The sequence below is a fragment of the Schistosoma haematobium genome, chromosome 1 (assembly GCF_000699445.3).
Source record: "Schistosoma haematobium chromosome 1, whole genome shotgun sequence".
In the NCBI taxonomy this organism is placed as follows: Eukaryota; Metazoa; Platyhelminthes; class Trematoda; order Strigeidida; family Schistosomatidae; genus Schistosoma; species Schistosoma haematobium.
The window spans coordinates 23,248,934-23,393,112 of NC_067196.1; the positions used below are offsets into that span (position 1 = coordinate 23,248,934).

At 35.1% G+C, this 144,179-nt stretch overlaps 5 protein-coding genes across 7 annotated transcripts in view; 4 read left to right on the plus strand and 1 right to left on the minus strand.

Moving 5' to 3' along the window:
- Positions 1-654: 654 nt before the first annotated feature.
- PYC1_1 (pyruvate carboxylase) lies at positions 655-54,834 on the plus strand (the record flags this gene model as incomplete). 3 transcript variants are annotated; one of them, XM_012938466.3, is made up of 21 exons in its annotated part: positions 745-901; positions 4,450-4,634; positions 7,166-7,339; positions 9,614-9,751; positions 14,525-14,642; positions 15,846-16,002; positions 24,216-24,332; positions 27,186-27,348; positions 29,898-30,080; positions 31,070-31,214; positions 32,431-32,520; positions 34,737-34,961; positions 38,088-38,244; positions 41,743-41,993; positions 43,221-43,452; positions 45,006-45,258; positions 47,614-47,793; positions 49,332-49,478; positions 51,071-51,172; positions 52,694-52,834; positions 54,108-54,834. In XM_012938466.3, 21 exons carry the CDS (start codon positions 745-747, stop codon positions 54,354-54,356), a joined length of 3,564 nt encoding a protein of 1,187 aa, XP_012793920.1. In that variant the 3' UTR covers positions 54,357-54,834. The 3 variants fall into 3 exon arrangements, with proteins under 3 accessions (XP_051073449.1, XP_012793920.1, XP_051073450.1); XM_051213411.1 differs by lacking the exons at positions 745-901; positions 4,450-4,634; positions 7,166-7,339; ... (7 more) ...; positions 32,431-32,520; positions 34,737-34,961 and having other exon boundaries at positions 35,711-38,244; positions 49,332-51,172; XM_051213410.1 differs by lacking the exons at positions 24,216-24,332; positions 27,186-27,348; positions 29,898-30,080; ... (10 more) ...; positions 52,694-52,834; positions 54,108-54,834 and having other exon boundaries at positions 655-901; positions 11,395-14,642; positions 15,846-16,532.
- Positions 54,835-60,322: 5,488 nt separating this feature from the next.
- On the plus strand, positions 60,323-73,730 carry TMBIM4_2 (Transmembrane BAX inhibitor motif-containing protein 4). The gene is made up of 7 exons (XM_012938470.3): positions 60,323-60,716; positions 66,294-66,425; positions 66,958-67,069; positions 67,128-67,233; positions 67,292-67,325; positions 69,269-69,432; positions 71,541-73,730. The coding sequence occupies exons 2-7, from the start codon at positions 66,326-66,328 to the stop codon at positions 71,751-71,753; spliced, it is 729 nt and encodes a 242-aa protein (XP_012793924.1). The 5' UTR covers positions 60,323-60,716; positions 66,294-66,325; the 3' UTR covers positions 71,754-73,730.
- Positions 73,731-92,865: 19,135 nt separating this feature from the next.
- TMBIM4_1 (Transmembrane BAX inhibitor motif-containing protein 4) lies at positions 92,866-100,269 on the plus strand. Its single transcript, XM_012938465.2, has 3 exons — positions 92,866-93,284; positions 97,530-97,787; positions 100,040-100,269. The coding sequence occupies exons 1-3, from the start codon at positions 93,171-93,173 to the stop codon at positions 100,187-100,189; spliced, it is 522 nt and encodes a 173-aa protein (XP_012793919.2). The 5' UTR covers positions 92,866-93,170; the 3' UTR covers positions 100,190-100,269.
- A 3,458-nt stretch (positions 100,270-103,727) lies between these two features.
- Positions 103,728-131,022, minus strand: VRK1 (Serine/threonine-protein kinase vrk1). Its single transcript, XM_051213434.1, has 12 exons — positions 130,943-131,022; positions 130,533-130,906; positions 130,452-130,495; positions 130,348-130,417; positions 127,157-127,347; positions 126,187-126,276; positions 124,355-124,481; positions 123,226-123,354; positions 115,692-115,811; positions 113,836-114,050; positions 111,903-112,117; positions 103,728-105,441 (listed from the first exon to the last, which is right to left on the minus strand). Exons 2-12 carry the CDS (start codon positions 130,681-130,683, stop codon positions 104,922-104,924), a joined length of 1,872 nt encoding a protein of 623 aa, XP_051073451.1. The 5' UTR covers positions 130,684-130,906; positions 130,943-131,022; the 3' UTR covers positions 103,728-104,921.
- An 11,088-nt stretch (positions 131,023-142,110) lies between these two features.
- MS3_00005386 (uncharacterized protein) overlaps positions 142,111-144,179 on the plus strand; it is a 16,546-nt gene continuing 14,477 nt past the window's right edge. Inside the window, exons 1-2 of the mRNA XM_035730571.2 lie at positions 142,111-142,185; positions 142,326-142,644. Of these exons, the coding sequence (XP_035588075.2) occupies positions 142,423-142,644 (222 nt within the window). The 5' untranslated portion in view covers positions 142,111-142,185; positions 142,326-142,422. The remainder of the gene's footprint in view (positions 142,186-142,325; positions 142,645-144,179) is intronic.

The window sequence follows — 144,179 nt, forward strand, 5'->3', positions numbered from 1 at the left end:
TGGTTGCATAGTAGCACTTTGATCTTCAATCTTAACTTTCCATTTGTCTGGTCGCAACGTACTTTATCTAGTGATCCATTCTACAGCCAAATCAAAAACAAATAGCGTAAGAAAATTTTAATGTTACCGCTGAAGAATCATTCCGTTAAATACATAAGTTGCATAAGATTACATGGACGAAACATAGCTTTATAACTTTATAATATGCTTCTAAGATGTAAGAACGTATCTTTAAGCCATTCTGTACACATTTTATAGCCTGAAAAATCGAAAGTTACCCACGGTATCTTCAATCACGTGTGGCGTCGGAGTTATGGAAGCGCGATAATTAATATGACCAATATAAACTTTGAGGGGAAGAATTTACACCTCATTTAGAAAAGTTCTTTAGCATTATACTTCTGTCAATTAAGTGGACAGAATGATGGAGGCGATAACTATGTTTACACAATAGCTTTCTTCTTGGATATGATATAGATTCTCCACCATCTCATATAACTTCAACCTGTATTAACCAGCAACAATTGTGAACATATCGAAATCGTACACATTTGTGTGTGCAGTAATCATAATTATTATGTGTAAAAACTGAAATGATCTTTTGTCTAAACGGAGAGTTGTTTAAATGCGTCAACGCTGATCATTGCGGCTTCGCGAGTTCATTGATGGCCTTCGAGGAAATTTGAAACGTCTACATAATCTGTTTGTCTACTGATATTGCTCAAAAATCTACTGTCCGTTAAAATGTCGTCAACTATGCTTCTGGCTTCTAGGCGTTTAACGCCGCTTTTGAGGACATCGCAAAACTTCCCTTTATTACGGTACTATTTAAAAACGGATACCGGTGCAACTCAAAATACTTCCGGGAGAAAAATCAAGAAACTCATGGTTGCTAATCGAGGTAGATTTTATTATTTAACTCTTTAAACACTTAGGTTTTGTAACTTTTGTTATTGATTGCTTGATCTTGTCAATGTGTTTTTACCAGTGTCCATAAATTCGTGTGTTTCGATAATTAACTGCGAAAGGTCATCATTAATTCTTAGACTTTTTGAATCCCCATATATAGCAATTTTAGTTTCCGAGCTTGCCTACTGGTTCACTGAAGGCATGTTTCTACTGAGTTTCACAAAATATATGAGGTGCTTTTGAACTCGATTAAAGTGCTCTTTGCTTAGCGATTTTGAACAAGTAGTAATTACCAGTTAGAGCTATATAATCTCATTATAGAGGTTCACTGTCTGTTTCGCTTGGAAAACTGGAATGAGATGTTACTACAAGGAGTGTTTTTACACCCTATCCACTTCTGTCGTCCGACGACATTCGTATAACAGGCTCACTGTTTAAATTAACTGAGACTCAATTGTTAATAATTTACCCTTATTTCTTCTATTCTCTTTATTTTCCTATGTCTTTACCTTCCCGTTAACTGCTAGCACGACTAACATAACAATTTAGGAATCACTACGATCAGTGGTCGGTGACTGAGTTAGTAGCTCAGAATTGTTTGCCAATCCATATCCACCCCCATGCTCTATGTTGAAGACTACTGACTGATTGACCAGGTTATCATATAGATGTATGTCAAACCGTATTATTGTTTATAACTTTGTGATGTTTCAGGTTCCTATATTCCATTCAAATATATTCAAAATGTGCGACAGATTTGCCGAACATTATCGTGAAGTGATTGGAAACAAAATTTGCTTATTCCATCTGATTTCTAGTTTTTCTAAGTTTATTGGTTTCTGAACTAGTAAACTGTTATGAGCACTAGTGACGAGTAAATTATAACAAGCATATTAGAACCTAATAAAACAATGATTTGACTATGGTTACTACACATCAGCAACGTGTCGAAAGCGGACTAACATGAAAAAAGTTAGTCACTCATGAGTAACTTTTATGAAGCACGATAAACATCCTCAGTTGACCTGACACAAGTTCACCGAAAGTTGATGAGGTTGAAAAAGGTAGAGTTTATCTACAACTAAGAGGAGCAGCAGGCCCTTATGTCCTAACTTCAGAGATCTTTGGGAATGATATTCCTGTTCTAGCAGTTAAGTTGATTAAGAATTGGACATAATCCCATCTGACTGATCCTGATCGTTGGTTATTGTGGTTCATAAGGAAAGGCAAATATTTCCTGATAAATACAGAGAAATCGGTTTGACTAATACAGTATCTAAAATATTAGCCTGAATAATCATCCAACGCTTAATTCTAGCTCGTAAAGAGCGAACCTGGGGAAACAGGCTAGTGTAAGACCTGGAAGTGTCTATGTTGACCAAATATTCACTTTTTATCAGGTCTCACAGCACGCGCACACTTGTTGAAGTCCAATGATAATGGTATATTTAGACTTCGAAGTAGCATTCAAATCTGTTAACTGGGAGGTTTTGTGGCAATGTTGATTTTCGAGGAGCGTACCAAAGAAGTACATAAAATTTGTAGAGTTTCTCTACTCAGGTTACTTACGCTCTACTCAGGTACCGTTGGTCAATCCAGAGATTACGGCAGACTCACCAGAACTATCAACCTTAAGTTGTATGCGTTAGGGTTTCCCACTAATTGCTTTTTTAGTTGATTTTGGAACATATATCTTCCTAAAAATAGAACTCCTTATCTAACTTTTCACTTTATCTCGTTTAAGGATGTTCACTTAGCGACTTATAATTTATAAATTACAGTTTCATTTGATGGAAACGACTAGATGCAGAGTCTTCTGACGGCCTTAAACAACAATGGTAGCATGTTCAGACTGCGTTTCTCTCCTTTTAAATGAAAATTTTACTTAGTGACCGACTTTGTCAACGCCTGGACTAATGATAGAAAGTGTAATGATTAAGCGCGTCGACTACTTCACTTATCTTGAAAGTTTAGTCAGGCCTGATGGGTCAGTGTCTGACGAAATCCCAGCATGAATTCGGGAAGCCCAGTTGTTTTTCGCCAACTTACGTTACTTGCCTCATAGGCGAGATGTCTGTTTGCCAACCAAAAGGCGTATATACTACATAATAGTCCTTTATGTTCTACTTTATGATAGTGAAGCATTGTCTATGACAGTAGAAGACATGCTTAGGTTGTAGACTTTTGATCATATGTGTCTTTAATGTATTTCTTGAATTCTGTGGAACGACCAAGTGAGCAACGCTAAGGTTAGGTACAAGGTACTCAAGAAAAGTAGCCAATCGGTTGATGAAAATATGAATTTTCAATAACTGAAGTGATTGGAAAATGTGTTATTATGCAAAGCTACCACCTACCCTAATGGTAAATGTTTCCTGATGTAAAAGTAGGTTGGAGATAAGCTGGGGTCATGGTTTTGAGCGATAAGGTTTTGAACTGTCCACAATAGAGTAGATTATCTCGTTCTTCGTCTTACTCTCGACTTCGAATTCCAGTATTCCTTCACATATATCTTTTCACTCAGTCTTCAAACCATACTCCCAATGTTTAATCTTTCTTATTAGCGTTACTACTAGATGATTTCGATCTCTTTTGTTACTCGTCTTTTTAATTTCATCTTATCTTGCTAATATGGCATGGTAACTTTTACCAATACACATCTGTGCCGGTTTCTATGTTGATAATATCAGTATGTCTGATGACGTGGACTTATTTTTTATTGTGTATTTTAAATGTTCCAAATATGCACTATTTTTTTTAAAATTTAATGCGTTTTCCACACAAAGTTGCATTTTTGCTACATCTTATCTTTAAGAAAATCAGTATATATCTGGAAAATCTAGAGCACATGATATGAACTGAATTCAAATCATTCCTCAGTATTTGTTGCTTTTTTATTAAAACGGGACCAGAATGTAGTAATAAGGATTTAGGGAAATCGATAGCTCAGTATTTGGAATACTTGCATTTTGTCCATTCAACTTCAGATTCTAACTTCACTTCATCCACTGAGAACTTTAACATCCATATGGTATAATTACTGCCTTACAATAAGGGCATAGTTCAGTTCTGAGTATAAACCCTGCAACTTGGTAAATGAGCCACATAAATTATTCATCACAATTGCAAAAGGGAACGAGGTGAGGAGTTAGTGGAAAATATTCACTTATTCATTAGTCATATAGATAAAATATCAGGAAACATGAACAACCATTGGGGATAGTTATTTCCAGTCTCATTGCTTTTTTATTCGATTGCTATTTTTTAACATTTCTAAATAATTGACTGTTCATTTTAGAACTTATGACCAGTTATCAGGGACTATAAATTAGATCATCTGATATCTAATATTTCTCCTTTGTTTTAGTTGATAGCATAAGATGGTAAGAAATTGTAGGTACACATTTTATCTGTAACAATAACAATTCTAGTTTTGTCATTGTTATTGTGAAATAACATGCACATTTTTTCATTTCCTTCCCCCACTTTATTCTATTCAACAAGTCTCATTTTCACCCTAACCTCTTTTTTATTGTAAAGGTGAAATCGCGATCCGTATTTTCCGTGCATGCACTGAAATGAATATTCGAACTGTGGCTATTTATAGTGAGCAAGATAAAATGCAGATGCATCGTCAAAAAGCTGATGAATCATACTTGATTGGGAAAAGTTTACCACCGGTAGCTGCTTATCTTAATATTCCAGAAATCATACAGCTAGCTCTAGTACGTTCAACAACTATTCAATACACATGTATTCACTTTTGTTTTATCCAATTAGGATTTTATTATTCGAAGAGGGGAGTTTTGAGTATCAAAATGTAAGAAAAGAATGCTGATCGATGAATGAACACTGCTATAACATGATGTGGTCGTGTTATGGGTGTTCACGAGATTAAATCATCGACGCAAGCGCCTGAATGATTTTAAACTAAAAACAAGACCGTTGGACAGAATAGCGTTTTTTCTACATTAAAAAGATATGGTTGTATACTAATATCAACACAAAAATAGCGTAATAAAATGTCGTAAGCTATTGAAGTAAATCAGTTTGTAGTTTGGTCATTCTTTGTTCAATAAAGACCTAACTCTTAGGCCTAATTCTTGTCGTTTTATCGAATTTGCATTTGTTTTATTCCGAGAATTACCATGATTATTAAACAATTATATTTCAGACGACCATTGGTATATGAATCAGCGTATGTTAACTGACTGTCCTTAATGTCCTGTCTTTCACTAAAGTTTACCATCTTGATGATTCTGACCACAAGATCACATATTCGCACCATACTTTTACTTTGTTTTGAGTAGATGAACATTATCGCCATCCTTCGTATAACTTTTTTGAAATTATAGTCAAGTACATGGACTTCTTGTTGCTTACCTAGTTATATTACTTGATTTCCTAACTAATTTTTCTAAATTCCATAATCATTCTTATAAATCTTCAAAAAAGACTACTAGGATGCATAAATAAGTCGTATATTATTTTGAGTTTGATAAGAGATATTTTATCACTTAACAGTTTTGTAAAATGAATCATAGACACATCTAATGTAAAACAGTAGTCAAATAAAACTATTCAAGGAATGAAACTTATCCTACTAAATATCTCTGAAGGTTATGTAGTATTGATAGACCTTAGATTATTGTTTTATTTACATATCGATTAAATTTTTATTTCTATACTTGAGTTCATACAGTTTACTCTCATATGCATCAACTAACCGCATTTTGGAAATGTTCAATCCATCCATCGATAATTAGTTCTTAGGCATTTTATATTATAACTGAAGATTATCGTTGAATTGACTTTTTATATTAAATTGCTAATGGTTTGTAATTTCCCGTTGTTGAAATTTAACACTTCAATCGATCAGTCTTCATTTTCATATCTTCAGCTAATACCCTCGATATAATATTTTGTCACAAGTTTTAGCATGTCTGAATTGTAGTTAGAAGTAGCATCTAGGATTTGTGTTTCGTCTTGTTTAGTAATCGCCAGTTGATTGTATCCAACATTCTAGTGTTGATGGTCGCCCTGAGAATCGAACCCAGTACCTATCGTTTCAGTTCCTGATGCACTACCCAGTATATAACACGAGTTCAAATGTGAATATTAACACCGAGATTAAGATAAGTTCAACTGATGAGTCGTAAATGAGACTAAACGCACTTTATACGTTCCACTTCTAAACGGAATACAAGTATAACACAAACGTTGTGAGTTAATTAAGGTGTCAATGAATGAAAGTTCATGGTCATGAAGTGATTTTAGCTGGTATGAATAAAAATCTGCCGATATCGATAATGCATTTATTTCTTTAGATCTTCAATATATTTTTGTTCTGAAGTTTTCCACTTTCACTTTCACTCGTACCATTCTAAACACTGAACATGAACTTAGTTTCCCACTACTATAATAATAATATTTTTCTCACTGTGTAATCATGATCTGTCATCCACTGGACTTGTGTTCATTTGTTTCAAGTCTTATGTTACTTTCGTCAGTCCAAAGTATCTTTAGTTTGAATATATTTTCATAATTTAGGATTTCATATACTCAAAAAACTATATCTTGATTTTAGCCGTAGAAATTTTATGGATATATACTAGTGCGTTTTAACTTAATTGTACTACTTCAACTACAAATGTACACAGTCCCATTTGTCAGTAGAATTATACTGTGATTTAGTAGTGTAAGGTATTCAACTTCAAACCACTTGTTACCATCCAAAGATCATTTCATCTAAAGAAATTTATGCATAGCAATATAGTATCATCAACTATCACATGGTCAGTATAGTTGATAATCTAGTATACAACTATGTACGTGTGTTTTCTGAATTACATCCTATTGTCAGGTTATTATTAAAGCACGATATATATATATATATATATATATATATATATATATATATATATATAAAGTTAGGTCACTAGTATTGTGTATACTTACAAAGATAATTTGTGTTTATTTTGTGAGAAAAGTGATTATTCCAACCTTCATCAATGCATTTGTCATCTACCTCTCATATGTTTATGAATAGAATTCGCCACAGCATACATGTTTGTTCTTTTGTTCATTTCATCAATGAATCATTACAAGTAACATTATATGTGTGTATATAGATGTTACGCTCTTTCTCTATTCCTACAATTTGACTACCGCAATACCTATCTTTCATCTTTTCTCTTTAAAAAACAATCATTTTCTGTTTCTATTGTTCTTTTTTGTCTTATTATGACAACCATAGAGACATAATGTAGAAGCTATTCATCCTGGTTATGGATTTCTTAGTGAACGATCGGAATTCGCACAAGCTTGCACTGATGCTGGCATTATATTTATTGGACCACCGGCTAAAGTTGTAAAACGTATGGGTGATAAAGTCGAAGCTCGACAAGCTGCTATTAATGCAAATGTTTCAGTAAGAATATGTAGATTTTATTTTGCAAAATAATATGTATTATGTTACAATAATTTATCGCTTGCTGCGAACCATGTTTAGTCTATAGAGAAAAGTTTACTTGGACAAATATTGTGTATTTTCTTAGAATCTATTTCTTCGACCTGGGTAATTCAGTTGTGAAGCTTCCATTTTCTTTTCCTGGACAACTCCATCTACAATTCTATCCAAAGTTTGCATCAATAATGTTACCTAGAAAGACGGTGAAAGCTTCGCAAATAAGTCATCTCCAGCTATGAGAACAATTAATGCTCCACGAAAATCCTCCTCATAAGCTACAGGTATTCTCCACTATACATCATAACACTGCACTTATTTGACAGTTTAGTTGATACGAAGTTAAAGAAAAGGAGAGGTGTTAAACTGATCGAAAATTGAATTGGAATTTCATTTTTAGCCTAACTTTAACATATGGATAAAATAGTCAAATTAACAAATTCATTACTTGTAAATAAAGAGAACAAGTAATGTCAAGAAAGACAACGCAACAGTTGAAACATTCGTGTCGAGAAGTTACATAATCAATGATTGCTACTGTTACTCAATAAGCTCCGATAAACACAACATAATTAGGTGATCATATTGAAAATCACTGATTAAAAATAGTAATTAAATATTTTTTCCGAATTTAAACCAAGATTTGTGTAGAAAACTTTCTATTTACTATGAAAAGAAGATTGTTTGCTGTTCAAAATATTTGGACGTTTAATTTTGAAGTTATTATAATGATCAATTTCATATAATTTCTTACATAAATACCCCTAATCTATTAAGAATAGCGAGTAAGATTAAAGCATTTACGAATGAGTATTAAGAATATTCAGATAGAACTGTATTTGGCCGGACAGGAAGTAAGTATTTCCATAGTCATAGAATAAGTTTCCAATAAATAGTCTTCACTAACTGAAATCACTTGGGGGGGGGTCAAATAAGAACAACTATTTTGTTCTGATTGAGGACCTGCCAATAGTGCTCAATCACGAAGCTTATATGGAATTAAGTCTATGACCCTTAGGTCTCACTGTGAGCATAATTCCATTAAGGCGATTGACCGAAATCCAATCAATCTATACTTTCAGTTTTATTTTCTAAGTTTAAATCACAAGCTCATCTTAGCTCAATCGTTAGTAAAAGCCAGGAAGCCCTGGGAGGCTGTTTCGTCTTGGTATGGGTCCCCCTATCATGGTGGATCCACGAGCCTACACTCAGGATCGAAACCTAGGACCTTTGATCTTGCGCTCGAACACTAAACCTCTAGACCGCTTAGCCAGCACTCAACGGTGTTAATGTCTGGATTCAACCAATCCACGATACTGCACAACCCTCATCCATGGTCATGAATGGACATTTCTGGGGTAGTCCCATACCAAAACGAAACGGTCGTTCAGTACGTCCGGGTTTTCAATAGTGATCTATCTAAAATCAGCTCGTGATTGAAACTGATAACACTACAATCTCCACAAATTCCTAATACTTTCAACTTCAGTCAGTTTATGACCTAGCACAATTACCAACTGGTAGGATCGATCATTAGGAGCTTCCCAGACCTCATAGATTACATCCTCTTCCCAGAACTTCAACGAATTTATCTTAAAACTAATCATTGGTTATTACATAGTTTCAACTCAGTGTATCTAAAGGTATCGTGCTCACCGTAAGGATTTAAGGATCTCGGGATTAATCTCGTGTGCAGTCGTTAATGTGCACTGTTAATGATAAGTTTGAAACTAATATTTAACATTATTGGTAAGCATTCGAGGTATCTCTTTTATAATATTCAGGACTGAATTTTGATCATTTTGTGTTAACATATGAATATCGTGTGCGGTTCGCCTCGATATACAGCTATTCTGACATAAGTTATCAATATTAACACTGAAATACGGATACATCCAACTAGCGATTCCTAAATAGGACAAAACACCCAGCCAAGCTTCCACTGCTAGCCACAATCCACCTATTCTAAATATGATTTGACAATCAGTTGTCCAGCATTTCATTTTCATCTATCTATCCATATATATATATATATATATATATATATATATATATAATCTAAGTCACAACAGACTTAACATACAATGTAAACTTTTTCTAAATACTGGAAGCAGAAAAGAAACCAACAATGATGACTAGATTTACACCATTTAATTCTATCATTATTTACTTTATTCTCCATTTCAACAAAAATGTTCAATTTCTCACTATCAACTTCTTATAATAATTTTTATTCAGGTTGTTCCTGGAAGTCCTGGACCGATTACTTCTTCTGAAGAAGCTATGGAATTCTGTAAACAGTATGGATTACCAGTTATACTCAAAGCAGCTTATGGTGGCGGTGGTCGTGGTATGCGTGTAGTTCGAAGACTTGAAGTACGTTTTTGTGTAGATGTAAATATATATGTTAGTTGTTGTTAAGTTCTTTATTTCCATGGAAATGCTTATCTGGCTTGGTACTGGGAAACCATGAATTGAATGATAAAAATAAGGAACACGAAAAGAAAAGGGTTTGTTTGACGCCGAAGATAAACCAAAATGATCTATGAATATACTACTTTTTGTGATATACTTACAGTCAGATTTATATAAATTTAATTCATTAGTATCTAACATTAATTAGTCAATAACTTACTGTGTGAACTCATAATATACAATTAAGCATGTATAACCAACAGATATATAATTGACCAAGCTATCTAATTGCTCCTTCACAAAATGGAACTACATGTCACAGACGATCAATTTTACATATTAATCACACTTCAGTTAATTAAGTCACCAATTGCCGTGTCATTTTTATTTCTATCTTCTGGTATTTATTGAGAGGTATACTTTATCAAATTCTTCCCAAATCATCGTAAGATTTGAGAGGGAACAATATTTACTGCAATAAATCCGAATTACAGAGATAGGGAAATAAAACAATTAGAGTTTCTAAAAAATTACATAAGAATCTTCTCACATCTCTATTCGTCCACCAGTGCCCATTAATTGGAAATAGGATAAATCAATTGGTTTCAAGTTGAACCTAACTAGACTATTCAACAGTCAGGACTCTATCCTGTTAAAAATTGTAATTATCGATACAGTGTCATTTATCAACAACTCGATGGTCAAATTCATATGCGATACGCTTATTTTTGTAGGAATCGACAATTGTCACCTGTTAACCAAAAGAGAGAGAAAGAAAGAAGAGCATGTGTGGTAATGTTGTATGACTATTAATCTATAACTGAAAATTGAGTGCTATTTGTACAGATGTAGGTCAATTACACGTGTGAGGTCATCTTTTCGTTTTTCTATGTTCAGTAACTGTGCTATATCTAGAAGTTTTTGGACGTTTCTGTTTTCATTTAGTAGGTGAGTCCTGCGTATAGAATGTCATTTTTGCTGGTGATTTAATTTCAAGCATTTAACGTCATCAACGACCATATACTATAAACTCGTCGGTGCAATACATCCTAACATGGTTTATAAAAACAAGAATACAGTGAAAGTTGGATCTTGAGTTGAAATGTTCAGTGAAAATTGCACTCTTATATGCAACACTCACTTACTAAATGAAGGACAAAATCCCCGGAACTATTGGATACTGTACACTTATTGAACATTGAAAAGTGGATGGATAACTCCAGACCAATCACACTTAAAAAATAAAGAAATAAATTGACTCATTCACCTTGTATTTAGGTATGAGCCATACTCTAAGTGTAAGGGCTAATAATACTACCCGGTTGTCCAAACCGAAGTGGATGGGGCAGGGTTCGAACCCAGTACTAAGTGTTTGGTAGTTGAACTCCCTAATCACCAACCCACCTCTCTATAATCATCCCATCTCACATTATACTCTTAGGAGAAATTCAAGGATTTCCATGTTTAAAAAGCGTTTTTTTTAGTAAATGCAGCTTAAAACGTACAAACATTCCAAGGTTTCAAAAGCTTAAAATGTTTTACTTCAAGTTTGAACTTGATGTAGTAGTAATACAGTTAACAGTGACCAATACTTATCCTTTTAGGAATCAAATTGCATAGAATGTAAAGTGAAAATATAATTCGTGATTCAAACAACTGAGAGTGAATTATACAATACGTGTGTTATGAAGTAGGATTTTGATGATTTTATAAACAGATTTCCATTTGTTAAAATAAAAAAAGGAATGCCGATCGATAAATGACATGCAATAATATGAAGTGGCCAGAGGTGATGGATGCGTACGAGACTGAATTATAGAAGTAAACCAACAATCAAACTAATCTCAAAAGACAATACAGTTGCCCTGCAGAATAGACTTTTTTCTTAATAAAATATTTACAGAAATATACGCATGATTATATATCATTGGCAATTGGAGGAAATCTATACCTTGACCATTATATCAGTGTATAGCAGTCTGCTTCAAGGTTGACAATTTAATTTACTATAACTAAAACTGTTTATTTTAAATACTTGTAATCTTTTCTGTTTGTATACATGAAGATACAATCACTCTGCAAATAATGTCTTTATTTGCAATTAATTGATCATCGACTAGTGAGTAATGCCATTATTGTTTAGTCAAGTAAGTACTGATCGAATTCTCTCGATCAAGTTGCAGTGTGGTCACTAGTGTAAATAAACTACATATCTCTTACACTACCTGACATTTTGATATCACAATGCATGTGATGTCGAATCACTTAGACTAGTGACCATATTTCAAATGTGTCGGTAGACTTTGGTCGTAAGTATCTCAGTCCTATTGAATATCAATCAGGACCTGAATAATTCAATGTTACCAACTCAGTTTGTAAAACTGGGTGAGGTGGATTTGAACCCGACAGAAACCATCGGTTCCCTTGAAATCGCAGATGCATCCTGCTGACAAGTCCAGATTATTATGAAACCTGAGTAGAGTAGGGTTTCTTTCCAAGCTACCTTCAACTACCTAAGAAAACAACTTTATTCATACCGTATACAAATGTATGTATTTATAATACTATCTAAACATTCAAAGTGAGGTAATAATTCGTCTAAATTACTAAACCTCATTTTCATTTGAACGTTTAACGCTAGATGCTAAAGGATGTTAAGGTGACTTTGTTACTAGATAATCATCATTAGTCGATCAACTGTTGAAACAACTTTCAAGGTAATTTGAGAGACATTTTGTCTATTAATTTGAAGAAAAATAAGAGTTTGATGTTTGTTTACCAGTTAAATGAAATAAAAGTGACTTCCACTTCACATTAGTGGAGGTGTAACTTTTTTCGGACGCCAAGTCATGTAATACCATATACTGTTGAAATTTATTTATAAGATGGTTTTGTTAAAATAACCGCAGAAAATATGACAATTTGATAAAAGATAATTAATACTATCATTGATATCTCATTGAACAATGATTTTAGACACACTCCTTATTATAATTCGCATTCCCAGCTCAATCTAATCCTAATAACGAAGAAATTTGATCAGACAAAGCAAATACTGCGTATATATTTAGTTATAATGTTATTATAACTTTTACAATGTATCAAAACTATGACACTGGTTTAAGAGGAATAAAGGTTATTACTCTCTCTCCCCGTCTCTCCCATTTACTACCTTACATGGGATTCATTTTGTTCAAACAAAGTTTATCTCAGTTAATCAAGTTATCTTCTTTAAAAGCAATCCAGCTTTCCGCAAAAAAGGGTATAAAGGAAATAACTTTGTGCTACTTTCTTCAATGTGTTATCTGTTCAAACATTGTGTCTATATTTTTTAGCTGTGTTCTGCTTTCTGAGCTAGATAGTTTCGTTGTAAAGTATTTAACGTATGTTCTGATAATGTTTAAAAGAACTATGAAAGCTTCATAATTAAACTATCCGAGCTTAGTGAACATAATACCTCAAACATCTTCATCACGAGCCGCGAATACTTATCAGCCATCAGAAAAGCCTTACAAATTAGTGAAATGCTAAATATCGGAAATTTCATATTGAAAGATTAAACTTGCTGACATATTCTTCTTCCTATCTACCCTTTAAGGAAAATAAGGAGATTAATATACTAGGATTCATGCATCTCTTCTTTATTATGGATGAAAAAAGTAGATATGCCAAATGAACTGGTAGAAAAGCTTATCTCTAAAGACTTGTGACATATTGTAACTGTTAAAAATCTTTTTTGAATACAAAATTTTGTAAGTGCTAATTCTGTGAGGGCAATAGATCAATCAATATACATGATGATGTAATAGATAGGTGATAATACTAGATTATAGAATGTAGATAATAATAATAAAATATGTGCGTGCAAATAGAAAGTCTTGTAAGATTAATAAGTCAGCAACAGATTATGATGTGAATGAAGGTCATTAAAATGTTTTTGTCAGAATGGAGGTTTGTGGAGGTTGTAGTAATTTAAAAGTTGAATTCATGAGTCGATTAAAGCTAGACCATCATTGAAAACCTGGAAGCACTGGACGGTCGTTTCGTCCTAGTATGGGACCCCTCATTAGTGTGCTCAGTGGTTTAGAAGTTAAGCGTTCGCACGCGAGACAGAAGGTCCTGGGTTTCAGTCCCACCTGTGGAGAAGTCCCATGTTAGTACGAGACGGCCGTCGAGTGCTTCCAGGTTTTCAATGGTGGTGTAGCTTAGATCGACTCGTGAATTCAACTGATAAAACCTTAAAACTAACCTATGTATCGATAGAATGATTAGAGGCGATTAGATGTTCAGGAATGGAACTTCTAACTGCTTTCCTCTTACCCTTATACAACCTTACTGGGGCATGTTCTCGTATCCAAGTTGAAAGCAAGCACTGGCTAAGGCTTATGTACTTTGCTCTACAAGAGCAGGTGAACTAGTAGATGCACATGGAAGACACCAGACGGGGAAGCTTATCTTTTGCGGGTACATAAAACAAGTTTATATGTTGTTTATACAGTTCTTCCGAATCTACCTGATTTCTTCGTATCCAACTTCTTAAAACAGCAGAAGCTTTTGCCACCAATGAGCTCAAGCCAGGATTGTGTGTACCAAAGAAGCACGTCTTATCGTTATAGTTACCTCGACCTTTATTATTATTACTATTATTATTAAAAACATTTCGGTAGTATATTTTCTATATCTCAATTTTGATGTGTTTATCTCTTTTTCATGCTTAACCTTGTTTTATGGTAGGATATAAAACAAAATTTCGAATTAGCCTCATCAGAAGCGTTAGCAGCTTTTGGAAATGGTGCAATGTTCATTGAGAAATTTATTGAACGACCTAGACATATCGAAGTCCAGATTTTAGGTTAGTTTATTTACATATTGAATCTTTTCGCCATACCAGCGTTGTTGTTGTCATTGGATTTCATTTTAACAATGATTTTGCTGTGCATACTGAAAGCTTTTAACCCATCTGATATGCTTTTTACAACTTTCTGAAACGAAATTACCCATGTGTACACATTTAAATTATCTTAAGGTGAATTGAATAATTACTTCCTAACCGTAGCTGTTACCCTAGCTTAGTGGACGGGCTTGCATATTTTGATGACCTAGTCAATCTACATTGACTAGGATGCTCATCGCTTTAGGTCCTACTGCTCTAGGCAGGTCGTTTGGAGAACGTCAGGACTAAAAAGGGAAACTTAAGGCCTGAGAAGGGCAAATTTGTACTGCTGACCGTATGGGGGATTTGACAGCAGTGAGGTACTTCCCTAACACAACCAGGATCTGCAGTGGTTCCAATTTCTCACAGCAAAAGAAAAAAGCTAAAAGAGGTTGGGCCCAAAAATAACGTAGCTTACTTTCCCTCATGAACTACCGTCATCGATGGTAAGGTCTTTAAAAAAAAGTCTAACACTTCAAGAACAACCCACGAAAATTCCATGTGAAGCTGGCCCAGATAGTTATCCCTTGTGCTTTAAGATCATACTACTATGTGGCTAAGGCCACTACTAGTCCGGGTTCTTTCTCGGTCCCTCAAGAATGAGTATCCTTCGACAATTTGAGCAACCAGAGAATGAAAACCACTCGCACACTACGTAAACCACTCGTATATTTGCTTATCGAATGAAATAGCTTGTTTAAATAAATATTTCTCATCATAAACTGCCCATTAGGTTACAACTAAATGACTAAATGCTTTTGCGCCTATAGAGTAACTGGGAAGTTTCAAGTTTGATTTAGTGCGTGGTCCAGTGGCACTTACTGCTGAAGAGTTATAAACTAGGTTTTAACTGATTTTGATCCACAATGAGAACTACCATCTATTTTAAATTCGGAAAAAGTAACTTTAACAAACCGTTGAACTTTAGTACTAATTGTTTATTCTTAAAAGTCACAGTAAGTAATAGTAACCTATGAAACTGAACAAGTCAGGAGTAAGTTAGTGAGATGCATCTATCCAATACATAAAAATTTAATAACTTTCATCCTGTTTATCATCAAGAATCTTCATTTTTCTGGAAGTATGTTTTTCCGCTACTTTTGGAAATTTTGCTTTTTTTAGGTGACAAATATGGGAATGTTGTACATTTGTATGAAAGAGATTGTTCTGTTCAACGTAGACATCAAAAATTAGTCGAAATTGCACCGGCGCCTAGTCTAGATCCAACTGTTCGTAAATCATTATTAAACGATGCGGTACGATTAGCTTCTTCTGTTGAGTATGTTCAAAATTGCAACTATATTTTTCGTGTGTAACATATAAAAACGTTTTATACTATATTTATTAAACTGCAATTTGATTATAAGTCACTTGACTTTCAACAAAGCTGGCTGCTTGTTCAACTCCTGCCCACCTACTACTATTTTTACAGCCGGCTTACATGTCATTAACATTTAATTAAAAAAGACGTGTATGGCTCACAGGTAATTACATCATGAACCACTTGTACATAATAAATGAGTTTGTTTATTTGCAAATAAATTTTTTACTGTGTCACTTAACGTTTCTGTATTCAAAACAAAAGAAAAATGTAACTGACCTCAATTATGATAACTTGGTTACCTAGTTTATATCTATGTTTGTGTGCTTCTGATCATATGATATTTTTTGTTATTAGACTTATACTACTGTCATTAGTAATTATTTTTACTGTAGGGAGAGTTATGGAGATTGTTAGATCTTGTGGTTTTACATAACAGATTAACCATAGTTAGACATCTATTAAAACCTGGAAACAGTGGATACCCGTTTCGTCTCTAGTATAGGATTGTTCAGGGGTGGGATACTACACCCCCTTTTATCGGGCACCTTCAGGTCTCAGAATAAGCTCATAACTTCCGGTTAATAATGAAACAACAAAGACTCAATTCTTTTTCCCTGCCGGTAAGTTTTATGAGAACGATTATAGATAATCGGAAAATAGAGTTTGATATAATTGTTATCAAAACTGGTGCTCATTATGTCCGGATGCACACTTCCCATTCATTGAAATAATTATCTGATCAATTGTAAATGGTTTTTATGTACATTATGATTGGTCAAATAAAATGGAGCCAATTCTTTCTTGATTGAATGTTAAATGTTTAAACAAAGTGTGCAAACCTTTTTGTTCTTGCTGTGTCTAAATCTATCAAAGGATCTGGTTGTATAAATGCTTATGATTTTTACCTTTTAAAATCATATGATCAAAAAAATCATCAGTTCTACTGTTTAAAATAGTATTTTAATTGATCTTAGACCAGTCATTAACCAACAGGTAGAACTCTATAACGGCCAGTTTTAGTACTCGAGTGAAAAAAAACTGGGAGTAGGATAAGAAGTTTATTGGCAAAATCGAGTCACATGTACATGTATTCATTCATACATATCCCTTAGATTATTGAGCTATCAGTGTCTTATACCTTAGAAATAAAAACCATTTCCTGGTCAATTACGTACATTTATCATTTAGGCGACTTCTGATTAGATCAGTGTATCAAGATATAAATATTATCTCATACTTAAATGTGAAGATTTAACACAGGACTCTATACCAGTGAATAAAAGTTGCAATGATATGTTTTTGATGTCTGTAAATAATTAGTGGGTAAATGAATGAATTACTATATGTCCTTGTTTCATCGAAGATCTAACCCTGGATCTTTGGTCTCACGCCCAAGCACTTGACCTATAGACCCCTGAGACGTGGTCAGTGGAGTTCAAACGTATTAAGTATGACACAATTCCCCACCGAACACAATGTTAGATCGTTACACAACCATACGAACCGACTGAATCTAAACGTGTACACCACGAGATATCAATTCAGCGCTTTAGATATTAAGTATTTGTATGCGAGACCGTAGGTCCTGCATTCAGTCCCAGATAGAGTCGTGGATGTGTACTGCTGAGCTTTTAATGTTGGGACGAAACAGCTGTCCAGTGCTTCCCGTTTTTACTGAATGTTTGACTTAAGTTGGTTCAGTGATATCAGTAACTGGAATTAATAGAAAGTATAAATGATTATGATAAGTCTTGTCGATTGAACGCTATATTCGTTTTCCTAAGCTATTCTGGTAACCCGCACGCTAGAACTACACAGCGAATTGAACACCAGAGAGAAGACGTAAGTATGAGAGAAAATACTTTACTCCAAGGTTCATTCTTGTACAGAAAAGCATGGGTATTTATAGATGTTAACGTTTGTTAAATCAAAATCATATTTCAGCCAATCCGTTAACGACATATTATGCTACTGACCAGTAGTAGCACGCCACGTTGGAATTCTAGAGTGCTCCATCGTGCTGTGATTGGTTAGGACTCTTCGGCTCCTTTTGGGCCTCTGGAGGCTCCGTTGAAGTTCTCCGAAAGCCGACTCAACAGATTACAATAAACACTGGTTAACGATTCTCTATATCTTGAGATTGTTATTCAACCAGTCAGTAATTGTAACAAGAAACATGATGTATTAAACTATAGGATATTTGTAATTTATACTACTATTTATGTTTATTTATAAAATTATCTTTCAATATTATCGTATTTTTAATAAAATCATAATATTGCCCTCTAAAAGGTTTCCTACTTCTAAATGAAAATCATGTCAAACCGATAGTTATAAATTCTGTTTCCTGTACTATATTCTTATATGCAATCTTTCTTTTACATATTACTTACTTACTTACTTCCGCCTGTTACTCCCAATGGAGCATAGGCCGCTGACCAGCATTCTCCAACCCACTCTGTCCTGGGCCTTCTTTTCTAATTCCATCCAATTCTTGTTCATTTTTCTCATGTCTATCTCTATTTCTCGGCGTAATGTGTTCTTTGGTCTTCCTCTTTTCCTTTGGCCTTGAGGATTCCATGTGAGGGCTTGTCTTGTGACGCAGTTGGGTGCTTTCCTCAATGTATGTCCTATCCACTTTCAGCGCTTCTTCCTGATTTCTTCCTCCGCTGGGATCTGGTTTGTTCTCTCCCACAGTACGTTGTTGCTAATAGTGTCCGGCCAATGGATCTGAAGTATTTTGCGTAGACAATTGTTAATAAACACCTGTATTTTCTGGATGATGGCTTTCGTAGTTCTCCAGGTTTCTGCCCCATACAGTAGAACTGTCTTGGCTATTGTATTGAAAATCCTGACCTTGGTGTTGGTTGACAGTTGCTTTGAGTTCCAGATGTTCTTCAGTTGTAAATATGCTGCTCTTGCTTTGCCGATCCGCGCCTTCACATCTGCATCAGATCCACCCTGTTCATCAATGATGCTGCCCAAATACGTAAAGGTTTTTACATCTCCCAAATCTTCTCCGTCAATTGTGATTGGATTGGTGCATTCTGTGTTGTATCGGAGAATCCTGCTTTTCCCTTTGTGTATATTGAGACCTACTACTGCTGAGGCTGCTGCTACACTGTTCGTCTTCTCCTGCATCTGTTGTTGCGTTTGGGATAGAAGGGCCAGATCATCTGCGAAGTCTAGATCATCCGACTGCATCTTAGACGTCCATTGTATCCCGCGCTTCCCTTCAGATGTTGACGTCTTCATGATCCAGTCGATCACCAGGAGAAAGAGAAAGGGTGAGAGTAAGCAACCTTGCCTAACACCGGTCTTCACTTTGAACGACTTTGTCAACTGTCCTCCATGCACAATTTTGCAGTGTAATCCATCATATGAGTTCTGTATGATATTGACTATCTTCTGGGGCACGCCGTAGTGTCGAAGAAGTTTCCATAGTGTTGTTCTGTCCACACTATCAAATGCCTTTTAGTAGTCAATGAAGTTGATGTAGAGTGATGAATTCCATTCAATTGATTGTTCCACAATGATACGTAGAGTTGCGATTTGGTGTGTACAGGATCTATCCTTACGGAATCCTGCCTGTTGGTCACGAAGTTGGGCGTCTACGCAGTCCTTCATCCTGTTTAACAATACCCTGTTGAAGACTTTTCCCGGTATTGAGAGAAGAGTGATGCCCCTGTAGTTATCACACTTGCTGAGATCGCCTTTCTTCGGTATTTTGATCAGAAGTCCTTCTTTCCAGTCTGTTGGTACTTGTTCCTCATCCCAAATCTTATTGAAGAAAATGTGTAGTATCCTTGAAGTTGCCGCTACGTCTGCTTTTAGTGCCTCTGCTGGGATGTTGTCCGGTCCTGCTGCTTTGCCACTCTTGATTTGTCTGATGGTCATGCTGATTTCTTCAATTGTTGGTGGGCCAACATTGATTGAGAGGTCCGTGGGTGCTGCTTCGATGTTGGGTGGGTTCAGTGGAGCTGGTCGATTCAAGAGTTCTTCGAAGTGTTCTACCCACCTGTTTTGTTGCTCTTCAATGTTGGTGATTACCTCGCCTTCCTTGCTTTTCACTGGTCGTTCTGATTTGCGGCGATTTCCAGAGAGTTTCTTCGTCATGTCATACAATTGTCTCATGTTTCCTTCTCTTGCAGCCTTTTCCGCCGTCGTTGCTAAATCTTCCACATATTTACGTTTGTCGGTTCTGATGCTCCTCTCCACTTGTTTGTTTGTTTCTGTGTATTCAGCTTGTGCCTTTGCTTTTTCTGCTCTTGTTCGACTGGTATTGATTGCTGCCTTCCTGTTCCTTCTTTCTTGAATCTTATCCAGTGTATCAACAGTGATCCATTCCTTGTGATGGTGCTTCTTGTGACCCAGGACCTCATGACATGTTGAAGTGATTGCCTCTTTGATCCCCTTCCAGTTGCTCTCCGCAGTAGTTCCTTCTCCATTGAGTAGATCATGAAAGGCCTGGAACTTGTTGCTGAGGTCTATCTTGAATTTGTTGAGTTTGTTAATATCCTGAAGAAAGGCCGTATTGAACTTTTGTGATATTGTCCGCCCCGTTGTCCAGTGTTTCTTCAGTTTCAACTTCATCTTGGCGACCAGCAAGTGATGATCTGATGCTATATCAGCTCCTCTCTTGGTTCTCACGTCCTCTATAGTCCTGCTGAACGTCTTGTTGATGCAAATATGGTCGATTTGGTTTTGTGTAGAGTGATCCGGTGAAGTCCATGTGGTTTTGTGTATGCGTTTATGTGGGAATATGGTGCCGCCTATGACCAGTTTATTGAAGGCACATAGGTTTGGAAATCTCTCACCATTTTCGTTTCTTTCTCCCAGTCCGTGTCGTCCCATGATGTCTTCATATCCAGTGTTGTCCGTTCCAACATTGGCATTGAAATCTCCCATCAGAATAGTCAGGTCCTATGTTGGGCACTTCTCGATGATTGACTGCAGTCTATTGTAGAATTGATCTTTAGCGTCTTCATTGTAGTCGTTGGTAGGCGCATAGCATTGGATGATGTTCATTGAAATACCCTCTTTCTTTGTTTTGAACGAGGCTTTGATGATCCTTGGTCCATGAGATTCCCATCCTATAAGCGCATTTTGCGCTTGTTTGGACAGCATCAATGCAACTCCTTGTGTATGTGGTGCATTTTCTTCTTCATGGCCGGAGTATAACAGGAACTCTCCTGTAGTTAGTCGTTGTTGTCCAACTTGTGTCCAATGTGTTTCACTGATCCCAAGTACCTCTAGGTTGTATCTTCTCATTTCTGCAGCAATTTGGAAGGCTCTCCCAGTGTCCCACATTGTACGAACATTCCATGTACCTAAATAAATGGTCGTTCTGGTTGTCAGAAGGGGCATCGGCCTCGTAACTTCCGAAGGAATTCGGCTTTCATCATGAGGCGTCATAATTTTTCTAAATGAAGACCTTCTGACTCCCAGGGCAGAGTTTAAAAGGTTTGAATAATTTTTTCTGGTTAGCGTTTTTTTAGCGAGTTAGTTTTCTACGGGATGGGGACGCTAACCCATGCCCAACCCTCCTCCTTTATCCGGGCTTGGGACCGGCAGTAGCCCCCGGAGGGACTCCAGGCGGAGTTTTTTATATATATTACCACCATTAAATTTACTTCTATGAATTCGGTATTTATCTTGTTGTGCTGATGAAGTATGGCAACTTGGACCGATGCATATATGTGCCTGGTCCTACGTTGTAACTGACTGGCTGACTGACTATATATGCTGTGCTAAGTCTGTTCCGTCAAATTGTGTATAACTACTAGTAGCTCTAAGGGTTTTATGTGTGTAAAATAAGTGATGGGTTGCACAAATCATGTTAAATTGATAATGAAATCTATAAGTGAAATGCTATGTTTTAAAAATGAAATACCTTACCTTATAGAAATTTCGATTTAACTAGACTTGTTCATTTAATTGTTTATTCGATTAATCCGTGAAATAGTATATTTTGCTTTATAACGTATGGACTCTTCGTTAAGTATATTTCATCATCAAATAATCAATATTAAATACGATTAGGGAATCAAAGCAAAGCAGCACACAGTAAGCGTATTCTTTTCATGGATAAAGATACAAAAAATAAACGTAATATGAAATAAAAGGGGAATTTACTTGTTCAGTTTTCAATATGAGGTAAATCTGAATACAATTTGATAATGTATAGAATCAAAAGATAGATTGCTCTTAAGAGAACTGATTTCGTGCTCTATTTGTTTGGTGTTTGTAGAGTCCTCACAGTCGATATTCAGCCTTCAAGTGAACTTAAGCAAATTATTCTTTTCATCCTGCTGATATTCATACAACTTCTAAGTCTTTACATAGTTCTCTTCGTTTCATCGATTTAGACGAATGTATGTTTTTTTTTACCTGGAAGAGTTGACTGATAGAACACATTTTTACTACATATTAAAGATGTCCTTTGGGTACAGCCGCATGTATATTAAAATGTACCAAAAACATGAAGTGACTTAACACTCTCCAATTACTTTCCCAGCAAACAAACTTCAAGTATAATTTTTGATTCTAAATGATAGAGGACTCCATTCACGAATTGTGAAATGACAATTATATTGCTTATTTCAAATTCTCTAAATAAGTACTTTAACGCTTATAGTGAGGGAAATGCCACTAGGAACAAAATATTCAAGAATCGATTCTTCGTGATTGTGACCACATTCATACTAGAATATAGACTAGTGTCAGATTGATTGTTATAGCTCGTTTTTATGATGAAAGCAGTTCTTCCAGAGTTTTGACATTTTATATCCACCCTAAGGTAACAGTAACCAAAGATATCAATCTTCAAATCATCAGTATTATGTAGAGAAAGTACGTAAATGTTTACATTGAAGATGAGGTGGTGTACATATTAGAAATAAATTTCCATAATACTATACTTATTCTTAAACTTCAGAACAAACGATTTAACTATCTAAATTTTTAATTTAGATCAATGTAATGCTAAATTTTGTTTGTGAAAGATTAAATTAATAATTAGACTGATTCATATTATCAACTTTGGTGTTAACAATTTGTTTTTCATATTCATCGTACAAAAATAATGAATCTGAATTTCAGAAATAATTTAGTTCCATAAGTATTTATATTGCGCACTAATTGACTACCGCCATATTGTAAGGCTAGTGTATCTCCGTGTTCATCATATAAATCCCATTAAGTGATCTACAGAGTCAAAGGAACTGGATTGAAGGGGTGTCAAATCAATATTTTATGCACTGCTGATGCACTGGCAATCCACGAACTCAAGCCTGAACTTTGCGTGCAGAAACGATTCGTTCAACCTCTCATCCTTCCTTGGCCCTAATTCCCTTAATGGGATTTATATGATGAGTATGGAGATACACTAGCCTTACAATATGGTGGTAGTCAATTGGTGCACAATTTAGTTCCAATTAGAATTCTAACTGAACAATGATTCTATCATTCACTGATTCTTAAATGTTATCATCCAGATTATAAAACATGATTCTTTTGCAACCAAAGCTTTATCAAAAGTTAGGATCGATTATGTTATATAGCAGTTACTTAAATCACAGTAATATTTTCGATTAAAATTCTAACTACTATTCAAATCTAAACTAACTTGGTTTTAAGAAGTAAATTAAAAAATTACTGGTAAATTGAACCAACCACACATAAGCCATAAGATAAACACATGTCATTAACCGAGATTCGGTCTTAATTTCTAAAGTGAGAGGCACACCATATTGATTGAAAATATAACTTCATTTTTCAAGAGAGAAAGATATACATCTGTAAATGAGTATACATATATATTCTTTATTCGATTTTGGTCAATAAGGCTTACTTTTCGGTTTCAGTCTCGGTTTTCCCATTTAACTAGTTGACTCCAACTAGGGTATATAAAGTTTGCGTATCTGTATCGAATTTGAACAACTCACATCATAGCAGATACTTGTTCCATATGCCAATGTCACGATAGTATGTATATGGAAATCATTAATATTGCGATGCCTTACTCGAAACTCTAATTGATAAGTTTATCAATAAGCTATGGCTAGTTTGTTGTATGATAACCTATTAAATGTAATACTCATGAACATTTTTTAAACTGTTTTAGATCTATTTTTCTGATTATTACTATATATTTTTTAATCTTTTAGTTATGAAAATGCTGGTACAGTTGAATTTCTATATGATCAAACAACTGGACATTATTATTTCATTGAAGTCAATGCTCGTCTTCAAGTTGAACATACTGTTACTGAAGAAATTACAGGGTTAGTTTGAAGTGAATGTAATGTTTTCATTTTCAATCGTTTTAATCACCTTTTATTATTGTGTTAAAATAATTTTATGATAGCGGTATGTGTGCATCCTGTGTGGATGGCTTCGAGATCGCCTTAAGCAAAGATGGATGGTGGCGATTTTTAGTTTTAATTGGAAAATAATTTATACGAATATTCGTAAATATTAGAACGAATAGGTTGATAAAAATTAGGCACCGAGTATAGAGAAGTCATTATATGTGAAAATTATATTTGAAATAATCTCAGCGATTGAAATTTAAAATAATTCCAACGTTTTGTCCAGCTAACTTGTTTGGACTTCTTCAGGGTAACAATCGAGATCAAAATCATCAAAGCAGTATATGGCGTTTAACAATCAAATCAGATCAAATCTATACTGTATTAATCCAATCATATTTGAATGTTGACTTTAGTAAATAGGATAACATGAGTCGGTTAAATGTGAATCATGTGAGAAGTTCACGATGTGAAAATAAATGACTGAACGAATTGTGTGTGTATGTATGTGATGATTGAGTTACTAATAATAAGTCTGCGATAACGTTACATTCGTTGGAAACAAGATTAATTTTAGAGGGACTAAAATACTTCAGAAAGGTCTTAACACTCATAAAGAAAGATTGGCAGCAGAAGCGCTGTATATATGGGCGAACAAGAACATCTTGAACCGAAAGGATGGTATTCACCTAGCAACTACTTGGCAAATTTTCGTTAACAAGTAATTGGACCCTTTCTTTATTCAACCCGTTTTTTTTCATATGCATCGTTGTATTGACGAAAATTAATGTGATTTATTTTAAGCAATACAATTATGTATTTGATGGTTCTCTTTTTACATGCCTATCAATGGTTCAGAAGCAATTTTCAACCTTCAACCTGCACTTTTATTTTATTTATTTATTCCTTCATATAAAACATATTAACACCGAATATCAATAACTAATAATTCAATCTTAAAAATACACACACACAATTCGTTCAATCATTGCTTTTGTTAGATCTAGAGCTTAGATTATTAATATGCCGCTTATAACTTGAGCATTCGATCACTAGAACCCTCCCAAGTTGCAAATGAGAGGACAGAAGACAAGTGAGAAGAATGTTATTCCAAACGGTGTCAATTATGGTGCAAAACTCTCAGGTATTTATAGTTTTTAGTAAAAACGAAATCACCATTATAGTTATCCGATCCGCACACAAGAGGTTATTAGCATTGTCCAATAGGGGAGCTACATGTAGGGATTCTGGAATATTCTTCCAAAAGATGGCTAGATGAAATATCTTGGGCTCTTTCTGAGCTTATTAGAGCTTCCTCCAGTTCACGGGTGGACCGTCCTCACAGATTTTCACATCGTGAACTCATGTTATCCTATTTACTAAAGTCAACATTCAAATATGATTGGATTAATACAGTATAGATTTGATCTGATTTGATTGTTAAACGCCATATACTGCTTTGATGATTTTGATCTCGATTGTTACCCTGAAGAAGTCCAAACAAGTTAGCTGGACAAAACGTTGGAATTATTTTAAATTTCAATCGCTGAGATTATTTCAAATATAATTTTCATATATAATGATTATTAGTTTCCCTTTTTAAATTTTTTTTTAATACCTTTGTTTATTCTGCCTCACTGTCACCATGTCTAACAGAAGTTTATTATCATTATTATTGTAACTATTATCATCCTGAAGAAAAATTATATATATTTGCGATTGTACAACTTTGAAAATGGATTCTCTGAAAAGGGAACTCTTTGCTGAACCAATTTTATCTAAAAAAACAACTGTCTTATCCTCCCTGGTTTCTTTCAGTGGTACCCCATTCGAAATCGATCTACGATAAATACAACCTACGAAACGATATTTATCTTAACAATATAATTTTTCATTGTTTAAATAATTATGTTTTTAAATTAATTTACTTAAATAATAATTCATTTATTCACATAATCTCACTTCCGAACATTATAATCTGGAATTAATCAATAACAATATGGATAGCGGTAATGAAAGTAACCACAAAAATAGTCCATTTGAAAAAAATCCACCGAAACAACCACTAAATCAGCGTCAAGTAATAATAATAACATGTACACTACAAAACAATTATTTAGTGCACTGGTTATGAGCCGTCAATACTATTGACTGATTGATAAATAATGGGATGATTATTGACATTAGAGGAATGAACGATTCTAAAAATTTATTCACTGTACGGTTAGCAAGAACATTTGATTTCATTCTTTCGACCACAGGTGTATCTAAGATTATAAGCTGTTAGTGAGTAATGATTCCTGTATTTTTTGTTGATAACTTGATCTGTAGAACTCCATAAGCGCTAAAAGACCAGGTAAATAGGACATTAGTTACTGCTCAGTGATCAATCAGTTGCAAATACATCTCACTCGTACAGGAGGTTAATTGTGGCTCGAGTAGCTCAGTAGTGTCGCAGGTGAGGTGGGTTCAAATCCCATAGAGATCATCAGTTCTCAAGATCGGAGACGTATCTGATTGCAGAGTTAAACTTACCATAAAATCTAGGTTTAAGGTCCTCTGTCGACTGCTTCTAACCATCAGACTTAGAAACAGTAAATACGATGTTAAGTCACGTAGACTAGTGATCATATACGTAGAAGTCAATCGGCACCATAAAGAACCAAGCAAACATAATGTTGGTCACTAATCAAAGGCCAATCAATTGTATCCAAAGTATTGACTGGGCAAGATGAAAGCTGATCACATGTATAGAAAAATGCTTTGTACCACAATAATGGAGATTTGTATTCTGTTCATCACCTTAATTTTTATTTTCAATTGTAGTGTAGATCTTGTTCGATCACAAATTCGTCTAGCTGAAGGTCGTTCATTAAGTGATCTTAATTTATGTCAAGATAAAATTGAACCACATGGTTTTGCTATACAATGTCGTATTACTACTGAAGATCCAGCAAAACAATTTCAACCTGATTCTGGACGTATTGAAGTAAGTTGTGACGAACAAAATATGGAAAAAGCTTGGAATTACTGAAACACGTTTATTTCGTAAAGATTATGTAGTAATGATTTCAACAATGTTGCTTCGCTAAAATTCTTATATCTTATGTAGGTCTCTCTTAGAAAGAATGGAACTTGTTTTATAACTTGTATCACAGATTATCCTTAGTTAAACAATCATGAGAAAGCGGTAAGTAGTGGACAGCTGTTTTGTCCTAAAATGGAAATTCATCAATAGTGACCATCTACGACTTCACATGTGAATCGAACACACAATCTTCGATCTCGTGCTCGAACGGCCTAATCTCTAAACTATTGATCCGGAATCCACTGATGTATATATCTAACTTCAGTCAATTCATAATATTGCTCGATCATTTTCCATTATCTTTGATGGGTAACTACCGCACACTCAACGCGGTTGAACTCCTATTTTATATCAAAATAATTTTTCTGAACATACGATATTAATTTATTGATTAAAACTCAATCGTCACTTTGAGGCATACAATTTTTTCTTACCGTTCATGTATAACTTTTTCTCAACATTACCATTGGGATTCTTTTGATTTATTAGTAATTTCTAGTATATAATACTTAATCCATGTGAAATTCAACATTATCAATTTATAACTAAAGAGTCTGATGGTGAACAAGATGTCGAACACAATTGTTTGTGTTCTAACGTTCTTTGTTCTTGAGCGCTTTTTTTTGTTCGAATTAATTGTCAAGATAGAAACGCAGGTGTGTAAACTAGAATCAATACAAAGCACACATAAATCTAAGACTAATTTTAAATCACCTTAGTTATTGTAAACAATTTTGTGTGTATGTGTGTTCATCTTTCACTAAATTGATTGGGTAATTTATTATTCGAACTAAACAACACATGATCGAACCTATTAGTGGACATTTCAGTCGGCTATTGTAAATTTCGTGAATAAATGGTAATAATGAGAATATATAATTCAAGATTTGATGATATCATTCGATTGCCAAAACTAGAATAATCTGATTTATCTAAAAGTAACGACAGAATATGTAGCTATCAATACCGAGGTTGGACTTGATAGTTTTAAATAAATTGAGCATTGAGTAGAAAGTTAATATCATATATATACCTTAAGTCGTGAAACACCAGAAATACAATTTTTCTACTCATTGGGATGTAACATAAATACTTATGTAATTAATGACAGAACAAAATAGATAGGTTATGGATAGATGTGGAATATAAAACACTCGTTTCGTCCTATTTAGGGCTCGTCAGCTGCGTGTACTTATGTCTCAATGTTGTTATTCACAGTAGAACCAGAATCTTTCATTTCATATTCCAGCGCATTTGTCACTAAGTGAATAACGCGTTGCGATCGTTCAAATAGTTATTAATAATGATATAATGCCACCATACTTTTAATGGTATATATACAGGGACTATAGATATTTGCAATTTTAGTTAATTTTATCTTGAAATATTTATTTCTTCGATAAGTGTTAAAATTTTCAAAGAAGTATTGTGAACTTATCCATTATATAACTTTATGTAACATTATCTAATACAATTATTGGGTGAATACTTGGTGAGAATCAATTCGATGATAAGGTTGTTAATAGACTGAAATCACTAGCAATGATTGGAGACAGATGGTGATTATTGATAGCAGTATGCTCTAGAATTTGTTGGTGTACAGAACTACAAACATCTTGAATATGATTAAGATAATGTCATGATCATTTAAAACAAGGTATGCATTTAGTTTTCGAAATTACATTATCCGATTATTACAATTGCGTGATTGACACATTATGCAAGGTTTTCTGAACATTGATGAAAAACGTCAGAATATCAAGCATGTGTTTCATACATGTCGAATGTAATCCAATACTGATGAACTGATTTTTAGTGATATTTAAGTGTAAGAATAAAAAGGGGGCATCATCAGGTGCACCTTTCTGACTAGTGCCACATAGTACGAAATCCAGGTCCAAGTTTTCCTACCAAAAACCTCCAACCGCTGCCTTAAAAAGAGTGGAACCATTAAACGTGGACATAAATTTACCTATTTAAAAAGTTGCGTTACATTTAGTTAATTAGTTCTCAACTGCTTCGGTCTGGGTACCCGGACAGTATCACAGCCCACACACAAATGAAGTGACTTGTGTGGCGCATATGTATACGGTACTCCTTTATACCAATATTTTTGTGTTCAAATAAATAAATAAAATTTGTTCTCAGCACATTTACGATCTTTGATCACACCTGTGTATATCGCTTATCACTGAAGCATCATGATAACCGACGACATAATCAGTCAAGTATCGATATGCTTATCTGATTAAAAAGTGGAATAAATCTTAAAAATTGGAGAACTGATCTTGAGAATAAGCACTATAAGGGTACTAACTTTTCATAAACTCTAAACTGATCTATTCAAATTGTAAAATAAACTCTTAGTACGAATTGGTTCTGTGTATTTGGAAAAAAAGCATTTTCCCTATTTTTTCGTTCTTCTAAAAAATTTAAACTTTCCCGTTTAGGTATTTCAAAGTGGTGAAGGAATGGGTATTCGTGTAGATTCAGCTTCAGCTTTTGCCGGTGCAATTATTTCTCCGTATTATGATTCATTATTGGTTAAAATAATTGCACGGGCAAGTAATTTTCGTTTAGCTGCCAAGAAAATGTTACGTTCATTGGCGGAATTTCGTATACATGGTGTTAAAGTAAGTGAATAATAGTTATTCAGAGTATATGTTTTTAAATATAAGGTTTTAATGATTTGTTTAACATGGTTATGCTTGTTTATTAGTTATCAGATTAATAGTAAGGATTTTTTGTAGATTTGTATCACAGACTAACTTTAACTACATAACTACTGAAAAGTAAGTAGAACTAGACAATTATTTTTACCTTGGTATAGGACTCCTCAGCAGTGTGAGTACGTGCACTCACTAGCGATTGAACTTAGGACTTTCGGGTTTTAAGGTGAACTCTCTACCCTCACTGTTTGTGGAGGTTATATTCGTCACGGATTGATCCCAGTTCGAGTACCATTGAGGAGAACCACGGAGTACTGAATGACTTTTTCATCGTAGTATGGGACACCTTAGCAATGTACATGTGTATTTGCCAGAAGTAGCAACTAAGACCTTCAGGCCTCGTGATTAGCTGCTTAACCATTAGAACTACTCAGTCAGTTTCCACAAAAACCCTTTCAGCTGCAATCAACTTACGATATAGCTCAATGATCATTTGATGGGATCGGTTACAACTGTTTCCCTCTAGACATGTCACGATTTCTCACAAGAAATTCTAGATCCTCAGTATTTTTGTGTTCGTTTATTTCGGGTTCATTATTTGGGTATCATTTTAAACTGGAAATTTTTCTGATTCGACTTAGTAAACATTTGTTGATTGTTAACGTAAACACTAAAAACTGCAGTCATTTAGAGAAACACTTAAAACTGAATCGGTACTGGGTAATTATTTGATCCTAGCTTGAGATTCATCGTCAGCAACATACAATGCAACATTATGTATAACAGAAGCCCTTCAGGTTTCGCAATGATCAAAATGTTTCTAGATTTCTTGAGTTCTAACTTCTCCCAAGCTGATGTCATAACTTTTATGGAAATTAACTTTAGTTTAGATCAGTATCCACAAGATCCCTCCTCAAACTATTTCTTTTCCCTTGTTTATTTCCCCCTACTAGACAAACATTCCATTTCTTATGAATGTAATTAAACATGAACAATTTTTATCTGGCATTGTCGATACTAATTTTATTGATGAACATCCTGATCTGTTTGATTTACCTCCAGCTAAACAACGTGCCCAAAAATTATTACGTTATATCGGTAAGTAACTTCAATGAAGCATTATTGTTAATCACTATTTTACTGTTATATCAATTCCAACGAATTCCCTTCACTCTAATCAAACCAATGATCTTCGCGTCAACCAATAACATAAATGATCTGTAACAACAACCAGACGTCTTAACGCTTACTGGTCCATTCAGCTTTTTCTATCCCTAATGGCTATTCGGAATACGAACATAGCCAGTCGACCTACTTTATATTATTACGACTCATGATTTTATGTATCATTTACACGACCATAACTTACTACAAATAAGAGGTCACAATTTGTACATAACTAAGATGTAAGTGATACAAAACTGGGTAATAGGTGCTTAATTAACGGTAATTTATGGACCGTAAGACATATATTACCAACCAATGGGCTTTCTGAAAGCTTACAGTCAAAGCAATATGAAAATATCACAAACCAAATATTTAATAAATATACAGTTAAAGTCTATACAATAACTTGTCTTAGAAATAAACAGTTTTATAAGTTATAGCGAATGATCAGAAGCATTGGGGAGAAAACACCCTCAGCCTATTCTTAAACTTTAAATTAATAAGAAGCTTAATTCCAGTTTTACATTAAATATGAGCACCAAAATGTACAAATCAAGCTTAAAAATGTTATTCCTAGTTTCCTGAAATTGCACTCTAAACTACGTGTCAGAGCTTTCAATAGTAGAACATTATATCAAATCATACAGCAGGCTTTATTATCTAAAAAAACTCGTGTCACTGATTGACTGTCGCATCCTATTGTGTTTGTAGACGCACTATCAATGAGAAGTAATTCTGTTGCGAATAAATAAGTATTTAAATTTTAGTCTAGTTTTCAGTGTATACAACTTTAGGTATTTCTCAATTTAGTAAAATTAAGTGATCGTTTAAAAGATTTTGTACTCAGTTTTAAATTATATCAGTCTGCCTAAACTAAAGTTGATCAGAAGAAAAGTGTTTAAAACTATGTACGACAGGATGACTGAAAATGAGGTGCCTTAAACCATCTAGCTGAAGAGTCACACATAGGGCGAAACACACTTCCTGAGTTCAGCTGCTAGTCACTATCCAATTTTTATAAGAATTTATATAATTAGCCTACAGTGAAAGAGTCAATCACTATTTTAAATGAACAGATGATTTGTTCACAGAACTATAGTGTTGTGTTAATCAACATACTTTGTATTTACTTCTTTTTTCTTAATAGGTAACACAATGGTTAATGGGCCATCTACTCTTTTGGCTACAAAACTTCCACCATCTGACATTGAACCAAAGGTACCAAAAATTTCTTATGGTAAGTGATGAATGATTTTTAAAAAAAAGCTTTCTCTTGTTAAATTATTACATGTGATAGAATCAGCTTTTTCGTCCTAATTTCTTAATTAGAAAGGACCGAAAAATATCTAAAAACTTTAACATATATAACATACAGATAATTCTTTGAAAACTTGATAAACTAGGCTAATCAAAAAACAGCTAAATGATAAGCATGAGACGACGATAGATGCACTCTACTGGCTATTGATAGAAAATATGACTTGATTTTCTGTATAGAAAAAGATATATATTTATGAATTGTGTGTAAATATATTTTCTATTTAGAGTAGACGGTTAAAGCTCCCTGTTCACTCTTGGTTTTCTCACTACTGTAGCTTGTTTGGAGATGCAGATAGTAAGTTTGTACTGCCAGTATCAGACTCGGACAACCACATAAAATAACATTATGCTGCTAGTAATATACCAAATTAATCCGTCCCTATGTAGGTTTTGGTGATAATTCTTTAAATAATGTTGATCCATAAAGAGAACTGAACTGGATCTCTAGTGATTTTCGAGCGATATTTATGTTTACAATAATAATAGTGTTATTTTTGAAGAGATTACGAGTTCACCTGATCTGCGAATAAAACGAAGACCCAGTGACCCAATGACCAAATAAGCTAACTATTCCAATGCGTCCCAACCCCTCTAACTAGAGAGAGAAGTCCCAGGTTCAGAAGAGGGGAGTGTATTCCACAAGCAGCCAGAAGCACGAACAACAACCACAAATACAATTCAAGCGTATATATACAGCACGAAAATGTCCTTGGGAAAAGTTACAAAATAGCATATTAAAAGAGACAATGAACCAATGACATCTAAGGTCCCCCTCCTCAAGTAGGAAATGGGCACGTTTGGCGCGGAAATAAGAAATTCAAATCTCCAGAATAAAATTGCAAAAATAAGATATTTACCAAGTGAGTTCTGGGGATCTAACATCCCCAACAACTAGAAATAATAATAAACTCACTCCTACATGGAACTATATGAAATATTTATTTGAACATTATTTTTATTGTATTTGGTTTGTTATGGAACATTTGTGTATCATTCGTTTTTTTTAAGTTGACCTTATCTAAAAGCATTAAATTATTGATTTGTTATCAGCTGGTTAGTTGTGGTAACCTTGACCTCAACTGTGAATCATATCGTTTCTTAACCAATTGTCATTTTAATAATTATGTGAAACGGTTTGTATATTCCCGTCGTTGATGTTAATGTCGAGACGTGTATCATGAACTCCACTGTTAAACACCATTCAACTCTACTTAACATTTCTTTTTCTGTAGTTCAAGAGTAGTTAAAATGATCCTTTTCATTCGTTAATTGGAATTATTTAATGTTTGGATCATGCGATTGGAAGACCAAGATTTTCAGAAGTAATTTAATGTATGTTAACGCAATGAGTCACATATTTACTCGGGATCATGGATGTGCACTGCTGAGGAGTCCCATACTAGAACGAAACGGACGTCCAGTGCTTCCAGGTTTTCCATGGTGGTCTAGCTTCAATTGACTCATGATTTCAACCAGTGAAATTTCTAAAATCTCCACAAAACCCCTTCTGAAAATATTTATGTATTATGATTGAAAAAGAAACTAGACACATTGGTAAATAAGATAAAGATAATAGGGGAAAAACACAATTGAATCACACTACGCTTGATAATTAGTAAATATAACCAGAATAGATTTAGTTTAAGTACAAACTATAATTGATTGATCGCTGGGTAATAACCAAAATTATGTTTGCCTAGTCTTTTTTAGTGTTGATCGAATTCTATCAATCAAGTCGCAATACATCTACTAGTCTAAGTAACTCGACATCTCGTGCACTATTTTGAGATGTAAGATAGTGGTTGGAGGTAGTTGACGGGGAATACTTTAAGCCATGACTCCACCACAGCTCACTGTAATATATTAATCTGGTTATGTTGACTGAACTAAATTTATATTGTATAGTGGGCTGTGCTCGAGCTATGGTTTAGCGAGTTTCCTATTGACTTGTTTCAAATACATGAGGTAAGTAAAAATTGTTGGTAAATACGCTCATAGATTTTCGTTTACCCAAAAGGAGATATTGTTACCTTTCATATAGCAGTAGGTAAACGTTTTATGCATATTCACTGACGATATAACAAACTTGTACAGTATGCTCTTTTGTATGGTATTGTCTTTCTTTTGTTGTAGCCAATAGTATTCCACGTGGTTGGCGTAATATACTACTAGAAAAAGGACCGGTTGAATTTTCCAAAGCTATCAGATCACATCCACATCTTCTAATTACTGATACCACTATGCGTGATGCACATCAATCACTTTTAGCAACACGAGTACGTACTTTTGATCTTCTACGTATTGGACCATATTTGGCTTATCAGATGCCACAGTTATTCAGTATAGAAAATTGGGGAGGTATGGTATTTTGCTATATTAGCATTTTTTTTCTTATATATGAACTGCTCAATAGAAGTGCGAACTGAACTACTAAGGTTGTTAGTTATGAAAAACCATAGACCTCCTATACTATGTTCATGTACCAACAATCTTTTGTGCTTTCTGATCGCCAAATACATTACCACGATGATTGTTAATAACTTGTACTTAGAAAATTTGTCTATGTATCCATTCTTAGCTAAACATTTGAAGTTGGAAAAGTTATATATAGAGATTGTCCTAAAGCTGTTAACACCTGGGTAAAAGCTGAGAGAAACAAAAAATACTGGTTTAACTGCAAAAGTCACCGCTTAATCCTCCAATTTCTTTGGAATTCTCAACATTAACGATAAATGATAATCCTGTAAGTACACTATCGAGGGTGATTTCCATGAACTTCTATGGTTGTCTTGAACAACCGAAACAGAGATTGCACAAGTGTATTACCATACATAAGAAGTATTTTGAAAAGGAGAATGATTGATATATTCCAAACTTTTTAAAATGAATTTGGGCTTATTTCAGCTAGAGAGTACTTTTCTTTGAACGGAATAAATACAACATTCTGTTATTTAGTAATAAATATATTTTTGTATATTTTATAAATTCTCTCAGCTTCAGTTTACTAGTATTTTCCTTCATAAACTTTATTCTAGAAAGTGGGAAATGTTATTGTAAAAATTTCCTGTGTTAGTAGTGAATTAAAATTGTCATAAATTTTATTCAATATTATAAGTATTGAGGAATAAAAATTTGATATAATGTTGAGTTATGTAGAGATGTACAAATGGAATTAAAATTTACTTGCATGATATGCTTCTCAATGAACTTTGCTAAGAAGATTATCAGCGATTTTGAGTGGAAGCCTAATGGTTAAGGCATTAAACTCTCAGTCTTTAAGTCCCTGGTTTGAACCCTACTCAGCCTACTTCGGTATGGGGAAACTGGTAGTAGTAGTACTACTACTACTGCTGCTACTACTACTAGGCCTCACATTTAGTTCGGCTCATATCCAAGCGACTAATAACCAAATTTATTATTTACTTTATTTTTAAGAAAAATTTATGTATACTTTATATGAACTCATTCATTACTCTTTTGAAGGATATTTGATGAGTAAATTAATTAACAGTTGTCTAGAACAGGTGTATGATGGTTTTGTTCAAAATTTCTAAACTATGATATGTAAACTGTTGACTAACCAATATTAACTTTTTGTATAATCCGTATTCCATTTCGCTCCGGATGATTGATGAAAATGTTAAGGGATCTGTAGAGTTCAATAAATTTGTATTATGTTATTCAGCTTATTATTTTTATGACTTATTTCATAGATTTTAGCAATAATATAATTGGAAGGGAATCATTTCACTTATTATTCTGTTTATCTATATCATAACTCAGGTTTGTAGCATAGATGTCATTCATTAACCATAACTGGAATAGGTTATTTATGGATTAATATACTTAAACACCCTATCGGTTTTGATAATAAAATGTACATTCTGTTGTTTCTTGAGCTAGATTAATAAGTGAAGAAGTCTCACAGCTATGTTGAACTGTGGGTCAATGGTTAAGCAAGTCGATTTCCAGCCATCAAGTCGCGAGTCCGAACCCCGCACGTACCTATTTTGGCTTGCAAAAACGTATGGTATCACTCGCTATCATGCTTAAAATAAGTGCGCAAATCCTCAAACAGTAGATGAGTTAGTTTCATACAGTTGTTATTAACGTGGGATTGAACACGAATGTATAACTATCGTATTTATTACACCTCAAGTCATTCCAGTGAGAGGAATTTTTCACCTTCCAAAATAACTCAGACAAACAGTTAATGTCTTCATGTACATTTAAACTAGAAATCGATAGAAGCTGAAGTCGTCAATACTTTATAAATTTTTTTCAACCGGAATACTCAGATTAGTTAGGACAAGAACATTTCGTATAAATACTTTACTCACTGTCTCGTAATTCGAGTTCTTTTTAAAATTCTATTTAAAGCTAGATGAGCATTATTATCAGGCCAATAGATTATGCTATCAATCTGTAATGTAAACACACATACATTAAAACAGGGTAAATCCAGTCAGTTTGTTATAGATTGACATGTAACTCATTTACTACTGAGTAGATGTAGTTATAGACGAGTATAGATTGCTGATATGATTCTATCTTTTGCCACTTCCTTTCATTGAACTGTTCGTAGGCTTCTTCGACATATCGTAGTCAATACTAATAAGGTAAATTTTCGTAGTTTACAGCAAGAACTCACAAGAATCGAAAGCCACAGAACATTGGAGGCCTGTTTTGTCCAATTATAGGATACCTCAACAGTGCTCGTTAACGATAACTGTCAGGTGTTTCCTAGTTTTCGATGGTTATGTAACCAAGAACAATCATTGATGTAAGTTACAAAATACAATCGTCTATACTAGTGGCCAAGTTCAAGCGATAATTTCCGAGGTTTTAGTGAGAAACTGTGGTTAGTGTAGTTCAACCTCAACGGATGTAAGAGTCGTCATCCATCAATAGCATTAGAAGTGAGTCGCACAGTATCGCAATTTGAATGGCGTTAGAAATGTAAACCATTGGATGCTAACTCAGTGGTATGAAGGTTAAGTGTTTGTGGCAAGACCTGAAGGTCCTGGTTCCGATCCCCGGTGGTGTCGTGAGTGGGTCCTTCGAGGAGTTATAAAGCAGGACGAAATGGCTGTCTAGCTGTTCTTGCTTTCAGCGATTGCCTAATCAAGTTCAACTCATGTTATAAACTACAGAACTCGCAGAAGAAACTGGAGTATTGATAGCCGTTTTACAACAGATTTATGACCATGTTTTCGGTTAATTTTAATCAGTTATAGTTCAAGCCTTCCTATGATAACCAAGCTGAAGTATATCGTTCTACGATAATTTGTATTTTTAAGAATATATCGTGTTAGTAACTATCAATAACCAGACTACCTAGTTCCAGAAATTTTTAATGACACAGTATTAAAATATCTAATTATAAAACGTTTGTGTACACTTTGACAAAATGGTAAGTTTTTCTCGTGAACACAATTAGTATCTTAAATCTTTATTCATCAATTTAAAAACGATCCAATCTAGGTGCTACATTCGATGTCAGCATGCGTTTCCTTCATGAATGTCCTTGGGGACGTTTAGAACAACTTCGCAACGTTATTCCAAATATCCCATTTCAAATGCTTCTACGTGGTGCAAATGCAGTTGGTTATAAAAACTATCCTGATAATATAATATACAAGTGAGCAAAGTCTTTAGAAAATTGGTTTACCCTATGCTTATCATTGATTTTCATTGATTATTTAGTGAATTTACATTTACTATTACTATATATTCAACCTGTTCTCGATCAGTTTTGCAAATCGAAAACTTTATATGCAAGCTATTTGTTTTCAGTGTAATGTCGTGTGCTTTACACTGACCGATTATTATAATCAATTCCAATCCGAAAGTCAATTCCTCATTGCTGGAAAAAACCAATTCCAAGTTATTTTACACATAAAATTAGTTTAATAGAGTTCAGATCTCTATGAAAGTATTAGTTCCCTCACGCTTTAAGAAATGCATTATTGTTACGTATAAGTATTCAAAAAGCATGACAGTCTCATCTACACATCTTTTTACCTATATAATGTTATTATAATTATACATAAAATCAAGATTCAGTTCCATTAGATAATCAGCAATTAATTAGTCCACCTATAGCTCTTCTATTGTTACTGCCAGTTCCAAGCCCGAATGGAAGGGGAGGGCTGGGCATAGGGTCAGCAAACCTATCCCGTAGAAAAGAACTTGGTGAAAATAACGCCAATTGGGATTAAAAGTGATTAACATCATATTTATCTAATTATTTAGTACTGATTAAGTTCTATCAATGAAGTTACAATGTAGCCGTTAGTCTAAATGACTCGATATCGTGTTCAAGATACTTTGAAATTTATCACAACAAACATTGAAACCGCGAAAATTTTTTCAGCTTTAATCAATTAATTGAATCATTGAAACAGAGATTATCGTTTCGCTTCACTTTCTTTCTTTCTCTCTCTTTCACTCTGTGAACATTCATTAAAAATGAAGTCTATAAGATTGTGAGTTTATTACTACTTTTTTTTCATTAAGTTCCATTTTAAAAATACCTGGATTTCTTAAAATCTACTTATATCATATTATCTCTCATGATTATCCTTATTTTTACATTGTACTTTAATATTTTATTGTATAATTGATATTGATTAAGGCATTCACTTTTCAATGATTTCTAATGTTGTTTATATGAATGTTTTAGTGTTTTGTTCCATAATGAAGACAACAATAATATATCAGCACATGATAACAGTTAAAATGATTTATTTATATATTAAAATAGGGTCAGAGTTAGTAAAAAGTACATATTACTTTTTTTAGTAAAGATAGATTACAGTAGCCAACAGTGAAATCCATGATAGGTGTTTCACTTTATTTGGGATTTGTCATATAGACATACTTGGATATCAGTGTTGATATTCACATCAAAAATGGAACCAAATATCTGTTGTTTTGATTGTAGGTATATCCAACTGATAAGTCTAAAATCTGATGGCTCTCTTATCTTGAATTCCACTATTAATCACAATCCATCTTTATTGAAACTTGTAACCAAAAATATTCTATTTTTCAAATCAAATCGAGTACCCAATGCTTTGAATGTGTAATCAACAAAAATCATAACATTATTTTGCATAGTGAATGACAGTATGTGATTCAGAGATCACAATCTCATCCTGTTTCTCATGGAAATTGTTGGGTTTTTTTATTTTCACAATTTTGTTTGGATCTATTCCAATAGATAGCTGGATATTGATCTCTTCATATATCAAGGAGTTATTCAATTTTTGTCAATAAATAATAATGGTCAGTGTGTATGTGTGCGTGCGTGCGTAAAGATTATAAATTATTGAGACGAAAGAGAAGAAAACTGTGTAGTCCTCAAGCAAATGCATTTGTAGTAGTGTTGAGCGTGATCCCTCATCCTAGTTCCGGTCGAGTTGTAAGATTTTCAATGTTATTCTAGAAAGTATCTCTAACATCTATAACAAAGAAACAGTTGTAACTTTTTATGTATTTATATCATTCTGGTGGATTTGGAAAACAATTCGTAAGTTGAAACGCCAGTTTACCTTATTTTTTAAGGTTTATCTCTCAGCATTATACAGAATAGATAGAATATAGCTAGCAGTAGAATTTCTGACATGCTGTCTTATTCGGGACTCGTCAGCTGGATGTACCTGCATCCCAGAGTTGATGTTTACTCTTGGACTCGGACTCACTACCGTTTACCTCAAATGCCATCGTGTTATCCACTTAGCTACTGAGTTCAGGTAGTCACTCACTTGTGCAACGGGTATAAGATTTAATTCAACTTGAAATGACTTGGATTATCCCATTTTTGGTATTTTTTGACTGAAATATGATCAGCTTTGATTGGTATATGGACATGATGTCACTAGTTGATATAGGACAGATAGAATATGGCAAGCAGTAGAATCCAGACAAAAATATCAACAACGAGATAATATAAACCATTTCAAATTGAATTGTATCAGAATATTATTCATTCATAAATCATGCGAATTGATCTGTGTAAGATTTTTATTGATCACTAAAAAAGATCCTTCACTTTGTCCCTTATTTTAACAGTTTCATTCCTGTTTTTAATGAAGTAGCTATTGACTCTAAATTTTTACTTATAGAGTTTTCCAATTTTTTACCCAAGTATCAAACTACTATCCATATAAATCCCAAATACAATCCAACACTAATTTTCGCTTTATTTATTCACTTATTGATTAAGGATTGAGATCAGTTTGAAAAAATGATAGTCCAGATAGATCATCTTAATATTACACGGAAGTCAGAAATCTAAGCGTAGGAAGTCTGTCATGTAGGCAAACGAATCATCTGCCTAACTAATGTTACCGCTTACATAACATTACTTAAATCGTATACGCATGATTTATGTACATATTCTCTAGTCCTATAACATGAAACTTCCTACATATTCTTAACCTACTCACTTTGAATAGGGATTTTGATTTCTGTCGATATCTCGATATGCATCTGGATAGCCCACTTGACTTTTATTAAAATACATCACCCATGGAGTGGGCAAGATGTCAGAATAACAACCAAAGGGTAGGTATGCTGGTTCGTTCTGTTCCACTTAACGGATATGAAATCTGACTTTTAAAAATAAAGGATATGCGTAGATTACAAGTTTTACTGGACTTTCGAATAAGCAGGTATTTGCAATGTATTTAGTGAAGCTGGCTAGTTGGTTAGTAAGTAATAAATATTCATCAAGTGATTGCATAGCTGATTCCGTCAAACGCTAGAAAACCCATATGTCATGACTGGACCGTATCTACAGTTCGTAACGAGGACGACTAAAATTCAGAAAGTAATAGACTTACGTTTCATTTTGGTTTATGATTTCTTAGTTAAGAGGAGACACCAAAAGCCTCATTCAATATCAAATTCAAGTCATTCAGTAATCCGATACTTTAGTCAATTACTGAACAGGTAAACTACTAACGATCTTCATTTTATTTCAACATCTGATAGTACTTCAGTCAATCTCTTTTGATGTTTGAAATAATTTACTTTATAACAGCAGTCATGTTGTTGTTCTTACCAATTTTGGTTTTCGCTTCCTCACCTTTATTTTCCTTGATCTTAACATTATCATCAATTTATTTGGTAGATTTTGTGAAGTTGCTGTAAAAAATGGCATCGACATATTCCGTATATTTGATAGTTTAAATTACTTGCCAAATTTACTCATGGGGATGGATGCTGTCGGTACAGCTGGTGGAGTTGTTGAAGGTTCCATATGTTATTCCGGTGATCTTTCAAATCCTAAACTTGATAAATATAATTTAAAATATTATATGGATTTAACTGATCAGTTAGTCAAAGCTGGGACTCATATATTAGGAATTAAAGATATGGCAGGTGAGTAGAACAATTCAAACTTTATATATATTAACTCATTAATTCAAGCATAGATTTTTACAAATGAGTTTGTATTTATAGGTGAGTGAGAGACTAGTTATATACTTACTTAGTTACTCAAACCGAATTAATTGGAAAAGGGTTCAAACTTCCTGAGATCTAACAGTTGAAGTAGATCGATTGTGGTTGGGAGTGAAATCCAGAACACGCATTTCGTCCTGTATGGGACTTGTCGGCTGGATGTACCTGGATCTTAGTGCTAATATTCACACTGAGACCTCAATTTTAGTATCTTTCGCTTCAAACGCTAACGCGTTATCCACTTAGCTTCTAAGTTCATATAATTATCTACTTGTTTAATGGCGACGACGTTTTGGTCGTTATTAATTAAGGGTTTACTTTGTATTGATATTCAGGACTGAATTTCTATGTTCTTGTTGACACGTGTTTGTCCTTTACGGATTCGTTCGATATATCAAGCATACTCATCTGATGAGTCTTAAGTGGAAAGAAACGCGTGTCCTGGATCCCATTCCATATTACAACCCATCTGTTCTATAAAACTTGTAACAAAATAACTTTATCGAAGGGATCCTTTGAGAATACATACATGTAGACAATGATTGACCAAAATTCAATACTGAATATTAACAATAGGATAATTCACATATTTCTTAATAGTCGAGAGTTGAATGGTTTGAGAAATACATTGCAATTGCTTTATCAATCGAATGTATCATAGTTTTATATTATATCTTGATCCGTTCCCAGTGAGGTCTCTTTTACTGTACTTATGAATTAGTGTAGATGATAATAAAATCTATGAAATACTGTCAGTTATAGTCACTATTTTGATTAACACGAATAATTGTTTGTTGAAATTGCCTCACAACGTCTCAAACCATTGGTTATGAGCCCATCTACGTAGTTTGCACCTACATACATATTTCAGTCCAGCGGTAAGCGACTATAGAATGATGTTATTTTTTAGGTTGGCCGCTCCCATCTTACTTCTAGCTTTCTCCTACTGCGGTAAAGAAATGAAATTAGTATACTTTGAATGATTTTCAACTGATTTCAGTTATACTTACCCTTTATATATTTATCTCTGATAGTAAAGGTGAGACTACGAAACACACATCAACACATTGTCAACTTCCATTTAAGGTTCATACTCAAGTTTAACTAATTCTTTCTCTACAATATTTTAAATAAAATTTATTTTAGGTTTATTAAAGCCAAATGCTGCTCGTATACTTCTGTCAGCCATACGAGATCGTTATCCTGATATACCAATTCATTTGCATACACATGATACAGCTGGTGCTGGTGTAGCATGTTTATTGGCAGCTGCCGAATCTGGTGTTGATATTGTCGATGTTGCTGTGGATAGTATGTCTGGTTTAACTAGCCAACCAAGTATGGGCGCTCTTGTCGCTTGTTTAAAACATACTGACATGTTAGTCTCAATGTTTTGTTATGTATTTTTTTGAAATCAATTTTTAATATTTGCCTTTGTACTCAGATTTGATTAAGTTAAAATTAAGTTGTTTTCGGAGTACTCGATTTTTTGATAAATCTATATTTGTGAACGTTTTTATTTAATCCATTATGAAGATGTTCGTTTTATTTGTTCAAATATCTATTTTTCATTACAAGAGTAAATAATATATAACGCCATATATTATGAAGTAAATCTAGGTAATCGACATTTACAAACCCTGAGAGCTTGTGGATAGTTTTCTCATTCTAGTATATGAGACTTTAAAGCAGTACATATTCATAACCCCGCTAGGTATTGAACTTAGGATTGTTAGGCCTAGTAGCAAGTTCATATCCTTTAAAAAATTGAGTTATCTTTTTGTTAGAATTATGTTCTCTGGGCTGGCTGGTTTAATCATGAAACTTCTATTTTATATCCAGATAACAGCATAAATTTGAAATAGAAGTGAGCCATGAAAATTTACCCCATTAATGATTAGCAGCTTTTTCTGATTGATTTTACGGTTGATTTGTTGTTGTTATCACTTGTCCTATCACAATGTCTGCGCGTTTATTTTGATTATCTTCGCCATTCCTTGATGTTATAATTATTTGTAATTTTTTAAAATTTGATTTCAATATATTTATTAATTGTTAACTGATTTGAGTGTCAAGTGCGTAAAAATCCTTCATTCTTCTTTACATTATGAGCTAACGTCTCCTAAAGACAGCACTGAATGGTACTAACTTGTTATATTTTCGAACTTAAAATTTTTAGTTCTTGTTACGAACTTGAGGCTACATAATAAGAGCCTTTGATTTAGTCATCCGGTTTATTTTCACTGAACACCATTAATAGAAAATAGTGATTGTTTTAAAGATTGTAAAAATGAGAAGCTTTAATGGTTCTAGCTAACCAGAAATGATGCACTTCTCAGATATATTTTGAAATGATTTCTTCAAATAAGTGAAGTTGAATACGTATATATATATACAGTAAATAGATCACTGAAGAGTGGTCGTATAATCCTTTAGTGCTAACAGAATTCTGTCGAACATTAGTTCCCATAAGATTGCTGACATACGTTGCTAGCACGATGCTTAGTTTCAGGGGTTGATGAAGAACACTTCCAACCATCTAATATCTAAACAGTGCACTGTGATATCAAGTCACTTGTACTAGTAACTCACATTACAACTTATTCAATAGATTCCGTCCAGCACTAACGAATTGAACAAACAAGACATTGGTTACCACTCAGCGGTCAATTGATTATGAACATTACAGTTCGACGACAATTTACTCACGGGGCGAATATTTCAGTGTCAACGTCTCAGACAGTAAAGTCGGGTAACATAAGTCCGAACTCCACTGGGGTTATCAATCCCCTTGAGATTAGTGATATGTTGTGATAACAGTTGGCAACTAACATGAAGCCCAAATCGAATAGGATTCCCTCTAGACTATATCTTTAACCACTTAGCGCTTATATGTATATAAAGTTTTGTTGCTTCGTTATTAATTTTCAGTGACACTGGTTTATCTAGCGAAGATGTATCAACTTATTCAGCTTATTGGGAACAAACGAGAAGTTTATATGCACCATTTGAATGTACCACAACTATGCGTTCAGGTAATGCCGATGTATATGAAAATCAAATACCTGGTGGTCAATATACCAATTTACAGTTTCAATCTTATTCACTTGGTTTGGGTGATCAATTTGAAAATGTGAAACGTAAATATACTGAAGCTAATCAACTTTTAGGTGATATAATTAAGGTGAACATACATATTTTTATACAATTTTTCTTTGGTCCCTTTTTTTTTTGTAAATAACATTTTTAAAAAGAAGAATTCATAGTTATCAAGGATAAGATAAATCAGTATATCTTGAAAGTCACTTATAATTTCATATGAGAGTATGGATATGAGTTATATAAGTTGTGTGAGAGTTAATTATACTGCTTGACTTCTTATACATCACTTATAAGTAAAGTGTGGTGAACATGTCTATAAAATTTATTCTGAAAAGAGATATGAAATAAATACTTCGTTTGAGTAATAGTAGAAATCTGTTATCCATGGAGAACCTTCTTGCTTTTGAGTGTGAATAATATATCATCTCACTATAAGATGATCACAAATTAGCTTCAGGAAACATCATTTCATGATTTGGGGTTTGTAATTATGGCGTGCACATAACTTTTCGAAGTGTAAATGGCTTTCACAAAACTACCAAAAGTTTATTTTTGCACTCCTGTCAGTCAGCTATGGTATGAAGTTGATAATCCTATGCCTATGAGCACGACTCTCTAGATCGGTGTAACTCAATATCGTGTAGTATCATCGATAGCTTTTATTCTATTATAGTTTCATATTGAATCTCTTAACTGAACGAAATTAATCTTGATTGTGAATTGAATCTTTTAATATTGCTATTCTTGTCATATATAACGTGATTTTTTTTCAATTTTATTTCTTCTGAATATTATCATTTTGTTTCAGGGTAGCCCATTTATTTAATATCATATTCTATCTTTCATTTGTTTGTTTGGTAAAATAATTAATATTTGATGGCATTTTCCATCATAAGTTGATATCAACTGTCGAACCGTTATGGAAGAGCAAGGAGAACGGGATATAAAGCTGTATCAGTCTTGAATAATGTTTAGAAACTGGACAGTCAGGTTTCATGACCGCTACAATGTCAGTGAACCACCAAGCTGGATTCTAATGCCTCATATTGTTTCAATCTTAGTCAATTTGCTATATATAAATAGTGGAATCAATGAATATACTAAGCATTGTGGTTTCTGGTGAAAATTGGAAAATTATGAAAGGAATTTGTGAAATATTATAGACTGTTTATGAGTATACAATATTAAATAAAAAACACTTCTTTTCAAGTGAAGCAAACGGCTCAGTTAGGGCAGTGGAAGTATTTTTATTTGAGACAAAGTCAGAACGACCGTCGACCTCCTATATTTTTTATGCTTTCTTGTCATTGACTTACTGCTCAGCTATTTACCAAGGAAAACGTCTGTACACACATTTTTAGCGAAAACCTTGGTGTTAATAAAACTGTATAAAATAAAAAACAAAATGCGTTAACAGCTGAAGAGCCTAGCCTTTAGAGACCTTTCCTAGTTGATGTTGTTGTTGAGGTGTCTCTGGATATTCCTCAATAAAGTTTACAAAAGCTGGTAAAATGTTTAAAAAATGTTGTTCATTCGGCATCGAATCGGAAACCCACAGAAACATCTAGAAAGACCAATGATTATGTGTCATATTTTAATTGGACGATTGTTTATCTTGTTACAAAATTTAGTCTATTTCCAGTAGCTCCCAGAATGTGAAGGCCACTCGTAAAACCATAAATAAGCTTGCTTTCTGTATCTAAACTAACCATGAAGCAAAGTTTTTATTCCTACTTTTGAATCTTTTCTCTACTATTTTGTTAGGTATAGTGAGGGATATACCTATCATTATCATGTTAAGTCTAATGATGTCCTTAGACTCTAAATGGACATCCCCTATTGGCCATTATTTATTTCACTCGTTAAATATTGTGTAAATGTTGTTTTCTATTTTATGGTACGATGTGGTTTTTTTGTTTGGTATATAAATAGAGTATGTCTGAAATGTAATGATTCATAACTCAGAGGCTGTGACTTGCGTTCTAGACTCAACTGGCTGGGCTAGACAGGGAAGCGGGACCAATCGGGACTCTAGGTCGTCCTTACGTGTTTACGTGTCACTGTAATCGATCGATATAAACGCTGCTTATCAAAACCTGCAGTCCACCCGTTACAACAATTTGGAGCTCGCTTGTACGAGGAGTATTTAAGAGAATCTGGGAACTGGCTAAGAAGCTAGTATCGGGATTTCGAGTAGCAGACATATTTCTTCTGAACAGTGCAAGCCGAAATGAGGCGAGTACATTATCATAAATGGAGGGGTAGTATTTTTAAGGGAATAGAATTGATATGCCATAGAATAAATTGTTTGTAATCTCAATTCGCGAATTTATCGGGCACTTTTTTCTGTTCTGTTTGCTACTTCAAAAATTTTCTAATCATGTCACAAAACTATTTAATTTTGTTTATTTATTATGCATCCTATTATATACCATAGGTAACACCATCATCGAAAATAGTGGGAGATTTAGCTCAATTTATGGTTCAAAATGGTTTATCAGCTCAACAAGTATTAGATCGAGCTGAAGAGTTATCTTTTCCATCGTCAGTGATTGAATTTTTCAGCGGTGAAATTGGTTTTCCTTATGGTGGATTCCCTGAGCCACTTAGAACAAAGGTAAGTAAGTAAGCAAGATAGATGGTTGACTGATATTGTATAAAATTGTATTCTTTACCTGTATAGTTGTAAATGCTAATATGACTCAATATGTAGGTAATTTATATCACTAACCACTGACTAACACGTGCACCCTCTAGGACTCAGTTGACAAGTAGATAACTGAACATCGAAAACAAACATTGCAATACAAACTAATATGATCACGTGTATTCTGTTTGATAAATATATACAACTAGATGACCAAAGATAAAACCAAAAGAGTTTTAACTAATCAATCCACCTCATATCTTTTTCAGATCTAACGCGTCATCACACACAAATATCTTGTTATACACTCAGGAGATGCAAGGCTATTGAAAAAGAAACCCTGTAGCTAGCTCCCATGCTAGCCACTATTCACCATCATGAGATATCTCCAATTCCAAACAAACAAATTCTCTTTGAAAGGTTTGAACCCTTGTTACTCAGTATCACAAACTTCTTAACGGTTGCCTCAGATTATCTAACCTTCAAACACAGTCTACACAATATTAAGTCACTTAGGTTAGTGACCGCACTCCAACTTTATCAATAAATTTGGATCAGCATAAAGACTGGACAAATGTGATATTGTTTTGTACTCAGTTGACTATTCAGTGTAAAAAAGTCTTAAAATAAATAACTGTAGACCTTCTAATAATAATAACTTATGAAAATGTAATTATTTATCAGATAAATGGTACACAGAATATATATGTATGTTGATGATGACAACTGATATCCATTGCCTGAATATTGGAGTAAATAAGCTTTAACCCACTCCTGTATATCATTTTAACTCTATAGATGAGTTTTTGTTGAGGATTAACTTCATCTGTAAGTGGTTTTCGTCACTGGTCAGCATTACTCACTATCTATTAGTTGGTAATTATGTAAAAAATCGATCATCACTAATCCTTCACATTACTATTTTTACAGTCATTTATAGTCACCATCGAGCCTTTCACAATTGCTCTTTAGCTCAAGTTTACACACAAAATTAGCACAATAAGCTGAGAATAATGAGCTAAATAGCAAACGAACTGTGGTAGCCATGACAATATGAAAGACTAAACTTCGAGAATATCGTTTGAAAAGGCAGTGGTAAAGTATAAATGATGTAATAATGAAGTTCATCATTTAGAGGAGTGAACACATTTGAGCCACTGGACGATTCTTAGCTATATCCCCAAGCGTCTACAACCGCTGATCACAATTATCGTGCTGACCACAAACAAATAGCTTTGATCTACCAGCATGACTTTCTCGACTGATGACAATTCTTAATTTATCTACCCTTAACTTTCTTTCAACCTACTCCTACACCACTTAACATTACGCTTAAATAAAATATGCGAGAATATTTTTGCATTTAGTCAAAAATATTGATTCTTAATGATCAAGTAATATTAAAAACAATCGTTCAGATTTTGAATAACCCTTTTTCATTCTTTCATAAATCAACTTTCCTTCATTTATTTTTTTCCATCTTAAAATACAAAATAAAATACTCTCAGATTATGCGAGGTCAAAAGGCTAAAACAGAGCGTGTTGGTTCACATATGGAACCGTTTGATTTTGATAAATTAGCTAAACAATTAAAGGAAAAATTCAAAAGAGATTTTGATGAACGCGATCTACTGTCAGCAGCTCTATATCCTAAGGTAATGATGTATTTATTTATTTTTATTTATTGTATTTCAATATTTCCTCATTGTAAGCTTCCAGTTGATCCATTAACTGTCGCTGTACGTTTTACCACTCCTTAACTATTACTACTTAATCATGTATTGTTTGCTTTGCTCTCTGCTACTTATGACATGATAGTGATTAAAGTATTATTACTCATTCGATATGCGGTTCAATCTGATAATTTGTGTATGTAAGATAACGGATGTTTGGGATAGTTGTTGACTGATCTGGATGATTGAAACATAATTTAGTAGATGCTAGCTGCAGACTTCTTTTCGGACTCAGAACTAAGAATACAGGAAAATTTGTGGAGAGAGGACCAATAGGAGTGTAGCTTATGTGTTTGCTCAAGGTTTACAGTACATGTCAGAACGTATAATTAGTCAGGTCTTGGACGCTACATTTAGATAGAACAGTAGACGCAGGATATAGAATAATATAGTCAAAATTCCGATTGGTGAGTTTGGCACGCGATATTGATTAGCATCTTAAACCATAACAAAAGACATCAAATCATTGTTGGGAATTGAATAATAAGGAGAAATAATTTAACTACATATTATCAGTTATATTATTATTGTCGTTAGCTCATTTGTTGGATATATTTATCACAGACTGATATCACTTGAAGTAACAATGAAAACCAGAAGTCATTTGACAGCTTTTCGACACTAGTCTGCGACCCCTCAGCTATGTGCACCTATGCATTCGCCACTGATCGAGCACAGGACGTTGGTGTCTCATGGCGATACTTACCTACTAAAACCACTTGGTTGGCGTTCAGTGATCCAACTCCAATTTCAACCAGTTTTCGGTATAGCGCGGTAACCATCTAATATTTTTGGTAACAATATTCTGAATTCCACTGATACCCAGGGAATCACCTCTCGAAATTATTCATTACTAAGTATATATTGCTTCTCATTACGGAGCATTGTTGTTTTGTTTTCAACTTGTGAAAAGAAATATTCTCAATTGAATGAACTTCTACCCTGGATCCTTTTGGTGTAAATTGATTTTTCCTGTGCTTACACACTAATTCTTGGTTATATTTTTAATATTTAGTAGAATTTCTTAAATTTGACAGTGTGAAACTTTCTGGTAGTTCATAATATTTAGAATTGTGATTGGTTTAAATATAGTTTTATATGCTACAAATAGACAACCGTCAAAGAATCACTAAAGAAAACTAAAGATCATTAAACACTCGCTTCATCCTTGCATGAAACCTTAACAGTGTGCACCAACCAATGTGCACTATGTCTCTACAAAAAGTACTTAATAAGTATAGTACTCTGAAAGCAGATATTGCAGTTAACAAATTCGTGTCGCTTAGCTTTAAGTTACATTCCAAATATAAGAGCTAGTGGTACTATATAGTTCCATAAACCAGAGCAAGTCGATTGTGGTTTGAACAAGTAATTACTAGGTCTTCATTACTCCTGGAATTATGATCCTATATTTTTTCTCTAAACTCTGAAATAATTTTTCAGCTTGATTTTTAATCCTTTTTAATGAATATTATTCCTTTTTAAAATACACATTGATAAATTAATTGTAACAGGTATTTGATGAATTTGAAGAGTTCCGTAAAATCTATGGTCCCGTAGATCGTCTACCAACTCGTATGTTTTTTGTAGGACCTAAGATTGCTGAAGAATTTCCAGTAAGTAATTCGTACGAGCTGATTTCTTTTTTGATAGAGAATTTCATTATTCCATTTTGTTCCTCACTCCATACACTATTAGAATGTCAGTATCTGTTTTAGGATACTCCGTCCTTTAGATTGTCATATTTTTAAAAATATCTTAAGTACTGTGTTTTTTTATTGTAGTTAACAACCAGTGTGTACACGAAAAATTCTTCTATCTGTATAGTTTAAAAAATAACATCCATATACGGTTTGTACCTTGGTGTTGTTGATATTCATGAATGTTGATCAAATGGTGTCTGTTGGTATTTAAAAGCTTAGAAGAAAGTGCTTCTTGAGATGAATAACACTACTCTGAACCATCTCGTTGTTAACATCCACACTAAATAGTGTGCAAGTACATCCATCTGACTCATGAAAAATGTGAAATGAGCTTCACCACCTAAGCATTATTTAAAAATACATCTCAATAGAATGACATGTACTGTTTATATGTAAATTGTCATCTCATCAGTTTATATTTGTCCTTTACTTCTCAAGATAATAGTTTGAATATGCCTTCTCTTAGTAGTTTACATCATGGATCGACCTTAGTTAAATAACCATTGAGAATCAGGAAGTACCAAACGGCTGTTTGGTTCCATCATGGAACGCTTGAACGGTTCACATGTTGAATGTGATGCACTTAGGCACCAATGACATTGGACGCCAGTTGCACAGTATTGCAAATTAACTGAAGTCGAAAATGTAAACTGTTAGATGCCAACATAATGATCTGAATGTTCGGCGCTTGACACAAAACTCCAAGTCGTTGATTCCATCTCCTATAAGGTCATGAAATCATTGCTTCCTGATTTTCAGCTGTTATCTAACCAAAGTCATCCTGTGATGTAAGTTACGAAATTTAGTATTCTATGTAATGCATCTGCCAAAAATTTTGACAACTGATTCATTGATTTCCTTACACAGTTCGAATGTTCTTTCAATATCATGCAATTAAATTATTTCCATGTCTCGCTTAATAATCATATTTCAACTGACCATCATCTTAGAATAATATTTATAGTGTTGCCCCGGTTAAGCATATCCCGAGCTCTCAATCTTCGGGAAGCCGCTATAGTAAACTTTGGGGAAATTCCCCAAAATTCCCCTTTAATTTTGGTGAAGGTCATTTGACTTTTGAGGTTTCCCCAAACTTAGGAGGTTGGGTCGATATACAACTAACTAGTAACTATGTTGTACTAACGAGTTATATTATGAAGAAATAATTTGAAGTTCTGAGAATTTCTAGTTTCATATCTGTGTATCTATCTACCTCCTCCTCGCTCTCTCTCAGTACTTTATATTTGGTTCCTATACAATGAACCGTTGGTTTCAGACAAGCTACATAAAATTTACATTCTAGGATACAAATTATTTCCCTTTGATATGAATATGTTCAGATAGTCTTTTATCACTCTTCAGAATAAGTATTTTTTTATCTACACGTTAAGCTAACATATTTGTTTCACATATGATAAACTATTCCTTAAACAGGTCGACTTGGAGACCGGTAAAATGTTACATATTAAAACATTGGCTGTCGGTGAATTAACCAAAGCCGGGGAACGTGAAGTATTCTTCGAAATGAATGGCCAACTTAGATCAATTTTGATTAGTGATAAAGAAGCTACAAAGGTAAGTTTGAAGATATGTTTCTCTAATTTCCCTTTTTACTGATCCCTCCAAACTAATCTACCTAGTACGAAGCGTGACATTGCCCGGTATTCAGGGATCAGTCGATGTATTTATCTTGGTTATAGAAGATATCCGTTTACAATTGAGTGATCACTGGGTGGTGATCAATGTTATGTGTGTCAGGTCCTTCTTAGTGCAGATCGAATTCTATCGACCAAGTCGCAATGTGGCCACTAGTCTAGGTTACTCGAAATTGCGTGCACCATGTTGAGATAATATGATGGTTGGAAGTAGTCGTCAGGAGGATACCCCTATTAAATTTAAGATTATTTTTATGTTGTACAACATAACACAAATTTAGGAGATGTAGAAGACAAGACGCGTGACTTAAATTTACTAGATTGTGACTGATTAACTGAAGGAAAAGATGAAAAAAGGCCAAAATGTTTAGTTCACTTGTATTACTAAAGCAGTTGATGGTTAACCACTGACTCTTTCTGAACACAAAGGTCAGGTTTAAGCCTTCGAATTGCTATTTTTACGAGATAATTGACTTTTATGTTAAACATTTCGAATGGATTCTTCATGCACTTTGTATACCGTATTTAACAGTTGGCGTGTAGTCGAACTCAAAAGAACTTTTTTCGTCGAAAACATAGGTTCTTGGGAATATGGTCGAAAAAATGTGTAATCCTCACCATTCTGTCCCTCAAATGTATATGCTTTGGCGTCTACATTTAGGTTGGTATATGCAGTCGAGGGTGTCATGTGATGAGTATTTTTCTACCTTTATTTACGTTATGGCGCATCACATTGTGTGGAGAGGAACAAATTTGGCTGCTTGAAGTGATGAAATCCCTTCAGCATATAAGACGTCTATCTTGACCTGGCGATGTGCTTCAAATTTTTATCAAGATTTACACATTACAATTTATATACCTTTCACAGCGAACTCTACTGAAAATCACTTCATTCATCAGACTTGGGATGATTTTCTTGTTTTTTACACCAAAAACTAAAATTAAATAACCATTAAAAACTAGGAATAAATAAACGTTCACTCCGTTCTAACATGGAGCTCCTCAGTAGCAGTGCTTACCAACGACCTTGCTAGAAACCGAGTCCAGGACCCTGGGGTATCTTGAAGAGCATTTAACCTTTAGACCACTGAGTTGATATCCAAATTCGGGATGTTCTCTACACAATATTCGTCTACAAATTTCATTCTCTCCCACACAAACTCCCTTCATCTTATTTATTTTTTTGTTTCTAGTCGATATCGTTTCATCCAAAGGCCTTGAAAGGTGTCAAAGGCTCCGTTGGTTCACCAATGCCTGGTGAATTAGTAACAATCAATGTGAAAGACGGAGATGTTGTAGAGAAAGGTCAAAAATTAGCTACATTGTCAGCTATGAAAATGGAAATGAGCATAACAGCACCCATTTCAGGTTGTATTAAAAAGATTTACGTTTCCAGTGGAATGAAAGTATCTGGTGATGATTTATTACTCGATATAGAATAAAACTGTTCACTTATTTCACTATACTACCTATATTTAGCCTTTATTCTTTGATTTTATATTTCTATGTTATTGTGTGACAATCACCCATTAGCAATCTTTATATTTTACTTTGATTCTATCGTGCTATTTATATTACATTATAACAAAAGCAACAGCTTCAAAATGAATATTTCCTTGATATTATACACATGAAGATAGATGTAAATCGAATTATTTTGGGGAGTATCCTTTGACAAACTGTGTGTATGTTTTTTGTTCTGTAGTTATCTTTAATTGCATAATTACAAATACAAACAAATCTTTATTTGTCTACTGTTGTTTTTTTGCGAAACTAAATGTCAACAGGTCGTCTTTGCTTAGTTCGCCTTGATTTTGTTGTCAGTTACTTTACGATTGCGTTGTACACCATTTATTTCGTAGAACGAACGTCTTTTATCTTAAGGTTTTCCTGTTGTTGCTATTAAAACAATCTCACGAAGTCAAACATGGTTTTCTCCCGATAACCAATATTAAGGCAGTACTGGTTTCAGTTTCAGTTTCAGTTTGGGAAGGACAGGAGGCTCGATGGCCTATGTTAGTCCTGGCAATGGTGGTCTCTCAGTTGATCCAACTTTCTTTTGAAAGAGTCGACGGATGGAGCCTCAACGACGTGCTGAGGTAGTGAATTCCACTCGTTGATGATTCGATGGGAAAGTCGATAGTCAGCTGACAAGTAATTTGTTCTCGGCTTATGAACTTTTTTGGAGTGTCCTCGTAAATTCTCTGTTTTGGAAGACAAGAAAAATGAGGGCATGTTAGGTGCAAATTTATCACTAAGCAATTTGTAGACTGTAATCAAGTCCCCTCTAGTTCTGCGATATGACAACGGGAAAAGGTTCAGCTTGGCCAGTCGAGATTCATACGGAAGCTTCGCTATTGCGGGAACCAGCTTAGTCGCCGTTCTTTGAACTTTTTCCAGAAGCTCACTGTCTTTTTTAAAGCAGGGGCTAGCCGCCTGTATGCAGTACTCAAGTTTAGGACGAACGAACACTGTATACAAAGTCAAAAACGTCTTAGTGTCGACATGACTAAAAGCCCTACGTATTGACCATAACGTTCTAAAACTTTTGGCGGCTATTGCACGGCAGTGTGCAGTAGTCTTTAAGTCTTGACTAACGATAACTCCTAAGTCATTATATGTCTGGACGACAGGTAGCTCAGTGTTATTCATCGTATATGTATCTGTGCCTTGATGACCGATATGCATCACAACACACTTGGAAGTATTTATCGGCAACTGCCATGTTTGAGACCATTCAGATAACTTCTTCAGGTCATTTTGAAGTTCTAAGCTATCACTCTTACATCGTATCGTTCTCCATATCTTGACATCGTCAGCATATAGCAAGACCGATGATGATAGGAGACAAGGAAGGTCATTTACATATAAGAGGAATAGCACTGGCCCCAAAAATGTACCCTGGGGCACTCCACTAAGCACAGTTTCCCAGCTAGATAACTTTGAGTTCACCCTTACTCTTTGTTGACGCCCAACTAAGAAGTCTTTTATCCACATCAATAAATTACCTCCAATCCCGATATGTCTTAACTTATATAACAGCCGGTTGTGCGGAACTTTATCAAAAGCTTTACTGAAATCAATGAAGGCGACGTCTACAGGTAGCTTTTGGTCCTTAAGAGCACACCAGCTTTCACGAGCCACTAATAAGTTAGTGAGACAAGAATAACCTATTCTGAAGCCATGCTGCTTCTCCGAGAGGATCCGGTTTTTATCGAGATACTTAAACAGCTCCTTCCGAATAATCTTTTCTAAGATTTTAACAACCACACTAGTTAGGCTAACGGGGCGGTAGTTCTCAGGTTTGTGTTTTGTGCCTGTTTTGAAGACAGGACTTACTATGGCGTTTTTCCAGTCTTTTGGTAAACGACCCTGCGTAACGGATAGGTTAAAGCATGTACTTAAAGGGTTCGCAACGAAGTTAGATAATTCCTTCAGTAGCCTAGGATGTAATTCATCGGGCCCCGTGGATTTACCTATGTCAAGCTTATTTAGCAGACCAAAGACATCGAGTTCTTTAATGGTCACGCTATCCAGTGTATGTATGGGGGGATCTGTATACGCTGACGAGAAGGGTGCTTCTATGGTATACACGTTGCTAAAGTAGTTCGAGAACGCTTGAGCCTTACCAAAGTCGTCCTCCACTAATGATGAAGCAGTACTGTCTCCCCATAGAGCAGGAATATTTCCTTTTCTCCTTGTCCTTTGGTTTATATAGGAATACAAGCGTTTAGGACATTCTATGGATTCCTTAACAAGTTTTTCTTCGTACAATTTTCTAGACTTACGGAGGGTCGAGGCACAAGTGTTCCGAGCCTTTCGATACTGAGATTTTGACTCATCAGTCCCCAGTAACCTAAATCTATCCCACGTTTTCCTTTTCTTACGGAGAAGGATACGGACCTCCCTACTGAACCATGGTGGTGAGTTTTTCGGCCCCTTTGGTATAGTCCATGGGATGTGAGGTGTGGTAACTTTTAAGTATGATTTTCGAAATGCGTCCCAGGCCGTTTCAATGGAGGACTCTGGGTCTATTGTCCAATCTATTAACGATGCTGAGTGCATGATGTCTGGTATGTTTGCTTTCCAGACGTTGGGTCTGGACTGGACTGACGCGTCCTCATGACTGGCAGTTATATGGAAGTCGAAAGTTAAAACTGCGTGGTCACTTTTACCTAAGGGTGGCATATGGTGGAGGTTCGCAACATCATCCTCATAGTGAGTCAGTATAAGATCTAATAAGGATGATTCAGTGTCCGGGTCGTACCTAGTCGCTTCTTTCACATGTTGCACTAGGGCACATGTGATAACCGCATCAACTAGTTCCTGCTCGAAGGAATTTTCTGACGATTCAGTTCGCAGATTTTCCCAGTCTACCATAGGTGCATTAAAGTCCCCTAGGATTAGACATCGACCACTTTGGGACCAAGTATTGAGACTGCTTAACAGGATCTCATTTGCCTCACAGCTTGGACTGCGATAGACCAAACCAATCAGCAGCTCTTGTCCCTTGCATTTTAAGCGAAGACTAACTAATTCACACGTCCCACTCTCATGGGATACACTATCGATAATGGTAAATGGGATAGCATTCCTAATGAATAGAGCTACTCCCCTCCTTTGCGCTTTTGTGTTCTGTCGGCCCTTACTAACGTAAAGCCCTCGAAATCAAGTTCTATACTATCTATAGCCTGTGTCAGCCAGGTTTCTGTTACTGCGATTATATCTGGCTTTATAGAGTCAATCTGCACACCTAGTTCCGATCGCTTATTAAGTAAGCTTCGTGCATTGGTGTAACAGATCCGAAGCCTGTTTAAGTGCCTTCGTGCTTCACCCAGAGCGGCTTCGGCATCATTCTCTGTCGAAGTCTTACAACTCGAAAATTTACAATTTTCAGGTCCTTTTCGCCAGCGTCTAACCTATGTTGTAGTTCTTTCTCGGCTTCCCGTCTTTTAACACGGTCTGCCAACGGTAGGTCCTTTCGGATAAAGACTCCTGAACCCTTTAATTTGTGTCCATTTTGTAAAATTAGGTCACGTTCGTTTGAAGAGCCGAATACTACTTTAAGCAGTCTGGAATGATTTGGTTTCGAGTCCGTTAGACTCCCTAGTCTATACACCTTTAGCAAGGTGACCCCAGTCATATTTTGAGGCATGAGTTGATTAAGCAGCTGCCTAATCAGTACAATGTCATGCTCAAAACGAGCTTTAGGTTCAGAGCTATCGCTCTCCTTAATTCTATGAAAAATAGCTGACCTGTCGCTATGATCAGTTTTCGATTTTTCAACCACTTTTACGGGGGCAGGTTTCCCTTTTATATCAATACTTTTCTTTCTTACAACCTTTACCCATTCGTCAACGCTGCTGGTAGAAGCAATAGCAGTTGCGTCAAACCTAGTGTTGGGTTTTGGGGTTGTCGACGACCTGAGGGTCGTGTTATGTTTACCATTTGAAACCGATCGAGCCTTGCGATTGCGGCTCCTAGGTGTTTCCTGTTGGATCCCATCTGGGAGACGGGGAACAGAAGACCCTACTTTTCTTGAGCTTTTTTTTAAGGCAGGCCCCTTTGAAGACTGCTTTTCCTTCTTTGACGGGCGTGAGTCATCTATCACCGGACTCACCTTAGTTTCCTTCACATTGATTTGCGTGTCAACAGATCGAGTGCTGTTTGACGCGTTCCGACTATGCTTTTTGAAACACTTCTTTGCAGCATCAACCAGTGAGATGGCCTCGGTTAACAAGCTGTTTACATCCGAGCAGCACTGTTGACAAAGCCACACACAACCCTTCTTACTGAACCGTTTGAAAGCAGCAGGCGTTAAGTTCGTGCAAACTTCGTGGTACCAGCCTTTGCACTCGTTGCACTGCATGCCGCTTTCAACAGGATAACGACAACCCGGACGTTGGCAACTGCTTTTTTTACACTGTCCGGTCATTTAGGAGGGGTTTTTTCAATATGCGATGATACCTAGAAACAAAAAAATTATCAATGACCAAAAAAAGTGAAGAGCTGTAGATTGCTAGGACCAAAAGTACTAACAGATACAGTTGAAAAAGAGGTACTAAAGAGTACCAACGACAAAAACAGTAAAAACGATACTTTAGTCAAATACTTTAACTGAAATAAATTCAATTAAAGTGAAAAACAGTAGTCTTGATACGTAGTAAACGATCAAAACAATGAAATTTACTCAGCGAGGAAAAATACCACTGTCCTTTTTAAATAGCGCGCGAAATATATCGGATTACTTGGAACAATGTATACGTTGCAACTTTGCAGATATAACCGAGTCTGTACTACTTGTTAGGTCCGATGGGACAGAATACTCGATGTCGGATAATTCAAAAGGCATTATTAACTTTTCGAGATACTTAAATATGAATGTAAATGGTTCTAAAGCAAATGATAGTATACTTCGCACAACTCCTCAAATCCAGTAACTTTCGCTCCAAATACCGACATGGTACGCTCTTAGCTACAGTTTCTAGACAGTTGCTCGCCTGACTAACCGCTGTGATGCTTGCACCATGCTCAAAAAGGGATGGGATTATCCCATTGTTTATATTACTAGCTGAATCTCGATCAATCGTTGTTAGTATGTGTGCCTTTGAGCAGTGGTTTAGACATCAACATGCAGCTGACGAGTTTAAAGCTGTGCGAAACGCGCATCTTCGATACTGTTTGTAGTTACAATCGAACTCCTCCATAAAAATATATGCAAAATAGCCACATCAACTCGGTACATATATGATGCATTGCTATTCCCTGCCGGTCTTTACAGTGAGAAACAGCCAATTTACGTTTGTTCAATACAAGGGGATGAATTCCCGTAACTTATTAGTTTTTTGATCGTTATACACTACATTAATACGAAGAACAAGACATCGGTCACTGCTCTGTGACCAACAAACATAAGCATTTTGAAATGGCTTTGCTTTTTTACAGTTGAGGATTTTAGCAGATAAGCTCAAATGTAACTGAACTAAAAGTTTCCAATAGTTTGATAGCAGTGTTTTCAAGGTCTAAGTGGATTGACGATAGGTATGTGCCATTATAGCTATTACACAACTACTTCGTGAATAATTCTCTAAAGATATGTATTAGGTGGTGCAGATTATTGTATAGTATCTTCAGGTTTTCACACTTTGTTTTCAATTGCCGTGGGTTTGTTGGGTTGCATGAGTATCAATTTTTTTCATATTTAAGTCATCTTTTGCCGCAGGTTGTTAGCAACAAATATGTCAAACTACTACTAAACTGCAATAAATGTCATGTAACAAACAAAAACATTACAAAAATTACCGTGAGATGGAAAGAAAACTGTTTATAGCTGATAAATAACGAAACCTCAAAATCCTCGATAATATGTTACATGTGCGCGAAAACCCATGGTGTAACAGCCTGACTGCCCAGCAGTTGGGTCACCGAACGTCAGACGATTCACCTATCCTCATCAAGGTCAAGGAAAACTAACGTACATCTGTTAATGGAACGCCATGTTCCATGATCTAACTTTAGTAGCACTGTGTTATAACTGATCGAAAGAGATGTCGAGCTCATACCAGTTAAAATAAACTTTACGACTACCGAAAGGAAGATGCACCTTAACCTTGATGTTCAACAACAATAAAACATCAGCTTGAATAAAAGTTTAAGACGTAAAATCCGGAAAAACTGATGGAAAGGAATACGTTTAAATATATTGCATATTGAAACTCCGTTTTCTGAATCTGACGTTTCTAATCAAGGTCATTCGACGTCAATTTTTGTTCCACTCTAGTTCAGTAATCTGAGTTTTGAACGTAAGTCAGTTTGAATAATCTGCGGTGTACATGGTTCACTCTAGAACTGTACTTTATTATGTTTCGCCTGTCTCGGCTTCTGGACCGTCCCATACAAAACTGTTCATTACATCCTAAATATATTTAGGGAGTTCTGCGTGTATTTAGGCGAAATGTAGACAATTAAGCGTATAAGTAGGCAATTCCATGGAAATTTAGGCGAAAAGTAGACAATTCAGCGAACATTTAGGCGGGAATTCGACAATTCTGCGGATATTTAGGCGAAAAGTGAGTACTTTATCGACAAAACGGCGAAAAAGGGGGAAATCCGCATTATTTCCCCCGGACAGGCGAAAAAGGTGACATTCTGATGCGTTTTAACCTTTCGCTACCAGAACATTTACCCCTTTATTTCTCCTTTGTTCGCCTTTATTTCCCCTTTTTTGGTTGTCTGGGTAAACAAATAGAAATTAAAGTTAACAAATGGAAAAGTGGTTTTGGGGAAGGTTTTTTTACTTTTCTGTAGACAAATTTTCATTCAGACATTTGAGTCGAACAATTAGTTTGAATTCGCAGATCAGATGAGGTACGGAAATTAATGGCAAACTAAAGTATAATATACGTGGCAATGCATCAGATAATCACCTTTTCAGATCGGTATAAATATTAGGACATTTCTCATGATTTCTCACCTTTACAGGAATTGCCTCGAAATGAACGCCATAACGCTCTCACAAGTAACCTAATTCATGAGACCAGAGACAGTTTAACATTTAACTTGCCCTGAATTAGGCTATTAACAGACATCGAGGTACTCACTGATAATAACAGTTGTGTTTTGGTTGAACATGTACCAATATGTGGCAGTAACAAACTTAGGTTTGTCAACTGCAAAGTTATTACTTTGCAGTTGAAGTCAGCGTTTGTAACAATCAAAATTTCAGATATTCAACTCTACTGTATCCAGCCGTACTTTGCAATATCTAAATCTATAGAATTATAAAAGTTCTCAGACGCTCTCTTGACCACGTCTCTGCAAACAATTAACAGAAACGCTGAATGTTTTGCGTTTTTCTGTTTGCAAGAGAAAGTTATTGACCAACTAAATCGTTAAGTGACTGAATCAAGTGAGATGCAGTAGAGAAAAACATCTGTAGGAAAATCATTTGTGTTTGCAAATGATCGAAGTACTGTAGAACCACACACGTAATAGTTGACCAACTCGTCCGGATCCACGTTGTTTCTTAACCTGATATCCTCCAAGATATCCGCATTCATGCACAAGTCATTTACTTGCTATAAAGAAAATTTGCTTCTCAATCAAGACATTGTTTGCAGCGAGATTTTTGTATTTAAATTGGAAAAAATTTCAACTCTATTTTGTTATTCAAAATAGTTCAGAAATGCAAATTTTCATTATAAAAACCTGTGTCAGTCAGCTACAACGTAGGACCAGGCACATATATGCATCAGTTCAAGTTGCCATACCTCATTAGCACAGCAAAATAAACACCGGATTCATAAAAGTAGTTAATTCAATGGTGGTAATATATAAAAGAAAGATTGCATATAAGGACATAGTACAGGAAGAAAGAATTAGTTCGTAGAAAGAAAGATATGAAGCGATTTTAATCTCACGGTTTAAATGAAGACCGAAAGTGTATACACCGCTATTGTGATCGATTCTGAGCTGTATCACCCTAAGTCTCCAACCATTGGTTACGATGGTCACGCGGACCTCAACCAAGTAGTCTGCATCTACCAACATGACACAGACTAGAGGTTAGTGACTTCAAGCACTGATGCCACGTTTTGGTTTGGCTGCCCCTAGCTTTCTTCCAACCATTTCCAACACTAGTCAGCACTGAGCGTCGTGGTAATCCGGTGTTCAGGTATACACAACACGTGGTCCAACCATCTCAGTCGATGAAGACTCACAACCTCATCAACTGATTTACCATCATTCCCTAATATCCTGTGTCTAACTTCACTATTACTTAGCCGGTGATCGCAGCAGATGTGAGCAATATTTATAAGGCATCTGTGGTCAAATACTAGTAGCTTACGAGTATCTTCTACTCTTAATGACCATGTTTCGCAGCCGTAAGGTAAAACAGAACGAACTGCCGTGCAGTATACTCGTCCTTTTATTGATAGACGGATATCTCACCTTTGCCATAAGTGACGTAAGTTGGCGAAAGCCGAACGAGTTTTTCGAATCCATGCTGAGATTTCGTCAGACACCAACCCATTAGGGCTGATCAGACTTCCATGATAAGTGAAGTTGTCAATGCGTTCGACTACTCCACTCCCTATCCTTAGTTCAGGTGTTGACGCAGACCAGTCCTGAAGCAACAACTCGCATTTAGAGGTAGAGAAGGGCATTCCAAACATTCTGGCATTGTTGCTCAGTGCTACCAAAAGACTGCATTTTATCAGCGTCTTCACTAAACAGGACTATATCATCTGAATATTCTAATTCGATAAGTGGACCTCCTGGTAGGAGATCAATATCCGATAATTCAGTCGATGAGAGCGTTATTTCCATCAGTAGGTCTATGATGACGTTAAACAGAAATGGAGATAGTGGACATCCTTGACGGACACCATTTGAGGTTGCAAAAGCAGATGACAGTTCGCCATAAGCTCTGACTCGACTAGTATTGTTAGAGTAAAGAACTTTCACAAGGTTTATGTACTTCTGAGGTACGCCTTTCAGTGACAGACACTACCACAGAATCTCGCGGTCCACAGAGTCAAATGCTACTTTTAAGTCAAAAAAGACCACCATTGTCGGACGCTGATAAGTATGCCTGTGTTCTAGAACCTGACGAATAGTGAATATGTGGTAGATGCAGCCACAACCATGTCTAAAGCCAGCTTGAGTCTCTCGTGTTTGCAGTTCACGAGTCTTAGTTAGGCGTCTGATAATTATCGAAGCTAGTATTTTAGATATATTAGTTAAACTAATCCTTCTGTGGTTGTCACAGGATGATTTTGACCCTTTCTTATATATTGGGACGATAAGTAATTGCGACCAGTTAGATGGGATAACGTCTACCTCCCAGATCTTAGCTAAAATATTAGTCAACCTAATCGCTAAAATTGGACCACCATCCTTAAAGACTTCTGGAGCCAATCCATCTGGACCAGCTGCCCTTCCTCGTTTCAGATTAACTATAGCCTTTTGAACTTCTGCTAGAGTTGGGGGACCTACTTCAATGTTCCATTCACACTGTCTGGGAATGGAGGGTAGTTGTAGAGTAGTTGAAGGCCAGGTGAACGGTTCCCTAAAATGTTCCGCCCATCGTTCTAAACGTCTGGACTGGGAGCAGATGAAAGTATCGTTTTTTTCCGAAATAATCTCACTTACACTTGACTTATTAGTTCCAGTTTCTTTTATTAGTCTGTAAAGCTGTCTTGTGTTCCCTATAGTCACCGCCTTTTCCATCTCTTTTGCTTTCGTTGCCCACTACTGCTCACGGTCGTCTCTTAGACTTTTTCTTAACCTAGATCTGATTTGTTGTCGCTCTTCATCATGTTCGGAACCTGGTGGGACGAGTTTTAAAAAAAACCTGTGTAATGGAGAACTATTACTTCACGGTCTACACAGTCTGTAGCTATATACACATATACACATATGTGCTCATGATTAACTACTAAGTACGTGAATATTTCTATATCACAAAAAGAGAGTAATCCCATGAAAAAAATCTATGGTTAACATAAGAGCATGCTATCAACAATTTATCTGGCCTAACTCATACTACGTTATCGGGTTTGAACGACTTCAACCGGTTTCTGAAAACCTCATTTAACTAAACTCTCGGTATTAGCAACAAATACTCCCTTGTACCCGATTACAGAGAAAATCTTTTCAGTATAACGTCAAACAGCTTATTTCCCTGCATTGTATCCGTAGTGTACTGTCATTTTTATCGCTTTAATGTAGGAATCAAAGGGAAATGAGGAGTATCAATATAAAATATCACTCAGGTTTATGTTATCAACAGTGTGCTTTAATGAATGATTGCTGTAAGCTAAGTGTTCGGCACCGTAACACAATATTGTGGAAAATTATTTAAATCCTTGCTCACAAGTTCAATGGGACTAACGCATAATTTGGGTTTAGATAATAAATGAGTTAACGTTTCTAAGTTTTCAGAATTAAAACAAAGAAGTAAGACTATGAGTTTTGCAGCTACCTATCTATTAAGCTTTAAACAGTCTAAACTAGGGTTTCCCGTTTTTAGTTTGGAAATAAAGTCCACCGAAATCTCATTGTCAGTCAGTAACAACGTAGAACTTCGTACTTACGTACATCAGTTCGTGTTGCCACACCACATTAGCACAGAAATGGTTCGGACGTTAAAAGCTCCTACGTGTAGTTTAAAGCGTGGTTTCAGGAGACCATGAATAACGTTCCGCGTACTCGAATCGTTTGCCCTAGCTGTGCGAGGTGATAAATGGACGTGAAAAAGGTTAGTCGTGGAGATTAGAGAGGTATTAGGAGGTGTAGGAAGGATTTGAATGTGATCAACTTGGTCTCGTGTGTTGTTACGGGTATTGATTATGGCAGGTCTTGTTTTTCACCAAAGGCGCCTACCAAGAAGACATCGCTAATTTTAGGAGGAACAATGCGGTCTGATATAGGCCATAATTGTTGATTAGATCTCTTATACAACGACAGCCCATCTACATTTGTTCTCTAATCTGTATACTCAAGATTCAAAACGGACAAACAAATTTCGACATATCTTAACAGACTGGTTTTTAGCCCGATATGGTAGTAAATACCACTCCCAATGAACTTTGACTCAACATTTCCGCACGTTTTTAAAACACTCATGACACTTGCAGATAATTAAAGCATATACTTTTGTAATGTGTTCAAGATAAAATAAACTTTCCTGAATGTAGTACCTCCCCTTCCATAATTTTCATTAAAGCCGGATCAATCTCCCCCTTTATAACTAATGATTTAGGTGGGGCTAATTCGTTATTCTGAAATGAACAAGTGCTTGTAATCCAGTCACATACAACTACCACATTGTCTCAAGGTTTCTGGACAATAATCGTGGCAGGCAGACAGAACTGACTTCATGACTTTTTCATTTCGGAATAATGAGTTTAAAATTGGTTCCACTGCAGTGGTACGGTTCCATTCACTTTTTATCTTTTTTAAACCTAAAGTCACATGTCAATGGTTTTTCATTCTTGAATTCCATTCATGTTTTCTAATTGTCTCACGTTTAGATTTTCATTACAGTTGAAGTTATTTCGTCTTCGCTCCTCACCTTGTTCACTTTTTTCTTAATGTACTGTTAGGTGTAACGATTTAAACTAATATATAGCCGTGCCAAATTTGACGACAACTAACTGGAATGCTTTCATTACTTCACTATTATTATGACTATCATAATTCTAGTCATCTATTTCTTATTCACACGGTTATGTTTGTTCATTTTTTGAATTCGTTCCTTACAACTACCTAAACTGAGGGAATGTTTTGCTATTATGTTTGTCTATCTGTTGCTTTTTTAGTAAGTGATATTTCCAGTAATTAATCTATTTTGTTTTACCTCTACACATCACTAGATCGTTTCAGTTTTTACAGTGCTTACATAAATATGGATTCATTTCTTATCAGCCAAGAATCTGGACATCCCATTGAAAAAGATTTCGCCTTCAATAACAATGTCGCTAATGCGCATATAACAGTTCGACTAAGTAAGTTTGCTACACTGTCCATCCATAAAGGATATGACAGTATATCTATAGTTTTATAGTTTTAATAAACAATTTTTTCCGTTAATGTTTCTCGTGAAACTGGTTTCATTAGAAGTTAATATATATCAACGAAAGCTGAAGTACGAGAGCGTAGTCGGATAATTATTACATCTGTGATCTCATGTTCTTCATCAACTTGTAGATAACCATGTCAGATTTTCAAACGAATATATGAACTGTAGAGTCAGTTTGTTGATTGTTTATGGAAACACATGCGGTGGGCATAATTATTTAACTTGAGCAAGCCACAATGAGGAAAATTTATGGCAATAAACATACTTTTAGAAAAATGGTAACCCAAAAATTTGAGTAGATCACTGTGCGTTATTTATACATATACTCCTGACATGTCTTGGTAACCGATGTTCTGAACTTACAAACATTCACCGTCTGTTTGGTTGACATTAATAATTAATATGAAACCACTAATCTTTCGACTTAAAATGTCTATTGTTGTCTTTTCTGAATTAAGGATTTTTACGAAAAGTCTACGGTATTCTATTCACACAACTTTTACTCACTTCATTATGTGCTGGAACAATGATGATTTTAAAACCTGTTCTATTGGATAACCTTCGACAGAAGTACGTTGTTATTTTCTAGTGAACTGGTAATTTTTACTACTCGTTTTTATTTTTCTAGTACATGGTTACCAATTATACTTATTATAAGTACAATCGGAATTCTATTGGGATTAATGTGGAAAAGACAGGAAACACCAACTAATTTTATATTATTATACTTATTTGTAAGTTCATAAATATTTAATAATTTCCATTTAAAAAATATGGTTATCCTGTGTTTAGACTATATGTGAATCTATACTCGTGGGATATGCAGGTATGTAAGGTTATGTTGGTAGTCTTAACGACAAACGTTTAAAATTATCATGTATTTTAAATTTACCGATTGATTGTTTATTCTTAGTATAACAGCGTTTTATTGATTTCAATTTTTATCATTAAATCATATGCCAATGTCATCTATTAAAGATAGTGGAGAAGATATATAGCTTAGAAGGACGACTGTAGTAAGGATACGATCCATAACGTCCATTTTTGGCTACATAATGCTCACGATTTTTATACCGATGATAGATTCCAGTAAAAAGATTGAAAAACTACCAGGAAACTTTAATTGACAAAACCATTCAATTATGTACTTAAATCATCGGTATCTATGTATTTATCCTACCTGAACTAGATAGCGATATGTAGGCTGTAGTCTTGACCAGGTGCATAATCGACCTCCTTTGATAACGTTCCTCGTTTATAACTTCCCATTTATCGTTTGATCTCGAGGCGCCATGTCAACTTTCTGGCTTTTACACAAGTACGTAATATTCCGTTGACTCCCACCAACGTATTACATTTATTTATTTATTTGAACACATAAATATTGGCACAAAGGGGTACCTAATACATATGCGCCTTACAAGTCACTTGATTTATGAATGAGCTGTGATACTACCCGGGTGCCCAGACCGAAGCAAGTGGTGTTCTTAGGGGCCGCATCCGGGGCGTTTGACCTAAAGGTCTGGTCCACAAGGTAATGGTGCAGCGTCAGGAGATGCAGTTCCTTGGTAGCCGGTGGCCAACGATTGGTTCATACGCCATTTCCCCCTAAGGATCCTGGAGCCCATATATACCATTGGTTTGGAACCAGGGTTTTCTAACTCCCATTGTATTAGTTGTTAATATCACAGTGGCTCACTAAGCCGTTTGCCGTAGTTACGTTCAATGTTTCGATCACCTTTATACTTGATAACATCATGTAGCAAATTGTACTCAAGTTGAGTATTCTATCATGTTGCTTAATTTAGTTAAATACAAGTTTTCGTAACGCTGATGTCGTGTTTATTGTGTTTTGCCTGATTGGAAATAGAGCCCAGAATTCTATGTCTTTAAAAATTCCAATAATTCCAGTATTTTAATCTGTTTGATTATCTGAAATAGTTTTTAAAGAGATTTCGTAATCGTATGGTTCCGAAAATTCTGTTGTTCTCATCATTTATTCAGTACTACTTGCTGCGGCTAGTAGTTCTTAACAACTTTTGAATTGATGTTGAATTAACGCAACGTAGGACCTAGTACATGTCCATATCGCTGCAAGTTATCACAACCCATTACCATAACGACATGATATTGTCAGGCCAAATCCTAGAGTAGTAAGGGTGGTTATTGTATCAACGGTTATAGAAAATATTAGGCAATAAAGATATGATTTTAAAGAATATAAATTACTGAGATGGAAAAAGCTTTCACGAGGAATCTAGACACTTATGATCTAAGAGAAGACCAAGAGTTAATGCATCTGCGCCATTGCAAATGTCACGCAAAGTCTCTAACCGTTAGTTACAATAATCAAGCGGTTCCCAACCAGGTAATCTGCACCTACATGACCCAGTACAATAACCAGTGTCTTCATGAACTGATGCCATGTATAATATCCATAGCTCTTACAATTAATTTGTTAAAAACCACCACCGAGGTCGTATCGGTCAAACTCTGGTATTTCGGCACTTTTTATTGACAAATAAAACCAAAGTTAAATTTCATAGCTGGAATTTGCGACTTGTGTATTTTTTTATTTGGAATCGTGTAAACCTGCAATCTGTTTAATCTGGCTTTATGTAAATTTATGTTGCCCCCGGAATCTCCTACTGTATCCAAATATTTAGTATTTATTAAATAAATTATTGGTTTACTATTATTATTGTCATTATTATTATGACAATTATTATCGATGACTTACTTTTTAATTGTTTCATTTTACTCTCCAAGTGATTACATATTCTGCAACCGTTGTACTTCAAGCATTTATATTAACCACCATAGTTGTTATGTCTTTGATGTTGTACACACTGAATTCCAAGAAAGATTTCAGTAAATGGGGTGTTGGATTATCAGTTGCTTTTCTCATTTTACTATTAGTTGGACCCATTAACGTAAGTTGATGTAATTATTGTTGACATTTCCATTGTTTATTTAACATAATCTATCATTAAAATGCCCATTTGTACTAATTCCCCCACCATACTATCAACGCTGTGAGGCTGTTTGGGACAAAAACTAGCCTCAACTGTAAAACTACTAAGATATAGGGATACTAGATAGATATTTCATTTTGGTTTATTACTTATTATCAGTGTTCACTCACAGCCTCACATGCTATCGAGCTCATTTTCTCTAGATGATGTCAATCTGTGATGGAAATCTCCTTTGAAATATACTAAAATCTCCATTTAGAAAATCTACCTTAACAATATTGTATATAAGTCTATTATATACTTATATACAATATTGTTAAGGTAGATTTTCTAAATGGAGATTTTAGTATATAAGTGGCCAAACCGAAACGTGGCATCAGTGCTTGAAGACACTAACCTCTAGTCTGAGCCATGTTGGTAGATGCAGACTACTTGGTTGGGGTCCGCGTGACCATCGTAACCAATGGTTGGAGACTCTTGGTGACATGGCTCAGAATCGATCACAATGGTGTAGGTGTATACACTCTCTATCTTCCCTTAAACTGAAAGATTAAAATTGCTTCATATCTTTCTTTCTATGAGCTAATTCTTTCTTCGTGTACTATATCCTTATTGCAATCTTTCTTTTATATATTACCACCTCTGAATCAACTACTTTTATGAATCCGGTGTCCATCTTGTTGTGTTAATGAGGTATGGCAACTTGGACCGATGCATAAATGTGCCTGGTCCTACGTTGTAGCTGACTGACTGACTGTATATAAGTATTTGTAAGGTGATGCTTTTTTACATTAGTTGTAATCTGGAACGCAACTGTAATATGATAGTTCCTATGTAAATCTAACCCGTTTATCATATATAATGTTTATGTACTGAATTTTTTCCACTTTGTACATGTGAGGACTAGTGATACCACTTTAAATGCACAGACTGAAGTACATTAAGTGAGTTATTGGTTGTAAGATGGATGTTTTATTTATTAAGCTACTGTAGACTATCTAGGATTCCTTAGTTATCAAGCTTCTGATTTCTTAAAATTCCATTTTCAGATCAGTCATTCGTATTAAAATTGATTTCATGTTAGTTTAGAGTTCGAAAGTATCATTTATCAATACGAACATATTTACTCGATCCTACAGCAGGTTATTTGTGGCCCGAATAACTCGGCAGTAACGTCTCAAACTGTTAAGCTGGGGACATCAGTTTGAATCCTACTCAAGATTTCAGGTATGCCTAGCTGACATGTACCAATTCGAAACCTAGATCCAGAGTTTCCTGTCGATTACCACCAACCACCTGACGTCAGAGGAACACATTGAGATGTCGAGTCACTTGTAGTAGTGACCATATTGCAACTTGATCAATAGAATTTAATCAAAACTAAAGACTAGACTAACATAAAATTATTTACTACTCAGCGAATATTCAATGCAACCATACTCCATACAATCTCTGATTCGTTGTCTTAGTGATATTATAATAATTACGTAGTGCTTTTCAGTACAGCGCAATTTTAAATGATAATTTATTGAATTTTCAAATCAATCAAGCTGTATTTATAGTATGACAATAACATTGATAGTTGACATCTCATTATCGATTAACTTTTGCATTACCCTATTGTTTGTATTCTTGATTAAATTTCGATTAGTCTGCTATCATATGTGCAGATTGCCTGGACGTATAACCACTTCGTTTAATATCAACAACGTGTTAAGCTAAACATTTATCAATAGTGACATGAAAATCATACGCATTGAACAAGGTTGTGACTATTGTCCTTACTCGGTGACCCAGTGGATGACACGTTGGCGTTTTAAGTGATAGGTATTGAATTTGTGTCCCGATGTGAACATTAACACTCAAATTTAGGCAAGTAGGTAGGTACATCTTTCTGTCAAGTTCCAAATGAAATGAAGTGCGCCTACTGAATTTCACTGCTATCCATTGATTCTATAAGAATTGATAACTGATTTTACTCTCTAATTTTGCTGTTTTATATTATTCCTCCATTCCCTGTATTTTTTCATCGTTTTTTGCTGTTTTGTGTTAAACACTCTTTACAGTTATTTCTAGGTTCATCATTATTGGAATTATGTATCGCAGCCGGTGGTGCTTGCTTATTCAGTTTATTCATAGTTTATGATACTTGGCGAATAATGCATCATTGTTCACCGGAAGAATATATCATGGCATGCGTTGATTTATACTTGGATATATTAAATCTGTTTATGTATATTTTAAGATTTCTAAAAGAACTACAACATAATCAAGGCTAATTAATTGGTTGTGTCCAGTAATTATTTACTATGAAATAAGCGTATTTGTGATTTCAATATTTATTATTCATCACACTTAAACCACATATTTATCTATCGATATTTAACTGCTAATGACTAAGTCATGAATGAATTGTTTCCACTTTTTGTATGGACTACTATTACTACTACTAATTTCACAACTATTGGAAAGAAACTGACAAAGTTTATCCTTGGATTGTCCCTTTCACTTTTCTTGTTGCTATCTTCCTCTTCATCCTTTTCTGATCCTTTTAAATTTCTCTTAGCTTTTTGACTGGTCATATAAATGAAGTACACGAATGCACCATACTAACTCGTGTATGTGTGTCTATGTGCATATTCCAATATTTTTTGTTTATCCTTTTTTTCAGTTGATAAAATTAACACTTTCTCAAACTATTGAATAATAATTGATTTATAACTCAACCACTACTACTCTTCTTTTAAAGACAATTAGTTCAAATGAAATATTGTCCCGAACTAATGAAGATCGAGAAAGTGACTTCAAGTTTCATAGTAGATATCAAACTAACATATTGAATATCGACTGTATTATGATTAAGTTTAATATATAAAATATCATTTAGTACTTACAAGGCTTTAAATTGTCCACAAAACAAGTAACATTCACTTGAGAGTGGAAATAAAATGATTGTGAATGAGAAATACGAAGTAGAACAATATTTTGCCTCAACGTATGTTAGGATTAGCATATGGGTTATAGTACATACATAAACTAACCCTCAGTCATAAGCAACAACCTTGATTCAGACTTTACAATCTAACGATTCAAGGCATATTTCCAAACTAGAAATATTCATCAATCATATAAAACTAAGTAGTATTTCCACTCATTTTCTACCACAAAATTAATTATCCATATTTTCTGATTAGCTAGAGCAGTTCATGATCATTCGATAGTATAATTTATGCTGACCGGAAACTGTAATAACATTTGAAAGAATCATCTTACATTTATGAAACCGTCATTTATTTAAATACCGTTTTTATTACCTTGAAATTTATTCATAACCGTTTATTACTTTGCAGCTATTCAATTCTATTATTGAAACTTATACTTACATATTGTTAATTATTTTATGCGGTCCAGTTTATTTACTATATGCACATCCTGCGGTGTACCCATACCCACTGCAAATGTGAAAACAAATCAGTGGGAAAGTTTTGACGGCAATTCGAATTATAATTCACGCAAATCACAGGTAGATAGACGATTGTCCTGATCCAAACTAGGATACATAGGCTGAGATCTTCCAATGCAGTGCCTTGTTTATAATGTTTCACTTATCATTTGTTCTTAAAAGAATACATCAACCTACAAAATTTTACAAAGGTATTTGATGTATACAGAGTAACTCTTTAGATTTATAACCACATAACTTGTAAGCAGTTAAACATAACTTGCTATCTTATATTTTATATTTGTCAGTATTGTTTATATTTGATAGCTTATCTATTTAACGTTAGTGTTAAAGAAGTTCTCAAATTAATATACGATTATCTCTAAAGGTGTAACTAACTCTAAGGTTAATGTAAATGAAAATCTCGTCATACAGTAACTAATGATATAGTATACTTATTACTATGTATTCCTATTGGTTGAGTTCATCATTGTGAAAACGTGTTCATTTTTCAACATGATTATAAATTTCTTCAAAGTTATACATGAACATTTCTAACTATTGATTGCAAACATCCAATACTTTACTGTATCCTATAAAAATTAGTTAAATCTTTTATGTGGTTTTACTGTAAACAGTCCTAATAGACTAATGATTCCTTTCTCAATTATTGTTGTCATTACTACTACTACCGATGATGATAATGATGATAGTGAAATATTACAATCATGTATTGTTTATTTTACAAAAAAATATACGAACTCCATATTCGTTGAAAAATAAAAAGAGAACTAAGGTAAACATAATCGACCGCCCATTAACATACTTAACCATACATATACATATATTTGTAAAACTTTAAACACATTGATTGAATTTTCATTGATCAATATATGTGGTGAAGTAGCGCTTTATTCAAGGTGTTATAATATAGAGAGAGAGTAATATACTTATGTAAAGAAGCATAATTCTATATAAAAATAGATCCAAGTTTAAGTAACATTCAAGACGTTTGTTAAGAAAACTGATAACACTTATCCATTTAGTTAATTCAATATTCTGTTAACTAACCAACATAAAGAATTTTAAAATTTACGAAACAATGCATTGTTGTATGTTCTAGTCATTATCTAATTATGATATCAAATGAATAAAGAAGGTAGTTCGGATATTGTTTTTGTTCGGTTCCAGGAAATCTCTCCATAATGAAATACTAACCTCTTCTAATCTGATTAGAATAATACACCATTGGCGGTTTATTTTAAGAATTATTTTATTGATAATCAGAAACTTAAGTTGACTTATAAGCAAATTACTGGATATACTTTGAAGTAAAATCGTAAGTTATATTTGGCTTATTCTTACCAGCTTGCTTATAGGAAGTTTACGAGTGTCGGAATTCGATAAGCCAGTAATCTATTACCGATAACATGTACAGATAAATTTAACGTGAGACAAGTACACTTATGGTATCATCTAATTTAAGAACTAGTATTGCTGAATAAGTTTGTCAACACTGAATAACCAAAATTTGGTTGTTCTGACAATAATTCATACTGAACTGAATTGTGTTGACATCAGACGTTGAAGCATTAACTAACTCTCAATGGCGAAGAATAATATAAACATTATATGTAAAGATGGATAGTGGCTAGCAGTGCAATCCAGGACTTTTCAGCTGGATATGCCTGCATTCAGAGTTGATAGTCACTCCGGGATTCGAACTCAGTACCGTTCACATATAGTGCTTGTGAATTAAGGCTATATCGAGGCAATATACACAGTTTGCACATATGCCAATATGAGACTGATCAATTGCAGTCCCAAACATCAATCAGAAGATTCAAACAAACAATACCAAGTGAATTTAAACCTGAAACACTTTTAAAAAAGCCATAGTATAATGTTTAAAGTGAATAAATTGAAATATAAAGTGTATGGGAACTAAAAGGTTCCTATGCGAGATCAGTCAGTTATCGGCATAGAAACGATAATATTGTTCAAAATAAACTGGGGAAGAAGACATGCAAAGCAAACGATAAACTATATTTAGTGAAGATTTACCAGAGAATAGAAAATGAATATTGTGATTTGTTCACAAAATACACCATTTGAGTTACCAAGTATTTTTGTGATGAATAATAATAGACCAAATACATTTATGAAAATATTAAACATATGGAGTGACTTGGGTTTTCTAGTCTTCAATTCTCTGTTCGAATAAATTCTTACGAACTGGATTAAGGTAAATTGTCTGTGCACATGATCCAAGCAAAACATTTAGATTTGAGAAAATTGTAGACAAGCATCGTCCCTAGGTTGCTACTATTTAACTAAAAATTAAGAAGGACCCAATCATGGATTGATTAGTGGAACATCTGATTGACATCACAGGACAAAGAAGAAATGATAAAACGTTTAATGATGAATTATATCAAAAGCATAATTTTCAGAGACTTCTGCAAATTATTAAGAAAACTGACTTGGAAATGCAATAACTGTATCGTGACAAATAAGAAGTCTTTTCAAGGGTACATAAAGTTGTTATAACCTAAGTTCACTAATCCACTAGACTGGCTGCTTACATTTCCACTTAAGATGTTGATTCATACACATCAATAAAGGGTATGTCCCCAAACATTACAGATCACAGGACAAAATAAAAAATGTGTATATTTTAACTTAAAAAAGTCATTTGGATTTATGGACTCACCGCCACATCTACTAGGCACTTCAATTGGTAGAGTATGCTTGCATTCCAATAAATGCCGATGTTCTCTCTGATTCAAAATGTTGCATTCTTGGTGTCCATGTCCCTTTGAAGTTTATGAACAATCACTGAATTCAAGTATTCTGATAATTCTTCAAAATTCCTAGTCATTCTTTTTTTACAGATATTATTCATCAGTTTGAAAATTCCAGAAGAATTTGTAAGAACAACGAGTATTAGACCTATAGTGCCATTATTTCCCACTGAATTCATTTCGTCTAACTTCATTAACACCATTGGATTCAGGTTCAGAGGTCTAGAGGGTACGAACTCGCGTGCAAAACTGAGGTCCTGTATCCGATACCCGGTTGCAGAGTCTTGGATGCGCACTTCTGAGGATCTCCATACTAGGACGAGAGAACTGTTCAGTGTACCCTGGTTTCCTGTGGTGTTCTATCTAAGATCAGTTCGTGCTTTAAAACTGATGATTCTATCATCTCCACAGATCGTCAATACTAACAAAAATTGTTAGCTGGTAATTACTGTCTTATACCACACTTTATATTCATAAAGTAAAAAATTATCTCTTGCATTTAAATACAAACAATTGTCTCTTATTATATGCAGAACTGTCTCGTAATTTATATTCATAGTTTGAAAACTCTCTAACAAATTGTTAAATAACATAACATCTCTATTTTATTATAAACTATTATCTGTGTAGAATTAACTGTAAATACGAGTGTACAGGTTAAGCAAATTACATTATCAGAAAAATGTTTTCTCTGGACCGTCTTTATTTTGTTCAATAAGAAACCAAATAAAATTCGAGATTGGTTCTCTCGTTCTAGTACTTGACCCCTAAATGTTATGTATCTAATATCTACTGCGTAATGAACACAGGATCTTCAAGTCTCACGACGGGCGCTTAAAATCTAAACAATTAACATGGTACTCATCGATGCCCATAGATGATTCGTATAATCGAAGCTGTTATTGGCGTTCTGGACTCCACTGAAAAGGCTAGGAGGACAATGGACCAATAAGGAAGTTAGGCTGCTTGTACCGGTCGGACTTCATTGGTTTGGCACAGTGCTAAGGTTGTATGGATGGCATTTCGATTGGCAACAAACCACATGATAATTAACCTAGTTTAAAGTCATAACAATCATGTACATTTAACTAATTAAATAAAGTATCAATTAGTCCTAGGACTAGAAACTTGTATGAATCAATTTAAATGAAAAATAATAATATCAAATCTATAAAAATTAAAGTTAACTCCTGTCATTATTTCGTTAACATTATTATTCAGTAATTCATTTACTGAGTACATTTTTATGTCCCTCAATAGAATATTAGAGATATGGTATCTTCTGTTCTGAATGGTTCACTCATGAAGCTTTCATCTTTTTGTAGGCAACATTATCAACGAATATTAACAATTCTATACAATTGACTGAAAGCTTAAACTATCGAAATGGGATTTCTCTGTTTCTATTTATAATTAGGGTTGTCATTGTTCACACACTCACCCTCAATATTTCCATTATCATTTTATAATTTTTCATAATATTTCTTATTACTGAAGACTTTGAGAGTATTTTGGATATCTGTTGGTTGGTGAGTGATATTAGAGACAGGCTTCTATAGGTTTACTGATTTTCTTCATACTACCCAATATTTCGACTTTTTCCCAGTCAAATTTGTGTCTGTCGTCGTCCACAAGGACTGATACAAGAATATGTGACAACATACAGCTAACAACTAACTAATCTTTAAATAGAAGCATATGGAGGGGATGACCAGCAACTACAACTTGGATTTTAAGTAATAATTAACTTGTATTCTTTCGTTGTCGTGTTAAATGGCTTTAATGATAAGTATAGAGATTTTCGGGGTTTCTAAACCCACCTATTTCAGCAACAATCTTTCTTCTTAAGACTTTTGCGTTTATGTGTTAGATAGCTGAAGGTAGCTGACATGAAGCTATAACTCTAAGTTTTCATGATGGCTGGCAATTTTCAACTGAATTTTTCTAAAATATTGATGAAACTAATACTCTCTGTAAGATACGAGCACTCTTCAACAAGTATCACGGTCACAAACATTACCAGTGACCCATTTGGGCTATGACTGGTCACCTGTAGGATTGAGAAATACTCATTTTCTATGTAGAACACATTTATGATTAAAAAACAATGGCAGTGGTTTTATGTTTAAGGCACTGTAATTTTGGTCCTTATATTCCACATTAGAACAGATCTCGACTTATAACTGTTTTGTGTAGCTTTTTAATATGAATAAACCTCACTCAGAAAGTATGGTTTAATTTCGAATACATACATTTCGAATCCATTGTATTATTGGATGTGGGAACCACTCAAAAATGAAAAATCAAACAATTTATTTAATTTCATTTAATGAGAACCAATCGATATTATTATAAACAGTAATTCAATTGGGTCTAGCGACGCGTCTTGTAATTAGCTCAGGTTCAGTTTATAAATCGTTTAGTAACATTGTAATCAAGTATGCAATCGAACGGTATTTAGAACTATTCGTAAAATCGGTAAAGTATGGTAGTTAGTCTCAAGTCGATCAAAAGACAGCCCTTATAAAGTGATTGTTTATGGGAAAGAGAGCAATAATATTACAGTGTGAACAGATTTTACAGAATTAAAAATCTATCAGTGTCTTCTATAGGTTACGACATAGAAATTCGTCCTTATATATAGAGATTGTTTGTCCACTCAGGCACTTAAAAGGACTAAAATATATTACGAAAAGCCCTCATATTGTTCCTGATTAGGATTAAGTATTTACGGTGAAGATCAATGGTATAAGGTTAGAGCTCCCGTCAGAAACTAACATCGGCTATGTTGTGAAAATGCTTTGCACCATAAGGACGAGTATATTTTGCACAAAAGTACAATAAGTGCTGATTAGCTCGTCCTTAAAATAAAGTGCCACCAGGTGAAGGTTTCCTCCAGGACTAAGAGTTTAGGATTTGGAGATAGTTTCAATTTATTCGGTTCATATAATTTACAGAAACAGAACTGACCATTTTATACGCTCAACAATATTAGTTTTATTCTATGGTGCCAAAAAATGAGTATTTGTCATCATTTTAGATGTTTTGATCAGTATAGAAAAGGGCTTCTACTGCTCATCATCCAAGATATTTAAATTTTGCTCGAAAACCTGAAAGTTGTATTCTAATAAACTCATGCATATTTCATACTTTTACCGTAAAATATTTTGAAGTTAATAGAATTCGAACTTTAATCGTATACTTTGAGTTTCATGAGCATATCTAATGTACCTAGAAGGAAAAATAAACAGATTACTTGAGTTGCATTACGAAACAGCTCGTTCAGAACAGATTTCAGCTGAAGGTATGAAAATCAGTGATGAATGGAACTAAACCGTGTCGAGTGTGAGACAGTTAACAACCTAAGACAATGAGAGATGGTCGCGCAATATCGTGGATTGATGTGAGTTAGAAATTAACACTGTTGGATGGTGACTCAGTAGTTTAGAGGTTAAGTATTCGCGCGTACGACCTAAGGAGATGGAATCGATTCCTGTGTTCAGGGTTGTGGATGTGCACTACTGAGGAGTTTTATACTGGGACAAAATGATTGTTCAACGCTTCTAGATTTTCAATGCTGGTCTAACGTTGATCAATTCCTATTATCAATGAAACTTAACAATCCCTACAACCCCTTACTGAAAGTTTTTACTTAGTTGTTAATAAAATACGAAATATCCTTCACTGATCTTTTAATCTTCTGAGAAACTCTATTGAGCGCTGTAGCCAATCTGGTTTGTGATTATAATTAAGTTATTACCATTATAAATTATATGCACTGTGTGTTTTTAGAAATATCTGAGTTTATATTGTTACTATCATATTGTTCTTGATCTGATTACATCATATTCTCTAATTAATTTAGATTTTTGTTTTCATTATTTTATTATCACATTCCATTTTATTAGCCTTGCAACATTTTCAAATTGTCGATCTAATTGTTATTTAACCACCAATTAGCTTAATTGCATGATAGTCACATTGTATCTCAAATTAACTGCAGCTAGAAATATGAATCAGTGATCTGAAAACGACTTGGTCACTGTGTAATTTGGTGATTGTGAGCTCGATTCTTTCGAAGAGGTCTCGAGTACGTACTTAGACTGAGTCCCAAAATGAGACTAAATAGTTATTAATTATGTTTTTTACCTTTTATCTCACTACTTATAAGTAAGCACTTAGTAACGGTTGACTATTTTGATAAAATATATTATGACTGTATGATATGAATAATCTGACATTACCCAATACTTTTTTTTTATCAAGGTAATACACCTATTTATAGAGATGAAAACTTCTCAAATCATCTACACTAAAACTTAAAACTAATCAGTAAAAAAATTACTCATTGTCCAACTGTTCAAGGAAAGCAACCATAACTAATCATTTAGATTTAAACATAATTGAGTTTTTCATTGCCTCTTTACAAAAAATAGTGACCAAACTCTAACTGATTCAGAGAATTTCGATCGTCCTAAATAAATTGATTGGCTCTGAAAACCATTGTATATCATAACTTAATCAGATGTGGTTTATTAAATACAACGTACTATGGATCTGACTAATTTATAAGGAACTTTGGTAATTAGTTTTAACAATCTGAAAGTTGTTCCACTTTTCTTTCGGTTTATTATCATAAAGAATCACATTTATCCTCAACATTCAGTTTAGTGATAAACAATGTCACTATGAAAAAGTACTGATGTCCTAAGTGTTTTGATATTAACACCGATCATGGTCAGTCATTTAGTTTGTAGTACTGTTATATGTTTTTCTTAAAAATTATGTATTTCACATCAAGGACTAACTTTACTTAGACAAACACTAAAAATCAGAAATTAATTTGAGTAGCTGTTTATTCCTAGTATGAGATGCTTCAGTAGTGTGCATCAACGAACTAACCACATATCGAATCTAGGACCATCAAATTTCTCTAACATAATTCAACTATCAAACCACTGGGTTGCTATCTTATGATTTACTTTCTAACTTTATTCAATTCACAATAATGTGTAGTCATAAAATATTGTCATCGGTGGTATTTATCTTACTTTCGATATGGTTGAAATAATTTTTCATGGCTTCTTATTATAAATCCGAGAATTACCTCTTTATATTGGTTACTAGTGAGCACATATGATGATATTGAACAGTTTCTGGAATCATCTATACGAGATTTTTTATGTTTGTTGTTTGAGATAAAATGGTTATAAATGAGTCGATAAACAACAAACCGATTACATCACTATTAGTTTTATTTAGTACAGCTTACAAAACCTAGTGACATAAGTAAACAAAGCAAAAAAGAATTAAAAACTCATGCTCTATTTCATTTCAACTGACAGAACATGTATAGAGCCGTAGTGTAAATAAGTCAATACCGAGCATTTAATCTTTAGAACCATTTTATTTATTCAATAATGAAGTATTTCCTACAGTAAAAACATGTGATTAAAATTATTTTCAGCATGGAGTTATGAAAATTGTTAAGCTTTTGATTGAGATCATGAGTGGATTAACCTGGAGTTCTAGTAAGAAGCCACGACCAGCGGAGTTCATTCCGTATCGGGTAGAAACAGGTATCTACCTCAGATAATGGATGAATGGTTGAGCAGCCATTCATGGATTTATGGAAGTTAGACATGAACCCCGTCGGATGCCGGCTCAGTGGTCTAGAGGTTAGCGTTCTCATGAGTGACCGAGGGTTCTGGGGTTGTGGATGAGCATTGCTGATTCCCATATTACGGCAAAACTGCCGTTCAGTACTTCCGGGTTTTCAGTGGTGGTCTAACATTAATCGACTCATAATGTTATTAAAATTATTTTGACCGGTGAGCTTTAAAGCATCATAATAGTTCCAACTTTGATTGACGTCTCTGTTAACCGATCACTGTTAAACATTTTCAATCATTTTAAATTTTAAGACTAAACCTATGGGTATTTGATTGAAGTTGATAGTGCTGACTGATTTCTTTATAGACCAAAGGCTGCGTATACACTCTTTTGTGTTACATAGTATGTTAGTAAATGTAGAATTTAGCTTACCGTTTGGTATACAATCATCCACACAATTACAAAGTATACTAGTATAAAGTCTGGTTGTTTTTTTATTCGAACTAAAAATCTTACTTGCCATTATTTATAAGAATGTGTATCTTCTCGTTTTAAACATTTAAGTTTGAATTAAGTCATACTTTGTTGACAAATAAACTATTTGAATGGATACTTTAATACTTGAAGCCTTATAGGTAATTGATTGAAGCTAGGTATGAGCAACATCGATAAGATCTAGGTAAATCCAGATGACAAGTTCTAAACAAGACGAAATGTTCCACCTGTATTCCATTATTACCCATATTTCAAGTTGTAAATCCATGTAATTTCAAGGCACTTTTTAGAAGAACTCATATAAAATTTAAAACTGGTTATTTCTAGTCTTGAATAATATCAATAGGAAAATATAAACTCTTACAACCATTAACAATTTTCATACCCCTATATAACCTTGTGACTATTATGACTCGGCAACCAAATGAATAAACCTCCAGAATATAAAGTGCACAGTGCTAGATTCTAGTCACAGTGTAGACAAGAACGCTGAAAAGCGAGCACTTCCAGCTGAATTTTGATGGAGTTGTGCTGATGATATCGTTCAGAAGAACGAAAAGAGCTCTACGACCAAACCATCCAACTCAAAGAACAAAACTCCATCAAAATTATCCACCTGAACTACAAATCTTCTCTACCATCTCCCATCCAGCTGAAGAGTTTTTATTTAGAACAAAATGTGATCACTGATTTCGATTGTTAATTAAAATTCAAATATAATATTGTTTTCAGTCAGATCCTTAACATAATTCTAAATTATTAGAATCTTTTACATTTGAAAATCTAACATCTACCATTTATTTTACAATCAATTTGTTAACATGATATCTTTCAGTTGTTTGATGGTACGAATTTGTTAAATCAATACTTTACGCTTAATATCCTGAAATTAATAGTGTCTCTAGTATTAAACCAATAATAATAATGACAATAAGCTGAAGGGGTTTGTGGAGATTTTAGAAATTCCACAGATTGAAATCATGAGTCAATTGAAGCTGGACCATTGGATGCCGGCTCAGTGGTCTCGTTGGTTAAGTGCCTGGCGCGAGACTGATAGGTCCTGGGTTCAAATCTCGCGGGGTGCGGGATCGTGGATGCGCACTGATAAGGAGTCCCATACTAGAACGAAACGGCCGTCCAGTGCTTCCAGGTTTTCCATGGTGGTTTAGCTTCAATTGACTCATGATTTCAATCTGTGAAATAAGTTGATTATAATTAAAAATGTATATATCCTCTCTTATTTTGTTTCTAACTGTACTATCTTCAAATATTTTAATAAAATCTATTAAATTCTGGTAATGTCCAACTAAACAATTAAAGTAAAATTCTATCTTATATGTGAAAATTACATTTGTAATAATCTCAGCGATTGAAATTTACAATAATTCCAACGTTTCGTCCAGCTAACTTGTCTGGACTTCTTCAGGGTAATAATCAAAATCAAAATCACATATAATGACTTCTCTTTTTACTAGGCTCCCAACTTCTGTCAAACTATTCGTTGTAATCTTGACGAATATTCGTATAAAATTCTATTTATTTATATTTTATGATTTTATTGGTTCAACATTTATTGTATGTTAGAAAATTTCCCTTTCCCTCTCCTCCCTCTCCCCTCTCTTTCTCTCTCTCTCTTTTAATTTGTCCATCTCTTTTCAAGTTCATTTTCATTTCATTTTAATGATACACATAATTAAAATTTAAAAAAATTTTCTAGCTTAATTTAATAAATTACACTGAAATTTCCATACATAATGTAAGTTGATAAACCTTTTTTTCCTTTTCTCTTTATAGAATTCTAATAATATGCCAAGATTTTATACAACTCAATTCATGATAAGATAGTATTTCAATTTAGATTAGATGGTGGTTGGGGTTAGTCGACAGGAAACCCTAGACCCGGGTTTCGTGCTACTTGGCACTCGTCAACAAGGTGTACCTGTAATCTTGAGGGAACTAGTGCTCCCTGGCAGATTCGATCTCGTGTCACCCAGCTTCACAGACAGAGACGTTACCACTGAGCTATCCGACCCGCGACCAACCTCCTGTAGGACTGAGATGTAATCACAATTGATTGATCACTGGGTGGCGATCAATGTCACGCGTGTCTAGTCCTTATTATATATATATATATATATATATATATATATATATATATATACATAGTGCCCGCAATGTCGAGTCACCTAGACTGGTGGCCACATTGCAGCATGATCGATAGCATTCGACCTGCACTAATAATAAGAACTAGATACGCATGACATTGATCACCACCCAGTGATCAATCAATTGTGAGTATTTCAATTTGGTTTGTTTTTCCTTTAAATTTCAAGAGGGTTTTTTTAAAAGTTTGTCTGCGTTTTGAAAAATTTCTTATATGGCCTTATTATATTTGCAATGGCCCGACAATTCACATCCACAAGAAATTTGGCATCTTTGACATGATATTAGTCTTCAATAATTTTTGTTTTATAAGGTATTGTCTTTTCTCATTTGAAATTAAATAGTGTTTTTTCGTATTCATCTCTGGCATGTATGGATTATGAAAAAATCTAGAAAACGCTGTGGTTATTTTTAAAAAAAACACACAAAACATTTTTGAAAAAACTTGGTTATGCCGTTCCGAGTAGAGACAGGTATCTACCTCAGTACAATGGTAGATGGTCGCGCAACTTCGTGGATTAATTGAGGTTAGACATCAACACCGTTGGATGACGACTCAGTGTTTCAGTAGGTTAAGGACTTGGGTTCAAGTCCCGCGAGCGGGATCGTGGATGCGCACTTCTGACGAGTCCCACAATAGGGCGAAACAGCCATCCAGTGCTTTCAGGTTTTCAATGGCGGTCTAACATTAATCGGCTCAAGATCTCAATTCATAACTTAATAATCTCCATAACCCTATACTGATATTTTAAAAACCCCGTTGAAATGTTAAAAAAAACGAGTTGAAATGCTATATTTAATTATAAATTAATATTAATTAAACTTGTAAACATTGCTGTACAGTACAAAATAAGTGGAGTATTTTTTTAGAACTAAAATAGTATTTTCTGGTAATGTAACCTTAAAGCTCTTAATTGGCTAAACTTAAAACATTCAAATGATGTATGAAATACTTTACTATTGAATTATTATATTAGTATTGAATTGTTTATGTGTTGCAATATAAGCCAGTACACAAAGTCAAGTAATTTGTTGTATAGTTTAATCAAGTTATTTCATTGTGTAATATAGTGAATTGAATGGAAGTTAAAATTGGTTAGTATTTACAATTGAGTAATTTGACTTAAAATGGTCCGGAATGTATTGAAACTCTTTGAGATTTACGGTTTCATTAGACAGTGATAAATTAGAATGGATATATTGTTAAACGACCTTTGAACTTCAAGTGGTTATTTAATTGATGTCAGTCTAAGAAATAAACTTGATTTCAAGTTATATTCAGTTATATTTTTTCTCTTCTCTTTTTTAAATATCAAATTGTTCTCTATTTTTCTATAATCACACCTAAATCAAGAGTTTCAATTTATACTGCGAAAATAACATTAAAAATAATAAACTCAGTCGCCATGTATATGAGTATCAGCCACACTATATGTGAGAACTCTAATAATCTTAACTGGTTACCTAAACCAAAATAGGTTGGATGGTTTAGAGCCTGGAACTCAGTAGCTGAAAGTTGAATGCTGTCACTACTAGACTAGCGCTTCACGAAATAACCCAACAAGCAGGTAGTATTATTATTCCACATACTGGTTAGATTGTCATATACAGGTTCTTGACCAGAATCTACTCATATCATTCCAACAGCCTATTGAGAAAATGTAGTATTTAAGAGATAAAACATAAAATAGTTTTACTAGATGATTGTACTCATCACTTATTCGTTCCTATAGATAATTACAACCAAGACATTTATTGGTACTAATATCTGAAGTAAGCACTGAGGAAGGACAATGAAAGCTCCATAACTAAACCTAATAGGTCAAATGACTCAATACTATCCAAATCAAATATAAACATGAATACGTCAAAAAATAAACTAAAGTAAAATCCAAACTGTACAAGAATATTAATTAATGAAGTACATTAATAAAACCGAGTAAAATGTCGACACTCATCGAGATGTTTTCATTTGAGAATTTAAAATTCAGTAATCTGACTTCTAAAAGTAGAAAGTTACAATAATGATTAACATATTCAAGATATTTCAATCCTATCCGGGTTAGTATGAATAACTAATGTTTCGTACGTAAATATTTGAGTTTTCTCGCTGTTAATATTAAGGACTACACTTGGTTAGTCCCTCTTGACCTGAGGGGATTGTTTTGATATGTACATTTAATCACAAGTATTTTAGTAAAGTTGGATAATATCTAGCCATCGAATTCAGGACTCATGTTTCATCCTGTTTAGAATTTGTTAGATGGGTAAGGATAAACTCTCTATCTTAGTGAATGAAATATTAACATTTGAAGTATTTATTTCTTTTTCAAAAATTAATCGACCTCTGCTGATTTACACTGTTGGTAATAGATAAGGTAATGTAGTCCAATTAGCAATGAGTTAGTATAATCTATTTTCTAAAGACATACTTCATATATTTTTTTATCAGTGCACGTTATCACCTAAAATACAAGTGGAACTCATCTATTTTTTTAAATATAGTAAGCATTGAGCATACATACTCAATGTCTTTGAACAACGTTAATTTAAAAGTCTTTGAATTGTCTGAGATTCTTATTGAAACAATTCTATTTCAAAAAAAATACGATATTCAACAAATTTTGATTTTTCTTCAGAAACAACTACTTCCATCAAAATGTCTGGAATGGAATCATTAGATTTACAATATCGTAGTTTACAAACACATAAAATGGAACAAATTATTGGTCAAATGAATTCGAAAAAAACTGGAATAACTCATGAGTATATTGGTTCTTTATTTTATTTTATTTTAAAATTTATTTCTGCTTAGATTTCAACCAGATCCATATTTACATTATGCTTTTCAAGGTGGTACAATTGTTAGTTGGCTTCAAGAAAATATTCCAACAGATAATGAACAAGAAGCATTGCATATGACTGAACTATTTTTATTTTATGGATATATATTTCGTATCACTGATTCATCACAACCATACTTTAAGTTGAATAAAACTTACTGGTATCGATTTCAGGTTGGTTAAATTGACTACATATATATGTATATTACACAAATCAGTTAGCGATCTAGTACAAATCTTAGTCAAGTGATCAACATTAAGTTCAGATTAAAAAACAAAATTCTATGTTTATGTTATTTTGTCAGTGCCATTCAAAATAGTTTGTGTCCCATCTTGAATTTGATTTTACCCCTACGAAAATTGAGGGTTGTTGTTTTAGGCACTGAAACAACCCAATCTAATAACATACTTTCATAAGTCATAAAATACCCGCTAAAATACATTAGTTAACACTAAGTGATCGATGATCAATAACCAATGTCGTTCGATCTGATTCTTAGTGGTGGTACAGTCCCATGAATCAAGTTGTAATACTGTAGATATGCTTTGTTGATGAGTGCCAGTGAGCACCAAATCTAGGTTTTCGGCATCCTACTGACTCTCTCTATGCTCGTGACATCTGATCTAGTCCAATTAGAAGTCGAGTCAATTAAACTCGTGTAACATTATTGATAGGATTTATTCATCAGTAAAGGCTACATGGCAAAACATTTGTTAGTACTAAGTGGGTAATTAGTGTAAGTAATCCACTTCTACAAGAAGTCAGGTGATGGCTTAAATAGCTAAGTAGCAATGGGATGACCCGAAATCCAAATCCCTGAAAATATCAATTCCATCAAGAATAAAATCAGACCGTACTGATGACTTTTTTTAAGCAACACGAAGCAGTTTCAGATCTTCTAGAAGATTTATTCTAACGAACTAAGAAATGTTATTTAGAATTTTAATAGATTTCAACCTCAGATTCACAGAGACGTGCTAAAATCATCTTGCTTACTCACTTAAGCAAGTAAGATGATCACCTTGCTTACTAGTTAACTTTGATATTTCATAAGAATGTGATAATGATGATGATCTAACCATTGATGATGTCTTTACCGGCAGAAATTTGTGTCTAAGACATTAGCCATTCAAAAATTAAACTTCAAAATAATACAAATTCTAACTGACAGTTTAAATTGAGCATAAAGAAGTTGCGAAATCTGGATGAAACAACTTTCAGTCCATTTACAAATGCTTTTGTCCATTTTATGTGAGTAACGTTAATCTAACATAGAAAAGAAATGAAAGCCAGATGATTATTACCTGATAATTTCACCTTTATTCCCTTTCCCAATCTCTCTTTCTCCATAGTCTCCATTTTACTGGTTATCCAAAATATCTAAAGTAGATGATATAGATTACTCAATATATTTGATGAAAAAAAATTTGAGAAAAGGTGGCTTCCAAACTACTGACCCTGAAAATCACATATTTACCGAATTATCTAAATCATTAAATCATAAATGGAAAATAATTGAATTACAAGCAGCTGAACAATTGCGTTTAGAACGAAAACGTGATGAAGTTGATCGAAACATACTAAGGTTACAGGTAATTACTAAGTTTACATAGATTTCTAACAGATTGTGTTTATAATTAGGGTGAGGATTTCAATTCAAACTTAATTTATAAGTAGATACTAGTTTTCTTTATTATGAAAAACCATTGAAAACCAATAAACATTAGATAGCTGTTTCGCTTGATTCTGCGACTCATCATTCATCGATTGAAGTTAAAAACATATACCGATGGACACCAATTCAGTCATCTAAAGATAACGCACTCGCTATAAAATATGAATGTCTTGAGTTCATTTGGGATTGAAATGACTGGTACATACTTACGAATAGTTCAAAGTTTGAAACATAACAAATATCCAGTGTTCACTGTCTTTCAGTAATGGACTAGCTAGAAACAATTGATAATGCACAACATTTTCAACAGGTTTTATTGATTGTACTGAGCACTTCATTAATTTACGTAAAATATGCGTATAAGTTTTTCAGATGTCATACAAAAGATAACATTATCTCGGTACTTAAAAAACAAACTTTTAATCTATAAAACAACTTTTACAGTCTATTTTGTAGAAACATATATTGGAGTACTTGTTAAATATAAACCAGTAACATTTATCCTGAATTCATTCAGCAAGGTAACCTCTCACTCAAAAGATCTTCCTACTATGTGATAACATTGGAAATAGCTAACTTCATATACTTTCTGAGGACAACATTTTTTCACTGCACTTGCAACGTCCAATTCGAATTTAGGTTAGGGATCAACGAAGTCACTAGCTGGCCCACTTTTAAGTGATTATTTCATTGCTAATCTTGAAAAGATTATAATTAGACCAACAATTAATAGTTCTTACCAATACAAGGGATATTTATGACAAAAATATATATTTTAATGACTTCCTTGAGAAGTTCGGTAGCTATTATCAATCAACAAAGTTTGCAATCGAATCAGAGCTGGATTCGGAGTTCCACATCTGAAATATTTTGTAAAAAAATACCCGATATTTTTCTCTGCAAAGATTGATGTATAGAAAGCCGATCTGTAATTTTTCAAAGTTGAGTCATAATGAACGTAAACAGAAACCTGATCCACTCTCTATGCGCAAGGGATAGATGTGTCTGTACCGATTATACAACTGACATCAAACTCGGTAAACTATCACAGATATTGATCAACAGTGGTTATCTACATAGATTTTTTATGAAACATTTGAAATCGTACATGGAGGACAGTTGACAAAGTCGTTCAAAGTGAAGACCGGTGTTAGGCAAGGTTGCTTACCCTCACCCTTTCTCTTTCTCCTGGTGATCGACTGGATCATGAAGACGTCAACATCTGAAGGGAAGCGCGGGATACAATGGACGTCTAAGATGCAGTTGGATGATCTAGACTTCGCAGACGATCTGGCCCTTCTATCCCAAACGCAACAACAGATGCAGGAGACGACAAACAGTGTGGCAGCAGCCTCAGCAGCAATAGGTCTCAATATACACAAGGGGAAAAGCAGGATTCTCCGATACAACACAGAATGCACCAATCCAATCACAATTGACGGAGAAGATTTGGAAGATGTAAAAACCTTTACGTATTTGGGCAGCATCATTGATGAACAGGGTGGATCTGATGCAGATGTGAAGGCGCGGATCGGCAAAGCAAGAGCAGCATATTTACAACTGAAGAACATCTGGAACTCAAAGCAACTGTCAACCAACACCAAGGTCAGAATTTTCAATACAATAGCCAAGACAGTTCTACTGTATGGGGCAGAAACCTGGAGAACTACGAAAGCCATCATCCAGAAAATACAGGTGTTTATTAACAATTGTCTACGCAAAATACTTCAGATCCATTGGCCGGACACTATTAGCAACAACGTACTGTGGGAGAGAACAAACCAGATCCCAGCGGAGGAAGAAATCAGGAAGAAGCGCTGGAAGTGGATTGGACACACATTGAGGAAAGCACCCAACTGCGTCACAAGACAAGCCCTCACATGGAATCCTCAAGGCCAAAGGAAAAGAGGAAGACCAAAGAACACATTACGCCGAGAAATGGAGATAGACATGAGAAAAATGAACAAGAATTGGATGGAATTAGAAAAGAAGGCCCAGGACAGAGTGGGTTAGAGAATGCTGGTCTGCGACCTATGCTCCATTGGGAGTAACAGGCGTAAGTAAGTAAGTAAGAAGACCCACCTTATAAACATCTAGTTTAAAGATGTTGAGGCAGAAATTTGAGATGTCCAAGAAAAGTGTTTTATTGTGATGAACTTATTGTTGTGTCATCTAATGAGCCTTCGGTTCATAGTTGCGTGGAGGACAAGCTCCTAATTTGTATCAAATCATTGTGAATCCATCAGTTTACTTTCCCATATAGAGAAGGCTATAATGGCTGCACAAAGTGAGCCATTTCAAAGCTCATTTCCGAATATTGCCTTGCTTGGCTATCTGAAAGACTACAAACGTCAGTCAAAAACTCAACCCTAAAGCACCTGGTCACCTAGCTTCACCGAAATCTTTCATAGGCTTAAAATTATTCGTTAAAAAAGGATTAAAAGTTAAAACCTTACGTGCACTAGAGGTTCTCGATATCCACCACTTCAAATCCAACCTTTATGAGCAAAGACAATACATCCAATCCCTCATCCTACCGTGGTCTTAACTTTCCTTTTTAACTTTCATAACTAATCGTTTTCTTCCACTCATTTATTTTCTTCGCCAAACTGTCTTTAATCTTCTCCAAATTTTCAGTAGTCTAAATAGAACAGAATCTACTATTTACATGTGTGTATATCCTAAGCAGAGAATTTTCTTAAATTATACTCATTTTGGGATTCAGTCATATCTAATCTATAAATACTACCCTGAAGTAATTTATGTTCACACTGAATGAGAGCTCTGTTATATAAGTCCTATTCATATAAAGTCTACCAATTCTTATATCGCTCAATGTTATTGGGCTTAAGTAAAACCACAAACAAATGAGATTCGCATTTTCCGAAAGAATCATATGCTCTAACAAAATTCGGGAATCGTCACAGGTGAGTATAGAAAATTGGACTAAGGTTACGACTTTGAAAGTGGAATAGTCGAATCCTTCAAATAATCTGAAAAGCTTTGAAATGTCAAACAAACGTCTCAGTCACTACAACTTCTCATACCTTACATTTTTGCTGTAGTTGAACATGATTTTCTCTTTTGAATAGTTGATATTAACATATGCTAACTTTCCGTTCTGTTTAAATAGATATTATATATTTATTTATGTAGATCATTTGTTCTTCTGGTCAGTCTTCTTTGACAACTCTCTAAAAAATATATTCTAGGCATCATTTAACACGTCCTTCGAAACTAGGGAAAAATAAATAAAAGAAAGGATATGTTTTATACGAGTATCGTTTCTATTTTTAAACAATGCTAAAAGTACTCATCCACATTACCAAGAAATTATTTTGTTCATCATATAATAATAAATCCCTTTAAACTCAAACAATAAATTTGAATGTGAGAATTAATCAATTATTATAATTAATGTACTATAAATAATAATGGGATTTTAATGTTACGGTTTACACCAGAGGCTGGATTTAGTTAGACAACCATTTAAAACTAGGATAGATTGGATGTACGCTTCGTCCAAATATGGAACGCCTCAGCAGTGGCTTCAGTCAGGCGCTCATCACGAAACCCCAAGATCCTGGGTTCCATTCTCAGTGTGATTCTTGATTTGCAATGAAGGTGAAGAATCCCATGTATCAACAAAGTAACTTCTCAGGACTTTCTGTTTTCTAATTTTCGTCGGACTATAGTCAGAAATTCAGCATTCTATACAACGCTATCTATATATTAGGGACTTCAACAATTGTCTGAATCGGTTAACTCTTCCCAATTTGGGTTGTATTCATCAGAGATCGATCTAAGTTAGGGCTTCATCAAAAATCAGAGAGCACTTGACAGTTGTTTCTTCCAAGTGTGGGATTCATCGGCAATACCTATTCATACTCACGTCAGACTTCTCTTTTCCCTTCTTTGTTTACCTAATTTCTTTTTTCCTTTTTTAAAAGGAAGAAGCATTTTGGAAAGTATATCGCCCAATGGGAAAAGTAAAATATAGATTAACTGATGCGTTGCCAAGAAATTTTACATTGAAACAAATTCAAGTACGTAGAGAGCAAATGAGAAATAAGATGTTAGAAGAGAAAAAACAATTAGAGGGTAGGGTGATTGTTCATTTTTTCCTGGCTTATTCCTCATTTTTATTCGTTTTACTGTTATTTCTAATAAATTGGCTGAAGTTGGGCATTAACACCCTTGGACGCCGACTCAGTGGTCTAGAGGTTAAGTGTTCGAATCTCTCGGAGCGGGATCGTGGATGTGCACTACTGAGTAGTCCGACGCTAAGACGAAACGGCTGTCCAGTGCTTCCAAGTTTCCCATGATGGTCTAGCTTCAATTGACTCGACCCCAGGCTGCTGAGGACTTCCATACAGCTATCCAGTCCTTCCTACTTTTCAATGGTTATTGAACTAAGATCAGATGATGAAGTTAACTATAAGATTATGAGAGTATTTGGTTTAATTGTTTTACTAAACAATATGATTGTAATTTATTTAAATGTTATATATGATCAGGACAAGATGTCTGTTCAATAGTTCCAGAATTACAAACAGATCCACTTTTATCTTCACATAGAGGTGATAAAAAATCAATAGAATTAATTATACTTTATGCCACAAATCATGTGAATTATGACAATCTCATAAATGGTGACTCAATGAAAAATAATTGGTTTGCCTCAGAAAAAGATACAAGTGTATGGGAAGATGACAATACAGTTTGTTCACAGACTGGTGTAACTGGACCTGCACCTTATCCAACATTAAAGCAGGTAAACATTAATTACGTAACAAAAAAACATAGATTGTGATAATGTACAGGATTTTTGGAAAATGTTTCGTTTGAAAAGTTGCTTGATTTTTCACTAAACATTTGGATCCGTACATTATGACATAACCTGTATAAATGTTTTAAGTTATTAAACAAGATCACTTTGAAATTTTTATGACAACAATTGAAAACTATAAAATATCTAACAGATATTTCGTCCCAAGTTACGATTCCTCTTCAGTGGTTCAAATTCATGGCCCTGGATGAAATTGAGCCAAAAAGGTTCAAATCTCTTAGTGAACACAATAACCTTAGACCAGTAACATGAAATTTAATGATTTACATCTTTAACTTTAGTTGGTTTTAGTGATATTAACTAGATATAGATTAAATTTAATCATGACTAAAATTATTAAAGTAAAATCACGAATAGAAAATGTTTCATGTTAAATGTCAGTCAGTCAGTCAGTCAGCTACAACGTAGGACCAGGCATATATATGCATCGGTTCAAGTTACCATACCTCATTAGCACAGCAAGACGAACACCAGATTCATAAAAGTAGTTAATTCAATGGTGTTAATATATAAAAGAAAGATTGCATATAAGGATATAGTACAGGAAGAAAGAATTAGTACGTAGAAAGACATGAAGCGATTCATGTTAAATAAATGAGGTCATGAGAAGAAAATTATTTTTTATAGTTTGAACTCCAAATAACAATTATATGAGACTTACTCAGTCAAAAATCTAATTCATCGTTTGCATCACAAACTGAATTTATTTGGATCATCATTAAAAACCACTAAGTAATGGTCAGCTGTTTCATCCTAGTATGGAACTCCTCGGCAGTATACATCTACGGTCGCACGTAGGATCGAACTCAGTACCTCTAGATTTTTGAGTTATCAAACAGTGATTCGCATTTCTAATTTTAATTGACCCACTGTATTGTCTAACCATCATCAACCAATTTTATTTAAGTCATAGTAAACTTGGATTGCAGCTAACAGTAAAGAAGAAAACCCATCTAGAATGCCTGTTTCGTTTTATTTTAAACTTGTCAACTGTTAAATTGATTTTATCATTGAATAATTTGTAATTCAATGGGGTTTGTTTGTTTGTTTGTTTTCCCAAATTCATGCACGCATAAACATTTTTTCTTTTTATATTCATTCTTCCAAAGGTGTAACCCAGATAACAGATTACATTTTACACTAATTATTCTAGGTAAAGTTAAGTAATTTATTATTGTTCACAAAGCAAACAAACATGCAAATGAAAGTAATTTTCAACATTCAAATAGACAATAATAACATGGAATTAGAATTGATTTACGTGGGGAAAAAAAAACAAAAACAGATTGAATCATGAATTCTATTGTTAAAATACTTCAATATGTTTTATGCTTTTAATACTTTCCCCTCAGTAAATATCATTTAAATAAATGGAAATAAGCGTCGAATACAAAAATAAAATGCGTGTGTATATTAATAAAAATGTACAATTTTTCAGAAGAAAATTGCAACGCCTAAACTAGTTAGAAATACAACAACAACAAAAAACTAACAGTAAGAACTAATTACTTCGAATGTATTATATTATATTAAAAGTTTGTGAATTAAGGCTATATCGAGGCAATCCGCACAGGATGCACATATGCTAACATGAGACTAATCAATTACAGTCCTAAATAACAAATGGGAAGATACAAGTATAACAACACCAAGTGAATGTATTACATCAGTTTGCCAAGTACTCACCTATTATATGTTATTACTTGTGAACCTGAGTGACCTGTTTATTGTATAACGCAACGATACCGCCAATCAGAGAGAAATGGATTATCGATCGAACCAGTGACGCATAAAACACGTGCGAGTAGCCTAGAATCCTGATTGGTCCTGATTTCCGCCTAGCCTAGCCAGTTGAGTCCAGAACACAAATCTCAGCTTCTGCAATATGATTCATTTATTTCAAGTATACTGGGTTTATATATCAACCAGACAGACCACATCATACCATAAAATATGAAACAGCATTTGTACAAGAATTAGCCAAATGTGGCTGTGAATGAGGAAGATCGTAATTAATAGACAGGCTATAACTCAAAAAATGGTAAATCGTGTAATATTAGTTCATAGGTCAAAATAAAACTCATAATAAGAGGGACATGAATATGAACAGTTTAGTTACATAACAATTACACGATAAAAATATACTCATAGTATTGATCCATAAATGCATCCCAAAAATTACTATTCATTATTCTTATCGGGATATAACACTATAAAACTCTTACAATTTGACAAATAATATTGATAACATCATTAGTAGCTAAGTTTGAAGAAAATACTAGTTCTCAAGTGGAAAAAATTTAACCGTTGAAGTTCAGTTATGTGGAGTGTGAGACGGGTTTTGTAGATGAAAATTAGTGATGGTTGAACAATATTACCCAACTGTATAAACTTAACTCAATTTAAGAGTGAATAATCACTATGAATTATGAGTAATAGTACAGTTTGTAATTAACTCCATGATTAGTTACTCAAAGTAGACAGATATGCTCTGCTTGTAATCAATACGTAGACTATTGTTATCTGTAAAAATTGATTCCCTGTAAATTTCTTTTAGGATTTCACGTGGTATGACTATTTATAATTTATATGAATTAACTCTTGTCCTAACCTCTAATCTGGTCCTTAACCGTTAGTCAAAATTGTGGAACTGTATATCCTATGATCTCATCTAGTGGTCTACATACCAAGTGTACTATTTAGTATTGTAATCTAGTATATCAAGTCGTAATATCTAGTATCGCGTGCTGAACACAAAGCAGAGCCTTTTCAATGCTATTACAATCTGAAAGAAGTTAGTTTATGATGATTTTACTGTCATTTAGGTTACATCATGAGAATAAACAAAAAAACAATGCATGTGCATTTATCAGTTTTATAGACATTGTGTTTAAAAATTCCTGAATAACCAACTTATTGAGAGTTTATGCTAATGCAGTAAGTTAATGCGAGAATCTTGTCGTATTTTATCAAATACTGACTTTAATTATACAACAATTGATAGCCACAAAGCGCTGGATAACTAATTCGTTCTAGTATAAAACCCCTTAAAATACACATCAATAACTTGTCCTAAAGGTGATCCCCTTATCTTTAGACTGAAATGAAAAAAACTGCCCAGTGTTTCTAGATTTTATTGATTGGTTAATTAAGGTCGGTCTATAATGTTAAACTACAAAATTCAATTCAAGATTATGTAATTTTTTTAAAATATTTCTATTGACTTCAATCAAAGAAAGCAAGGACTGCTCAACGATTATAGAACTTCATAAATTTTTACGTTACTCAGTTTAGCTTGCTCTGTTGAAAAATTCACTATATTTAAGTCTTGTTGAAGATATACATCTTGTTTAACAATAAAAGTGAATCACTCTACTATAAATCAAATCAACACTGAAATCAACTGGTTATCAATAAGAAAGTAGAAGTAGATTCTATCTATCAACTTATACAAAAGAGATGAATTAATTACCCTAGTCAGAGATTGATTAAAAAAGATAGTCGACAAGAATAAATGAACAAATTAAGACAGAATAACCTACTAAAACAATCAATAATAAACATAAGAGTCAGTACAGACTGACTTAACATTTATAAAATAACTCGAAAGCTTACTTTTACATAAAGTATATTACGATGTCATTGTTTTAAACGATTATACAAGCTTTACAAACATTAAACTGTCTAACTCAAAATATACAACATCAACCAGAATATTCCCTTGGTATTGTTTGGCTTGTATCTTCCCATTGAAATTTAAGACTGCAATTGAACAGTCTGTTATTAGCATATGTGGATACTGTGCGTATGCCTAGATACTGCCTTAATTCACAAGCTTTTTGTAAGCAATGATGGATTCAGAAGCTGAGTGGATAACGCGATGGCGTTTGAAGCGAATGGTACTGGGTTCAAGTCCCAGAGTGAACATCAACTCTGAGATGCAAGTACATCCAGCTGACGAGTCCCAAATAGGACGAAACGCGCATCCTAGATCCCACTGCTAGCCACTATCCATCATTGCTTACATCAACCAGAATATTTCATTTAAAAAGAACATCTTTATCGATTTACTGTTTAAGTAAGATTGTACAGAATAACGGAAACAATTTATGAAACTGTTTCTTTGTTTTATTTAACTAATCATTAATTCTTTTAAATTTTTATTCTAAGGTACGTTTATGGGGTACAAGTATGAATCATTTAATTCGTGATGAAAATGGACAAAAATGGTTAGAACATTTTATGCAAAAAGAATATAGTTGTGAAAATTTTCGATTTTTACAAGAAGTTATAAAATATAAATTTGGACCATTATCTATGATTGAAAAAGAATCTAAAAGAATTTATGCAGAATATTTAGCTAAAACTGGAGCTAGTGAAATCAATATAGATAATTATATTATGACGGTAACAGAAGAATTATTAAAGGTATATTACTATTGTTTGTAATATATGTAAGCTTTAAAAACTATAGATGCGTGTTGTGACTTATGTCTGGCTTTTATCACGTGATCTATCCATCAATTAAAATACGACTTATACAATCTTAGCACTGTGCCAAACCAATGACGTTCGACCGGTATGGGCGGTCTAGCGTCCTTATTGGTCCTGCTTTCTGCCTAGCCAGTCCACGTTAGTCCAGAACATCAATACTAGCTCCTACTATGCGAATCGAATCATTTATTTCAGACATACTGGGTTTATATATCAACCAAACAGACCGCAACGCAACATAAAATAGGAAATAACATTTGTACACAGTAAAGCCAAAAAGTGGCTGTGGACGTGGGAGGCAGTAGTTAATAAACTGAACAGTAAATCGTACAATAATAAATTATAGGTCAAAATAAAACTTATAATAAGAGGAATATAAATATACATAATCTAATTATTGAATAGTTATACCATAAGAATGTTTAGATAATATTAGTCAACTGATTTGTCTCAGAAGTTACTCGTGATTTAATCTCCGCACGGATATAACAATGTGTGCGACATTATCATAGCAAATTAAAACGAAACAATTGTCTAATTCTTCCTGGTCGTTAATGGTTCTTGATGTGAACTATATAAATTCGAGATAAATTTTCAAGAGTCAATTGTGGTAGAGTTCATTGATATTGAGACTAAGTCAATTATTCCTGATAATATTAGATAGTTATTATTACAGATCACAAAGTCATTTAAATTAAAATAATAAATTAATGATTTCTATCTAATTCAATAGACTCAAATTTACGTGCTAATTGAAAAATCCCAAAGTTTCAGGTTTACACTTGTTTAGAGTTTGTGTATTGTACTAAAGCTAATGTTAGCTGGTAATTAAGAACCTGATTACTTTTTTATCCAAATTTGCAGTTGTCATATCCTATTTTATTAATTATATCTATCCCAAATAATCTGTTTTCTGTTCATATATCTGATTCTTTTAGCTTAAATCCTTACTGATTTAATCTAAAATTAGATGGAACTTAGCTCCTATTGTGATATAATGTAAATAGATAATATACTCAGTACTTAATTGATAGTCATTTAAAATTTCAGTGATTGAACACTATCATTCTTAACATGGTAGACATCTCGATACTTTAAGTTAATAAATCAGGTTAAACCAAGTAACTCAATAACTGTCTTTTATCTACGAACTCCATGCGCTGATAAGCATAAATTTCGTAGCTAATTATTTATGAATTTCATTCATTAAATCTATACAAACACCTATCGTGTGTGTTATAATAATATTATTAATGTTAGTTAACAGACCACAATAAAAACTAGCTAGAATGTTCACCTCATTTATAACTTCCTAACAGGATAATATCATTAACAATAAGAAGTAACTTATTGAGATGTTCATTAACAAAAAGATAATATGTTAAGAAACGTGAGTGAATTAATTCTATAACAATAAACATTTCATAGAAGTTGATGAATCTGAAATTGAATGAAACACATGTACTTAATTCCACAGTTTATTTTACTTCATTCTAATACAACTGTCCATTGAAAATACTATGCTCTACACAAACTAGATAATATATGATAAAGAAATAAAGAAGTGAAGAGTATAATCAAAAACATAATTATGTAGGTGTATAAGAGGAGATACAGTTCAGACAAAAATACAATCAAAAATTAATTTTTTCTAGTTAAAAAAAGCTTCCTCTCACTTTATGAAGAACGTAAAAGAAAACTACAATAGGATCACCACTTGTTTTAATATTTAGTCATGTCTGATAACGTCTCAATCCAATGAGTTACATCAGTTCAAAGACTTCAGTCAGGAAGTTGTGATGGATTGAAAAATATTAATTCTGTATAGATTTATTTAGCACCATGAAGCCATGTCAAAGGCTGATAGCCTCTACTCCTTTTCTACCTATTTCAACCATTGAAAAATAATGCACGACATGTAAGTCACTCAAAAGATAATCAGAAAACATATCCAATCAACTGAAGCCAGCATTCCAAGATAACAAACAACAAGTGAACTACCAAAGCGTATCTGTACATGGTGATTTCACTGTCAGACAAAGTGCAAATATATTAGTATGTACATTTCAGAAATTTATTAACATGACATTCATCGTTAACATTTCTTACCATTTTGCATTATATGATTACATTCAACTTGTCTTATGTTAAAGAATTCACTTTTTATTTTCCTAAAAAATTGACAGAATCCTAATCCATTTTGTTTTGATTTGGCACAAGAACATATCTACAATCTAGTAAGAACTGATTCATATGCACGTTTCTTACGATCATCTGATTATTTGACATTATTAAATAATGCAATGAAAGCAGCATCAACACACCAAACAAAGTAGATCAATCGCTAAAACGATCATAGTGAAGTTTACAACAAATAAATGTACCTATATGAAAAACTTAAACATCCACAGACAATTATTGTTCTGTATTACTATAGTTTGTAGTCAATATATGGTTACAACATTTAATTTACTTTATTTTTGTATTAATATTGAAATGAATTTTGCTTGTTCAGGTTCATTAGGTTGTAGATATTTTCCTGGATTAAAAGAGTGAAGAAAACTGATTGAATATTTTATAATGCGAAATTGAAAGGATTTGTTTATAACTAGAAATAATACCTCATTATCGTTCTTTCCTTGTTGAGTGTATTACAAAAAGATTAATTCAAAACAACCATAGACAATTTGTAGATTAATACATCTAAATCGAAAACTTGAATGATTTCCATCCTGAACTCATCACAGTATAGGACGAGTTTGAATTACAACAATTGCTTCTAGACTGTTGTTGGCCCATCAGAAAACAGGTATTGTAAATGAATAACTTACGGTAAAAAAATATAACAAAGCATCTATTTAAACACTTATAAGAACAAAAGCACTTTAGAAGTCCCGAGATTGACCAGTTAGTATAAAGCCTTTAGGAATATGGTTAATTTACGTGCTATATCCATTGTCCATAGAAATAATTATGTACTTGATCCGTTTAACTCCTTTTTAATCTATGACTCGATATTAGGTAGTAGGTCACCCGACTCTATCTGAAATTCAAAAGTCTATCGTTAGTCTGAAACGAGGAAGAGCAGCTGGTCCAGATGGATTGGTTCCAGAGATCTTTGAGGATGATGGTCCAATTTTAGCTAGAATCTGGGAGTTGGACGTTATCCCATCTGACTGGTCACAATCACTTATCGTCCCAATGTATAAGAGAGGGTCAAAGTCACCCTGTGACAACCATGGAGGGATTAGTTTAACTAATATAGCATCTAAAATACTAGCTCCGATAATTATCGGACGCATAACTAAGACTCGTGAACTAAAAACACGACGAAATCCGGCTGGCTTTAGACCTGGTCGTGGCTGCATCGACTACATATTCACCATTCGTCAGGTTCTAGAACACAGGCATGCTTATCGGCGTCCGACAATGGTGGTCTTTCTTGACTTGAAAGCAGCATTTGACTCCGTAGACCGCGAGATTCTGTGGTAGTGTCTGTCACTGAAAGGCGTACCTCAGAAGTACATAAACCTTGTGAAAGTTCTTTACTCTAACAATACTAGTCGAGTCAGAGCTTATGGCGAACTGTCATCTGCTTTTGCAACCTCAAATGGTGTCCGTCAAGGATGTCCACTATCTCCATTTCTGTTTAACGTCATCATAGACCTGATGGAAATAACGCTCTCATCGACTGAATTATCGGATATTGATCTCCTACCAGAAGGTCCACTTATCGAATTAGAATATTCAGATGATATAGTCCTGTTTAGTGAAGACGCTGATAAAATGCAGTCTTTTGATAGCACTGAGCAACAATGCCAGAATGTTTGGAATGCCCTTCTCTCCCTCTAAATGCGAGTTGTTGCTTCAGGACTGGTCTGCGTCAACACCTGAACTAAGGATAGGGAGTGGAGTAGTCGAACGCATTGACAACTTCACTTAACATGGAAGTCTGATCAGCCCTAATGGGTTGGTGTCTGACGAAATCTCAGCATGGATTCGAAAAACTCGTTCGGCTTTCGCCAACTTACGTCACTTATGGCAAAGGTGAGATATCCGTCTATCAATAAAAGGACGAGTATACTGCACGGCAGTTCGTTCTGTTTTACCTTACGGCTGCGAAACATGGTCATTAAGAGTAGAAGATACTCGTAAGCTACTAGTATTTGACCACAGATGCCTTATAAATATTGCTCACATCTGCTGCGATCACCGGCTAAGTAATAGTGAAGTTAGACACAGGATATTAGGGAATGATGGTAAATCAGTTGATGAGGTTGTGAGTCTTCATCGACTGAGATGGTTGGACCACGTGTTGTGTATACCTGAACACCGGATTACCACGACGCTCAGTGCTGACTAGTGTTGGAAATGGTTGGAAGAAAGCTAGGGGCAGCCAAACCAAAACGTGGCATCAGTGCTTGAAGTCATTAACCTCTAGTCTGTGTCATGTTGGTAGATGCAGACTACTTGGTTGAGGTCCGCGTGACCATCGTAACCAATGGTTGGAGACTTAGGGTGATACAGCTCAGAATCGATCACAATAGCGTAGGTGTATACACTTTCGGTCTTCATTTAAACCGTGAGATTAAAATCGCTTCATATCTTTCTTTCTACGAACTAATTCTTTCTTCCTGTACTATGTCCTTATATGCAATCTTTCTTTTATATATTACCACCATTGAATTAACTACTTTTATGAATCCGGTGTTTATTTTGCTGTGCTAATGAGGTATGGCAACTTGAACTGATGCATATATGTGCCTGATCCTACGTTGTAGCTGACTGACTGACGCTATTAATTGGAACGTTCTGAGGACTATACAAATATATTTGTAGTGCTCATCTTACGTGGTCGAAACAAGTATGATTCATTTCTTAATCTCATTAAAAATAACCGGTCATTTTCATTATCCTAATTGGCCCGTCGATATACCGTTTTTTTCTTCATGATTTAAGACTAGCAATCAGAAGTCGCACAGTTGGATTCGACAATTTTGTAAAACTTTAACCAACGCTTCTATAAAAAAAACTTCAGCTGATTCTCACTCTTACTTTGCTAAAACTGTCGCTATATGCACAGAGTTGTTTCGTTACAGTTTTGACTTTGTAAATAGGGTATCCTCCTCCGAGTTCGTTACTTCCACTACTCGGCGGATTATTGTTGAAGTATTGTATCAGTCGCCCGGTCTATTGACTTAGTGAATATCCAGCTCCTTACTAAAACGACAATCCAACTGTTTGTAATTACTGTAGACCTCAGAGATACCCAACAGCATTATAGCTACCATTCAGTGAATGTTTATCTACCAACTCATTCCACGTGGGTCCAAGCAATTAAGTCATTTAATTTTAAATCAATCCTTAACAATTCAACACCGACTAATGAAACTGGAGCTTGACTACTTTATCCTTCGCTTTATTTTATCAGACTGTACTACTGCACTGTGTTCAATGTTGATCTTTCTCGATGGAAAACAATAGCTTGATTTTTTCATTTGTAATGATTATGTTATGTACATATTTTCCACTGTCTTGCTTTAGCTTATATCAGCTACAAATGTTCAAATTTCTACAGAGACTTAAGTATGAATTATCTAGTATGCAAGACATTTTATGTTCTTTTATTTCATATGTTGAATTCAATTTAGCAATTAAAATTCCATCTGACAATTAAAGTCTTAAGATAAAACATTATCAGTATTATTGAATGAAGTTAGAAATATAAATAATTGTATTAAGACTCAGAAACATGAAGCTTCTTAGTCCGATCCCTGACTAGGTTCTAAGTGTGTGTTGCTGAAGAATCCAACATTAGGATGAAACAGCTATCCCGTCCATCCTGGTTCTCAGTGATAACATCATGTTAGAATGATCCTTGACATTAAACACCAAATATCTTTTGCAAGATAGTTTGATAGAACATTTATTATCCGCCTCAACACGTTAGTTATATGGTATGAATAAATGCGTGTACATATTATCAACTATTACGGAAGACACTGCTTTTTGAGTAACATTTACTACAGAAAAAATTTAACATTACTGAGTAAACTTGACAATAATCTTAGGTTTACATTTTAAACTACTAGAAAAGTACTTGAGTAGAAAAGAACGTAGCAACAAAATAGGTAGACGCATACATTTTTTCAGTTATACACTTGGGATCTTTCATCTGTTTTACACACGATTAAATGTGTCCAACTTAAAATCGCATTTATTCTTTCACCATTCATTAGCAATAAAACTGTCGAAAAATTCAGGTTGATCATTAAGCTAAAACATATAGTTATCGCTTTATTGAATATAACAACTAATGATATTAAAGTATGTCGGCAGTTGCTACGATTTGCAACACAAAAGAAAAAATACATATGGTAAAAACAAATCTAAAGAAAGAAAATAAAATCTAGAATATAGTAGGGATATCCCAGTTTCGGATCAGTCGTTACTTGGAGGTATTTAACCAACCACTTAAGTAAATTACACTTCCTTATGTGCATCAAAACAACAGTCAGTGACAACGTAAATTGATGTCACACTTGGATCCACACAACCATGACGCTATTACTTTCTAGTAGTAATTTAGCTATTGTCCCTTGACGAAATAAAACAGCGTAGTGAAGGTTCATGACATTAACGATTGAATAGCTTTCCTTGCCAAGAACTTTGTACCCTACAACCACACGTTCGGTAGCTGTACCTCAATACTTCGAAGATATTGATGATCAAATGTCTCATTATTAGGGCAACCATACATCCCGATAATATAATAAACAAATTAAGGTGGAAAGAAACGGAGGAAGAAGTATTTTTCGATGAATAAGTGACAAAACTGAAGCATCATATATATAACTTTTTCAGATATTTAAAAAAATAAAGATCTACCACAACCTCTTCCAACAAATTGAAAAAATATGGTGATATGAATAAAATAATACATCGAACAAAAAATACCTTTACAAACAAACATAAATATCCACAGCATTTTGATCAAAGGAAATGCATTGATACACCAAAGACATAAATATACATCCACAAACAGGTATATATGCATATGAGACAGGTTCAATTGAAATTCATTTCTGCAAGTTTCAAAGCCTTACGACCTAATGCTTCAGCTTTGGCGACAGCTAACAGTTCTGGTGATGTTTGACACCAACCGGAACGTCTACGATCAGCGGTTAAAGACGTAAACTCTGGGGATTTAAGCAGGGATTGCTTTGAAGTAGAACTTGTTAGTGGTTGACGTTTCTGTTGTTGTGATTGTTTGACAAACGATGATTGCTTCGGTGATTGAAGTTTAGGCGCTGATTTCAATGTATCTTTACGAGATTTAGACAAGTTATGTTGACTAACAAATGACTCATCATTATCACTGTCTGAAAACAAATCAATAAGTCGAGTTCGGACACGTTGTTGAACTGCAGAATTATCATGTTTACTACTACTAGTACTACTAGGACTCAAAAATCTATTACCGGATACCGTCGACATAAGTCCACCACCATCAGGAGTAGATGCTTTAGTTGGTGAATTTAAACATATCGATCGAGAATTCAACGTTTTCACATTAGTTCTTTTAGAGCTGAATAATTGTAGAATGAGAAATTTAAGCGAAAAAAAACAATAATTAATACAACATTTAGGATATAATAATTTTAGCTTATTAATATGACGGAAATTTCACTTTATATTCTTACAAATTTAGGTTGGCAGTTTTAAATTGTACATTAATCTAAAAGAGACAGATCTATCTATTTATGAACTGATAATGATATGAAAAACAATTAGGAATCGTTGAACAGTGAAATACAATATTATTAGAATAAAATATAACTTATTTACTAACAAGTTTATAAACTTGACCTAGAGACATTAAAGATGGAAAGGGACTTGAACATGCAACCAATTAGTTGAAAGTTAAGTAGTGTGACCGTCAACCCACCGCTGTTACATAATCATCAACTTCACTTGAAGATCAGTCATCAACACAGTTATTACCATAACTTAAGAATGGTGCTTGTTAACAATAGGTTTGGTACATGACTTTTAACCACACCCTAGTTCCATAGAAAACTCTAAGACTTGGAACTCAAACGGGAAATAAAAGGGAGAAAGTATGAAAAGAAACATTACTTCTAAAGTTAGTTTAAGTACTGAAAACACTGACATTTGTAGATTACTAGATTATTAGATCGCTCCAAATGAATCTTCTTTTAAAGTAATCTACAATGACATTTATTAGTTTGTATGGTCTTGACATTTTGGAAGCTCTTGGAACTATGCTAAAATAGGAAATTGTTCAATCAGGATATAGCGCATAATTTGCCTTTTTCATTCGACGATGATTGAACGAAGAGTTTGTAGCTTTTAAAAATCTTTCCGAACACTCTTGAGGGCTCCCAACAGTTAAGGAACTTGAAATTCCTCAGGTTAGTGACAGTTAGACCTTAGAATGTATATCCTTAAATTATTTCATAATGGTTTATAAGTTTGAAAACCTCTTGAACAACATTAATTTGGATTTAAAATACTCATAAGTTCATTGATTTCATCAACTAGGACTATTATGAACAACATAATGATCATAAGAGATTTAATTGAAGGAATCGTGTGGAGGTTGATTGAATTTGCAAATTGTTTGTCATAGATTGATCTCAAATGAAGTATTATTTAAAAAACAGGAGCATTGAACAACTGTTCCTTCATAGTATGATGCTCCTCAGCAGTATGCACCCACGACCCAACCAGTGATTAAATCCAGATGAACGGTTGGGTATTTATGGGACAGCACGACGATTACTCCAATCTCATTGATGACAACTGTTTCGCCACTGATATGTTAGAAGTTTAGCGCACAATACTTATTACTAGAAATTTAGGAACATCTAAAACAGGGGATTCTTCGAATCATTTAAATGGCAGTTATAACTTAACGACGGTCCAGATTATCTGTAGTACAACAGGTTGCCCTCCCCCACCTGCTTCGGTCTGGGGACCTGGGCAGTATAACAGCCCATACACAAATAAAATGAAAATGACGATAGTTACTGAAAATTCTATTTACGCTTCGATCGACAGTCAAACAATTCACATTATCAATATTATTATTATTATTATTATTATTATTATTATTATTATTATCAATATTATTATTATTATTATTATTATCAATATTATTATTATTATCAATATTATTATTATTATTATCAATATTATTATTATTATTACTATTATTATTATTATTATTATTATTATTATTATTATTATTATTATTATTATTATTATTAACCACGTCATTTATTCACTCTCTTTGATTCCCAATCTGTTTATCCTTATTTTTCAACTTATACAGCAGCTCACCAATGGTGGAAACTCGGTTCTATCTAAACGATCTCGAATCACTGCCTGGTTGAAAATTATATGCTACCACCAAATACGAATACTGAAGCAGTTTTTCTGAAACTACGTGCACCATTCTGGCTGCCTTCAACGTTCGCACACTTATGCAGGTCGGACAACAGATAGGAAAGTTTCGATAATGATATTAGAAGACGAAGATTATCGAAATTTATCAAAGGGATTAATTGTTTTAAAGATAGGAAAGTCTTAATATCGACGTTTGTTGTCTATCCGAGACCCGTATTCAAGACTCTGGTGAAGTACTACAAATTTGCTCTCCATCTATCGCTTCAAAAAGCTTGTTTTACGTGCGCTTATCCGGGGACCCTGTGGCATCTTCGTCTGGTCTTGCTGGCGTTGGTGTCGCACTAAGCGCTAGAGCTGAGGCAGCACTAATCGATCGGATCCCCATTAACAGTCGGTTATGTGCTGTTAGATTAGAAAGTTCCATCAAAGTGAGAAGAAATCGGCGCGAGAAACGATGTCTCTTCGTCATCTCCACCTATGCCCCGACAGATTGCAGCCCGGATGCAATCAAGGATGAGTTTTACCACCAGTTATCTGTTCTTCTACAGAAAGTGCGTTCAACAGATATTGTTGTACTAGCCGGAGACTTGGATGCTCAGGTCAGGCGTCTAGGCACAGAAGAGAGTCGTTTAGGTGGCCGATGGGGACTTGTTGGTCGCAGGTCAGATAACGGGGACCGTCTACTGCAACTGTGTACAGACCACAACCTATTTCTGGCTAGCACCAACTTTCGGCACAGTCATCGCCGATGTGCCACCTGGCGTCCTCCCTCTGCATCCCAAGCCTGGACTCATATTGATCACATCGCGATCAGCTACCGCTGGCGTGGTTGTGTACAAGACTGCCGCTCCTTTTGGAGTACCTATCTGGACTCTGACCATGCCTTGGTCTGTGCCAATCTTACCCTAATTTTCAGTGACCAACAAAGTGACCGCCACCAACGGATTGATGTCAGCAAATTGCTTGCAACTTCTGTTGCTAGTAAGTATAGAACTGAGCTAGCCTCTAGGCTAGCTACCATTCCACCGAAAAGTATAGATGAGCATTGGTTGTAACTGCATGACGCCATCAAAATGGCGAGTAAAGCCGCGTGCGGCTCCGCGAAACGTCCCGCCTACAAGCACTGGGTTTCTTCAGGCTCCTTACAACTCATCGAAGCCCGTCGGTCTACTCCGGGTGACCACGAGTATGACCACAAATGAAGGATGTTACGTAAGGAAATTGGGCAAAGCTTGCGTAAGGACCGAGAAGCCTGGTGGTCGGAGCATGCTAATGAGCTGGAAGCAGCAGCTGCATCTGGTAATTACCAGCAGCTCTTCCAACTTATCCGAGCCACTGGCAGCAAGAAGTCCGTGTGATCGAAACAATCTGCGAGGATGATGGGATGCCAATCACTAACATCCATCGACGTCTTGGACGATGGGCAGAGTTTTTCGAAGGGCAGTTGAACTGGCCTGCTGCTCCGGCAACATCGGTCAGACTGTCCTGCCCTCCATGGCCGGTGACGACTGATCCACCAAATGAGGAGGAAGTCCGCAAGGAACTCCAACTCTTGAAGCGTTACAAATCACCTGGCCCAGATGACTTACCTCCGGCTCTTTTTAAAGATGGTGGTGACTTTCTGACTAAGGAATTGACGACGTTGTTCACAAAGGTTTGGGAACTAGAGAGTGTACCAACGTCATGGAATGAGTCGATAGTTGTCCCTATCTATAAAAACGGTTCACGTCGTTCCTGTAACAACTATCGGGGGATAAGTCTACTTCCGATTGCGTACAAGCTATTGGCTTCCGTTATACTTCGTAGGTTGTTCAAAACCCGAGAAAGATTGACTCGCGAGGAGCAGGCTGGGTTTCGTTCTGGTCGAGGATGTATTGATCATATCTTCACCCTCCGCCAAATGTTAGAACACCGTCATACTTATCAAAGGCCAACAATCGTAGTGTTTCTTGACATCAGGGCTCCTTCGATTCGTTGGACAGGACTGTTCTCTGGGATTGTCTATTGAAGAAGGGTGTGCCTGAGAAGTTTATTAACATCCTAAAAGCCCTATATACAAACACCTTAGGCAGAGTGAAGGGATACAACCACCTCTCTCCATTGTTCCATTCAAGCAGTGGGGTTAGGCAGGGTTGCCCAATCTCACCATTCCTCTTCAACTTTGCCATCGATGACATTCTGGAAACAGCTCTGATGAATGTAAGTAATGGTGGTGTGGATCTGTTGCCTGGAGAAAGACTTCTCGACCTTGAGTATGCGGACGATACTGTCTTACTGTGCGATAATGCCCAAGGCATGCAACCCGCACTTAATCAGTTGGCAATCAGTGTCCGTAGGTATGGTATGTGCTTTGCACCTTCGAAGTGCAAAGTACTTCTACAAGACTGACAGGATTCTAATCCTGTACTCACCCTGGATGGTGAGCAGATACAAGTAGTCGAGTTCATTTATCTAGGTAGCTGTATAAGTGCTGGTGGGGGTGTGAGTGATGAGATCAATGCACGTATAGTGAAAGCCAGAGCGGATTATGCTAATCTGGGCCATCTTTGGCGCCTTCGTGATGTTAGTCTGGCTGTAAAAGGTCGGATCTACAACGCGTCGGTGAAAGCAGTTTTGCTCTATGCTTGTGAAACCTGGTCTCTCCGAGTTGAGGACGTTAGACGACTCTCTGTGTTTGATCATCGTTGTTTCCGAAGGACTGCTGACATCCAGTGGCAACACCATGTCAGTAATGCAGAGGTTCGGCATCGTGTGTTCAGGTGCAAAGACGATAATCCAATTGGTGTCACCATCTTGAAACATAGACTTTGGTGGCTTGAACATGTTCTACGAATGTCGCCGAGAGAATTCAACGTCGTGCATTATCTGCCAACGCTGGGACTGGCTGGAAAAAGCGGAGAGGTGGTCAGTGTATGACACGGTGTCGTGGTATGAAAGAAAGCTGCAAAGGGCTGGCTTCTGTTGGTCCTTCACGACTCCCTGGCTGGGGTCCGAGAGATGGTGCAACATTGGCTATAGACGTTATCAGATATGGCTCAGAGTAGAAGCCAGTGACGATCCTGCTGCAACCTACTTTTACTTTCTTCATAAAAAAAGGTTGTATCTTCCTTAACTGAAAGAATTCTTCTGGTCGTACCTTTCCGTTTCCCCCATTATTATTATTATTATTATTATTATTATTACACTACCTTACACTAATCTGTGGTCGTTATTGTTCTTTTTCTTATACGCACATTACCTTTTTTCTCTTCCCATTCTCATTGTTTTGTGTGGCACATATATATGGTGCCCCCTTGTACTAATATTTGTGTTCAAATAAAATAAAGTAAACGGGTTGAGGATCATAAAGGTGTTTCGTGTTATCTGGGCTATCTGGTTTATTTATTTTTCTGATAAGAAATTTCTTGAGTCAATACTTGGTTGTTGTAGTAAAGGATTTCATTACTATATTTTGATTTTCGACACGAGCCTCAAGCATTCGTGAATTCGTTCTGGTGATCGATCACATCCGATAATGGTAGTTTATTGTCTGATTTTATCATCAATGTGGATTTTATGTCGTTGAAGATACCACTGACTAAACTGTAAAATACTTCTAGGTGATCACTTTTGATGATGGCAATGAATACATCGCCTCTAAGATTAAACAATTCAGATCAAAGAATAAAACACCTCCAAGATGATTTAGAAGTAATAAGAGATATTCACTGATGATAATGGTACACACTAAAGTTAGGCTACTGAACCAATTAAGGTGACTATCAAATAACCTATAACCTATAAATATAATTAAAATATTGGGCGAGCTGGGACTTGACTGTTTGGTGATTCAACTGTGAAAATAACTGAGAATTCAAACACCACAAGTGAGCGTTCAAATCAAAGTACCCATCCAATTGATTTTGGTCTAATATAAAACTTATATTCAAGATATATTCTTATAATTCTGAAATGAAAGTCAAGCAGGCTTACAGATATCAATCTGATTACATGAAAAAAATCTAAAACTACTAAGTAACCTAGAAATTGTTTGGGCATATGTGAAGTGTTGAACGTACTACAACAGTTATTATCAGCCACTGAAAAGAGTAGTTCTTCAACAAGTCAAAAATCATCTATTTAAAGTCAATTAGATGTGTTATAGAAGTATAAATACATGGAATGACTAACACCTGATGAAACTAAACTATATATTTTACATTATCTATTGACCTTAGTTACACAGCCATTGAAAACCAAGAAATGTTGAACAGATGCGTTGTCCTAGTATAAGACTCCCTAGCAGTAGGAAACCACGACCCCACCAGGGGTCGAGCCCAAGACCTTCGAGTTTTATGCTAAGCGCCTGACATTCGGACCACTAAGTTGAAATCTAGTGGTTAGCAATTCCAACTACAACTAACTCGCCACATTTAGCAACCATCAATCAATTCCATTAGTGGAGAACTGACTCACATGATTGAACTCCACTAGTTACAGCTTCACACTTGCACTCCGACAATTACCTTCCGAAACTATTGTTACTAAGTAGATGATTGGTGTCGATAATAATAATAATAATAATAATAATAATAATAATAATAATAATAATAATAAAGATTTGATCTTTACACTTACTTTGGTTTCGCATCAATCTCAGAAATTTTAGAGTGTTTTAGAGAGTCTACTACTTCAGACGAAGAAGTAACAGCTGGTGATACATTCTCTAACTGTTTGGAACGACCGGGTGGACGACCTCGGGCTCGTTTACTAGGTAAACTATCTGGAGTTTTTGGAATTGTATGAATAAGTTCCAAATTCTCCACTGAATTTAAAGCGCGTGAATCATTGATCTGTAGTAGTGAAATATAGAAAGAAAGTGGATATTTATCATGACAGGTTCAATAGTAAAGTATAATAGCAAAAATAAAAGTATAGGATAGCACAAGAAAACCATAAAATAAGTAAATTTGAGGAATACGTAACAGAAGTGTTCATACACAATGATCAAAATAATGAAATCTATCCTTTGCTTCTACTGCATTCTTTATAGAGCAATAAAACGAGTATATTCTCAATGAATAATATGAAAAAAGAGGGCTTCTGAAATTGATTTTTTAAGTGACAAACATATTTGCATGAAATAAAAATAGGTCAAAGCATATGAAATCTTTTCAAACGCTTTTTTATGGAAAACACTTTACATTCACCAGTAACATAGTGTAAGAAATCTGGAGTTCTCCAAATGTATATTTGGGGATAGTTGAAGCAGTTATCTCACAAGTCTTACCATAACTGGGACAATAAACTCGGTAATCAGGAGACATTTTAGGCATATTGTCCCAGCGGTTCCCCAATCGAGGATTGTTTCGTATGCTGGGACAAAGTTCTGAGTTTAAGACAGACAATCATGGAACGAAAGTTGCTTTGCTAGTGTCTATTGGTTCATCATGAATACCTGGATGAAAATCCACGGAACAAAATTCAGTAGCTTGGCACATTGTTAGAAATAATTCAGATTTCATGTTAGCGATGACTTTACCACAGTTTCTATTGTGATTTTTCATAATTAGTAAGACTTATCTTTAAACTAAATGAGGGGCGTTTTAATTGTGTTACAACTCCAACTGTATCCCTTGATGCTCACTGCTCCTCCACTACTTCAATGACTTATCTCCTTTTCACTGATTATTGTGTGGTTCGTACTTATATTACGCAACTTCAACCATAGCCAACCTCGACATGTACGGTTGGTTGGAGTAGGAACATATTGGAGGAAAGCTAACAGCGGTTAAACTAAGATAAGGTGTCAGTTCATTAAATCACTGACTGGTAGATTGAACAGTGTTAGTAGGTGTGGAGTACCTAGTCAGAATATGTACAATAACTGCGAACAGTAGTTGATGTTAAATGATGTGGTTTATAACCAGTCATTGTGGTCAAATATATCCATTCTTTACTTTTCTCTAGATTTTGAGTTCCGGAATTTCTTCATATATACGACTTCATTCTTTCTTCTTGAACGACATTCTCAAGTTTATTCTTTCTCACTATCACTGATACTGTAATTATTTTAACTCTTTTGCTATTCATTTTGTTTTGATGATTTGGTGTGTTAACTTCAATTAACGCATATTTATGTTAGAATTTACTTTAATCATGACTGACTAACTAAATTGGTTGGATCCTAGTTGACAGGCATTCATATATCATTTAAATGAATGAATTTCTTTAAAGAACTCTGGAAAACACTGACAGAAGTATATATGTAAGTTTAGATAACGGCAAAAGATGATTTTCAGAAACCCAATATCTCACTGAGAAGTAGGATAACCCCAAAGACTTTAATACGATAACTTAGGAATTTCAATTTGAACAAAAGATCGTAGTGACCACAATTGCTACTTTGACAACCACTACCATGATCTGACAATCAAACTTCCTCTAGAAGCTTCAACACTAAATATATATTATATTGAATTAAAATGAAAAAAATCTTAATTTAATAACTTTCAGTTTATCTAAATACTTTTTTCTCAATAAAAATATACTTGCAAATATATCTACCTACCTTTGAAGAATTATCTATATTATATTTACGCCGTGAAGGCGAAGCTTTGATACTTGTTTCATCCGATTCCATAGTTAATTTATAGCTTGGCACAACGGTAGATTGTTTATTGCTGAAAGAACATTTTGCATTGTACAATAATTGACGTAGACGAGAATAATCTGGTGTATCTGTATAATTCATCTTTATGATAGATTGAATAAATGCTAGTATATCTATAACAACGGAACAAAATAACATATTCTTTTCTCAAAAAAGAAAAAAAAAGCGAAACATTGGATACAAAATTTATCTATCACAATAAAAATCAATCATTAGGCTAGAGGTATCGGGGTGGTTGTCACTTCTAGGTCGCTCACATTGTGGAAGTATACTTCACCTTGAGAGATCTGGAAAGGGATTTGGGTTCATAATGGGTTTGATGACTTCAGAGTGACCGCAGAGCTCAACTGTTTGAGCCTGGTCACACATGGCTTTTGTATCCTTGGTTTCAAATGTTTTGGCCTTGATTTTAAAGGTCTTACCGTAGGCAATGGAAATCCACGGGCCAAAGTAAGGTGTGCTATTTCTAGGGGCTGACATGTCCTACCCCCCTTCAATCTCGAGAAAACAGTATAGCTGCAGATGCTGTGTGAGAGTAACATCTTACTGCTACCACACGCTAGTATAATCAGCAGTACAACTTTACCCTAGGACCATGAGTTTGTTGCTTTTAGTCTTACAGCTCTCTAACAAAACTGCCTGGTATAGTATGACCTGAAGGTATGAATGTTCCACTCAACATAGCTAGATTGGATCAGTTACGATCAAGTCGCAATAACAACATAAACATAAACAAACATTAATGTCGATATTATTAGCATTATAATTTCTGTAAGGGTTTGTATATATACTCGTTATTCATATACAAGACTGCGTTTGAACCAGTCTCTGAGTATGAACCGGTGAAGCGGACACTAATAGTACCTTTAGCTACAAGTTGAATAGACATTTGATAGAGCGACTATATCTGAATACACTGAGAACTCATTCATTTTGCCTCTTGTCATATCTTTTTTATCAATAAATGATTTGTGTTGTTAGTCTTGAATGCCCATACACTATTTCAAAATGCAAAAGCTTGGAATAACGTATATCTTGTTAGCCATTGTTTCAAATTGTTCCGGTTGTAATCACAGATCTTAAATCACTTAGGCTAGTCGATAGCAATTTATGGTGTTTAAGAATGTACAGATATTTTTGTACAGTAACAAAATAAAGAAAACGTTTTACTATACCAAATAATGTTTCATAAGATAATTTCGAGAATTGGTCTACAGGAAGGACCATTTATCGACTGTGAATAAGCAGATGAAATAGTCCATTTTGGTGATGACGATATAATTTAGTCCTTCGATCGCCCTGAATAACAATACAAGCACGTTTATGGTGTGTTTCACTCCGTCTAAATGTAAAATATTGTTTCAGGAATGGTCTGCATTATCCCTTAGATTGGTCATAAGGAGTGAAGTGATTGATTGAATCAACTATCCCACTCAATTTGAAAGTTTAATCAGCCCTGCTGGGGTAGTGCCTAATGAAATATAAACACGGATTCTTAAGGCGCCCTTCGCTCAACCAACATACGTCACTTGTAGTATAGGTGAGATATCCGTTTACCAAGTAAAGAGCGAATATAGTTCACAATAGTCTGCGTTGCATTATTCTAAGACTCTGAAACATAGTTTACAAAAGTAGAAGAAATATGTAGGCGGCAAGCTTAAAAGCATTTTTGATCACGACTGATTGATTAACCTTCTGAGAAAATGTTACCAAATGTAGTAAGTAAATAGAAAAATACAAATATTAAAACCAACCAGGATTAGGTCCGTAACCAGCTTGTGATACCAATTCAGCAGGGTTTCTCATTGTTTTCTCTTTAAAGGTAGCCACAGCCACTTTCACACGATCAGGGACATTTGCACGCAGTTTTGGATCTACATAAACAGGTGAGTGGGGAGGTTAGAATAAAAATACTGTCCTATTATTTAACATGATAGATACTGGGTAATACCATAAAAGATGCATTATTTCAAATATTTTTATATTGTGTTAGTGGTTTTCGTGACTTCATCATTTATGGCAAGCATTCTGGGAATGGATAAATATCAGTTGAATAACTGGTTAGAAATCAGGCAGCAATTAATGGTTTGCTGAGCAGTAGTTCGCTTCGTTCTACTTTATAGGTGTGAAAAACGGCCACTAAAAATAGAGGAGATTCGCAGATTACTAGTATTCAATCACAGACATCCTCAAACAATTTTTCGTGTATTTTGAGACCACTGAGTAAGCAGTGCCTGAGTTAGGAATAGAGTACTGGGTAAAGATAGCAAATCGATTGTGAGGTATTAAATATTCATCAAATGAGGTGACTAAGACACGTAATATATATGCCAAACCACCGACTACTTTGACGAGTGATCTTGTCTGGTGTAGGAGTATGTTTGAAAAAAGCTAGGGTTGGCCAAACCAAAACATGGCACCAGTCCATGTAATCGTTGACGAATGGTGTAGACTACATGGTTGGAGTCCGTATGATTATCGTAACCAATGGTTAGAGACTTTGAATGACATGGCTCGAAATCGTTTGCAACGGCGGAAGTGTATCCATTCTTTATCTTCCTTCAAATTTTAGGCTTCTGAATTCCCCATAACTTTCATTGTCTTTATTTCACTAATTTATATTTTTTGAGTCGCAACCTTCAAAGCTTAGACTTTTCTGTCACTACTAAAACTGTTAATACCTCTACTGCTCTTAAATGTTGCCTGACAATTTCATTTCTCCGTTCTATTGGTGTATGGCAACTTGAACCAATGTACATACGTACATTTTGTTTCATGTTGCCCCTGACTGAATGAGCACTCAGCCAGTCAGCTAAAACGTAGGATCAGGCACATATATGCATCAGTTCAAGTTGCCATACCTCATTAGCACAGCAAAATAAACACCGGATTCATAAAAGTAGTTAATTCAATGGTGGTAATATATAAAAGAAAGATTGCATATAAGGACATAGTACAGGAAGAAAGAATTAGTTCGTAGAAAGAAAGATATGAAGCGATTTTAATCTCACGGTTTAAATGAAGACCGAAAGTGTATACACCTACGCTATTGTGATCGATTCTGAGCTGTATCACCCTAAGTCTCCAACCATTGGTTACGATGGTCACGCGGACCTCAACCAAGTAGTCTGCATCTACCAACATGACACAGACTAGAGGTTAATGACTTCAAGCACTGATGCCACGTTTTGGTTTGGCTGCCCCTAGCTTTCTTCCAACCATTTCCAACACTAGTCAGCACTGAGCGTCGTGGTAATCCGGTGTTCAGGTATACACAACACGTGGTCCAACCATCTCAGTCGATGAAGACTCACAACCTCATCAACTGATTTACCATCATTCCCTAATATCCTGTGTCTAACTTCACTATTACTTAGCCGGTGATCGCAGCAGATGTGAGCAATATTTATAAGGCATCTGTGGTCAAATACTAGTAGCTTACGAGTATCTTCTACTCTTAATGACCATGTTTCGCAGCCGTAAGGTAAAACAGAACGAACTGCCGTGCAGTATACTCGTCCTTTTATTGATAGACGGATATCTCACCTTTGCCATAAGTGACGTAAGTTGGCGAAAGCCGAACGAGTTTTTCGAATCCATGCTGAGATTTCGTCAGACACCAACCCATTAGGGCTGATCAGACTTCCATGATAAGTGAAGTTGTCAATGCGTTCGACTACTCCACTCCCTATCCTTAGTTCAGGTGTTGACGCAGACCAGTCCTGAAGCAACAACTCGCATTTAGAGGGAGAGAAGGGCATTCCAAACATTCTGGTATTGTTGCTCAGTGCTACCAAAAGACTGCATTTTATCAGCGTCTTCACTAAACAGGACTATATCATCTGAATATTCTAATTCGATAAGTGGACCTTCTGGTAGGAGATCAATATCCGATAATTCAGTCGATGAGAGCGTTATTTCCATCAGTAGGTCTATGATGACGTTAAACAGAAATGGAGATAGTGGACATCCTTGACGGACACCATTTGAGGTTGCAAAAGCAGATGACAGTTCGCCATAAGCTCTGACTCGACTAGTATTGTTAGAGTAAAGAACTTTCACAAGGGTTATGTACTTCTGAGGTACGCCTTTCAGTGACAGACACTACCACAGAATCTCGCGGTCTACGGAGTCAAATGCTGCTTTCAAGTCAAGAAAGACCACCATTGTCGGACGCCGATAAGCATGCCTGTGTTCTAGAACCTGACGAATGGTGAATATGTAGTCGATGCAGCCACGACCAGGTCTAAAGCCAGCCGGATTTCGTCGTGTTTTTAGTTCACGAGTCTTAGTTATGCGTCCGATAATTATCGGAGCTAGTATTTTAGATGCTATATTAGTTAAACTAATCCCTCCATGGTTGTCACAGGGTGACTTTGACCCTCTCTTATACATTGGGACGATAAGTGATTGTGACCAGTCAGATGGGATAACGTCCAACTCCCAGATTCTAGCTAAAATTGGACCATCATCCTCAAAGATCTCTGGAACCAATCCATCTGGACCAGCTGCTCTTCCTCGTTTCAGACTAACGATAGACTTTTGAATTTCAGATAGAGTCGGGTGACCTACTACCTAATATCGAGTCATAGATTAAAAAGGAGTTAAACGGATCAAGTACATAATTATTTCTATGGACAATGGATATAGCACGTAAATTAACCATATTCCTAAAGGCTTCATCCTACCTCAATATCCCATTCACACTGTTTTGAAATGGAGGGTAGTTGTAGAGTAGCTGAAGGCCAGCTGAACTGTTCTCTAAAATGTTCTGCCCATCGTTCTAAACGTCTGGACTGAGAGCAGATGAGAGTGTCGTCTTTTTCCAAAATAGTCTCACTTACAATTAACTTATTAATTACAGTTTCTTTTATTAGTCTGAAGAGCTGTCTTGTGTTGCCTATAGCCGCCGCCTTTTCCATCTCTTTTGCTTCCGATGCCCACCACTGCTCACGGTCGTTCCTTAGACTTTTGTTTAACCCAGATCTGAATTGTTTACGCTCTTCATCGTGTTCAGAGTCTGATAGGATGGATTTACGAGAATCCATCAGTGCAATGGACCTTGAGGAAATCCATTGGTTCTTTGTAACCATGTGGTTTAAATCACTAGTAGATGTCACTGCTGTTTCCACAGCTGCTTGTATATCTTTTCAAGCAACACCTGGGTCACCTTCGTTTTCAGAACTACCTAAGTGTGACCTCAGTTGTTCCTGGAACCTACTTTTGGTTTTCCCGTTATTCATTTCAGTTCCAATGGGTCTTTTTAGTGTGGTTTTTTTGCGTCCAGTGAGGTGCAAGAAGATGCGTGCCCGTAATAGAGCATGACCGGAGTCCAAGTAGGTACTCCAGAATGGGCGATAATCTTCTACCGACCCTCTCCAACGATGACTGATGGCAATATGGTCTATTTGAGTTCATCGTTGGTTCATTGTAAAGGGTCGCCATGTCAAATGATCTCTCCTTATGCTTAAAATTAGTGTTTTCTAAGAATAAACGATTGTCTGAGCACAGTTGCAGCAGACGATCACCATTATCTGTTCGCTGTGCCGGAATACTAAAATACCCACTTAAATGCCTTTCTGTTTGGCTTAAGATACCTATCTTGGCATTAAAATCACCTACTACGAGTACTATGTCTGAACGTTTAGCTTTCTGTAAAATTCATCTTTCACTTCATCCGAGCTGCAGTCAGTGGGAACGTAGGCAGAAGCGACAAAAAGGCAACAACGTGTGACCCTATCCTTCCGAGTTCTTACGGAGCCGTTTAGCCGAACAGCACATAAACGACTGTTAACGGGGATCCCATCTAACAATGCTTGTTCCGCCCTCATGCTTAGTGCTATACCTACACCTACCGGTCTACGAGAATTGGCCATAGGGTTGCCAGATATACGGAGGGTGTATCTCGTCAGCTCTCCGTTTTGTCGAAGTGAGGTCAAGTGAATGACCACACTAGGATCCTGTATACGTGTTTCGGAGACACAGAATACATCAGTGGTACGAGATTCTAGGGTCCTAGTCAAGGAGGCCTGCTGACCGATTTGACATAGGGTGTGTACATTGAAGGCTCCAATGTGTAGTTTGGAGCGAGGTTTCAGTAGACTTGAGACAATGTTTCGTGCACTAGAATCGTTGACCATGATGACACTTGAGGAGGAAGTCAAAAAAGCAAGTTTAGAGTTGAAAGTCAATGTAGGAGGAATAATAGGAATTGAAGAGGGAGATTGATTATGAATACAGTGGTCTTGAGTGCTGTTAGAGGTATGAGGGCGGTTATCACTTCCCGTTTGCTTACACCGTGAAAGGGTTCTTCTGGAGGTACCTGAAAAGAAAATTGGATTAGAGGTGGTCTTGGTGACCTGAGAGCGTGACCGCAGTGCCCAAGGGACAACTGCTTGAGGTCGGTCACACACGACCTTTTTATGGGTAATTTTTGTGTTAGCTCCGTACTTGATGAGACCTTATCGCCGGAGACGGATATCCATGGGATAAGGCGAGGTGTACATTTTTAGGGTCGACCTTTTCTAACCCCACCCCTCCTTGTCGGAAGGCAGCATCGTTGTTATGCTGGTTGTCTGAAGTAAACACCTTACTGCTGTCACACCTCTGTACAGTCAGCAATACGACTTCGCCTTCAGACCTTGGATTTGTTGCTTTTAGTCTTACCGCTGTTCAACTGACTTTTCTGGCATAGTAGGACCTTGAAGAACGGTTGTTTCAGCCAGTATAGCTCGGTTGCTTCATCACGATAGGCAAGTCTGACCACCACTTCAAGGTAGCAACAACGGTCGGGGACTGAATGAGCAACAAACGACTGTTTTATTATTCCGTGCAGTCTTACGAAAATCATGTTATGACTGGTTATTCTACCCTGAAATTAATGGTCAGTATATATTTAAAACCTAATCCATTCATGATAAACAGAAACATTGTCATCGCATTTTCTCATGAGACACGGATTCTTCTTACAAATCACTAAAATCTTCAATGGGCTAAGACAAAACAAAACTTTAATGTGTCGTTTGTTTCCAACCCCTAAATGCCCTACTACGGCCGAGAGTGGGGAGAGTCAACTATCCCTCTCGAAATGCTCTCACACGGCCACGCGTATATAGCCTCTGCCAGGGAAGTCCTACTTACTGCTTTGTCGTGGCGGGGGTATTGTTTACGAAATTGAGAGGACGAAAAGAGAAACTCTGGTACTTTAACCGGGTTGGTGGACATGGAGAGTCCACTTAGGGGAGTTGGAAAACCCTGATTCCAAACCAACGGTGCACATGGGCTCCATTATCCTGAGGGAACAAATGGCGTATGAACCAATCGTTGGTCACCGGCTACTACAGGACTGCATCTCCTGACGTTGCTCCATTTCCTTGTGGATTAGACCTTTAGGTCAATGGCTCGGGAAGTGGCTCCCTAAGAAAACCACCTGCTTCGGCTTGTGCACCCGGTCAGTATCCTAGCCCTCACACAAATCGAGTGATTTATGTGGCGCATATCTATTTAATGCCTTCTTGTACCTATGTTTATGTGTTTAAATAAATAAAATAAATAATTTACTTAAGTAAGTATCAACCTTGATAGATCAAAAATTACTGATGCTTGATATCAGAACAGACACGAATCCTTAACTGTCTTCCTCTCTAGGTAGCTGGTTCGTCAATACGTCATTAGATCTGCTTGACAACCTGTTAAAAATCAAGATCATTTTGATGGGGTTTTGTTCTCTGAGCTGGATGGTTTGGTCGTGGAGCTTTCATCGTTCTTCTGAACGACATCATCAGCACAAACTTCAGATAGAAGTGAAGTGTTCGAATTTCTCCATATGTGTTTCACAGCTTGTTCTGTGCACCTCGATGTTGATTGGTTCTTGTTGACCTTAAATTTATCATTGTTTACTTCTTTGTTTTGGTTGTGTCTCCCATTGGTTTGATTTTTGTTCCCATATTTATGCATGGTTTTCCTGATTGGTTGATAAATTGGATTGATTTCAATATGTTTGTTGATTGCTGATTGACTTGAGTGCCAGGCTTCTAGAAATTCTCTGGTGTTTTTGGAGTTTCCTCTGTCTAAGATTTCTACATTTTCCCAATCGAATGAGTGTCCGTAGTTATCCACGTGTATTGAAATAAGTGAAGAAATATCATGGCGTTTGACTGCTAATTGATGTTCATGTAGGCGTAGGTGGAGGGGACGTCCGCTTTGTCCGATGTAGTGTTTGTCGCAGTTGGTACAGTTTATTTTGTAGATAATGTTTGATTTGTTCTCCTTTGTTATTTCATCTTTTGGTTTGCATAAGATTGATTGTAGTGATTTTGTTGGTTTGTGTGCCACACCTATCCCGAAGGTTTTCAGCAGTCTCGTTGCAGTTTCTGATATCACCCTACCGTACATACAAGGAATATCAGAAACTGCAACGAGACTGCTGAAAACCTTCGGGATAGGTGTGGCACACAAACCAACAAAATCACTACAATCAATCTTATGCAAACCAAAAGATGAAATAACAAAGGAGAACAAATCAAACATTATCTACAAAATAAACTGTACCAACTGCGACAAACACTACATCGGACAAAGCGGACGTCCCCTCCACCTACGCCTACATGAACATCAATTAGCAGTCAAACGCCATGATATTTCTTCACTTATTTCAATACACGTGGATAACTACGGACACTCATTCGATTGGGAAAATGTAGAAATCTTAGACAGAGGAAACTCCAAAAACACCAGAGAATTTCTAGAAGCCTGGCACTCAAGTCAATCAGCAATCAACAAACATATTGAAATCAATCCAATTTATCAACCAATCAGGAAAACCATGCATAAATATGGGAACAAAAATCAAACCAATGGGAGACACAACCAAAACAAAGAAGTAAACAATGATAAATTTAAGGTCAACAAGAACCAATCAACATCGAGGTGCACAGAACAAGCTGTGAAACACATATGGAGAAATTCGAACACTTCACTTCTATCTGAAGTTTGTGCTGATGATGTCGTTCAGAAGAACGATGAAAGCTCCACGACCAAACCATCCAGCTCAGAGAACAAAACTCCATCAAAATCATCCACCTGAGCTACAAATCTTCTCCACCATCTCAAAATCAAGATCATTGTATTTCAAATTTACAACTGTAGAAACACGTTCAATGAGGTTAGATGTGTGCGTTACTAGTATTCGATCAAAGATTTTTTTGAAGGGATATAAATATAAACGTGTATTTAGAGAGTGTATAAAGCAATTCACATTAAATCACGACTGCACTATAGATGAAATACCTGATATGAGATGTCCCCAAGGAAGACCTGTCGAATGCAATTGAGGGGCATTTGGATGAGATCTAGCTAACCAATGAATGAGATTGTAAACCAAAATTTCCAAATCTCCTCTACGAGATGGTGGAAGTCCTACAAATAAAAAAGACAAGTAGCACTTCACGGTAAGAAAATAATAATTTATCCAACAAAATGCATTTAACATTAGACATACATACTAATTCAGCGTGAAATACACTGGATGTAACCTATATATCTGCCTACTTTTCAATTGTTACTTAAGATATTAAACAAAATATAAGACTAAGAAAAACATACATGGTGACAAATACACTGGTAGACATGTAGAACTGCTAAGAGAACAACTGATATCATAATGCACGGCAAGAATCAAAGCTTTGAAGAATCCAGTTAACTTTGGAAGAAAAAACAACCCAAAGCACAACAGAACGTGGGATCTAGGACATAAAAAATGTGAAAAAACTCTCCTCGAACAAATATAATCAGACTATTTCCTATTAGTGTACAAAAACTACACCAAAATGACATGAACTTGAATTTGAGAGGGGCTTAACTAATCATTTAAGCCGATCCGCGTAGATTGAATTGACTAAGTGTATGGAAAACGGCTCCATAAAATTAAAGTTGATTAAGGGCTCATTGTTTAATGTTTCATATTTAAACAACCAATAATAAGATTTATCAGAAGTATAAAATAGGTAATATACATTCAGAAATCAATGTCCCGATAATACTCACAGAACATCCAAACATTGTTGAGTTATACTTTAACACTCAATACCCTATACGTAAAATAATCTCCAACTACAATTCAACGGAGTGAAGAGGAATAACTAGAAACAACCATACAAGAAGACAATAATTATTGCTACTACTCAATGCTACGACTTTCCAATAATTCAGCAAATATAACTAGTTGGGTAATTTTTCTAGCTTATAAAAAAAACTTAATACAAATACACATTATATTTCGAGTTGTATCTACATTTTACAACTGAGAAAAGTATTGAAACTTTTATTCTGAAAAAACATCAGCACAATATGTGAGTAAAAAAATCATTTAAAATAACAGATAAATGCAAAAATATAATATTCTTCTGAATATACCAACCATTATGTGCATCTCTTGAACAAAATTCTATTGTTCCATTGTGACGGAATTTTGGATCTGCCTTTTCAGCAGTATGTACACCTTTTGAACGAAATAAGTGAACTAGACCAAAGTCAGCTAAATAAACCTGAAATTAATTTTTTTTAAAAACGAGTTTGGAATGATCAAGTATGTTTTCATTTCTAATTTTATTGAGGACAAACAAAAATTCGGTGAGATTATAATTTATGGGAGACCTTTGACACATTGTAAGATGGTCTTGAAAAATTTCAACCACTTACTAGGCTCAAAATAGGGCTAAGAATTAGTGTTAGGGATCATTAGTTAGGACTAGGGATACTAACTGACACTAGCAATAATCCAAATATGCTTTGTGGCCACATGAATGAACGGACTTTGAACAAAATTCCAAAAAAACACTACTATCTTAAGTCTGATTGGTTGATCTATTAACTATAATCTTCAGTGAGATTATAAAAATTATGGTCTCGCCACAACCGGGAAAGATTTTATTCATTTTGAAGACACATATTTTACGGTTGATAACATAGTGGGAAAATGTAAAGTGTCAGTTATAAAAGTAGAACCTGATGCACATGTCCACTACCCAATCCTAAAATAACACGAAGAGATGAAAATAAAATGAATATCAAAGTAAAGTTAGTAATAATAGTGAGAAAGACCAAATGGAAAGACAGAATGCAAATGTATCTACGAAAGAATACTGAATCTTAATATCTAAAACAAGATAGAAAATAAATGTATTTGCACCATTGTAGCCAATTTTTAGTCATGCCACCTAACATCGACCGCCGATCGCAGTTAAGAACACTGTAGTAGGATCCTCGTTCACTTCTATTCTGAAACACTTTCGACAACTGTTACGGAGAAATAGTTTTTAGTGAATTGTGATGATTCACCTTTACAAGGTTGTTAAAAAGAATAAACAGGATGCTGATCAGTAGATAATGTTCAATAATACTAGGTGACCAAGCGATAACTACTAATGAGACCAGATTAGCGACTCAAATCATGGGATGTACAAGAAGGACATTGTCATTCTGTTCAAAAAAAAAGGATTTTTTAGGTAAAATAACATGTTCATATCCAAAATATTAGTTACAAATATGCGCATGATCAAATATAAAATGTTTGGAGAATATAACATTTGTAAGTTACTCATCAGCTAATAAAATAAGGACTAGATTTTAGAGCTGATTCTGACTAACCATATTAAGTCCTCCGCGAAATGATGTGGGATTTCTCCAGGGCAACTGATAAAGTGTAAGAAAGTATGATTGCTTGATCAGTTCAATATGATAATAGTTCGGTTTAATATTCGATTAGATTTCGATAAACTCAGTTATTAGTTATTTCAGTATGCATTGTACTGTGATTTCTGTTATGTGTCTATTCAATTTTGACATCTGTTCATTGAGAAATTCGTTTTTAAGCTAGTAATTAGTTGAATGTAATAAACAATTACCGAAAAGAGAAATTATGTAGAAGATGGTACTTTGTATAAAATATATTCTTCAGTCTCATGAAAGGTTTGTCTTCGCAAGAACTAAGCGGCTAGAGTCAAGAATTTCGAGAATATAGTGTTACAAAGTAATTGCAATGAGTTCACTAGGTCTTGTGTTAACATTTTTCCAATAGCGTAACATAGAGTAGGTCAAAACAACTTGTGGGGAAAATAAGTGATGTAAACCAATGCATGTCTCACATGAATTTAAAAAGGATGTTTACAGTTGCAAACGTGAAGAGGTCAGTTATATAAAGAAATTTCAAAATTAATTATCTACACAATTAATTAACTATCCAAAACTAACCTCCTGTTGCGACGTTTTATGAAGAAGATTTGATGCTTTGATATCTGCATGTGCATAGTCCCTTGAATGCAAATATTCCAACGCATTTAACTAAAACGTTTTAAAGATTATGAACTAGATAAACTATCAATACAAAAACGCTGTTAGGAAAAACGAAGGCTAATGTAATGAATTATGCAAATAATTTCAGTACCCTAAATTATGTGGAAGGTTGACAAAAATGCAATTTCAAATATATGACCTCTTCAGGGTAAATTTTACTCAATACTTTCACGTAGTGCTTCTATAAGAAGTAAGGGTGAAATCAAACGCTCAACGCCTAAAGCGGATAAGAGGAGAATCTGCCTAGGGTAGTTAGATAATTCTGAATCCAAACCACTAGTTTACATCGACTCCATAACCTTGTAGAAACAAGTTACAGATACATTTACTCTAGTCAACGGCTAATCAGGAAATCCAGTCCTTAATACTGTTATAAGGCCTAGAGAGTGCTTTTCCTCAAACAATTATCTGCTTCAATGTCGGTGACTACATTATTTTGATCAGTCTGAACTTTATATCATCTTATATCTGGGTGCGTTCCCAACTCGGCTTGGTCTATTCTCTTTCTCACTTTAATTTTAAGTATATATCCTACTCTACAACTTGTGTTTACATGAACGGCTGGTTTTAATCATTCTTCACCCAGCACGATATGATAGAAATATTATGAAAGCACAATTTTTAAAAACGGTTATTGATGAAAAATACAGTAGTCAGTACCATATCAAAATGTTATTCCTCTACCACGCTGACTTCTTCAATATGCTGTCTCAAAGTGAGATGCTTTAAATAAAAATAATAAACTCCCGAGCCCTGCGTCATTTTATCCAGTCAGAAGACATACAAATAAAGGTTTGTAGTATACACAGTATACAATAAAATCTTTTAAAAGCTAAATGACACGCAGCTTTATGGTCAAAATACTCACCACATTTGCACAGGCTTCTAGAATACCAGATGTGGATATTTCATTATTTTTTAGTGTAGTTTCCAAATCTCCAGAAAACCGATCCATTACAAGAAATCGGAGAGCTGCTTTGTTTATATTGATTGATCCACTGCTTATATACCTCGGAATACCAAGGTATTTGAGGGAGTGTTTTACTTTCCATGAATTGACTTTTATATTAACCGTGTGAAAAAAACAACAGGTAAACATTACTAAATATGAGTATGCTTAAATCTTAAATAGGAGAGAACATTTTAAAATACAAATATGTATTCGAAACCAAGCGGATTGACTGATGAGTTTACGAAATAAAACGCCTGAACAGTGATAGACATTTTTTATGGATCTTACTAACTGTAAACGCATAACGTTATTTGGGTCACAGATTCACTGAAACGATTCCCATTTATAAAGACTAAACTATCGCCATTAAATACTATGATAACAGGATAAAGATTGAAAGTGAAACCGGGACATGTTGATACGTCTATTACTTTTGATCACTGGGTTACGGATACAAAAACAGTTTACTTCAAATCAAACAGTTTGGCAATATTAATAATTTGAGCAACAAATATGACCCACATCCTAGTATAAGGACTTATATTTGGTTACCAGTTCCCACTACTTAATTGAAACAACACTTAACTTTTCTAATCCTGCAAAGGAAGCAACAAACTGAAGCACCTTAACAATCAGGCAAACATATTTGCCAGATTTTAAATACTTGTGATGACGAAAGATACCATATGACCAAAAAATTATAGAGATCCAAATCCGTAGATTTCCGGCTGCAGTCAAGTTGTTCAAATTAGCAACCCAATTCGTCAGCGAAGAATCCAAGGTAAAAAGTCCATTTTGATACATACATACTACCGGTTTGCAACAAGGACAGAAATATATACTTATAATCAATTGAAGCGCGGATACTTTTACCAGTCATTTACAAGATAAATGCTCAAAAAATGGACATTACACACAGTAAATAAGCTTAACTAAGTCCCCAGCATTTCGTATAAACTTTAGGAGTGTTGAGGTTATCTTATGCTCTATAAAATCTAGTAAGGAAGTTACGATGCTAGTTGTTAACCTGAATTCACATTTTTAGGAGCCCCAGTAGGTAGAAACAACCTGTTTCAGGACTGTGTCTTCACTAGTCTTATGTAGATAATAATCTGTTGCTCATACGCAACATTAGGCAACGTTGGTGCATCACACTGGTATCCTAACTTTTCAAACACAAGCAGACTTTATACCATTGGTTACTGCTTGAACAGCTGTAACTCATCTAATTATACTATTACATCCCAGAAATCTATTGTCTGTACATTCAAAACTACTGCGTTATCCAGAAATATGGCTGAGTAAAAACCCAGGTTGTATAAAAACTAGAATGTAAATATGGAACAGGTTCAACGGAAGTCATAAAAATGTAATCCAAAACATAATACATTATCGGATAGGGAGTTAGCTTGGACATCTCAACAGATTCCTAATATCCGTTGGTTTATCTCAACACGAAGAACGATGAAGCTTGCAAATTATCCGCCTAAAAGATTTAGAGTCTAAGGAAGAGGAAGAGCAACTGGAATACTGTTCTAAAAGCTTTCTCAGCTTATCCATGCCCGTCTGGAGAGGAAATGTGGTGCTAGTAATACAATACGAGACAAACTGAGTACGAATCATGAGAATCATTCTTGAAATACTCAGTTTACTATGCTAACAAATATAATATGCATTCTGTGCCCAACGGTGATAAACGATTGTTTGTAGCAAAAAAGGACTTTTGGTGTGCTAAAAAACACAATCACGGAGGTTCGTCTCACTTTCCAATGGTGGTAGTGATGTAGTAAAAACAAATGAATTATTTCATTCGTAACAAACAAACCATTTCTTGTGAATAAAACCACTACTGTGGCCATACTCTAAAGTAATCTGCAGGCACTTAAATCTGCTACCAATCACATCTTAAGTGTACACATTGTGGAAATAACTGGCTTTCAGATACCGGACTTTTTGTACATACCAAGAATCTCATATTCGCTACAATCAGATACATAATGAGGAACAAGAAATATTTCTTGAAACTATAAATGCTTAATAAGTTTACATTCCATAAATTTATGAACCACGTGGATTAACCTCCCAAGCTAGTTTCTTGCAAGTTGTGATATCCGATGTCTTGGAATTTCAGAATAAGGCTATATTTATTTAACATTACATACCAGTAGTAAGATTCATCAGGATTATTTCACTTTTCAATCACAACGCACGAACGGCATTTTAGAGATAGCCACAAAGGAATTCTATCGTAAGTAAACGCTTATTAACTGTGGAAAGCATATGATACACTGAATGTGATGTGAATATCAGGGAATTCATCCAAAACAAGTAACTAGCGGGAGACCATAATTTACGGACAGACCAAGAAAACTAACGCTAAAGTTTAAGATTTTGGCATACATATGGTTAAGTAGCGTTTCTGCATCATAACTGATGTCATTTCATGTTGAAAACCATTACCATAATTTCTAACCCTATCTTTAAATCCTAATCTCGATTTCCCATAATAATTTTCAACTGCTGACCGCAATAAGCAAGCGAATCCTCTCAAGGTTACTTCAGAGTCACTTAAAGGTTTCCATAAATCAGTCTAACCGAATAACTGCATAAAAATGTGGTGGTGATGGTGAACAAGACTCACTATTGTGTAGTGATGGTCACAGCTGTATGTATATGCTAAACTTTGCCTCCAAACCGACATTTTTGTACAATGGCTCTCAACAAATACGTCACTTTAGAAACAGAACACCCCATAACTTTCAATTTTCAACTATGAAGCTAAAAACAATTAGTAGCAAAGTGAGATGCATCAAGAAACAGGACACACTTTCGGATAAAGTACCTAAACACCCCTCTATTATGACTAATTCGTCTGTATGATTGGAAGATACCTTTCGAGGAGAGCATCCCCATATTTAACAAGTTATTTTACATGATGGTATGCCAAGCAATAGTTATGTTGATCGTGTATCTAATGGCAAAGGATTATTCTCCAGGTACAGCTTGAAGAGTAAAAAATTACCTTCTAAAACAATAGTTTGAACCCAAGTACGAAGCAAAGTAACAAATTTTTATACTCCTGATTAAAATACACTTGGAAAACATACTTGAGTCTTCTGAACATGCCCTCATGTAAAAGTGCATTTCCGTAAAAAGTGGCCCGTTTTCTTGCGGTTCCTGAAGATTACTTTAGAAATTCCAAAATCCTTACTATTTTAATGACATAGCGAAAATTTTTTTCGCCTTCAAGTTTGGCTGCGTCAGTTATTAAGAAGCTAAGAACCAAATTTACCTGAGTATATACGTCCAAACCCACCCTGACCAATCGCAGAACCCGTGACCCATCTCCTTTTTAATGAGTCCTGTATTAGCGTTCCGGGATCTATCGGCTGTGCCAGGCTGTACCCAGATGATTTTACGGCCCTACACCTTCGGACCGACATTTCAAAATACCAACCGCCTGTCCGACCTTGAACACATCTGAGAAGACGCTTGCTTATCGCGAGCTTACTTAATCCATGATTTGTGAATATGTACCATGACTAAAATAGGTACTAAACAAAGCTAGAAAATATCCCAGATGTCGTTTTCTTTCTCAAAAAGTATCCTTGTATGGTTTTAAATGACGGTGAGCATTTGTGAAAATGGTTAATTTCTGCAAACATCCTGTGGTGTTTGAATTAACTGATGTTTCTTTTGTACTTGTTGAATGCTTGATTTCGAATTCCAAATACAATACATTCGTTTGTGCTTGTGCCGTAATTCTTGATCCAATTGCGTTAATTCTGAGATTCCTAGTTCATACGATAATTCAAATATTATACATTCACACCAACCATTTCATCAAATTTGAACAATTATGGTTACTGGATGAAAGATTGTTTTTTATATTGACTCTGAACTTTTTCCAGTACAATAGCTCTATTTGAACGACAGACTTGGTTGTTCACAAAATACCTTGTTGCTCATACACTGTTTGTTGACATCCAGTCAGCTTCCATATCGGCAGACAATTAAAAAAGTTTTCACATGAATGAACAGACAATATATGTATCCTCATTGCTAGATAATACATTAAATATTACCTGGGACTATTTGGTATATTTTACAATCAATAATTACACTATAATTTATAGCCAGAGAGCACCATGTGTACTAGGGAAGTATGCATAGAAGCCTGATTGTGGAGAGTTGGTAAAGAGAAGAAAAAAAGAAAAGGTGAGTCGATGACCCAGCTGGAGCACCCACATTTAATAATGAAAGTAATCCACAACATTTAGAAACAATATAAGCCTCAGTTTATGACAATCTTAGAAGCAGGTAGTTCAAACATCTACAAATAGTGGATTTAGTAGTTAATTAAATGAGCCGAATCTAACAGTTAAAGACTAACTAGCCAATTTCACTTACGTATTTATGTTTCGTATATTCTTAATTAACTCAACATACAATGATTCAGTAATACAGTTGCCATTTCGATATTTATATTTTTGGTTCGACACAAACTTTGGCAGTGTGTCACAAAACTGACACATTTTGCCTTAGAACATGAATCCTCACTGTTGAACCCTTTCCCCACTCACTTTTATGGCAAAATAGCGGATATTCAGTTCCTAACCCTACCAGGAAGCAGTGGTCACATCGTATTGTACCCTAGGATTCGAGCACAATACATAGTACACACCTTTCTCGCTCCGTCTTAATATCTGGCTGGATAGCGTTAATGAAATCTGAGGTTATACTGTCTCAGCTTAAATGGGTCGACTGAAGAGGAAAGCTACATCCGAAGAATACCATCCCATGGCTAACTTCATGTGAGCTATTACGTCATCTTTCATAGATCGACAGGAAAATCCATAAGGTGCCAAAGGACTCGTTCTGAAGAGCGGGTTATGCATCACCTCGCCAAGGAGTCAATGGTCCATTTAAAATGACAGTGGTTTTATCGCTGGAAGTTTATCAAATCGACACTTTCGAGTATCTTCTACGTGTGGAAACCACGTTAGTGAAAGCTCTCTTTGAACTGTCATAAGATGGGTGGTGAAAACGCTCGAATGTTTTTCCCTTGTGTTATCAAACAACACGAAGTGACCTCGTGTTGTCATTCCAAATCTTGGATTATCTAGGTGTTAATGTCTTAACTTTTGGCTCCCTCTAGGACACATTACCTCTGAAGTCACAAAAAAAAGGTTCAAAACCCACAACCGAGTAAACCAAGAGTGGGATCCCATTGTTCCCGTCTGGTGGTAAATAAAAGGAACGTTCTATCCGAACAAGTGATATCATTCCTATCAGTAAACACCTTTAAAGTGAGTCTGGATTACCACTGAAAGACAAACTACAAAGTTTAACACAGACCAACTACCAACCATCCTTACCACTGGAAACTAAAATACTCCACTCCAAAATTTCGTTTCAAGAGATATAGAAACTAATTAACATCCAGGATCTGGGATTAAATTAAGGGAAGGCCATGTTAGATTCTGAATGCAACGAACCACAATTTTCATTGCAAGTTTGTGTCAAAGACCTTCGCCCGAAAGTGTAATCACAAATAATTCTCTGGAATAAAATGTTTTTTGAACAAATGATATTGTCATTGACGTTGCCCCTCATGAAGGATGTGGTTAGACAATGCCATCGAACCACCCCACGACCTAGCATGAAGCTACATTCTTGCTCCCAATAGCCAATTTAGATATCCTGTGGTGGTTTTGGTTCCCGATCATATGATCCTTGAAGCATAACATACGATGACTGGAAAGATTTAAATTGAACATTTAACACGTAGAGAAGCTCAGAAATAGTGGACACGAGAGCACTTTATCTGTATGGTATGGCTCTCTCATGCAAACGTGGTCAGTCTTTGTAACTTCCTCCTTTTTGTATCAAATATATTAAGCTATCCTCAGCCCAAACGTCCTCCAGAAGTGCGAAACATCATATCACTGTAGGAGTATTAGCATAGAAAATGGTGTGATTTCCACACAAGATCTTGTAGACTCTGTAGTAACATCACGGCAAGCCTACAATTTTGGGATTGGGTCTATTATTCTATTAGCGTGGATAAGTGCACTTATACCGACCTATGCCACAGTTCTACAAGCTGTCCTTCACTGGCACCGTTACACGTCTTCGCGTGAATCTACGGAGGCAAGTAAACATATGTTGCAAACCATACGAAATTGGAGGAGCTCCCAAATTTTCGATGTATGTACGCTCGAATTTAGTGTCGGGGTGACGGAGGCACCCACTACAGAGCTAATTTGACGACGGAAATTGAAGTGACATTACATGCAGGCCAGTATCGAATTAAGAACATCCCGATTCATGCTTGGCCGTGCCAAATACTCTCTCATAAACTTGATCGTGACTTTTATTCATGGTTACGATATATTCTACTTAATTTAGAAAACCTTTCACCATAATTCTGTCGGCCCATAGATATCTCACACGTTACTTTTGCACAGGCTAACAGAACTTCTACGAATGCCAAAGAAGTTGTGTTATCAGATCTTGGTCTCCTTAATTCAATATCCATCCAGTGCAGAATCGCCATACTGTGGTAGCCGACTTCAGCTGACATTAATGCACTTTTCGTTACTCTATGTCAAGAATCTGCTACTTCGTTAACATTGCCTTGAATAAACTGGGAAATAAATTTTAACTGTCGAATTTTCCTTGGCGTATTACAACCCCACTTGGCGTTTAATGTTTTTACTAAAGGTTTATGACCTATATAGACAGCAAAACTGTACCTTCTACCATATATCGGAAGTGCTTTACTGTCAGGTAAATCTGTAGCACTTTTCTTTCGAACGTACTGTGCCTCATCACAGCTAGATTCGATCACTTTGAGGAAAACGAACGTGGTTTCCATGTGGCGTTTCTGAACCGCTCCTACTTCCCTGTTCGATGAAACAGACATGATGGCTAATTGCATTTTGCTTTTTCGTGAAACCGGCATCGTCTTTTCGTCTAGCTCTAATTAGTCATTTTCGAGTGATTACATAGTCCTTGTAGATATTTGGAATATTCGGGCATGTCCTCGCAAGGATTCCATTAATGGTTGCAATGTTATCCCACAGTTTGAGATAAATCGTCTATAATAACTAAGTAGATCCGGAAATCGTCGCGGTTTCTTCTGTGATTCTGGTAACGGATAGCAGCAACTTTGTAGAATTATGGTCTACTATGATAGTAGTACTGAGCTAATAATAGACTTAATCCTAAAATTGTAGAATTGTCATGATATAACTGCCTAATCCATAAGATCTTACGTAAAAGTTATACCATCGTCTACACCAACTCATCGTATCGTAACAATCACCAATACATGATGTAGAATAAGCTTAGGCTAGAATAGAGTTACTGAACAGCAAGCATTGATGGTGAGGGCGATAAATTCAATCCACCCGTGTTTGTGGGGGCAGAATATTTTGTATGTATCAGGCTCTTTATGATTGAGAATAAGTCAATCAATCTGTGATATAGATTGTTTTTCTACGCTCACCACTCAGACTCACGTTTCCAATATTATGCTGGATTAGCTATTCTACTAAGACAACCTATGACATACTAACTCGGACTTTTACACTAGGATTGTGTGGCTGGCATCGGGTAAACAAAAAAAGGAAAAAAAGTTATACAACAAAAGATATAGTCATTAGTATTCTTAACACTTCGCCCTCTATATACACACTTTTCTAATAAACCGCTTTCCTTGTACCAGCCTTGACTTCTTTTCCTTCATGTGAGCTTACTACAACTCGTTAAACGACACAACTCATTGTTCTTTATTACTACATTCTCTAATATGGAGCCTCTGACTTCATTCCACTCTAACAAGAGATAATATGGATTTATTCTAATTTATTATTACCTCTGTCCGTTCTACTACACAATGTTAAGCAACGTTTGGAGTTCACATCCAAGTGCCTTGCTGCTCCGCTGTTTCTCTTTTTCTTCTTCAGAAATTTGCTCTGAGGGCAAAGCTATGAAACTTCTGACGTCTGGAACAAACTTGACACACGCGTCCCCTCAAGGTCACAGTTTACAGCAAGCGCTCTACGGGTATACTTTATAACAACTATAAACTTAATAAGTTGCGAAGCATTTTGTGAACCAACAAATGTTGTAATTTATAGATCATGCCTGTAAAAATGGCGTGTACATGCGCATGCAGAAATATATATTATTATATTTAATATGAATAAAATATAACACTCACCAGGGACCATGCCTGCAAGGCCGAGTCATGCCATTCGATTAACTCCGATTAATTCAATTCCTTGTTCCCACTTTCGCCATCGTTAGGTATTTCTCCGCGTTAAATATTGAATATCTATTTTCCGAGTAGTCTCGTGTTCAGCTTTAGAGGATTGTGTGGTTATGGTCCAATGCCACTACACTACTCTCCCATCAGAATCAACTTAATGTTGGTTTGATACTGAATTGGATGGGATTGTCGCGCGCCGGGGGTTACCAAGTAAGAATCCTCCGGGTATTGATAAGATGAAAGATAAACCAAAAAGGCGGCAGCATCTGGTCGGGAAATACATGTAACAATTTCAAAATGTCTGGTTTGATGCTTAACACGCTTAAAATAAAAACTTTGGCTAAAAAATGAGATAATAAGAATAAAATGATTCCGTGTAGAGATATTTTAATCAGTCACCGTAAGATGCGTGTTAATAGATTAACTTATAGGTAGTTCATATTTTGTGTTGAAATACATTAAAAACAATCAACATTGTAGAAATGTTAATATTGGCACTAATTCTGGAATAAATTGTGAAATAAAATAACGATTATGCCGGTAAGTTGTCCATATGAATTGACTTTCAATTGCATCTATACTAGTGGGCTAACAGAAGGAACAAAAGTATAACCGTGGAAAAGAATTCCAACTGGTGTTCCTGTTAGATTGATACTGTTTATTTAGTTACGGGGAGACTTTCTCAACCTCATTTTTACTTGGTCGTGACAGAACTTAGTAATACTACTAATACATATGAATGGTTATAAAAAAATTTAAGTACGTGGAAAGTGACAATTATGTGAATTTTGGACAGATAGCTAGGAAGAAATCGTTAAACATGAGTGTATTCGTAAGAGATATGCTATAGATTCAATGTTCTGCGTCGCAATAGACTATTTATACATATTTATACCTGACGGCTGATTGGGCATACAAGTTAGTTGCAAGTATGCAGTTTATCATAAGGCGGAATACGATTTAATTGAGATATAGTGGTTATAAGTTACTGAAATCAGTTAAGCCTGTGTCACATTACTAAGTGATGTGGTGCTGTAAGGTGTACTCGGCCAAATACGTTTTTACAAGATGATTAACCGTGAGTGATGCTCATGTGATTATCAGGGAGTACATAAGTTGTAACCAAGGGGAGTACACTCCCAACTCATGTCTAGGGTAATGGCTTGAACCTTAGTCAGTGTTGGGGTAAATTCGACATTGATGTTTTCAGTTTGCAGGAAATTTGCTCGACTGCTTATACTGATCATTTGCATGCATGATTGTGTCGCTAAACCATCAATTAGACTGACAAGGTTTTGAAATATTTACTGAATGAGCAACCGATAGAGAAACATACTGTAATCAACTGTAGTAAATGGAGATAAAAGAAAAACAACACTATGGATAATTATAAGTCAAGTTGTTAACCGATTTTGCTAATAATTTCCTCAATTTTACCAATCATATTACGTGATTGTCAAGTCATGACAATGCTTTGTGACGGTATCCTGAAACAATTATGTTTAACTAGCTATAGTGTTGACTGAGGAGTAGCCGTTTGAAAGTAGGTGTTGTTGTTCTATGTGCTTCTGAAATAGCAGAAGTTTGTAGCGTTAAAGAATCTGAGCTGCCCAATTGTATTATAAATTTCAACTGAAAAATATTCGTCTAGTGTTAATTTTAGTAGTAGGTTTCGGAGTTTTAATTTTAAATCTTTGTTTAGCCAGAGAGTTCAGTTATTATACTAATGTAGTATGACAGTACCTACATGGAGAGATAATGCAACGCATCTACGGGCCAGGTTAACATGCAGGTTGTTCAGGTATACGACAAAGTAAAAATGATAAACATGGCCAAATTGAAAAAATTTTTGAAGGTCAGATGATCATGGAATTTCAGTTAGTAATACTATGAGTTATTAACCTTCCATAAGCTGCTGTCGCTAACCTGTAGAATTATGGTCTACTATTATATTAGTACTGCTCTAATAATAGACCTGATCCTGAAATTGTAGATTTGTCATGATATAACTGCCTAATCTATAAGATCTTACGTGGAAGTCACACCATCGACTACACCAACTCACTGTATCGTATCAATTACCAATACATGATGTAGAACAAGGTTAGGCTAGAGAAAGAACAATATATTTAATATGAATAGAAGATATAAGGTAACACTCAGCAGAGACCACGCCTGCATGGTCGAGCCATGCCACTCGATCAACTCCAGTCCATTCAATTCATTCTCCGCGCCTTCTCCATTGTTAGGTATTTCCCCGAGTTAAATATTGAATATCTATTTTCTGAGTAGTCTCGTGTTCACAGCTTTGTGGATTGTGTGGCTATTGTCCAATGCCACTACAAACCTAGTGATATGTATTAATGTGTAGCATAGGCAACTACAAATGAGAAATGTTTTTATTTAACACGCTTTCTTAATAGTATGTGGTAGTATAAAAGTTTTAAATATTTCTAACAAAAAGTCTTGAGAGTGACTCGTACACACAATCAGACTAATAAAGAAAATCTATGTAAGTTAAGAAGTGCTAAGAACATAGTAAGTTAACCAGGGAAGGGAAAACATAAAACTCGCCTAGAATATTTTCGATGATTAGATTATTCAGTAGACGAAATCTATAACGCTGTTCGTGACGAGTAGTAATGATCCAAAAGCATCCAGAATAAAACACACAGTATGGCAATTAATTCCAGAGTGCTTGGTGCTGTTGACTTTTTTGTCAGTCGCTCGAATCACAACAGTTGGATGAACCCAGATAGTTTTGTGGTTGTCATTGAACGAGCCATCTGAAATGACTTTATGATTGAAGAAAATGTATAGCTTAAACTCACCGTGTGTTTTTGGAGTAGTGTCACCTTGTTGCTTGACAATGGAACTCGAAAATAAGAAATTAGGCAGGCAGTGGTAGGAAGAAAACGTATTGTACGATAGTGCACAGTTTAAAACAGAATGTATTAAGTGAAGAAATACTAAGAATTAGATCAAGATAAATATTTAGTCCTTACTCACATTGTTAGTCAATGCATATTTAGGTTATTTATAGATCATATTTGATAGAGCTTGATGTTAAAACAAGTTTATTCCGCAGAAGCATGTAAATGCTATTAAAGCTTGTTAATGAACCATCAAAGCTATTTGATATAGATAACCGGTTATTGGTATCGACTGAGTTAGTATGTTATGAGTAATAATCGATATAATATTACGACAATACATGTGAGCATTAATCAGAGGGCTAATAGAATGCTGGATGAAAATAAGTCTTCACAGGATGATTAACAGTAACAGGTTGCGTTTCTTTAGTCGGGCTCACCAATCCCACTACAACTTCTATCAAACATAGTGTGAATGAATCGCCGAAACGTCCGTGCTGCACCGGTCTATCCGAAGTGCCTGAACAAAAATTCATATAACCCGGATGGGGTTGCTACCGCCGTTTTAGGCATATCTTCTAGCGTGATGAGGAAGTTGTGACAAGCCTCGACAAGGTCAACCTTCGATATCATGACTAACATTGTGAATGTGTGGTGTCTGATAACTTTCGGCCATAATTTGCTTGTTGAGAGTTCAATAATCGCTTTTCCGAGGCTATGTCCAACGGCGGCGACCAAAGGCTGCCATATAACTTTTCAATCCCTAGCTCATTAACACTCGCAATCCCTATTTGTTACTTTTAGCATTTTCAAGTCCAAACTTTTGGTCTTTTTATTGCTTTGTGATATTGATCAGTATGTCTGAGATCCGGGCTACCCTAGAGTATCGTCAGCTGCTGAGCAAACTGTTCACAGTGATTCATATGGATCACACTGCCTTCTAGCCACCACTAAATTCGTAATATCAATGATCACACATTTTGAATGTAGTGGTGCTATTTCTGTTCATGAGTTGTTTTCTTTGAGGATTAACTTATGAATTGAAGTTATTTAGAAAAACAATATCTATGAAGGGCATGGATACATCTACCATAACAAGTTATTAGAGGAACGATTTGACGTTTTTATATCAGACTTCTTCGCCACTCTGTAATTAGTGAGGTACCAACATTATGCCTTTTGTCATCTCAATAAAGCATGATTTCGGCTCCGGTATCTACAAGGGATTGTGTGCTTGTCACTTCATCATGCATGTGAAACAAACGACATTCTCTAGGAGTTACGTCAGTTGACTCAGTCTTCATGACCAGCGGCGGGATCGTTTACATGATGTTATTTTCAATCTAAATGTAACCTACAGTTTCAAGCTCTGTTCTGCCATAAGGTTGATGATACTAATATACCGAAGGAGCTTAGTGTCTCCTGGAAGCAATAGGCTCCTGAAGTGCGAACTACTCTGTGACCACCATTGTAGCCTGTCTTTCTGCATCAACTTTGCCAACCTGTGGCATAAAATGCTTACCTCATTTAGTAACATATCGGCCCCATCACCTACTGTCGTGTTATGCAATTTGGGACTAGTTTACTCTGTCCCTTCGTATATCTTGTTGGCTACTTTTGCGTTATTATCTATACCAGAATCTCTACCAGAATGAGAAAACCCGTTGTACACTCAGCGGGAGTCGGTGGAGTCACAGTTAGTAACATAGGTTACTCTCTACTTTCCTGTACCCTAGCAGCTTTTTCGGGTGGCTTCTTAACTAGGAGGGAATCCTTTCCCATTTGCACATGATAGAAAGATTAAGGGATATCAGAAATGATGTAAATAAAAGACTAGACGTAGCTTTTTCGAAAGACATGTTTATAACTAACAAATAGCACATGAATAAGACAATATATTTGTAATGAACAGTAATGAATTGACGGCAATAATGACAGTAATAAATGGTACAACGTTACAACACAGACATATTATATCTCATCAGTATATCAACTGTACTTGAGAATGTCCCTATTCATTATTGGCAATAATTTTAAATTGTGTTCAGTAATAATTATGAGACAGTGTAAACGCACTTTAAAACAAAGATAACAGTAATCCCGAAAAAACACCGAAATCCATCATAGTAACCTAAATTGAGACGAATTATGTTGGTTTTCGGAGTTACGTTGGACGATAGGAATATGGGTTTTGTTCTCCATTTCTGTGAAGAATTATCTTCCAGACAATTCCTAAAGCACGAGGGTTACCTACAAGCACGAAAATAACTCTAAAAAGAACCACTCCTGGATTATGAATCTACTTACTGACATGTGCCGATGGGCTGGCATCCAAGATCGAGAGGATAAGTTGAATGTTATATAACTTGGTTTCTCGAAAGCCTTTAATAATGTCAGTTATATGTGTGCCATCCATAAACTTAAGCAGATAGAGACCCAGTTAGTGCTGAAGGATTAGTTTAACTTATATATGAGTATTCTTCATACGTACCCTAGCAAAAAAATCCTGTTGGAGTTTCCTGGGATTCACCACTAGGAACTCTACTCTTTTTATTGACATAAATGACCTTGCACTGAGATACCACTTTTTGCCGATGATGTTAGACCTTGGAGAGAAGTTTGGAACCAGTACGATGAACCAACACTTTAGGAAAATCCGACCCGACTTTGATACTATTCGGTCAATAATGGACCTACTACTTGGAACGTGGTCCGAACAAATCAGTTAATTCTTCTCTGAAAATGACACTAGTTGCGAAATATGTAGGCATTCTGGTCATCCATCATGCAGAATGCTATTCCAACAGTGACAAAGTCTCTTTCGAAATAAACTTAGCACTGACAATTTTTGAGGTTATTTTTAGTCAGTTTGACTGAAAAGTTGTGAATCTTATTCTTAACAGTTTTGCTCGAACACGCTTAGAGTCTGAAAACATATTTCCACACCACTCTAGAACGGGTAAAGTACTCTGGAGCAAGCCACGATATTAGTTTGTGGAATTAAATTCACACCTTACGAAAAATTCCGAAATCCTTTAAATCTCCCTTCAGAGTAAAGGTAACTCGACGCAACCTTTTATGATTTCAAGTACCCGTAACGTCTATTAACGTCCTCCGGATTACTAGTTTTAGTTTAACTCCAACATACTACTTAAATGGAATACTCTGAAGTTAATGGTACAAGCAACCAACCTAAAATCCTTTAGGAGAAAAATTATTTGCGCTTACAGGCCATGAAGAGTATATCATATTGCTTTACCAATACTTATTTCATTTCTGTTTATTTTATGCACTCAGGTACCTATCTTGAGAATTCTAATACAGTTGAAAACAGGAGTTTGCTAAACGAAAACGTTTTCTGTTCAGTCCATAACTGTTTAAATTATTTGATAGGCAGGAATAAATTTTACTAAATATTTTTTAGAAAAACCAAGAGGTTCAGGTACTTATTTAAATTGCGAGGTCTTCAGCACTGAGATACAAACAGGAAATTAAAACCCTACTGGGATTGACGGGAATCTTGACCAGCGTGCTCAGAATCGCCCTAGTCATAAATTACTTATCCTTAGGTGCTTTATTATTATAAAGTAACGATCTATGTTTCTTCTCAGTCCTCTTTCTCATGGTATGTTCAATGCTACAAGATAAATGTGACAGCCCAACATGAAAATGTAAGTCTGTGTATGAACCCAGTCAAGGCCATTTTTGTTTTTATGTATCGGAAACCTAAGTGTTATTTCTAACACATATTTGTTCGCACCATTTTTCGCTCACTGGTTGTTCTACTTTGTCAGGTGAGGTTTTCCACCGTTAAATTGCTTCGATGTCATTCCCGTGTTGTATCTTTATTTTTGATTGCTTTCACTAATAAATGCTAGCTCATATTGTGTACTTACTGAGTCATCTGCTTACTTTTTTTTTCTTTTTCTTATAGATTCTCGCATACCCTGTATTGCACGCTCATCCTGCACACTAAGTGTCTTTACACTAGGCCAAAATCTGCCGAGAGTTGAAATTTGCACAGTTTTTAAATGCGACTCCCTTTGGATTCATATGGAGTAGACTTGCATGTTCATCTAGATGGTGCTATTAGGCCAGAAACATTATTTGAGATATCGAATGACCAAAAATCCAAAGTCTCGTTTCAAAATTTAGAAGAACTTAAGGGAAAGCTAATGCCTAGAAAGCCCCACAGCCTGAAAGATTTTCTGAAAGCTTTCGAGATAATCATACCATTAGTTGCCGGTAAAAAGGTTAGTAAAATTAAATTACTTATGATTAAGAAAAAAATTGCGTCCCACTAGTTATGATTTTTTTTAGTCTGAGCTGAAGTAGGTCATTCAATATTCCAACTCACAGAATGTATCGAAAACCTTTTCTTTTCCGCAAATTCATATTTTCTTCCATACCTAATCGTTTGTGTTCCTACTAATACTGTCATTATGCATTATACTCTGGCGTCTCTCTGTGGTGGCTTGGTGTAACAGCTCTAACCAATCCATATAATTCATAGGCTCGATATCAAATAACTGACTGGTATCAGATATAAGTAAAGTAGTTTTATAATCCATGCAAGGCAGAAATAAATAGAATGGATATGGAAGTTAATTACCTTAGTATATGGTGTTAGAACGAAGAGCAGTATATATCACAGTCAGGGGGAGTTTAGGAAATGTTGTATTTAACACAATAAAGACTGGTAGATCCATCTAGCTGCCACAATGTATCGTTAAATCAAGAATCCTGTTTATTTATTTAGTAAAAATGACCAAAATATAAAGTATACATCATTCAAGTGTCTCAGACCTATACAAAACGAGGTTAAATATGATATAAACAAATCGGAAACGGTTTATTTAAGCTATTACCAATGATTAAAAAATATCGTGGAGAACTATACAGTGCCCTTTGAGTGCATTATAACGCCAACAATGAACATTTTTGAGCCATGAAAGATTTCATTAATCCTGAGTAAAACGAAACACGAAATGTTCGGTGTTGCCATCTTTATAGACACCATTAAATCCAAGTATGAAGTGATATTACCGGAAACGTGAAAACCGGATAGAAGTAAATTGTTTCATTCATAACCGGCGTTGCAAACTAGCAATAAAACTTGAGTCAAATGAGGGACCATTTCTTGGTTGCTCAGTCCTACTTGTAATTTGAGATAAAACTTAATTATAAAACTCATTTTTAAGGGCTAACCAAAAACAACCCACATCATAACTTAGTTTCAAGTTGTATGTACCCTCCTGTCACGAAAACCACTTTAATTTGTAAATATTTGGAGTTTATTTGTGATATTTATACTTTGCTACACTACGTAATAGCTGCATACCATAGATGTCAACTGCTTCTTTTCAAGTCAATTTGTAAATGCTTCCTGGTAAGAAAAAGTATCATATTTTCCTCATAACTAACCACATTCTCATTGTCTGCTGAATGGCTATTTTGCCATAAATACTGTTCGTAATATTTCGTACGGCTAAACGGATAACCATAGTACTTAAAAAAACGTGACTGTTTGCTCAATATAAAGTACGGTATTAGTAAAAAAATAGTATGCATTTTTGTGTGATTCAAACGTTTTGAGTGCCATTAGCTAATGAGGTTAGATAATATATATAATAAATATAAACTTTAGAGATCTACAAAGGTAGAACCAATAATAGTCTAGTAACAGAGAACAACATTGAAGGTTAAAAATGGTATATCACAAACAGGGTTGTGAATAAAGTATAGAGATTTTTGTGACCAGTAGCATGAATAAAACACCTGAATTGTA

What these genes read in the sequence shown, in the direction of transcription:
- TMBIM4_2 (XM_012938470.3), top strand. Translation starts at nt 66,326, where the DNA reads ATGGATTCATTTCTTATCAGCCAAGAATCTGGACATCCCATTGAAAAA. An exon ending in GCATATAACAGTTCGACTAA is followed by an intron (nt 66,426 to 66,957) that starts GTAAGTTTGCTA and finishes TTCTGAATTAAG; the next exon opens with GATTTTTACGAAAAGTCTAC. An exon ending in TATACTCGTGGGATATGCAG is followed by an intron (nt 67,326 to 69,268) that starts GTATGTAAGGTT and finishes TTACTCTCCAAG; the next exon opens with TGATTACATATTCTGCAACC.
- TMBIM4_1 (XM_012938465.2), top strand. Translation starts at nt 93,171, where the DNA reads ATGAAAAATAATTGGTTTGCCTCAGAAAAAGATACAAGTGTATGGGAA. An exon ending in CTTATCCAACATTAAAGCAG is followed by an intron (nt 93,285 to 97,529) that starts GTAAACATTAAT and finishes TTTTATTCTAAG; the next exon opens with GTACGTTTATGGGGTACAAG. An exon ending in TAACAGAAGAATTATTAAAG is followed by an intron (nt 97,788 to 100,039) that starts GTATATTACTAT and finishes AAAAATTGACAG; the next exon opens with AATCCTAATCCATTTTGTTT.
- VRK1 (XM_051213434.1), bottom strand. Translation starts at nt 130,683, where the DNA reads ATGTCGGTCCGAAGGTGTAGGGCCGTAAAATCATCTGGGTACAGCCTG. An exon ending in ATAAAACGTCGCAACAGGAG is followed by an intron (nt 124,482 to 126,186) that starts GTTAGTTTTGGA and finishes AATTAATTTCAG; the next exon opens with GTTTATTTAGCTGACTTTGG. An exon ending in TGGTTACGGACCTAATCCTG is followed by an intron (nt 114,051 to 115,691) that starts GTTGGTTTTAAT and finishes CCGTTGTTATAG; the next exon opens with ATATACTAGCATTTATTCAA.